This window comes from Ruditapes philippinarum, unplaced genomic scaffold (genome assembly GCF_026571515.1).
Source record: "Ruditapes philippinarum isolate M1 unplaced genomic scaffold, ASM2657151v2 ctg647_1_1_1_1, whole genome shotgun sequence".
NCBI classification, from domain to species: domain Eukaryota; kingdom Metazoa; phylum Mollusca; class Bivalvia; order Venerida; family Veneridae; genus Ruditapes; species Ruditapes philippinarum.
In genome coordinates, this window is record NW_026860743.1 from 257,545 (window position 1) to 383,408 (window position 125,864).

At 32.3% G+C, this 125,864-nt stretch overlaps 3 protein-coding genes across 5 annotated transcripts in view; 2 read left to right on the plus strand and 1 right to left on the minus strand.

The window, feature by feature from the left end:
• Positions 1-5,281, minus strand: part of LOC132713246 (fibrinogen C domain-containing protein 1-A-like) — a 19,503-nt gene extending 14,222 nt beyond the window's left edge. The window contains exons 1-2 of the mRNA XM_060695748.1: positions 5,072-5,281; positions 3,399-3,570 (exon numbers count right to left, since the gene is read on the minus strand). Of these exons, the coding sequence (XP_060551731.1) occupies positions 3,399-3,570; positions 5,072-5,281 (382 nt within the window). The remainder of the gene's footprint in view (positions 1-3,398; positions 3,571-5,071) is intronic.
• Positions 5,282-6,041: 760 nt separating this feature from the next.
• Positions 6,042-9,473, plus strand: LOC132713247 (ficolin-1-like). The gene is made up of 4 exons (XM_060695749.1): positions 6,042-6,143; positions 7,170-7,266; positions 8,493-8,666; positions 9,208-9,473. The coding sequence occupies exons 1-4, from the start codon at positions 6,042-6,044 to the stop codon at positions 9,471-9,473; spliced, it is 639 nt and encodes a 212-aa protein (XP_060551732.1).
• A 41,996-nt stretch (positions 9,474-51,469) lies between these two features.
• Positions 51,470-117,787, plus strand: LOC132713241 (aminopeptidase N-like). 3 transcript variants are annotated; one of them, XM_060695742.1, is made up of 41 exons: positions 51,470-51,640; positions 54,979-55,128; positions 57,419-57,678; positions 57,969-58,192; positions 58,734-58,889; positions 59,306-59,544; positions 60,307-60,461; positions 63,642-63,755; positions 64,273-64,407; positions 65,065-65,130; positions 89,561-89,626; positions 90,372-90,550; positions 90,894-90,991; positions 91,883-92,013; positions 92,850-92,905; positions 93,742-93,889; positions 96,639-96,715; positions 97,934-98,044; positions 98,273-98,440; positions 99,710-99,850; positions 100,319-100,400; positions 100,645-101,041; positions 101,607-101,769; positions 102,384-102,539; positions 103,166-103,283; positions 103,504-103,624; positions 104,760-104,914; positions 105,596-105,709; positions 106,955-107,086; positions 107,437-107,502; positions 107,939-108,004; positions 109,066-109,247; positions 109,783-109,880; positions 111,014-111,147; positions 111,481-111,536; positions 111,881-112,028; positions 112,407-112,594; positions 115,529-115,696; positions 115,992-116,132; positions 116,554-116,635; positions 117,506-117,787. In XM_060695742.1, the coding sequence occupies exons 1-41, from the start codon at positions 51,532-51,534 to the stop codon at positions 117,653-117,655; spliced, it is 5,700 nt and encodes a 1,899-aa protein (XP_060551725.1). In that variant the 5' UTR covers positions 51,470-51,531; the 3' UTR covers positions 117,656-117,787. The 3 variants fall into 3 exon arrangements, with proteins under 3 accessions (XP_060551725.1, XP_060551723.1, XP_060551724.1); XM_060695740.1 differs by lacking the exon at positions 60,307-60,461 and adding an exon at positions 59,910-60,064 and having other exon boundaries at positions 117,506-117,786; XM_060695741.1 differs by lacking the exon at positions 60,307-60,461 and adding an exon at positions 60,655-60,809 and having other exon boundaries at positions 117,506-117,786.
• The last annotated feature ends 8,077 nt before the right edge of the window (positions 117,788-125,864 follow it).

Sequence of the window (125,864 nt, forward strand, 5' to 3'; positions counted from 1 at the left end):
GCCTCTTCACCATCCACTCCCTCATACACTTTTACTCCAGTAAAACAATTCTAACTTTTGATAATAAAGATCATAAAATTAATATTTCAATACACAGATAGTACTATCCGAATGTGAAACGAGCAACATGTAACATAAGAGATGTTGTCTTGTCTTCTTATATCCATTCATTCACTAAAGCAAAACCTATATTACCGCATACTTTGTCGTGTCATTTATTTGTGGTACACATGATTCAACTGGAAGTTATAACAAATACGAGAGTAAAGTTAAAGTACATAAAATAGACAAAAACATAATAGACAAATAAATACGATCTAACACAGACTGTGAGGATTTGAAATATAAATAATGCAAAAATGCAAATATTTTAAATACTTTAGATTCACAACATTGGATTCAACTTCAAAAAGTTTTGTTTTTTAACACGTCAGTAACAACAGGTTACCGAATTAATTTTTTCAAATAACGAGCCTTAGTTTTGCACAAAAAGAAAAACACAATACATGATTCAAACTCAACTTATCTCTATAAAAGAAATGATTATATATAACTGTAGTTCAACCAAGTTTTTTGTAAAGGTTTTTGTTGTACAGTTCTTTGAGATCTTTATAAATTAATGTAATGTATTTTTAAATTACAAATCTAAGCTGTCAATACTAAATGAAAAAAAATATATCAGCTTTGAGTGTTTATTGTTTTTGATTGACTGTAACATAATAAATATTTACTGGAGAATTTATTTTATAGCATTCTAACTATTTTCATTCTGAATTGATAATATCAAAATACACGTACAATTATTATTTTGATAGCATAGTGTACTTATTGAAAAACAATTCTTGAAATCTTCTTAAAGAGTTGACAGAACAACAGACAGTTAATCATGTATATACATGTATACATCATGTACATTACCCACATTTTTAATTCAAAAAATGAAACAAAAAATGAATATAAGTTGATACATGTACTTACATTCTTATTTCAATCTTCAAATAACTAAAAAAAGGGTTTGAAAACAATTCACTTGGAAATACACAATTCACATTAACCTTTACAAAGAAAATGGAAAGAAAGCATAAAAGAAAGAAAAAAAAACTTTTATATAAAATGGGGATGAAAAAAGAAAAACAAACTCACATGAACGGTTTTTGGTGCCAAATACTAGTTTTTGTTAAGCGTTAACCTTACTATATAAATAAACTGACAAACAAATCTTTGTTGGAGGAAGTTTAAGATATTCGTGGAGGCAGAGCTTAAGTAATAATTATGATTGAACTGTATACATGAAGTATATCCCTACAGATTTATAATCAATTGATTTAATTCTAAACAGATTTTTTAAAACTTCACAGTTATAATGGTTTGTACTTAGTTAAAAAAATTTCCTCATGATATTTTGTTTTTATTTTGCTTGAATGAATGTTTGGACATGTATTAATAAATTTTATATCTAGCACGAACTTGTTTTTAAATGCTCCTACATCAGGCCTTTGTTTTAATCCACAGTAATATTTGGCATTTAATATTAAAATTGTATTCATTACTTCATCAAGATGTGTATTACCAAACAATATATCTAACTGGCTCCAGGTTTGAATGTTAAGGTTGCATCTATTATTGATGATAACATGTGGTTGTTCCAAAAAATATTGTGTTACATCACATCATAGACAATATGAATCGATGTTTCTTTTAAATTATAATAAAATGTATATAATAAAATGTACAATTATCCTCATTTATCATACATTTACTTTTAAGAACAAAATTGTTTGCAAGAATTCGATGAATTATTCTATACTGAAACCATATAATCTAAAGAGTCATTTGTATACCATACTATATAAAGAGATCTATTCTAACATATCACTGTTTATATTCCTTAAATCATTTTCCACTTATGTAATGATTTTGGTGTTGTTTTCAGCTTGCAATGCTCTATAAATAGAAAGGCATCCTTGTGTATCTCTATTAATTATGAATATAGGATTTGGAATAGGAAGATTATATTTATATTTGTTTGGTAGATCTTCTTGAACCTTTTCGATTTTAAAAAAAAGTTCATTTACTGAAGCTGCTTTACTTCTTTATTCTAAAAATATCTCTTATATTAAATGTTGTGGAAAATGCATCAAATGTATTTAACTCTCCCTCTTGGTTGATAAGATCTCCTAAAGAAAAAATACCAAGATCTCCTATAGAAAGAATATTACATATTATCCATCTTTTAAAACAATTACTGATGTTTGAAATTTTCATGTTTGGATTATACTATAAGTTCACATAAGAGAACTGCTTAGTATAACTTAGTTTTAAATTTATAGAAAGTGTAATGTCCGAATGTATTTATGTCTTAATAAAATCTGAAAAATACATTTGTTTGATGAAAGAAGTTCGTTCATCCTAATCACATGTAGCTTTTAAACTACCCATAAAACATATAAGGTCTATTAGTTTTTATCCTCCAAATGTATATTCTTGAGTAGTATGTTTCTTTTGACTTCATCTCTACCATCATTATTCCTATGAAACTTAAAGAATAAGCTTTGTGAACCTAAAGGCGTATGTATCAATATTTCATTAGACCATGGTGACATTGTCGCTAAATTGCTAAGGTGACTTTGACGTCAGACCTGCAACAGAATATTTCTGATCTTTCAACCATAAAAATATGACTTAGTGAAATAACACGCACAATTATATATTTTTTATACGTTGTGTTTACTTTTATTTTCACGAACATTAACATCATGAAGAAGACAAGCAGGGCTTGTGCCTACGGTTTCTTTTACTTCTGGTTTTTCGTTGTGGTTGTATTGAATGAATCATACAGTATTCATTTCAAGAAAAGTAAATACAGTTCGATGTATTCCGGACGTAGATGCATTCCAAATGAAACAATTTTTGAAATGCATAATGTTTCTGATGTCATACAATGCGACAGATTTTGTCTTACAACCAATGAATGTCGAAGCGTTTTCTATCAACCAAATGAACGTGAATGTGTGGGATGCCGTACCAGACTTGGAAGTTGCGATAATAATTTTATGAAGTCTGCTGATTCACTTGCCTTTGATATGCCGAGTAAGTTCATTTTTAATGCTCATAATGTTTTATCTCTACATTCTTGACAATTGATATGTAATTGTCACGTATTTTTACAATTATAGCAATCAATATTATTATATAATTATTACAAAATATATGACAAACATTGTTTCGATGAAAATAACAGTTTTATGATTGAGGAAATTCCAAAACTTTGAATGACTTTCTTTTATATATTAGGTAACCAATGTTCTCTATCAAGTACTGAATGTATGCCTTAATTTACTGAATATATGGGAGCTTTCAAAACACAGTGTAATAAACTCGCCAATATCGTTTTATACCCTGACCATTTATGTTTGGATATGGATTTGCTTGTATCCACCTGTCGGTCCCGCTATTCCACTGCCTCCCGCTGTCATCACGATGACCGGTTTGTCTTACGTTTAACTGCAAAACCATAGTCATTACAGAACTTGGACGTGTACTCATCAGAATGAAACAGGGTTGTGATGCCTAATAGGACAAACGTAGTATTTGTATGTCTCTTAAGAGAAATATATATATACGGACAAAACAGTGGAAAGTTTGCGCAAGGAACTGTAGTGTTATCAATAACTGAAAATAATACAGTCAAACTAAATACTAGGTGTGATACAGTTGAGTGCGCACCTTTCTTATAACAAGGTCGCAAATATTTATTTGATTTCCAGCAAGGTAAAGGTGGAATTTTTCATAATCAATTGTAATAAAGTATTCTTTCTTTTATAAATAACCTTATCACATGACACATACCTGTGCCGACTCCTTAAAATGGTATTGCAGGGCCATGCATAATTTTATGTGACGTCATTTGCATTATACAAACATAGTCTAGAGTTGAGTCGCGCTAGATGTCAGCGCATCAATGTAAATGGTTCTTTTGCACTTCAAAATAATAGTTGTTATTTTTGGTATTTAAAGTGTTAAAATAATAGTATAATAAATTTGTGTAAGGTCATTACTGAATATATTGATCTTGTTGAATAATATAATATTATGCTATACAGAGGTTGGTATTATAAATTTTTATTCAACTTGTTCAATAAATTCAGTACTAAACTTACACTCGTTCAATATCCTCAATGTATAACAAAAGTAATGTTCATAACCAAGTTTGTGCTGGGATGGTCGTAATCAAGTAAAGTGTTTTAAATAATAAACAGGACTCAAATTGAGCTTTACCCTAGTCAAATATATCAGACATTACATGCTTGTTATAGGTTATGTTGCTCAAGCCTGGGTAAAGAAAAAATTCTCAAACAACATCATACTTTTATATCCTGAATAAGCTTGACCTTAAAATTAATTAATAGCCTTTGTGTCATCTTGGTTCAATAAAATCTTGGCACATCTTTACTCGACCTATTTTTTATGACAGACCTAAACAATACAGATGTACTAATTTTAATTTCTAAATTTAATTTTAATTCTAATATTTCTTACATAGACTGACATATTCTATGTACAGTAAATGAATTAGAAATGAGAGGTCACTTATTTATTAAAGGCTTCAGCTAGCTTACATTAGTGGGTTTTTTTCTAGAAAGAAAGAGAATTAATGTTAATCTGCACATGCTGCATAAGTCATGCATTGCACATGGCGCGAGATTATTGTGGTACGAAAAAAACATGAGTCATTATTTATAATGACAGGCATCAATAAATTACTATGTTTTTACAAAAATATACTCTTAAAATACGGTAGCTACAGAAAATACTTCCATTTCCATCTTCATTTACTTGCTACCCTATACAATACTGATAAAATATGTTAAATATCTACTGAGTTTTAGTAGAAAGATGTCGTTCATTATAAAGTAAATGTCAAGGTCAGTTGATAAAAAATAAAGGGGAGTAATCTTGTGGGGGGAAACATTTCTACTTTCACGGACACCGTAGACAATGAACACCGACATGTAAAATTCTAGAATTATTTTAATAGAATATTATTTAGATAGATCTAGGCACAATTTACTTTTGTCATCGGGCTAATAGCATGACTTCTCCTTGTCTCTGGCTGAATGTCGTGCTTAATAAGCTCATATAGCCATGTTATTCTTTCCTTACTTAGTCGGTACTTCTCCCGAACCTCCTTCTCTGTCAAAATTTCAAGCCAATTACGTCTCTCCCTAAAAATTCTCGCCGTTCTTCTTCGCCGCGTTCTTCCGAACAAAATGTCGGCCATATTTACGTAAATTTTAAGTCAGGTAAATTTGAGCGTAACTTTACGTAAAAACTTACGAAATTTGTACTTACGCATTTTTTTAGTGAAACGCCTTTACGTAAAAAAATCGTACGTAAGTAAAAACTTACGCAAATCTTAGGCGTAAGTACGTTAGTAAAACGCTACCCAGGACGGTATCTTGTGCTTTCCAGTGCCGTCCATGAACAGGCTCAATCGAACCGTGCCTGCAACATTTTACATGTTGCCGTGTTGGGCTTTCTTTAGGAATTCTGTTTTTCTCTGTTTCAAAATAGAAAAAAACGGTACCCCTTAAAACGCCCAAATCGACAAAATTGTAATGTTGAAGGCTGGATTTGATTTAACCCGATAACTGGTAACGCCCCCTGTCACTTTGCTCAGCAGAATTTAAAATCAACATGTTTAAATTTTAAATTTAGAAACACTAGCAGATGTGTTCAGTATGCAGTTGTCTTAGAATCTTTTTCACATGTTAATTTACCCTCTTGGTTTTTTCTTGCAATAACAAACAAGTTATTGTATATATTTCAAGATCATACAATCGAATGTGGCACATCTGTGTCCTATGGATACAATTCTGATAGCTTTTTGAAATCATTCAAACGTAACGTCTATAATATGATATCAGCAAAATTATAATATTAGCATATGTTCGCTATTTGTTTCTTTTTCATCTAATGCAGTTGGAGCAGATAAGAAAGAAGTGAAAACCTATTCTGATTGCAAGGAAATATTATCGACCATGTCCTCACCTACAAGTGGGATTTATAACATTACGCTGTGGAATTCAAAAACAAAACTTAAAGTGTATTGTGACATGGAAACTGACGGTGGCGGTTGGACTGTAAGTGTAGAATAATGAACCTTTTTATGTATTTAGCAGATATTTTTTTAACATCAAATAAAAATTTAAAAAGAGTAAACAATTATTTTATTGTGTAGGCATTAAAATGTATAATAATGTTGTCCACACAGTAGACTCTCTTTGTTTGTTTATGCTTTATAGAAAAGTATCTTTTTAGCCCACCTGTAACAAAGTGACAGGGTGAGCTTTTGTGATCGCTTTTCGTCCGGCGTCCGTCCGTCCGTAAACTTTTACTTTAAATGACATCTCCGCATAAACCAATAAGCCAATTTCATCCAAACTTCACAGAAATGTTCCTTTGGTGATCACCTTTACAAATTGTTCAAAGAATTTAATTCCATGCAGAACTCTGGTTGCCATGGCAACCGAAAGAAAAAAAACCTTAACTATTTTTCTTTTAAAAAACCCTGATAGCTAGAGCTTAGATATTTGGCATGAAGCATCTTCTAGTGAGTGTCTACAAAGTTTGTTCAAATAAAAGCCCTGGGGTCAAAATTGGCTCCGCCCCAGGGGGTCATTTATTTTCCCGATATACATATAGTAAAAAACAAGTTTGTTCAAATAAAAGCCCTGGGGTTTTAAATGGCCCCACTCCGGAGGCCTATATACAAGTGAGCGACCTCAGGGCCATCATGGCCCTCTTGTTAATTTTCTTTGTTTCGGTTCAATGTTTTAATCTGAGAGACACTGGCTTGATACAAATGTTCGGAAGTTTCTTAAAAGTTGACAAAATGATGCAGACAAGCCCTTGCTTCGATAAACAACTTAAATGACTTATTCATATTCTTCTCTGAGCAGAACCATTCACATCATTTTCGGTAATATTGTTGAATATGTACAGATTGAAAAGCTAGCAGTGCATGGGATGATGATTCAGTTTCAACAAGCAGGCAAATTGTGAAATGATTGAATTGGTTGGACGAGAAATTGATGTTAATGGTAACAAAAATACTCATGTTTGGAGTTAATCAAACAAGATTCTAAAGCAGATCAAATATTTTTCAGGTCTTTCAAAACAGATTTGACGGTTCAGTTGATTTTTTTCGGAATTTCTACGATTATGAATTTGGATTTGGTGACATTGATGGCGAATTTTGGTTAGGTATGTTAAATTGTGTAAAATGAAGAATATTTTAAGTATTGAAAAAAATATTGAAAACAATTTTTTGGAATTTTCTTCTAGGAGCGTTATGCGACTAGTTTGACCTGCATAATATTAACTTTTAAAGATAATTAATGTTTTATGACAATCAAAATAGTATTTATTAAGGTGTTGAAGATTTTATCACTTAAAACCCGGCGGTTGCATGAGAGATGATAGTGTTTTCATTATATCTCATGAACAGACTTAATAAAACTTGTATGCACTTTATAACAATTTATTTCTGAGTTCTCTTCTTCCGAGGTATATTGCTTTTTTTCGAATGTTATAACATAGGTCAGCATAGTGATATTTATGAACAGCCACGTGAGGAATAACAAACTGTCAAATTGTGTTTAATGGCAATACCATTCTGTCCATACATCAATGCTATACAAATTAATACAATGTTGAAAATACACTTGAAGAAATATTAATTAATTGAATTCTGCTATAACGGTAAGATATATGAGGGTTTTGTAAGGAAATTGACTGCCATTTTACCAAACAAAACTTAACAGGCTCATGAACAGGCTCAATCAAACCGTGCCTGTAACATTTTCAATCTTGCCGTGAAGGGCTTTCTTTAAGGATTCTGTATTTATCTATTTTTGCACATTTGCAAAGAATAGTACAAACACAATTATTATGCAAATAAATACAATGAAGAAAATACACATGTAGTAATATTAAGGAGTTGAACTTTAATATAATAGTAAGAAATGTGAGGGGTTTTTTTACTTACATATTATCATTACAATTATTACAAATTACAATTATTACAAAAAGAAGTACTACAGGTATGCAAAAGTAGTATAAGATAACACCTCTCTCTCTCTCTCCCCCTCTCTCTCCCTCTCTCTCTCTCTCTCTCTCCCTCTCTCTCTCTCTCTCTCTCTCTCTCTCTCTCTCTCCAATGGAACCTTTTAAATTTTGTTGTTGTAACGGTCAACGGTCTTGTGGTGAGGAAGGAAAAGGTTTTTACTTCCGCCTTCTATGCTTCTCAGTAATTGTTAACTGGTTAGGGCTTTTATCCGTCTAGCTGTTTCTACGAAATGCAAAAACCCTTACCTACCTTTGAGGCTCATAACGTTAGCTGATGCTATTCGGAAAAGCTTACATTTTAGATAATACAGATATAAACAGTACAAGTTAACGGAGATGAATAATACTGTTTATTTCTACAGGTCTTAAATATGTTCAAGAAATGACATCTTTAACACGGGAAGAATGCCTGTCAGAACTTAGAATTTCTCTTACTGGGAGTGAATGGAACACGGCCTACGAAGTCTACAACAACTTCTCCTTAGGGTATCGTCCATCCTTCAGACTTAACCTTACTCCAGGAAAAGAATCAACAGGTAGTTCTTGAAAGTTCCTTTATTTTTGTCATAATGTACGGCTTCTTTGGACGAGAAAATCCCTAAATCAGAGGAAAACAGAATCCCTAGAGAAAGCCTAAGGTGGCAAATTTGAAAATGTTGCAGGCTTCGTTTGATTAGCCTGTTCAGGGACAGTACTGGGAAGTCGGAGCTTCTATCCACGCCCCATAGTAAAGGCTAAAGCAGAATAAAACACTTAAAATGAACAGTTAAAAACATCCGCAGATGCGTGCATATTGCGGTCATCATGAAACTTAAAATTTGACGCGTTAGTGCTATTCCATGAAAAGCGGCATATGGTCCCCAAGTAAAAACGATTCGTGTGCTCTAAGCAAACTCAAATAAAATTGAATTTTGATAGGGGGTCAGAGATCATGTAGCTTGCGTATCACAGTTTACTTTCAAACATATCTAAACCCAAACCTTATTTTCAAAACATTATTAAACGCTATATGTTTATTATTAAATGTCAGTTAGTTTAACTATAATGGATAGAAATTAATTGTTTATTCATTTGCAGTTTTTTACAAAGACTTTTCACTGTATGACCAGAATGAAGTTGCTTTTTCAACATTTGATCGAGATCAGGATCAGTCTAAAATCGGTCATTGTGCTGTCGGCTTTCATGGTGCGTGGTGGTACAGGGATTGTGCTAGACAGAACCTGAACGGAGAGTATGCCGTACCTGGTAAATTACATACCAGTCCCGTAAAAGGGTTCTTCTATCACTCATTCAGTCATTATTCAACTCTTAGAGCATCAAGGATGATGTTTCGAAGAATGTAAAACTTTTATCACTATATGAACAATAGTGAAACGGATTTCATTTGTTAAATTGAAGCAGTCTGTGCACTGAACAATTTAAACGATGAAATGTGTATACCGATATAGTATCCCAATCGATATAACAGTGCGCAACAAAAGAAAAAAAACATTTTATTTACAATTGAAAATTGCATGGATGCGACAGGCGAAAAGTATGTTCTTTGAAGATTTGGACAGCATGTGGCATTAACGTATTAGATGTATCTTATAACTTATTGAGGTAGAAAATGATGTTATTTTCGAGACTTTCTATAATAAAAATTGTTTATGGTACCTTTTGGATGATTTAAAATCCCGTCGTTCATATTGTGTTAAGGTAAGTCGTTGCAAGCAAGCATTCACAAAATAAAATTTGTCAGGAACGGCACACTTACCTATGTTGTATAGAATAAATACATTAAAAAAAATTATTATGTTCCATAGTTACGGCTCTTCTATTTATTTTATTGTTGAATTTCTTTAAATTATGTTTGGTATTTAACTGTGATAAAAATCATTTTTTTTAAGTCAACATGGAATGATATGCCGGACACATTTGAAATCTGTTTCAATCATTTTTTGTTTGTTTCCGTCTTTATTGTATGCTATCACTTTGGTTCTTTTGAAAACCTATCCAGGTTTACTTTGAGACGAAAACTGATAAAACATCAAGAATTGCTTTAAAGATTATGTTGTTCCATCTAACATTGCAGTGGTAATAAGCAAACTGTGAATGTAAATGTTCAGTCTGTACAATATTTAATCCTTTAATTTTAAAGTGGCATTATAGCCATCAAAGGGCATATAGTGAGTGAGCAGGTGAAAATACAAGTGTTCATTTTACCGTATGCTTTTCAATTTTATAATTACGATAAATAATTTAAAGCTGCACGCCTTCCTATTCATGCTAATTTTCAAGAAAATTTTGAAAATGTATTTGAATGTGTAATATTGTGGGGAAAAAACGAAAGTGAGCAATTTACACATTATCAATGGTACTTACATACCACATAAATTACCTAAATTACCAAAACATGATCAAAATATGCATAAAAAGCCTTTACTGCGTTAGTAAAGCAATAGAAATATAGTTGTAAATACTAAAAATCCGTCATTAATCGCACATTATATGTAAAATATTACTTGAGTCTTGAAATTTTCATTTTTCCTGACATCTTAGCACATTTTTCTCAAGTTTGATTTTTTTCTTTTTGAAATATTTTGACTCATATGGAGGCATGTAGATTTAAATGTTCAAAGGAAAGGTATGTAAATTATTAATCTGGTTTTATCTATTTGTTCATTTTATAGAGTGACCTATTTATATTTTCAAAATATTTATATTTTATCCTAAACATATTCCAATATCAACTGTTGATCAAACATCATTTTTAACAAAGAATCTTTTAAAATATATAGTCAATACAGCTGAACTTGACAATGGAAAAGTGAGCATAATGTCACTAAAAATTTTACAGAGAACAATGTGATATGACTGTTAAAGTGAACATAAATCATGCAAGCAAATGTGTATTTTATTATAAATAAAAATAAAACAAATTAGAAATTGATTTTGTCCTTCCTTGCTAACATATTATGTGCACAAACATCGTTGAATATTTTAATTTTTTACATTTGAAACAAGGCCATCTCTGTTCACTTTTGAGACAACTCTATTTTGTCAGGTCACTTGTCCTGGACAACTCTTTTTAAATTTTAAAAAAAGTTATAGAGCCCTGAAGATGATGTATCATTTCTGCAGATAAGATAAATATAAACCAAGCCATGTTACCTTAACGTCGAACCCCCCTAAACATTTAAATTGATACAATCGCATAGTTATTCACACTGACAAACTGTGTTAGTTACATTTACATAAGATATATTGAATCAGCTTTTAGTTTGGGTACCTAACTTAAAACATAGTGTTCTGTACAGAATCCAAAGAAAACGATTCGAATGTTTTTTTCAAAGTAGAAAATACAATATAGCTTGTTTAATGAGAAAATATGTGTAACTACATTGTTATGTGTTCCAATTAATTTCGAAATGCAATTACACTTATTTTCTGAAGTGGAAAATATGATGCAAAATTTAAGGACGATTATTATATATAATATACTTTACACAGTGTACAGAGTAATAGTACTGATATGGGTCGAAATATTTAATAATGGCTGTCAATATCACTACCATTTATAACACCAAAAACAAAAAAGATGGTAATTTATGCGATATAAGATGTACCTGAGGTATTTATGAATTTAATTTAATTTGAATTTACTTTTTTAAAATGTTTATATAGCGCTCAGAATTAAGATGTCCTGAAATGATAGCTCAGAATGATTAATTTCGTTAATGGGGCAAACTTAAAATATCAATATCACAAACTGTGTGAAAATACGACAGATGAATGAGCCAAAATGGTGATCTCACAGATAGTTATGTCAGGAAACCTTGTTCAGTCTGTCTCTGTTCACATTTCAATGTTAAGTTAAAGGAATGAAAATTAAGCAAATATCAGATTCAAGCCATCACTATCACAATGGCATTATTGCTAACTTAGCGAGATGCATCTATGTATAAACATCTGGCAACTAATCCTCTGATCCAACATGTATTACAGCCATAGTTACCACCAACAGATCGGTTTTGAAATGGAATTTGCCACGTATCTTTTCTCTTCTTCACAAATGTTATTTGCACAACTATCTGTTCCATTTATAAAATCAATGAAACATTACAAGCTTAGATCCTAATTGTCTATTTAAAATTTAATGTTTAGGGCAAACGCAGAATGTTCACAGCATAAAGTTATGAGGTTTCTTACAAAGAAAATTTCAAAGAAAGTTTATACATGGTGTGCGAAAGGCAGACTTCTCTCTTTTCTTTTTTCTTTTTTTTTTTTTTTTTTTTTTTGATGTTTCACGTAGAACATTCTATTTTAAAGAATAAGAAAACAGGACACTTGACAAGCTTAATTTTGACGTAGAATCCGTCCGTTTTCTTGGCGTTTGGTGTTTATCATAATTTTCATAAACAAAAAGTTGCTTCAAAGTTGTTCCATCACAACTACTTATTAAGTATTTTCATCATTAACACGGGGGAGGAAGTGTTACACGAAGGATGGAGTTCTTATGATAACTTGTTTGGAGTTCTTATGATAACTGTCACGGAGTTCCTGGAAAAAGATACGGGTTTCTGTGGAAAACTTTTCTATATACTTGGAGAACTCGCGTAAATAATGGTTATTTTTTAACTTTAAATGGGGAGTTTGAGGTGCTAAATTAAACTTTGATAATTAAGCTTGCCCTACATATTGAATTATGTTTCAGAAAAAATCTTTTAGTCCATATTTCGTCGCCGTTTAAAAAAAATCTGGTAGTTTTGAGAAAAATTCCAAATTATTTGCTAATTCGTACATATTGACCTTTTCATTTGTGATCTTCTTCGTTGCTATACATAATTACCTAATTATAGTGGAGAGTTGCAAACATAAAGCCCGGGATAATAAATGTATACCCGATTTTTCAAATGTTACGGAGTTCTTGTGATAACTCAAAATATGTCCTGGAGTTCTTATGATAACTTTTGTTACTGCCAGTGTGTTTCTTGTGCTTAATTACGGCACATTTAAGCGTATTTTATTAGTCAATAAGTGTATAAATCATTATGAAACATAGTACGCTTATCATTTGCACAAAAATTTGGTTATATAACGTTGGTTTTGATCGTGTTTTAGTTCCTTATTAAATTTGTGCGAAATCATATTGACATTATAAAACCCAACAAATGCACTAAATGTTTCTGTGTATACTGTTCGTCAACAAAAGTTTCCGCAAATGCAACATTGAGGCCATGTGGCAAAATTAAAACACGATCATTTAATATATGTGGAGAAGACATGAAACTGCTTTGGTGTACAGTCTATATAGGATAAACAGGTGCTAAGCTATCTTCAGGAACGACCGCCTCCGTGGTCGATGGGTTTGAATCGATGACTTCTAATCCAATTACCTCTCTGACGTGGGTTCGATCCCCGGGAGATGCTTTAATAGTTTAGCACGGAGGAATGTAGTCTAGTACTGGTGTAACTCTCCAGGAACGATGGTTAGGAAACTACCCGCCCATATGACTGAAATACTGTTGGGAAAAGGCGTAAAATGAAACAAACAAACACAAATGTTCAGGAAAACCTAAATCAGCGGTCACCTGTATTCAGCAGTAACATGGCTTAAACCGCCAAGGAAAAATTGTTTAAAACTTGCACTTTTTTCTCAGTTACATGTTTTAAGCAACCGCCTTTCTAAAGCAGACAATAAGTAGTTGGGCTCAAAAGCGGCTAAGTAAAATGTATCATAATATACCATGTATCGTATGTAACTGGAATACCCTTCACACCCATGCACCCGAAATGTATGATCTTTTTATGCATAAAAAATCAACCGATTACTACCGATCTCTTCGACAGATTTGCACGTGCCCTACGGGTTCGAGCGAAAGAAGTTCGACAATACATTTTTGTAAATCAATTACAGCAAAAGTTGTTGCAAAATTTCAACAACTAGGACTCCAACTTTGATAAGAAAAATGTATGCAGTAATTTTCCGAAATATGGAGATTGCTGTACGTCACGTGATGCTACACTGGATTTAATAGAGAAAGGAACAAGGTTGATAAACGGCATGGACCTTACGGTGACTCACATATCTTATTGAAGACTTACTTTCTGTTGTCATATCATTGTCATTGAACTTTATACGTTTCTATGACAAAAACCGATACCTTTTAGAAATTGTTCTAAATGTTCTCTAAAACTGCCAGGAATAATGTATACTAGTATATGACGAAATCAGAATGAGTATTAAATTCAAAGCGTCTTTTTATCCTGTAAGTAAATGCTCTACATCAAGTATGTTTACAGTCATTCAAATAAAATTAAAAAAAACACATACACACACACACAAACAGACCAAAACAAACACACAAAAAAACACAAGAAACGGAGGTAAGAAAAATATCTCTTGAACTGAAAAACACGATCAAAACCAACGTTATATAACCAAATTTTTGTGCAAATGATAAGCGTACTATGCTTCGTAATGATTTACACACTTATTGACTAATAAAATACGCTTAAACGTGCCGTGATTAAGCACAAAACATACTGGCAGTAACAAAAGTTATCATAAGAACTCCAGGACATATTTTGAGTTATCGCAAGAACTCGGGTATAAAAAAATCGGGTATAAATTTATTAGCCTTGGCTTTATGTTTGCAACTCTCCATAATAATAATGTAATTAAGTATAGCAACGAAAATGATCACAAATGAAAAGGTCAATATGTACGAATTAGCAAATAATTTGGAACATTTTCTCAAAACTACTAGATTTTTTTTTAAAAGGCGACAAAATATGGACTTAAAGATTTTTTCTGAAACAAAATACAATATGTAGGGCAAGCTTAATTATCACAGTTAAATTTAGCACCTCAAACTCCCCATTTAAAGTTAAAAAATAACCATTATTTACGCGAGTTCTCCAAGTATATAGAAAAGTTTTCCACAGAAATCCGTAACGTTTTCCAGGAACTCCGTGACAGTTATCATAAGAACTCCAAACAAGTTATCATAAGAACTCCATCCTTCGTGTAACACTTCCTCCCCCGTGATTAACAAACACGTAAATGACAATAAGTGTGTGCTACTGAAAAAAAAACAACAATAAATTGTGAATCTATTTATATTAATGAAAGTACTACGTATGAAGGGACAGAACATTAGTGAATGGCTGGATATTGCTTAATTGCTTCTTAAGCACTCAACAAATTAAAGTGGCATGTACATTTCCTTCCTGATTGTGAACAATCTAAGTTGCTAAATATATAGGTAGAATATATTTGTGATCATTCAATATCAATGAAACTTTGAAATTAATGAATAAGTTGTAAACAAAGTTGAACATTTTAGAATATTTCTGTTATGCAATTTCAAACATACATGTATAAAGGAGTATTATAAAAACTAGTAATGCAACAAAAATGTTAGATAATTGCCAATGAAGTTCTTTGTTAATTGTCCAAATATGATTCTTCATGAGTCACTAAATTTATTACTTCATTCCCTAAAAGTGTTCACCTCCAACAGATCTTTCCGAATCCAATGCATTACCATAGCCTCCATGTATGTATTCTATGAAACACTAGGATCAGAGATGAACGATTTTTTGGCCTTACATGTATTTTCTTAGCTTTGGAAGCAAAGAGAGTATCAAGGGGCAAGGTCAGGTATATACAGAAGATAAGAGTGCACAACGACATATTTCTGCTGCAGAATAGCAGGACCATTGGTTGAAAAAATGTAGCATACATTGCCTTTTTAAACTGGTGGTCCTTGTTTATTGGGGGTTTTTTTGCGAAAGCAAATCAGGTTTAGGCCTTTTCGTTTAATGAACCATATTTTACCAGTGACAACATATGCTAAATACCGGAAATTGGAACACCAAAACCCAGGACGGACAGAATATCTCGATAAAGACTGAATGAATGGGTAAATAAAGAGAAAAGTTCTGAGGGTAAAATCACATTTCTTATAAAAAGAGCTTCTGATTTTATTTAAATGTTAAAAGTTAGAAAAATACTCTATAATTGACCAATTTTCTCCGACACATATGGTGGATGTTAAAACGCACATTTTGGTCAGAGGGGCGTCCGTGGCCGAGTGGTTAAGGTCGTTGACTTCGAATCACTTGCCCCTCACCGCTGTGGGTTCGAATCCCGACAGGGACTTTTGATTCGTTCATGTGAGGAAGCTATCCAGCTAGCTTACGGAACGTCGGTGTTCTACTCAGGTGCCCGTTCGTGCCTGAAATAATGCACGGAAGGGCACCTGAGGTCTTCCTCCACCAGTAAAGCTGGAACGTCGCGATATGACCTATACTGTGTCGATGTGACGTAAAACCCAAAACAAACAAACAAACGGAAATGCACAGTCATATATTGTGTAACGATGATAAATTTTTAGATCCATATGAAGTTCATCCCCGTTGAAAGGATTAGAAGTTAAAAATTCTGTTTTAGGATTTTCTTTCGTAGATAAAGTTCAGTGGCAGTTTCTGGCCCATCAAATACCTGAGATCTGAGTTTGAGCTTATTGTTTTTTTATAACCTCGGACACTACATACCGTAGAAAGGAGATTTAGATTTCTTAGTACATATGTATGTTAATATTGCATATACAACCCTATGACATTATATACAACGCTCTCGCAGTTTTCGTGTATTGATCTTTCAAACAAACGTGGCTGAAGACTAAATCTATTACGTATAAACCTCCGTTATTAGAGCCCTATGATGCATAATGTACGCTTATTTGATATAGTATTTTTATAAACTTAACATTATCGTAAAAGTATAAAATAGCAATATTTTTTTAAGTACTAAACGAACTGACCAAGAACAAAGAATAAATTTCAAATGATATGTTAGCATTAAAAATAGGTTGCAACATAAATAAATAAAATCATACATATGCTTAAAATTATTTTGTCAGACCGGATATTCTAGTTGAAGTCATCGCATATAAACGCAAATGCAACTTATTTTAATTCGATGTAGAAAACAAACAGAAAACTTTTCGCAAAGTCCACATATATCTTACATACGTGGCCATCATTAATAATTCATCATTAAAAATCACGAAGGTTTTGATTTATGAAAATACAAAAAAAAATAATTTGATCGAATATCTATTTAATTTTTAAGACAAGAATGAACAGATACAGAAATTATTTATGTTTGTTTGTTTGTTTGTTTCATTTTACGCCTTTTTCCAACAGTATTCCAGTCATATAGGCGGGTAGTTTCCTAACCATCGTTCCTGGAGAGTTACACCAGTACTAGACAACCTTCCTCCGCGCTAAACTACCAAAGCATCTCCCGGGGATCGAACCCACACCAGAGAGGTAACTGGAGTAGAAGTCATCGACTCTAACCCCTCGACCACGGAGGCGGTTACAGAAATTATTTATACAAAAATGTATATAATAATATAAGTCATAGCATTGTCTATAGTATTTCATAAATTTTCTTATTGAATGGTAGCCACTCATGAAAATAAACATTAAAAGTCGCAATAGTGAACTGATATATTCCAACAAAGTTTTTCTTAGATTATTACCATAAAACACAATCTAATAATTTAGATATGCAATAGGCTCACCTCATCAAGACAAACGATTAAACACTAATGGCAACGAAGGTTTCCTTAGAATCTGAAAATAAAATAATACATCATTTTAGGTTCATGGATACGTTTCTGGTAGTTCTAAAAGACATTGCCAATCACGTTTAAACATATTTGTGTGACATGGCTTCAAAACATGTCATGATATATCAAACTAAATGACAATTAAACACAAACTGTCTTGATGATAACGAAGATGGTGTTGGGTGGTTCTAGTATTCCTACTTGAATACTGTATAATCACCCTAAGGATATGGTGCCTGCTTTTTAAATTTGTGTTCAGACGTCTTATCTGTGATATGCAGGCTTCATAACCTCAGATCCCCTTTCAAAATTCCATTTTATTTAGATCCGCCCATTGTTTTCTCGTTTAGGGCACAAGCATTCTTTTACTTGGGGACCATACGCCGCTTTTCATGGAATGGCACTACTGTGTCACGTTGAAGGTTCCATGATAACCGCCGTATGAATACATCTGCGGATGTTTCTAAATTCAAAATTTCACCATTTTCGTGTTAAATGTTGAATTCTGCTTAAGCTGGTGCTAGGGGCCGTAGACGGTATCTTGCACTTTCCATTACCGTCCATGAACAGGCTCAATCAAACCGAGCCTGCAACATTTACAATTTTGTCGTGTTGGGTATTCTTTAGGGATTCTGTATTTCTCTTTTTAGTGGCATCACTCCTTTTCAGTATACAATGTATAAAGACTCAAAATACGATCTCTATCATATTCACTAATTTTGAACATTCTTTTTGATTTTCCTGTAGCTTCTGGTGCATCTACTTTTGTTAATATTTCACAAGGTTTTTGCCAAACAATATCCTCATTTCTAGGCCATTGAAAAAACTGCTTCAGCACGACATTATTGTTCTGCTTGTGGTATTTTTAGTTTAAACTTTTCGACGTTTTCTAGTTGGATGGTTCCATTTTTCCTACTTGAATAATGATGAATCACCCTTAAGATATGTTGCCTGCTTTTTAAATTTGTCTTTTGACGTCTTATCTGTGATACACAGGCTTTTTCAGCACGACATTATTGTTCTGCTTGTGGTATTTTTAGAGGGCGTGAACGGTAACTTGCACTTTCCAGTACCGTCCATGAACAGGCTCAATTAAACCGAGTTTGCAACATTTTCAATTTTGCTTTGTTGGGCTTTCTTTGGGGATTCTGTATTTATCTATTCCATAAATTTAACTTCATACTTTTCTTTATCTTTATCAACTATTGTGCCAATAAACGACTTATTCTTATAAACAGAAGCAACATACTCTCCCATTCCATATTTCAGTTCCACCGTATCTTGTGTGCACTTTTCTACTTCTGTCTGTTATTTTCGGCATTTCCATTTTCATTATTTTTCTCCTCTTGAGCACAAACCGTATTTACAGTTATTATTGGCCGCTATTTGGGTCCTAGTGAATTCATCATCCCAAGCATCACAAGAGCCACCTTTTAAACAATATGGACAGTAACAATTAACCTCCCTGACTTTGATTCGAGACTTTCCTTGGCCAATCACTGCATGAATCATCATAGCCCCTTTGACAGCTTTGACTGGATTACACTGAATTCGTATTTCTGTTTCTCTGCACTTTTAAGTTCTCTGCACTTTTCAGAAGAAACAAATTTAAATTGGACATTTTTCATTCTTGAGTTAATACCCCTTTTGTAGAAATCAGATGCGTCTTGGATAATAGCTTTGCCACTTCTCATAGCTTCGTCGGCTAGTCTCTTCCAAGAACCCACCAAAACCATCGCATGGCCCTTTGTCGTGACCAGCTTCAAATTAGTTCCATCTAGCCTTGGTACCATACCGCTGTTCATGGTAGATAGAAACACAAATATATGTTTGTTGCGGTACTTACTGGTTGGTGAATCACTCCAATAGTGTATTGTTGTAATATTGGCATCTATTTCTTTGAGAATGGGTTGCAACTCATCGATAAAAGCTTTTACAGTTGATGCTTTATGTCCCATCTCATCGGACACGATAATTATGCTTTGATGTTGAAGTGTATCATCTTGGCCTCGAAAATATGCAACAACTGGATGGAGAGTAACACTTATTTGATTGAATTATGCCCTCTGGACTTCTTCTAGAGAGCTAAAACTATAATTTTCTGCGAAGTCCAGCTGCAACAGCATCTCGTGTTTTGGCAAGTTCTGCTTAAGCCTCTTTTTCTCTTCATATTGTTTTGCAGCCCTTTTCAGATTCAAAATCTTTCATTTGATGTTCTAGTTTGACCAAAAACAGCTCTCTGTTGACTTTCTTCGGTTACTCTGGTTGCCATCTTTTTCTTGCCTTATTCTTCTATTTCAATTTCGTTTCACTGACTCTATACAATTGACTCAGGCAGCGATCACTCAATGTCATCTTAAATTGGAAAGTTTTCAATTATTACTCTTTCTGGTTGGCTGATACATCTATACCCTCCTTTTAAGCAGCTATACCGACAAAGCAGCATTCGGGTGTTTCGTACATGAACTGTGGCTTGAAAACGATGTCAACAAAATATGATTCGGTCTGCATCGACTAAATGAAGTGAAAGATATATCAACATCAGGATTTTCTGATTGAAACTTTTTGTACAAATTTGATTAGTAATCAGAAAGAATATATAATTCTTTCTTTTCACCACTTTTACTTTTCTTCACATCTTTCTTTCCCGATTGAAGCTTAATATTGTATTCTCTTTTTTTAAAAAAAAAGACTCAATTACTCTCTCCTGATATCTCCCAAGTGTGCTCTTCCTCGATGATCTTGCTACTTGGTGGAGCTTTCTTTTGCTTTTTCCAAGTCTTTGTCGACAGAGGCCAGTCTTTAATGACAGCTATCGATGCATTTATAGTTTTTTGGCTATCTTTCCGGAGATGACTTTATGTACAGCTTTCATAGTTCCTTTTGGCGTTTGTTCTTTTGAACGTTTGACCTCGCTGACAATTACATTTCCTAGTGATTTTCTAATTTTTTGCTTCTGACTGTTAGATAAGTTTGCTAACTGCATTTCTTGTTCTGTCTTAATTCTGGACCTAGATATTGATTTTTACTTTTGCTCTTCATCCGCTGCAATGACCTTTGAGTAGATTTGTATCTTTTCAGAAGCTTGGATCTTTCTTGTTCAAGAAGTATCATGCGTGAGGTGGCCTCTGACAAATCATGTTTCCACCTGAAATGCACCATTTCTCCTGTTGTTTTGAAATGGGATTCGTACTCTTAGACGACCTCTTTCTGAACTGTCATTTGGAGCACTATCATATCCACTTGTGTCTTGTTCTTATGGTGCCACTAGCCGTTGTCACTCTTCTCTTCGCGCTTACGTAGGTAAAATCTTCTTAATTAAGCTCTATCTTTTCTCTGTCTTATAGCTCAGATGAAGGTACATAGTTACGGCGCATTCTCTCACGTTCCCGCCTCAGGTATTCTTCATTGTTTTTCTTTAAGTCGCTGGCGATAGGCCCTTTGGTTTCTGTTTTACTCTTTCCCATATTAAGATATTTACCTGCAAAATATTAATGTACAAATAAACATCACTTATAATATAATTCTTTGCAATAACATTGGAAATTGTAAATAAAGTACACGGATATGATGTAAACTAATAAAATTATCACTTGAGCAAAATGAATTCTTAGATTCTAAACATATTTTATAATGTTTTATTCTAAAGTATATTGCAGAGCAGTTTAAAAAGGCTGTTATAATGTCCGTTCGATATGTCTGTTATAACTGTTTTAGAAACTTATATTCCATGTATATAAACAAAGTATAACTTGATTTTTTATCACAAAAAATAAAATAAAACCTTCGTTATTATGCGATAACGAAAGTTTGATAGATTTCAACAAAAGTTTTATACCAAAGGGAGACAAATCATTATCATCTTCATTTATAAACTAAATTATTATGATATTACAAAATTAAATACATTTCCAAACGACCATTTCAAAAAATAATTCTTTTGAAAACTAAAGTCAAAATACTCACAGTTCTAGAAGGAAATGCAAGAAATGTTAATGTTGTTTTTCAGTGTTTTCAGTTACCAGTAAGTAGACACTCCGATATGACGTCACTGGAAGTGATGTCACTGTAATTTTATGCAAATTCCGCGGCAGATTTGAATTATGATAACGAAAGTTTAAATTACGATGGTTTAAATTCAATTTATGATCTGGATTAGTTTAATGTATAACAATGTTTTAAACATAGTCTTCGCTCAAACTACATGTACACCAAGGTGACATTTTGGTTGATATGAGAGGGTATCAGGATATATCGTTAGGAAACATTAGTATTTTTTAATATCACAAAAGTTTAACGTTATTACTTTTGAAGAAATGCTAATTATTTTTGATGACCAATATTTGCCATTTAGGTGCAAAACATATCTGCTTGTGTTCCTGGCATGTACACTTGTCTCTAATTGCTTTATTACTATTTTGTGTTCCTCGATAATCAAAATATTTATAATATTGAAAGAGTACATTTAAATTGGCAAGAACGATGTTTTTCTAATTAGATAATTTCAGCGACACATTAAACACAAAACATTTTTCTAACTAAAGCATGTACTGGCCATTGTTATTCACTTTCTATAATTAAAAGCAAGAATTGAGATTGTTTAAAGATCCTGTAACACATTTTTTTCATGGTTTTATTTCATAAATATGACGCTCAAATTAAGATTTGTCAATCTTGTAAGTTCAAATAAGCATTATCTATAAAGATATTACCCAATTTAACATTTTGCGTAAATAAAGGGAGGTAATTAGAAATTTATTTTCTATAAATTCCAAGTCAAATTTTCCAATAAGAAATTAATGCATGTAACTTATTGATTAAATATAATGTGCACAAATATTTGCAGTACACATTTTACATATTCTTGGATGTTTGAAAATTGTTTTATTTGCATAATTATATACATATATAATATGTTGCAAGTGTGTGATACACACAGTAACAATATCAATCACAAAACATACAGGATCTTTAAGTAAAAAAACAGAAGATTTTAGTAAGCTTCTTTTCTAAGGAAATGATGCCCAAAGTAAAATTCAGTGCAGGCGACAATAACGAACGTTTTAGATTCGATAGAGTCTTCGCAAATTTGAACTCTCCAGTGGAAAATGGTAAGCCTAATTTTTAAAAGTTAATAATATAGATGTACAACTTGCTGCAGGGACAAACTTTTTAGCTGTTTAGTAAGCAGCTTATATATAAAACAAAGTGACATGGTGTGGACCTACTTATTGAAAATAACCGCTGACAGTTTATCGAAAAAATTTACGAATGACAAAAACAACCATGCGGACGTAATTAATGATACACAGAACATTCACTAAATGATTATATTTATACATGTATGACCTCAGGAAAAAGGAATAATAATGATTATTAGAAATTATAATATATATTAAAAAACTCAAAAAAAAAAATGATAGTTTCACTTCAAGAATTTTAGTGCTAACCAAATAGTTTTTACGTACGCATTTCCATATTTTAATGTTTAAAATTGTTCCTAAGTATAACTCACTAATACAGTACAGAGAATAGGGCGTCATTCAATTTTCTTATTAAAAATTTTGAGGCCTACCATAACTTAGCTTGTTATTGGACGGTAGTTGAATAAACCAGTTAATATCAACGTCCGTTTCAGGCTTATCTAATATGTGATTCTTTTGTCTTAAGATACTGAATTTTGATCATGCCTGTTTGATTAAATAAACAAATTAACGATACATAAGAGAAGAAATGTCTTTTATGAACCTGTCAATTACTGTCGGTTAATGCATGAAAAATTACCCCTTTATATGATCCAATTATGTCATTATTACGGTTGAGTAAATAGTAAGATCGCAAAAGTTATAATTATTTTCTTTGCAAGAGAATACAATCGAATCTGTTTTTATATGCTACTTAATGCTTGCTGATCATACAATAGAAGTTCAATTTGCAGTAATGCTGAGAAGGTCTGCTTGTGTGTGTTCGTATGTGTGTTTTATTTCTATTGTCATAATACATAAGTTATCAACATTAATATAATTTCATCATAAAAAACAAAGTTGCTTCCTTTTTTTGACCATAAATAAGATTATTCAAGTTACGGGAATTTTGTATGGAATTTAAAATACTTCTTTGCTTTCTTGTTGTTACTTTTATGGCTTGTTTTGATATTCAGAGCCTTTTTCTCCGCATAACACACCGAATAAAAAAAACGTAAACAATAAATCATGGGCCATTGTAACCACGTCGAATTAGGTTTACAGACAATGACTCATAATTGGTGTTAACGCGTGATTAAACAAAATTGATGTAAACATTATTTCAGGACAATTCAGATAATACCATTTAGTTTTAAACTAATGGAAAACAGATTGTGTAATGAGCAATTATTACGAACAAAATGACTTTGATTATTTAATTAGTGAATGAATTTGGTAAATAATGTAGGCTAGAATTCACAAATGCACTAGGGGTATTAATGACACTAGTGTGGAAAATCGATAAATTGATAAAATACCTTTACAATACCTTTATCACAGTAGTTTTGTAACACGGTTTACTATTAGGCTTGAAGTTTAACATTTAGCAGAAAGATTATTCAGTATTAAAAGGGTTCAGGAAACGTGAGATATGGCACCGTAGCTTTTTTAAAAATTGACAGTATGTGTTGCAATGATAAAATGTTGAACATTCAACTAAATAGATATGATTGAATCATTAAAAGTAAATAAAAACTAAAACTTTACTTCAGTGTTGTTATATTTTTCTGGTCCTTTGGGATCATTGATTCCATCACATTTAAGTGTTGAAAATTGAGTATATCTCAAGCCAGTACTAGGGGTCGTGGCATGAGGGATGTCGGACTTTTTTATTTTTTATTATTCATTAGGTACAGAGTTAATCAAACTGCAATTTTCAGGTAATTTTGTTGTGATTTATGCTTCCGAGGGATCACTCGTTCTCCAGTACTTGTCCTTGTAAAATACGTAATGTATATTTTATATTTTCATTTATTTTTAAGTATTCAATATTTGTATTTTCTATTTGTTTACTCAATGTAATTCTCTGGGATTGACATTGCTATTTGTATTAATTTAGAAATTGAAGCATTTTCATGTCATATGAAAGTAATATTTCAAAACAACAAATGAAGTCGTATGTTCATAGTATACCTTTTGATGTACACAGGTCTTTGCGGTATTTGTATAGTTGACCAGTCAATTGACCAGTCAGTACTAGTATTTCAAGGACGATATACAACTAAATCAATCTTAGAGTTTACATATCTTACACTGCCATTCCCTTGCATTTTTATACGGCAAAATGAACAACAATTTAATACTGTTTTAGTTGTCGAAGCTATATGCACTGTTTTCAATGTCAGTCAACAAATATATATATTCTAATAGTAGTTTTCATAGAGTTTTGTGACATGTAAAACAAATTTAATGTTTAGATATTTTTAATATAAGGACAAAAAGTAGACCATTAAATAGAATCATTACTCCTGTATACAAAACCCACTTTTTATAACTGAACCATCTGCGTTGACATATAAGAAATATCAAAATTGACCGTGGTATTTATATTTTGTTAAAGAAATTTCTATACACGATCGAAAAACCAATATACAACGGCGTAACATCTAAGAAAGAAATCAAAATTGTGTTTTTTTTCTTCTTAACAGTTTCGAAATATAAATGTCAGTCCTTGACAAAATTCACATTAAGACTTTCTTGTGGAATTAATGTTGGAATACTAATTCGTCAGCGGTGGTGAAACATAATCTTTGCTATTGTAAATAAATGCCTACATTTTATAACGACTGAAAACGCAAAACAATGGTTGATGCCGCATTAACGTCTGTTCAAATTCCCCGTCAATTATTAGATATTCACGAGGGGTTGTCTTTAATCTAACTGATAACTTAAGAATTTATTCCCGGAAAGTGAATAATGCATGAATCTAATCAATGTTATTTATGTTCAATGTAAACGAAACAGAATTATTTTGGATTCGAGAATGAAGTTTGTTTATTAACTTAAGAAAAGCAATGGGATAGTGTCCTATGTTAGAAAAATAACACAGAAGTTTTTTTGTAAGTACTTCAATTGTATCAAACCGGAATGTGAGGATACCGTTCAAGAGTAAAATTTTAGCTGACCCTGATTGACATTATTTGGAAGAGTGTCATAATGTAAATTATTAAAAATCACCCATTGCAGTTGAGAAGTATGAAATAAATTATTTCGTCGAGAAAAAGACTTTCCTTAAGTTGCCTTGCACTATATACATATACATTTCTTTTCAACATGATTTATTTCTTGTTATCTCAAAGCGGCATTTAAAACATCAAGGATAAAACATTTAAGACATTTCTAACGCTCTAGATTCTGACAAAATGCATTATAAAATGAAACTCGTGCAAATAATTTATAGCAATTATTGAACTAACCTGACAGCGTAAATGACTAAAGGCAAATAGAACAGAGTCTTTTACATGGTTTCTGTGTGATTAAAAATTAATATAGCAAAACAAGACTTCGAAACATTTCAGATGAAACCAATTAGTTTCTCTTAATTGAAAACAACCATCCATTTTGTTGATTATTAGAAACTAAATGCCTCTGTGTATTGCTTTTATTTAACGCTTCAAGAAAATTATAATAGCTTTGCAAGACGGTTGTCTCAGTTTTGATGCTAATTAAAGTGGTTGACACTTTATTTTGTGACAAATCTTAAAAGGAAATTAATAACTTATAAATGTAATTTGATATTGGTAAGGTTAAATTTATACAAAATTATTGTTTAATAAGCTCTCGTGGATAATTTTTCAATCTGACTAAAGTTCAGATCTACTTATTTATGTATATCTGATTGCCACCGTATTTTGTTTCCCCTTCAATATAATTTGGATTTCCCGAAAAAAAAACTTATTTAAGCCATGTAATCTAATCGTCCTTTACAGATAGGCATTAGACGAAATATCAAAAATAATTCATTATACGTACGAAATTTGCGCTTTAACTATGACATCAAATTGAATTATCAGAAAGAGATTCTCTGCATGTTAATGTCTGTTTTAATCTGTAGATTTTTTCATTTTATAACCATTGCTAATAATAACTCATTTAAGTCGGAATAAAGCAGAAGCAATTTAAACAAAAACTGTAATGACCATCTCCGAGACATCGTTAATTGATTTTGATATTTCTGATGCTGTTTCTTTATAACGAATGAGTTGCGAATACCGCTTGTAACTTATTGATCAAGAAATTGCATTTGTATCTTCTATACTCAAAATACATTGGAGCGATCAAAAGAAAAGGATATGACTTTGAAACCTTATCAAAGATTTAGGATCCTGACTTTCTAAATCAGCTATTGAAACAAATGTATAAACCGTAGCATCACATTTTAAAATTATGGATGAAAGTAACGAATAGCTTAAAAAATTTGTTTTTGGCGATCTATATAAGCCTGATAAAAAGCTCAAATTTATTCATGCAAGTTTTTTTGTAATGAATTGTTTGTGTTAACTATAAAGATAGTGTAAAGCATTTTTGAATATTATAATGTACCTTGGCTCTAGAAATATTGGAAAGTCTACAGTCTACAGCATTTGTCTTTCAACCAACTGTAAATACTTCTAGACAAACACTTTTAATATGTAACGTAAAAAGAATTACTTTTGTCTGGCTTTTTTTATGTTTTATTGTGTCAAAACATTTAACTGTCAATTTCTCTTGCTGTCTTCATCTGATTAAAAGATGATATGTTCAAATAAAATTCCGAAGTTTTTATTATATATGTCAAACTTTGTACTTAAACGGTCTGCATAATTGATTGCTCTGTAACAAATTCACCCTCACTGTTTTGATGTGACTTAATAAATGCTACACTATTGACATTGTTTAAAACGGAAACATAAGCCTATTGTATCGAAGTTGTCTTTTGCAATAATACAGCAGAATGAACAATTTTTGCAAATAGTAATTACTACGGTCGTGAGACGATCAATGCTCTAACTACCATTTTCATAAAATTGTTCCCGAATCTTTACTGACTTATACCGTTATTTCTTTTATTGCTGCACGAAGATGTCATATTAGTTGATGAAATGTGCTTCATTCGGAAACAGAAGTCATTTGAACAGAAGTTTAATTGCTTTCAATGGTTTTGTATATTTGAATATTTATATCTGGAGTAAATGAGTCTGTTGGAAAGCATGATGAGCTAACAAAGGACGAAAGCATGAATTTCTTTCAGTACAGGCAGCAGTCACGTGAGTTTGATTGATTTAAATGTAACTAATGAAGAGTTTAAACACTTAGTTCGGCAAATATATTTCTGGGTCTTTTAAGGGGGCCGATAAAAACACACGCCGCACAACAGAAATGTTAATATACATACTCGTTTTCCATGGAAAATATAGAAAAGGGACCCTGTTAAAATAAAGGCTATTTTGACTCTTGTCATAACATTGTAAATAGATTAAAATAAAATGAAATAAAATAGAAGAAATTCATTATATTTAGAACATTTGTACTTGTTGTTGGCTTAATTAAGTTACAGTTTAACATGTATAACGAAATGTCTCGCGTATTCCTTAACACAACGAGTTTTCAATCGGTGTGTTTTGTTCCAACATATTGTCCTCATACTTTCAATGCTGAGTCACAAGATGATTTAAATTAAGATGTCTTCCTCTTATCCTATTCTGTTTTGATGGCGTTTCAAATTATTTTTGGTAATACAATTTTGTACACTCATCCATTTTTGGAAATTTATCTTGATTCTCTTTTATCTAACTGATTACTTAGGAATCAATTACATGAAAATGAGTTATTAATTAGTGCAATATTCAATGTTGTTAGTTTGCAATGAAAATAAACTGTAATTCGTTCCAGACAGACAACGTCAATTGCTTTTGTTTTTCACAACACACATTTAGTTGGTTCGACGTAGAACAGAATCCCCTTCCCTACTACAAAATAGATAAAAAAGATTAAGGTAAATTAGAGGAATTGTGAAATGTGGATTGTATGAATTTTCTTTTGTAAAAAATATCTTTGTTTATTTTCTTATTATTGTTTTTTTGTTGTTGTTATTACAAATTCTTCTATATAGCACCTGAATAAATATTGAGCTTAATTGAGTGTGTTTCAAAAACCTTGCCACTGCACATATGTATATCATCATATACATCAAAATGCCTTCATGATGGTACAAGGGGCAGTCTGTAAATACAGTTCGCAGAAATAATAGTGCTACACATTCAGTCGCTAAAAGCATTATATATCACTTAAGCTGATGGGAAAACATTAACCGTAGCGTCAAACAGCAAATAATCAATTATTTTAGAACAACACGTTTGTTCAACAATGTACAAGTAATAACATTTCCTAAGACGGAAGCTTAACCGCTTTTACAGCCACTTATACACTAATTTGTAATAAAAAAAGCTTCTTATTGCAACACTCGCCTTTGACTTTTAAATTTTATGAATGATATTTGACTTATGCATTGTCAAAGATACATGTATATAGGAGAAATATAAATACTACAACAAAAGTGTTAGATAATTGACGTATTATAATGCAATTGTGGGACTTATTGTGAACAATGGAGAATTTCACCTAATAAGTTACTATAATTATGTAAACTTTTTCGTTAAATAAATAAAGAAAAGCGTGTTGTGATCAATTAACTCTAAAGATGCAGGCATTATTAATTGTTGTTTAGAAAATTAACAGCTTCATCTAATTTCAAAAGACTTCGCATATAGTTGTGCGTTAATTTCTTCTAATCATTTTAAGTGGGACATAACATTCCAACGACTAGTTTGATTAATATGTTTAAATTACCTGAATATCTTTTTTTAAAACCGTTCTTGGGATTAAACGATTTATTAGTTCAAGGATGCTTTTTAGAGAATGTGGGCCTTTGGTATCACTGATCATATAAATACCTAAAAAACATGTCTGATAAAAATTTTGAAAATGTATGTCACATTATTTAATGTTGCTCGTTATACCTTACAGTGGTTTTCAGAACTGTGTTTATTTTCCTACGGCAATATCTTGTCGCTACTATTTTTAAGAAAAACACAATCGATTTTATAGATTAAATCAAGTGAATCATAATTTTACACTTTTTTGTCGACCAATCCACAGGCATTTTTTCCCCTGTGTGTCTTTCGCAGACTGTTACTGTTCTCTGGTTACCCCAAGGCTATCACGTTCATAAATTCTTTTTAGTGATAACCCCCGTTTCACTTAAAGGCAATATATTTTTAAAACGGCACCATAATTATTTCATAGATGTCCGCAACAATAACCTCATTTTGCCAGTGACGACATATGCAATACATTTTGATTTGGATATTGGCACACCAGAACCCACAACGGAAAGAATATTTCGACAAAGACTGCAAAAAATGGGTAAATAAAAGAAATGAGGGTAGAATCATATTTTGAGTTTCTTTGGACTTAATTTAATTGTTTAAAAAGTTTTTTTTTTTAAAAAACAACTATAATTGACCGATTTTCTCCTACATATATTGTTGGTGTTAAAGCGCTCATCTGGATCAGCGGAAATTTACATATATTTTGAAACGCTGATCAATTTTGAGATGCATATGGGGCTCATCCAAAATCTCAAGACTTTCCTTGGTATATATACGTTCTGTGGCAGTTTCTGGCCTATAAAATACTTGTGATCTGAGTTTGAGCTCGGGAATTTTTATAACCCCGAACCCTGAACCCAGTAGAAATTAGCTTTAAATTTCTTACTACGTTTAATATTGCATGGTTTTTAATTTTATTGACTTTGTCTGCATTTCTTAAACTTAAAAGGGAAGAAAATGCCTTACAATTTATCAGAACAAAACATAACGTATGACAAAAGCAACATAAGGACATAAACAAAGATAGACGGAACGTGCAGAAATGATCATATTAATATACCCTCAGAAAAATGAAATAATAACGGTTATTTGAAGCTATGTGATATATCTAAAAACATCTGAGAAGAGATGAAAGCATTAGATTTTGGTTGATATCTAAATATACGTTTAATTTAACAGATACAGTTCGTACAGACAATGATATGGATTAGTTATCCAAATTCTGGTACTTCAGTCTATCCATTCATTTTTGAAAGGGCGTAACTTAAAAGATAATTGACCCAACATCGATAAACATCATAGCAGAATATATCTTATTGTTGAGAAGTGCAGTGCATACATGAAAGAATGATAATTGTAGCCTTATAATCTTTCAGCTATTGCCCTTTGATATTTTTCATGAATAATTTTGTCCATGGCAAATTAAGATCTCAACTTAAAATTTCATAGATTGAAATATTGAATTGAGATGGAGCACAGGGCACAAACATGATAGGTTTACTTCAAGAATTTTAGTGTTTACCAAATAGTTGTTTGCATTTTCATATGTTTAAAATTGTTCCTGAGCATAAGTCGCTAAGTGTTTGTTTAAGCAGCTTCAATCTTCATAGGGCCATGGATTTAGTACAGGGCACTAAAATGATTCGTCATAATTTTTAATGTATCTCTTTGATATTTGTCATTTATAATTTGTGTCCAAAACGTACTTCTTAAAGTTAATGAGATATCATTTTCATACTGTTTATGTGAAAAAGGTGCATCACATCTTACCAGTATTTGAGGCACATCTTAAACTTCATAACTAGATAAATCGCTTTTGAGAAAAATGCAGTACACAGAATAAGGCGTCATTCAATTCTTTAAATGTTATTGCCCTGCCCGTTTTTCAGCATGTAAATTAATATGTGAAAGTAAATCAAAAGGTAAATCAAAAATGGCCTATTGGCACGACAATATTAAAAATGTTGAGGCCAAGCTTAACTAAGCTTGTTCATGGACGGTAGTTGATCATACCAGCTATTGTCAACGTCCGTTTAATGTGCTTCGTTTGTCTTAAGAACCTTAACTTGTTATCATTGATCATGCCTCGTTGTTTGAATAAACAGATTTACAATACAAAAGAGAAGAAATGTCTTTCATGAACCTGTCAATTACTGTCGATTAATGCATGAAAAATTACCCCTTTATGTGCTCCCATAATGTCATTATAACGGATGAGTAAACGGTAAGATCGCAAAAGTTATAATTATTTCCTCTGCAAGAGAATGCATTATATGCTACTTAATGGAATAAAACTATAAGTTCAATTTGCAGTATTGCTGTGAAGGTCTGTTTGCGTGTGGGTTTTTTATTTGTATTGTCATAATATATAAATTATCCAAATTAATATAATTAAATCGTGCTGTGTGATCAGTATATACTTACAGTTAGAATATGGTATTAATAAACTGTTTATAAATTAAATAAAGTTTGTTTTATTTTTTTACCATAAATAAGTTTACTCAAGTTACAGGAATTTTATATGGAATTCAAAATACTACTTTGCTTTCATGTTGTTACTTTTATGGCATGTTTTGATATTCAGAACCTTATTCTTCGCATGACACACCGAATATAATAACTTAAACAATAAAACATGGGCCATTGTAGCCACGTCGCCAAGGACTCATAATTGGTGTTAATGCATGGTTAAACAAAATTGATGTAAAACATAACTTCAGGACAATTCAGATAATACCATTTTGATTCAAACTAATGGAAAACAGATATTGTTAATGTGCAATTATTACTAAAAAATGTCTTTGATTATTCAATCAGTGAATGAAATTGGTTAACAATGAAGGCTAGAATTCACAAATGCACTAGGGGAATAAATAACGCTAGCGTGGCAAATTGTTAAATACCTTTAGAATACCTTTATTTACGTTTTTTGTAACACGGTTCACTATTAGGACTGGAGTTAAACATTTAGTAGAAAGATTATTCAGTATAAAAAGGATTCCGAAAAATATATTTCTTGACTGACATTGCAAACACTGCATAAAGCTTCGACAACTAAAACAGTATTAAATTGTTGTTCTTTTTGCCTAATAAGAATGTAAGGGAATGGCAGTGTAAGTTAAGTAAACTCTAAGTTCGTATTCTGTCCTTGAAATACTGACTAGTCCACTGACTGGTCAAATATACAAATATCGCAAAGATCTGTGTACATCAAAAGGTATACTACGACTTCATTTGTTGTTTTAATGTATTTCTTTCATATGACACGAAAATGCTTCATTTTTTATATGGATATAAAAAGCCATGTCAATCCCAGAGAATTACAATGAGTAAACAAATACGTGCTGGATAACTGTTGAAAGTCGTAGAAAATACAAATATTGAATTCTTAAAAATAAATGAAGATATAAAATAAACATTACGGATTTTGCAAAGACTAGTACTAGAGAACAAGTGATCACTCGGAAGCACCAATCACACAAAATAACCTGGAAATTGCAGACTCGGTTTGATTGACTCTGTACCTAATGAATAATAAAAAAATAAAAAAGTCCGACATCCCTCATGCCACGACCCCTTACACTGGTTTGAGATATACTCAATTTTCAACACATAAATGTGATGGAATCAATGATCCCAAAGGACCAGAAATATATAATAACACTGAAGTACAGTTACAGCTTAAGATTACTTTTAATGGTTCAATCATATCTATTTTAGTTAAATGTTCAACGTTTTATCATTGCAACAGGGTTTTGTGACATGTATAACAAATTTGATTTCAGATATTTTTAATTTAAGGACAAAAAGTAAACGTAAACTATTAGCTAGAATCATTACTCCTTTATACAAAACCCACTTTTTATAACTGAACCATCTGCTTTGACATATAAGAAATATCAATATTGAACGTGGTATTTATATTTTTGTTAAAGAATTTTCTTAATACGATCGAAAAAGCATTATACAATAGCGTAACATCTAAGAAATCAAAATTGTGTCTTTTTTCTTCTAAATATAACTGTTTCGAAATATATATGTCAGTCCTTAACAAAATTTCTATTTATACTTTCTGATGGAATACATGTTTGAATACTTATTCGTCAGCAGCGGTGTAACATATTCTTTGCTATAATTGTAAATAAATGCCTACAGTTGATAACGACTGAAAACGCAAAACAATGGTTAATGCCGCATTATCGTCAGTTCAAATTCCCCGTCAATTATTAGAAATTCACGAGGGGGTGGTTCTTTAATCTAACTGATTACTTAAGAATTTATTCCCAGGAAGTGAATAATGAATAAATCTAATCAATGTTATTTATGTTCAATGTAAACGAAATACAATCATATTGGATTCGAGAATGAAGTTTGTTTATTAACTTAAGAAAAGCAATGGGATAATGTTCTATGATGGAAAAAAACACAGAAGTTTTATTGTAAGTGCTTTAATTGTATCAAACCTGAATTTGAGGATACCGTTCAGGAGGCAAATTTTGAATTGTTGACTATCATTGATATAATTTGTAATTGTACCATAATGTAAATGATTAAAACTTACTCATTGGAGGTGAGAGGTATGAAAAAGTTTATTTCGTCGAGAAAAAGACTTTTTTAAAATTGCATTGCATTAAATACATATATAATTCTTCTCAACATTATTTATTTCTTGTTGTCTCAAAGCGACATTCAAAACATCACTCAATTAAGCCTAAAAGTTCTAACCCTCTAGATTCTGACAAAATGCATTATAAAATGAAACTCGTGCAAATAATTTATAGCAATTATTGAACTAACCTGACAGCGTAAATGACTAAAGGCAAAAAGAACAGAGTCTTTTACACGGTTCCTGTGTGATTAAACAGTAATATAGCAAAACAAGACCTCGAGACATTTCAGATGAAACCAATTAGTTTCTCTAAATTGAAAACAACCATCCATTTTGTAAATTATTAAAAACTAAATGCCTCTGTGTATTGCAATTATGAAACACTGCAAGAGAGTAATAAAAGCTTTGTAAGACGGTTGTCCCAGTTCTTATGCTTATTATAGTGGTGGACAATTTATTTTGTGACAAAAATCTGGGAAACAAAGTGATCCCTCGGAAGCATTAATCACAACAAAATTACATAAGAATTGCAGACTCGGTTTGATTGCGTCTGTACATGAGGGATAATGAATAAGTGCAACATCCCTCACGCCCCCTAGCACCGGCTTGAGCGGTACTCAATTCTCAACACTTAATAGCGCTGGCATCAATGATCCCGAAGGACCAGAAAAATATAACAACACTAAAGTGAAGCACGGGGCAACTTTCCACAGCCGCCACACAGCACTTGACACCCGTTGTTGTGAAGTATAAAAATCTGGAAACAAAGTGATCCCTCGGAAGCATTAATCACAACAAAATTACATATTAAAAAAAATCATTGAATTACAAATGTAATTACATATTGGTAATGTTTCATCGTTTGTGTTTTAAATTCATTTACACAATGAATCACACGTGTGATGCTAATGGTCATAATGATTATAATGCATTTCAACATTCAGACGAGATTGCAGAAATTATTTGTAAAAATATTGTTTAAGCTATTTTGACTAATTGTGCAATCTGTCTAAAGTTCTTTTCTAGTTGCGTTATTTCTTACATGTAGATCTGATGCCACCGTATTTGGTTTCGCCTTCAATATAATTTGGATTTCCCGAGAAAAGTTATTTTAGCCATGCAATCGAATCGTCCTTGAAAGATAGGCATTAGACGAAGTATCAAAAGTAATTCATTATACTTACGAAATTTGTACTTTAAATATGTCATCAAATTAAATTATCATAGAGAGCTATTTTGCTTGTGCATGTCTGTTGTAATCTGTAGATTTTTTCATTTTATAACCATTGCTAATAATGATTCATTTGAGGCAGAATAAAGCAGAAACAACTTTAATAAAACTGTCATGACCACCTCCCAGACTTCGTAAATTGATTTTGATTTTTTCTGATGATGCTTTTTTATAACGAATGAGTTGCGATTAAATTTGCAAAAGGCCGATTGTATCTTATTGATCAAGAAATTGCATTTGTATTTACTACACTCTAAATATATCTTCCGATATGTGTGTTATGCAGCTAATTGCTTTGTTAAAGTCACGAGGTATCTTCATGTTTGCTTTATTTTCTTTATTTAAAAGGCCAAATGTTTTTTTGAAGAGGACTTTATATTTAACAAACCAAGCTAAACGGAAATAAACACAAGACAGAGAGATCATTGACTTCAAACCTCCAAAATAAATAGTATATTCAGTCAGATCACGTACATATGTTCATTACTTCATGTTAAACAAATATCTTTGATAAACAAGCAAATAAACTTACCTTATTTTTAACATACCCTTTCCACTCACTGAAATGCTATAACGCAATTCATAATAATACATCGACTCTGTGTCAATTCTTCATTAAAAATAGATAGATCTAAATATTATTTATAATTATAAGGATCTATAAATTCAGGATATTAACTCACTTTGGCTGTTACAATACATCTTCAAAACGATTCATTGATATATATGAGTTTGTTTCACTCGAATATGATATAATTTGTAATAACAAAAACGGCCTTTGTGTACAAAAATATTTCAATGATTAGGACATATATGTTAATCGAAATACTAAATAAGGGAATACAAATGAACGAGGGTGAACATAAATGCGTTTATCTTCTGTTTCTACGCAAATTTTAACACATTTCCTGTTGTTATTGCTGGGTTTTTTTGCGGTTTATCCTTTATTGTTTTCCTGTATAACTAACCAGTAATTACCATTTCCCCCTATGTTTTGTTTATCAGCCGTGAGAGTCAAATGACCAAAAGGCTATATGACCCAAACCGACTGTCAAGGAGAAATTTCAATCCGCCCTCAGATCGAGTCAGCGACCCATAACTAGTTTTTTTTATCTTGAACCACTACCATTCCATTATAATTTTAAACAAGATGGTTCCAAGCTATAATAAAATGATGAAAACACATCATTAACGTCGCTCAACACGGCACAACTCCGATATGATACAGTTGGTAGGATAATTAAAACTTTTGAAATATTTTGTGATCCTGATATATTCAATGTGACACTTGTATGTATCATCCTATATCGTCCAGATAGCTTTTAGGACGTTGGTGGTTCTACTCAGGTGCACGTTTTTGCCTGAAGTAATGCACGGAAGGACACCTGAGGTCTTCCTCTACCAGCACCAATCTGGAAAGTCGCCATATGACCTTCACTGTGTTGATGCGACGTAAAACCCAACCAAACAAGATCATATAACGGTATATGGTTCCATAATTTAAGCAAACATTGGACTATCAAAAAAGGATATTACTTTGAAACCTTATCAAAGTTTTAGGATCCTGACTTTCTCAATCAGCTTTTAAAACAAATTTAAAAAACGTGGCATCACATTTCTAAAATTACGGATGGCAATAACGAATACCTTAACTATTTTGTTCTTGGCGATCTATTTAAACCATGATAAAAAGCTCAAATTTATTCATGTAATGAAATGTTTGTGTTAACTATAAAGATAATGTAAAGCACGTTTTGAATGATATGTTGTACCTTTTGCTCAAGAAATATTGAAAAGTCTACAGTCTACAGCATTTGTTTTTCCACCAACTGTAATAAAAACATATTAATACTTCTAGAAAAACACTTTTAATATGTAACGTAATAAAGAATTACTTTTGTCTGGCTTTTGTATGTTTTATTGTGTTAAAACATTAAACTGTCAATTTCTCGTTGCTGGCTTCATCTGATTAAAAGATGAAATGTTCAAATCAAATTCGGAAGTTTTTATTATATATGTCAAACCTTGTACTTAGTCGGTCTGTATAATTGATTGCTCTGTAACAAATTCACCCTCACTGCTTTGATGTGACTTAGTGATTTGCAAAAAATTATATATGTATATAATCATGCAAATAAAACAATTTTCAAACATCGAAGAATATGTAAAATGTGTACTGCAAATACTTGTGCACATTATATTTAATGAATAAATTACATTTCTTATTGAAATACTTGACTTAGAATTTATAGAAAATAAATTTCTAATTACCTCCCTTTATTTACATGAAATGTTAAATTGGGTAACATCTTTATAAATAATGCTTATTGGAACTTACAATATTGACAAATCTTAATTTGAGAATCACATTTATGAAATAAAACCATAAAAAAATGTGTTACAGGATCTTTAAAACTGTTATGAAACATGAGCCTATTGTATCAGAGTTGTGATTTGCAATAATACAGCAGAATCAACAAATTTTGCACAACAGAAACGTGAATATACATAATCGTTTTACATGTAAAATATAGAAAAGGGACCTTATTAACATAAAGGCATTTTTGTCTCTTCTCATAACTAAAATAAAATATAAGTAATTCATTATAACTAGGACATTTGTACTTGTTGTTGGCTTACATTAAGTTACAATTGCTGTTCAGCAACACTATGTCTCGAATATTCCTTTAGGCAACGAGTTTTCAATCGGTATGTCTTGTTCCAACATATGTCTTCATACTTCAAGTGCCGATTCACAAAATGATTTTAATTAAGACGTCTTCCTCTTTTCCTATTCTGTTTCCAAATTGATTAATGATTTTAGCTATATGCTTAGTTCTAATGGCGTTTTAAATAATATATAGTAATACAATTTTGTACGTTCGTTTTACAAACTCATCCATCATTAGACATTTATCTTGGTTCTCTTTTATCTAACTGATTACTTAGGAATTAATTACAGGAAAATGAATTATTAATGAGTGTAATAATCAATGTTGCTAGTTAAGAAAAAAAACTGTAATTAGAATGACGTCAAATGCTTTTGTCTTCCACAAAATAGAGAAAATAAGAATCCCTAAAGAAAGTCTAAAACGGCAAAATTGAAAATTTTACAGGCACGGTTTGATTGAGCCTTTTCATGGACGATACTGTAAAGTGCAAACTACCGTCCGCGCCCCCTAGCACCGACTTAAGCAGAATTCAACATTTAACATGAATTGGTACTATTTTAAATTTAGAAACATCCGCAGATGTGTTCATATGGCGGTCATCATGGAACCTTTAATGTGACACGTAACTGCCATTCCATTAAAAGCGACATATGGTCCCTAAGTAGAAAAGAAATGCGTATACCCTAAACGAGAAAGCCATTGGCGAAACTAAATAAAATGGAATTTTGAAAGGGGATCAGAGGTTATGAAGCCTGCATATCACAAATAATACGTCAAAAGACAAATTTAAAAAGCAGGCCACATGTCCTAAGAAAATAGCTGAATAGAAAGAACTAAATTACCACAAGCACATCAGTAATGTCGTGCTAAACGATTCTTAAGGATCGGAAATATACCATCTCTATATAAAACACAGCTAGTTGTTCGACGTAAAACACTATCCTCTTCCCCTACTCCCCTCTTACAAAATAAATAAAAATGATAAATGTAAATTATAGTAATAGTGAAATGTGGATAATATGATTTTTCTTTCTTAAAACGTATGTTTGTTTATTGTCTTATAACTGTTTTATTTGTTATTATAGGTTCTAATTCATAGTAGCTGGAAAAAAGAGCTTCATTGAGTTTTGTTTCAAATACACCTTGCGACTACATAATTTTATGTATTAATTTCTTCAAAATATATATCAAAATGCCTTCACGATGATGTTAAGGGCAGTCTGGTCTGTAAATACAGTTCGCAGAAAAAATAGTGCGGCAAATTTAGTCTTTCAAAAGAATTGTCTATAACGTAGGCTGATGGGGGGACCTAGACCGAGCCTGCAACATTTTCAATCTTGCTGTGTTGGGCTTTTTTTAGGGATTCTTATTTCTCTCTATTCAATTTAGCAATTACTTAAGAACAAGGTTGTTAAACTTGGAACAAGTGATGACATTTCCGCAGACGGAAACTTTACCGCTTTTATGACCACTAAAATACTAATTTGTAAAGAATCATCGTTTATAAAAGACTTCTTTCTGTAACAGTCGTCTTTGACCTTTGCTTACACAGTTGAAATCAGACATGTAGTGTCACTCTTATCACTTAGATTTTTCTTATAGAAACACCCTAGCAAACACTGTTATCTTCATCTTGTAAATCACTTATAACTGTTGGTATAAGGAGGTTGTGTGTAGCTACAGGTATGTGTGTATCTGAAAACATATCAATTACACATATATATGAAATGTCTGCTAGCACAACAAACATATGATACGAGGGTAGGGCAATAACATCTTAACAACAGTATTCCAAAAATAAAACTATTAATCAATATTAAAATACATATTAAACGTTCAATGCGAAAGATAATTGGAAATCACCTACCTAGTTTTCGAGGTTTCAGCCTTTGAATTTGAAAACTTTTACTTTAATCACATTCGATGCAATCAGCCTTTTTAAGTATTTCATGGTACTGACTTCCCTATGGACTGATTGTGTAAAATTTCAAGAATAAGCAGTTTCTTTATTTTGTTCTTTTTTATCACAGCCCCTAGTGCTCTTAAAAATGACTTATTTCTTAAATGAATTTTCAGTCACCATACTTAAAATGAATAAATGGAATTCTATGGATTTTGTTTTGTGACACCGAATAAAATAACATAAGCCAATAGAAAAGATACGGTTTGAAAGACTTATATATACAAGTATTAGCATCTCCAAAAATGCTAGTAATAGCCGTTCAGCCGGATTATTCGATTTTCTTTTCGTGAAACATTTTCCTGAACAATAGAGCTAATGTTTATTATTTTAATGTAATTTCAATATTCCGAATATAGTATATCCCGCAGGAGCTTACATACGTATTTTAAACTTTGTACATGAAAATAGTATATCAATTATATATAGGTAACCGGTAAAAATGGCGGATTGTGTCCTCCAAATAGGCTCCCCTTTTGGAGTATTTTTGTCGTCCATTTGTTATCAGGTGGTATTAAATGTGTCCTTTATCTGTTATCCTTTAAATGATCTAATATTACAACGAAAAATCCAATTCTACTGAAGATAACTCGAAAACGAGGTCGGTGTCCCGTATATCTCAATACTTCTGCCATTTTATAAATTCATGCAACTTTTGTAATAATTGATTTAACAATGATCATTCTGCTTTAAGTCTCTGAATCATGTTCTAAGTACCCCTAGCATATGCCGTTAAATGTAGATTTGCTTTTGTCAAGACATTTAGTGACTAGCTCTTGATTCTCGCAGAATATTTGAGAATATCAACAGAATACAATAACACCGTTAATCTTTAAAAAAAATACCTTTTTTAAAGAATGAAGATTCTGCAAAAAAACATATCATATCATTTCCAATACACTACATTCAAATTCCGATACACTTCATTCAAACCGATAAATTATGTCGGTTTGAAATGTAATTGCATATGAATTTAACTTTAATCATATTTGAAACAATATGGGACCGTCATTTTTAGGCATTTACGAGGATATTAAATGAATATTGTTTCAGTCTGGCTGTTCCGTTTTATTCTATTGAATATTCAAAATTGTACAATATTGATTCATGGGGATCTTCCTTTTAAAATATTTTTCTATTTGGAACGCAATTTGTTATAACAACTTTGCGATATTTTTAACAGAAAACGTTTTACTTATACCTTTTTATATTTCTTTTGATATGTATATTTTCTGCTTTCGTTCGGCGATATGTGAGCATTTTGTGTTGTTTAGATGTTAAATCGTCATTATATTGATTTTATGTTCTATTTGGCAATTAAAAGAACGCCCAAACCAACATTATTGAAAATATTACAAGCCCGGCTTGATTAAGCCTGGTCAGTAACAATTAATTAAACAAAATTAAAAAAATTTAACATGGAATTGGTGAAATTATTAATTTAGAAGTATCCGTTCATGTGGCAATTCTCGGGATGATAAATTTTTATTTAATTATCTTTTTTAACGAGACAGTTTTGAATATTTGATATTTAACTTCCGGGAGCATTGTCAATAATGTTTTGCTGCTTGTACATCAACTCGTTTTGTTTTTCTATGATAATCAGTTAATAGTGGTTTGATTGACCAAGATGAAATATTGGGACTATTTCAGAAAGTTTGCTATAAAACTAACTGGATACTAGTATAAAACTGTTAAGAAAAAAACTTGAATTTCTGATAATTACTATTAAAATTTCATTTGCCCCTCCCCATCCCCTTTTTTCATACCTATTGTGTCCTTTTCAATTTCTTCTCTGCTCGGTGCCGTTCTGGGGCGATCATGTCGGTGGCCCTGTGTTAAAGGTGCCAGTGTCTACATTTCGTGAATGTCACACACCTTTTACTCATGTTTTTTGTTCATATTATGAAGATTCCTATGTTATCTGATGGAAAACTATATTATTATTTGAGCCGCGTCACGACAAAACCAACATAATGGGTTAGCGACCAGCATGGATCCAGACAAGCCTAATCCGCGCAGTCTGATCAGGATCCATACTGTTCGCTATCAGTGTCTCTATTTGTTATAGGGTTTGTAAGCGAACAGCATGGATCCTGATCAACCTGCGTGGATGCGCAGGCTGGTCTGGATCCATGCTGGTCGCAAACCCATTATGTTGGTTTTGTCATGGCGCGGCTCATTTATCCTTTTGCTGTAGTAAGTAAATGATGATTTGTGGTGATGACAACGATGAAAATGAAAAGGTCAAGAAAGGCTACCCTATAAACATACATATTAGTATATAGCTAAAATTGTATTATAAAATGTGTATGTATCACTTTTTCGATTACCGGAATAAAAAAAGAAAGAATACAAAATGTTTTAGTTGTACGTTCTTTATAAAATTTAAAACATAAATTATTTAGTTTCAAAAACAAAACGTATGTAGCATCAACTTACTAAACACATTATAATTAACTGATGACCTCTACCTAAGCCCGATGTTTTGGGACTGATACCTCTACTATCTATTTTCTTCTTAGCAAGAAATTCAAGTCATGCTTACACTGGATTACATCAATGGAAAGTAGTTAAGTACTTCGGATCTATGGTTAACATTTCAATCAGTAAAATGTCCAAGATTTCTACGGCTTACATCTTTATTTAATTATAAAATGTTCATCTTTACGTGGTTTTACCTAGGGAAGTAACAGAAGCAACTGTGTCTTCTGGTAAATTATTTTATTCTTTCATTCCCGATGTTTTCTTTGGATATATCAATAGCGTTTCTCTAATATGCGTACAATGTAGTCAGATTTTGAACATTGTATTGTTTACATCAGAAAAGTTTAGTATATATTGTAATAAAACACTTCTTAAAAATGTATTATGTGGGTTCTTTTTCCGGTACGGCAAAATGAAATTACTAAACAAACATTCGGATGAACTTTAAATCGAGGTCCCGTGTATGAGTGGCGCGCTAAAGATCCAGGAGAAGTTTTTTTGATTTCGGACATCTTTCTGTATATTGCGCTATCGTCCAAAATTTAAAATGACTAATACCCTTTTAGAAGGCTCGCCAATATGAGCAACCTGTGGCAAGTATAGATATACTCAAGTACACAAACACACAGTGTGTCGAAAAGTATGATTTTCAGGTCTTGTCAGTTCCAGAGACATAAAAATAACCTAGTGACGTCAGTTCATGACATTTTAAACAGTTTATATGCAGCAAGGATGGTCTGTCAGTGCGTAAAACACATTAGTGATCAGTGTTAGTGATTTTTTCTTAGAATTCGTGGTCGTTATTTCTATAAATGAATACAAACTTGTTTATGACATTTGATATTTTTCAAACCATAATAACACTGTGTCAAGTAAGTACATGCGCACTCAGCAACTGAATAAATGTGTACATGTACTCATCATTACATTTGGATATCCTGCAATATATCACAATGTCATCACAGTAAATTGCTTGTGTCATTATATTTACATCCATTTAATATAAACTAGATTTGTCGTGTTCAGGTAATTCTTAGTTAATATTCAATATACCATTGTTCTGTTTTAAATCTGTTTTATGCGATTCCACCTTAATAACCAAAATCTTGACAAGAATAATTTTTTGATCTCAAAATATATATAAGTATAGTTATACACCTGCACTGCTCTTGTGTTTGGCAGGGCCGGGGTTGCAGTTGATTGACTGGTACATTAATGCAACATTATACATGTACATCATATATATTATAACTTAAATTGGATTATATACTACACTTTACAAAGTGTTTGTTTATAATATAAATATTATAAAGGTAATGAATAATAACAAGTTAGGTAATATTTTTGTTATAACTAGGATATTGCACTGCACATTAAAGTGCACTCTTCCCACGAATAATATAAAAAGTGCACTCTTCCCACGAATAATATAAAAAGTGCACTCTTCCCACGAATAATATAAACAGTGCACTCTTCCCACGAATAATATAAACAGTGCACTCTTCCCACGAATAATATAAAAAAAGTGCACTCTTCCCACGAATAATATAAACAGTGCACTCTTCCCACGAATAATATAAAAAGTGCACTCTTCCCACGAATAATATAAAAAAGTGCACTCTTCCCACGAATAATATAAAAAAAGTGCACTCTTCCCACGAATAATATAAACAGTGCACTCTTCCCACGAATAATATAAAAAGTGCACTCTTCCCACGAATAATATAAAAAAGTGCACTCTTCCCACGAATAATATAAACAGTGCACTCTTCCCACGAATAATAAAAAAAATGCACTCTTCCCACACATAAAAAATAACGTTACACTGTTTTGTGTTCATTTTTCAGAAATTGTATAAAATTTGAAGTTTAACAAAAGAATGCTTGTAACGCTTCTTTACATACATTTTCATATTTCTGTAAGACGGATAAAATCTGAATGATCCATTTTGTTGAATAAAAATGATTGAATTCAATCTCGGAAATTCTCATCTGACTTGTAAATTTCAATATGATATCAAAATGTCAAAATGATGTAATAAGATACTTTGATGAATATTTTATGAGATTTCAGTAGACAAAATTTGACTGAAAAAAAAACTTTCTGGCTTTAGCCTAATTAATTTAAAATTTCCAAAACTTACAGATTTCACAGATGTATAATAAGTTTAACTTCTGATGTCACTGTTCTGGATTCTATACAGAGTCACATACTTTAATATATTTTAATATATACCCCTAGAATTTATGTTCGGGAGTGTTGTCATTTTGGGTGTAAGGGTGGGGGATCAGTATTTTTTTTTTTTCATAAAGAGAAACAATAAGAAATTCGCGTTGTTTCACTTATTCAAATAAGGACAAAAATATTGATTTTTGTTTACGAAAAATAAAACAACATTTTACACATGGGTTCCTTTCTTGAATGAGAGAACTGTGCACTTAATCACATAAAAATGGTATTTAAAAAATATTATTGAGGAAAATAAATCCTTGGTTGACTTTACTTTTGATTTTCTACCACACGCAAATTACAATAAATAACATGGTATATGTACGGTGTTAACCTGCTTGTTTCGACCATATTATTGCACACATCTGTTCGACTTTATCCTAGTACATATAACTATCGTACTACGTTACTTCCGTACTCCAGTGTTACTGGATATACACGGTGGTGTATATGACGATGTACATGTTTGTATCATTGAGATAAAAAAGATCAGTTAACTTTTCAAATTTATTCAGATGATAAAAACCTCAAAGTGAGTGTGCGAGTGAGAGAGTTGGTGTGCAAGCGCGCGAGTGAATGAGTGCGTGTATCGTGCCGAGGCCGTCTTTCCTTTTTACCTGAAATATCAAAGGGAGCTATATGGAACGCCGTGACTGTCTTATGTAAACAATGTTTTTGTTATCTTGTGAAACGATGATATTATTTTGTCGTTTGAGCATGTTAACATGTGCAATTAACATCATGTCTTGTCAAAGGAACATGCTGACTTGTACAAACAGCATGTTAACTTGTCAAATTATTATGATGACATGTGCAAACAATATGCTAACTTGTCAAAGTATCGTAATGACTTGTGCAAACGACATGGTAACTTGTCAAAATGTAATGATGACTTGTGCAAACGACATGTTAACTTGTCGAATTATTGTGATGACATGTGCAAACAGCATGTTAACTTGTCAACGTGTCATGATGACTTGTGCAAACGCCATGTTAACTTGTCGAATTATCGTGATGACATGTGCAAACAGCATGTTAACTTGTCAAAGTATCATGATGACTTGTGCAAACAGCATGTTAACTTGTCAAATTACCATGAAGACTTGTGAAGACAACATGTGAACTTGTCAAAGAATAGTTGACTTATGGAAACGTAAGTACACCTGTGATGTCATTTGTGAGATGTGTTTCTTGTAGGACTTACGCAAGTTATCATAAAATATAAAGAATGATATGATAATTTGATCACGACGTTATAAAAGAGCACGATTTGTTCGTAAAATAAAAACGACATAACTACATAATAACGTATTTTGTAAAAACTTGTATGTTGACTATGTTCGTTGTTTACGGTATTATGACTTGCTATAGGTTGACATGCCGGATTTTACTGCCTTGTCATTTTCTGTTATAGACGACAAGTACAGATCATGACAACATATTCATGTCCTTAAAAATGATATTATCACATTAACATTTAGTTCCTATGTCTACTTATTAAATTATGTTAACTTTTGTCTTTACAATGACGTTAAGTCGACTTATTTCTTTTTGACAAAAATATTTATATAGGAATGAGATAAAAAGATTTTATCAACATGCTTATAAGAACTAGGTAAGTCAGGGAAGAAGGATGTACAAATTATGTGGATAAGCTGACATAGCATACGTCGGCATGGCATATTTTAAAATAATGTTGCATTAACTTATGTCAGAAAAATAAGCTTACGTAGACAACTGGTACAGTTCATTTTCTTTTGTTATCATAACAAGTCGACTTACCTAAAGTAGACTTAATCATATCATCATGGTGTACCATATACGTTTCCATAGATGACTTGTGCAAATGACATGTTATCTTGTATCATGCTGACATGTCAAAACGTACTGTTAACTTGTCATAGTATTATGATCACTTGTGCAAATGCCATGCTTACATGTCAAAATTCAATGATGACATTTGTAAACAGCATGTTAACTTGTCGAATTATCGTTATGGCATGTGCATACATCATGTTAACTTGTCCAAGTATCATGATGACTTGTGCAAACGACATGTTAACTTGTCCAAGTATAATGATGACTTGTGCAAATGCCATGCTAACTTGTCAAAATTTCATGATGACATGTGCAAACAATATGTTAACTTGTCAAATCATCGTGATAACATGTGCACACAACATGCTAACTTGTCCAAGTATCATTGTGACTTGTGAAAGCGACATGTTAACTTGTCCAAATTTCATGATGACATGTGCAAACAGCATGTTAACTTGTCAAGGTATCTTGATGACTTGTGCAAACTCCATTCTAACTTGTCAATGTATTATGATGACGTGTGCAAATGCAATGTTAACTTGTCAAATTATCATGATGACTTGTGCAGACAACATGTTAATTTGTCAAAGAATCGTGATGACTTGTGCAAAACACATGTTAACTTGTTAAGGTATTATGAGCATGTCATTACGATAATTCGACAAGTTAACATGCTGTTTGCACATGTCATCATGAAATCGTGACAAGTTAACATGTCGTTTGCACAAGTCATCATGTTATTTTGACAAATTAACATGTCGTTCGCACAAGTCATCATAATACTTTGACAAGTTAACATGTTGTCTGCATATGTCATGATGATTATTTGACAAGTTAACATGCTGTTTGAACAAGTCAGCATTGTCTTTAGACAAGACATGATGTAAATTGCACATGTTATTGTGCTTTAATGACAAAATAATATCATAATTTCACAAGATAGCAAAAACATTGATAGGATAAGACAGTCATGGCGTTCCATAGAGCTAGATATATAAATTTAATAAGTGTATCGATTTTATTCTAAAAGAAGCTTAAGGATAAAATATCAGTGTGACCGAAAACCTTAAAATAAAAATCTTATCAATTAATCATTTTGAATGTACTTTTGTCACACGGTGACTGAACATATTCAGGTATTATGGGTCTTCATTGTGCATTGCTTTTAATTAAGTTTGAACAATATTTAACGCTTATTTTGTTGAATTCGCAATACTTCTGATCCCTGTTTCGTTTAATCATTAACAACTCAACAAATTTCATATTTATACTAAATGTTAATGTAAATGAGAAAAAAAAGTCCGGCGAAAAATATACATGAATGAATAGGGACGGCACTTTAGTTCGTTACTATGATTGAAAACTTGTGTAAATAAAATTGACGCTATTCACACCCAAAACTTTTATAATCTTGATGGAGTGGTGAATTTGGAACTCACATGTTGCTTAGCTAAATGAATGACTAGTTTGTTATAGTTGTTTAACAATTTTGAATCGGTTATAATTGCGTCCCCATACATTTTGGTATTTGACATATCGATACATACAAACAACGGTAGAAAATTGCGTTTGATATCCCTTACATTCCATGGTATCATGAACACGTATTGCACGATTTTGTTTTTGATATTATCTCATGTGTTGAAATAAACAATTGATGCACTCGTGTCGTTTATGCGGTTCGCTAAAATGACGTCATTCTACAGCACGTGACTCATCTGGCATAATGGTCGTTAGGCGGTCTTGTCAATAATGGTTTCTGCTTCAAACCAAGGTTTTAAGCACTATTTTGTGTCTTGGTCCTGGTTGTCTGATTAGATCATGGGTCCACCTGAAAGTGGCTAACGACTGAACTTTTTATAACAAGAGGGTACTAGCAAAAATTCAAAGTAGTTTAATACCTACAAATCGTGTTTTTGCTATTATAAGTTTTAAATATTATATAAGTAACTTTTGACGCCATTATTAATCGTTCTATGGCATATGTCATCTGTGCAATAAATCTTCACATGCATAACTGTAACACGAAGGCACAATTTAAGCATCAGGGCGAAAATGCGAAAACGTATCAATGCGAACAAGGAAGGATGTTATAATACCAAAAAAAAAACGAAGTTAATATACATAAATGCAATGACATAAAATATTAGATGCGAAAACACGACATATGAAATATGTGGTATCTTTACCTACGAAAGCCTAATAGTGTCAAATGAAATAAAAAATAAAAATGCAAAGGCGTTATAACGCGAATAAAGGCATTATTACGCGAATCAAAAGGCGTAAGAACGCGAATAAAGGCGTAGCAACGCGAATCAAAAGGCGTAAGAACGCGAATAAAGGCGTAGCAACGCGAATCAAAAGGCGTAATAACGCGAATAAAGGCGTAGCAACGCGAATAAAGGCGTTATAACGCGAATCAAAAGGCGTAATAACGCGAATAAAGGCGTTATTACGCGAATCAAAAGGCGTAGTAACGCCTTTATTCGCGTTATAACGCGAATCAAAAGGCGTAGTAACGCGAATAAAGGCGTTATAACGCGAATCAAAAGGCGTAATAACGCGAATAAAGGCGTAATAACGCGAATCAAAAGGCGTAATAACGCGAATAAAGGCGTAATAACGCAAATCAAAAGGCGTAGTAACGCGAATAAAGGCGTAGTAACGCGAACCAAAAGGCGTAATAACGCAAATTAAAACACATTATAATGCCAATTTAATACCATATTTATACTAATCAAATTTGCGAGAAAGGAAGACCAATATTGATCTGAATTTATTGCTCAAGATATAAACTCGTATACAATATACATTTACAATAACTTTCATTCCATTTGCACAGTACTTATGCAAACTATTTGTCATAAACTAATAAAGACTCTTTAATATTTGCCAATATAAGATGACTTGGTGACTTATAGGTTATAAAGTATTACCTCCTTCAAATAACAATCCTCCTACGAAGTTTGAATATTGTGGGCCAAATGGAACTTAAGTTATGCTCCCGAAACCAAATTGCTTACGGACGGACGGACAGCCAGATAGACGGACGGACGCACGTACGGACGCCAGGGGATATAACGTAATATGCCCGAAATTCTTTCGGGCATATAATAAAACGTACATCTAGATCAATTCATTTAAATCAACATTGTTCTTCCTTCCATACATTAATAGGCCACTGTTTGGAATTTATATGGTATTAAATTAGCGTTATAACGCCTTTTGTTTTGCGTTATTACGCCTTTTGGTTCGCGTTATTACGCCTTTTGATTCGCGTTAAAACGCATTTATTCGCGTTAGTACGCCTTTTGATTCGCGTAATTACGCCTATTGTTTCGCGTTATTACGCGAATAAAGGCGTTATTACGCTTTTCAATTCGCGTTATTACGCCTTTTGGTTCGCGTTACTACGCCTTTATTCGCGTTATAACGCCTTTGTTTCGCGTTATAACGCCTTTATTCGCGTTGCTACGCCTTTTTTCGCGTAATTACGCCTTTTGATTCGCGTAATTACGCCTTTTGATTCGCGTTATTACGCCTTTTGATTCGCGTTGCTACGCCTTTTGATTCGCGTTGCTACGCCTTTTGATTCGCGTTATTACGCCTTTTGATTCGCGTTATTACGCCTTTTGATTCGCGTTATAACGCCTTTATTCGCGTTGCTACGCCTTTTTTCGCGTAATTACGCCTTTTGATTCGCGTTATTACGCCTTTTTAATCGCGTTATTACGCCTTTTGATTCGCGTTATAACGCCTTTATTCGCGTTGCTACGCCTTTTTTTCGCGTAATTACGCCTTTTGATTTGCGTAATAACGCCTTTATTGGCGTTTTTACGCCTTTTTTCGCGTTGCTACGCCTTTCGATTCGCGTTGCTACGCCTTTTGGTTCGCGTTACTACGCCTTTATTCGCGTTATAACGCCTTTATTCGCGTTGCTACGCCTTTTTTCGCGTAATTACGCCTTTTGATTCGCGTAATTACGCCTTTTGATTCGCGTTATTACGCCTTTTGATTCGCGTTGCTACGCCTTTTGATTCGCGTTGCTACGCCTTTTGATTCGCGTTATAACGCCTTTATTCGCGTTGCTACGCCTTTTTCGCGTAATTACGCCTTTTGATTTGCGTAATAACGCCTTTATTCGCGTTGTTACGCCTTTTTTCGCGTTGCTACGCCTTTCGATTCGCGTTGCTACGCCTTTTGGTTCGCGTTACTACGCATTTATTCGCGTAATAACGCCTTTGTTTCGCGTTATAACGCCTTTATTCGCGTTGCTACGCCTTTTTTTGCGTAATTACGCCTTTTGATTCGCGTAATTACGCCTTTTGATTCGCGTTATTACGCCTTTTGATTCGCGTTACTACGCCTTTATTCGCGTTATAACGCCTTTGTTTCGCGTTATAACGCTTTTATTCACGTTGCTACGCCTTTTTTCGCGTAATTACGCCTTTTGATTCGCGTAATTACGCCTTTTGATTCGCGTTACTACGCCTTTATACGCGTTATAACGCCTTTGCATTTTTATTTTTGATTTCATTTGACACTATTAGGCTTTCGTATTTACCTAATTTATTCTTCATTTCTCTTTTTCGCCGCTAGAATGCGAAATAAAAAATCACACACAAAAACACGACACAATTTGATCTAATACTATTTTATTTAATTTAAAAGATACAATTTAATTATTTTGGTATTTGATTTAAGTATTTTTTGCAGTACACGCACTGTTTATTCTTAACATTCATGAATAGCCTCCGGTAAATATATTTCAATTTTTTATCAGGAGTATTGAATTCTAGTACACAACTTAACCTGTACCCATGTATCTTTATCATCACGCTTTGATCACAGCGGCTAGCCAGTGAGTGATGTAATGTCGTCTAAATATGAATTAAGTAATCTATCCAACTCCGAATCTACAGTAGTTGGAGAAGATAAAATGTCTGGGAAGGACGGTGGATGCTATGTTCGAACGGCCACAGGTATGTTTTGTTTTCATCAAAATCTTTTACTTAAAACTTTTTTGAATGACATCAAGTTAATACAAAATTTAGGAACATTTTACAAACGTGGAAACGATTATCTTACAACAGAAATTCTACGAAAAAGTCAAGAATGGCAAAGAAACAGTTTAGTTGTTTTTAATGTGTCTTACTTATAAGCTAACGAAAATCAGATAATTCGACGTCAGGCTTAAATTTGGTCCATTATGGTAAGTCAATAATGCATATATTTTGATTAGAAGATAATAAATTACTTGAAACAAATTATTATTATTTATCATATAAATGTCCATTCAATGCAAGTTAGAACTTTATCAACATTTTGTTTTTCATAAAATATATTTAATATGTAATATTCAAATGATAGATTTTTGTATTATCAATAATTGAAATACTTATGAAAAATGCGTGCATTATAGACTTATTCAAGTTTAGGGACTTTATTTTAGAAATGATTCATCCACATTTTTTAATGTGTGTCAATAATATTTAATGTTTTATATGCGACTCATTCGTGTTCATATCTGTATAATTTTGTAATCAAATACTTAATAATATGTTATCATAGAAGTAAATTCAAGTGACAACTTTAGAAACAATCAATAAACTGATAACGAAAATCTACGTTTAAATGGCAATTTAAAATGTTTAGACCTTTTTTACTTTATTTTATAAATTATATAAATGTATTTTCGATTTTCAATTGTTCATTGTTTTATATTTTGCATTTTTTATTGTTATTTCATTTTGTCATTTAAAATATGACTAAAATAAATGCCCGCGAAAGCAGTACGCACAGAGTAATAAAAGGCACATGAATTTTTAATGTTATTTTACTGAACATTTACCACTTACTACATGAATAAATCGTACTGTGAACCAAATTTCTCCACAACATATAGTTAAACTTTCCAAACGATGATAAATTAATATACAATAAAAATTCATTAAACGTTTACTGTATATTCCCGTACATGTTATATTGTTTTATGTTTTTATAAATATCATTAGTATCATTGTTATTATTATCATCATTATAATTATTATTATTATTATTATTATTATTATTATTATTATTATTATTATTACGTGGTAGCATAATTGATATGTGCCACTGGTCTTATTTGAGGATCATGTACAATCACTTAAATAATCAAAGCACAGAAGGCGCTGAATTTGTTTGGGTCTCAGAATGTAAGAAAGGTACAGGTTGTGAGATTATATGTATAATTCCACCAATGCTTTCAAGCGTTTTAATTGTAGTAAATATTCAATCCAATGTTTATTTGACTTAAACAATTTGAAAAAAAAATGAGTTGCCTTTACTGGGATTTGAACTCCAGACCACTCGCTTCCTAAGCGAGCGCGAAAACCACTCAGCCACGGTGAATTTATATGTAAACGGCCTGAAGAAAAAAACCATATTATTCTAAATTAGGACTTGTAACGACTTTAACTGTTGTTTAACACAGATGTAAATAATCCTGGAGCTTACTATAAGCATGTATATTTATAAAGAAAAGAAAAGGATGCAAGTTCTGTGGTATTTTTTTATCTTTGCAATCTAAATCGTGCTGTATATCTGTATGTATTTTCCTGTATAAGTTTATTTTTATGTACTATAATTCATCTTGCAAGGCACCAGAGTTTGATACATACGGAACTTTGCATAATTAGAGTTGCATCAAAAAAAATCATTTATGTTCATTTTTTATGACAGCCACACTTTATCCTTGCATATCATGGCTACTTCCTTAACAAAGACACTTAAAATAGAATTAAAAAAAAAGTTTCCTCAACTGGGATTTGAACTCCAGACCTCTCACTCACTAAGCCAGCGCGTTGCCCCTGCACCACGGAGAAGTTATACAAACAATGCCTGAATAAAATCAAGCCATACTAAATTTAGAACTTCCATTGCATTTCGGGTTTGTAATCCTTATTAATTTCGAGGTATTTTGTTCACGATAAACCTGTTGTTTAAAACTGAAGTAAATAATTTAGCGAAAATCTTCTCGCCCAAACAGTCCGACATGTAGAATCTATATATTCCACTACTCGGCAGTCAGATTTCTTTGTAAAGTATTCGGTAATCGACATCGCTAGAATCTATATATTCCACTACTCGGTTTGTGTAGTATTCGGTAATCGACATCGCTAAAAATAGTATTTTCATTGATGAAATCATATTCATCCGCGTAATTTGTGATTGTGCATTTATTGACAATTCTATAAGCCAACGCTATTTTTTAAACTTTGAATGCGTTGTAATTTGTTGGATACTTGTAACAAAATAAAAATATTTCTTTCTTTTAAATCGCTAGTTTTAAGCTGTTTTGAGAACTACTTGTTGTTAGGTTTGTCGTGAAACTTCTGTGTCAGAGATTGAATGTCCGCTTTGTATTTACTTATTTTCGATCAGAAAATAAAATAAAACAATATTAGAAATCTTCGACCATTCGGGAATTATTTTGCTTGAAAATTAATGCGCCTGACTTTGACCATCTTTACGCGGTAATCTCCCCTGAATTTTTCGGCGTTAGTGTACATATAAAGGGAAGTAACCGCTTCAAAAAAGTGGACTACTTTCGGCATTTGCAATTAACAGCATTAGACTCTGAAATTTCGCTACCATTATTTGTTTGGTCTGACGACCCAGACAAATAAAAATCGATCTTAAAAGCCAGTTGGTTTTAATTACGGGGTGGTCTTAAGTAGGATTCTTCTGTATAATTTTACAAAACCCTTGATGTTTCTCTAAGTGACGAAAATGGAGCCCTTATGCCTCAATTTCAAACACATCAAACTTTGTGGTCAAACGCACTTTGGGTACGCACGTATCTAAGCAACAAATACAGTTTTAAGTAATTAATTATTGCTACTTCAAAATTTAAATGACACTATTAAGATGGTATAATTATATGTATCGACCGTCATCTTTAACTCCATTTTAAAAAGTTCACGGTTGCAGGTCGAAGATATGTCAGTACTCAAAATTTAAGCATAACTCTGTTTGCACCTTCATAACTTTGGAACCCAATGTGCGTTGATAAGAAACATTTAAACGCACTTTGGAATCTAATTTTACGGTTTTGTCCCCGAAGTGCCTCTGACCCCAAAGTGCGCTAGGAAATTTACAGAACATTGGGACTGAAGTGGGTTTGACAACAAAATGCGGTGTTACACAGCGCTGCGCACGTGGGGCACGTGTATCGGAGTCGACAATCATTATCCAAATTCGATTGTTTAATAAATACTTTTCACTTCGTAAGGTTTGATATATTCATCTTTTTAATAATCTTACATTTTTTTTCCAGGATTTCTCATAGCCCTGGTGGCTATTCTGATTTCAGTCGGAGTTGGTTTAATCGTCCACTTTGCCGAAAATCGTCCACTGGAATGCAGTTTTCCTGACACATATGTTGAAGGCCAGAGTAAAACACAACAACAACAAAAAGATAGTCAAGGTAATGTTTTAGAACATTACATGAAAAAATAATAAAAAGAGCGATAAACGTGGATGAATATTTTTGGTAAAATTGCAAAGAAGAAAGCAATGTGAAACCATGTTAATATAATTGAAAAAAAATAAATAACACATAAATACAGGGTAACATGTTAAGATGTCTTTAAGGATTTTGATAGTCTAACATGCCATACGGGATGAAGTAAGTCATGTCTCGATATTGAGTGCGTGCAAACACATGTTCATTTTATAACACTGTTCTAATAAATTCAAGCCGTCCGGTTAGCTCACTAGGTAAAGCACTGGACTTGGAATCGGGGAACCCGAGTTCGATTCCTGGACGGTAGGTCACTTTCCTTATAATTGATCATGAAATCCTTTCTACGGTCATTATAGTAAAATAGTAAAAATGTTCAGTTTATTTAGAATATACTTAAGGTTTATGGGCGTTAAAAATTGTAACATACAGTCACTATGTTGTCTGTCAGAACTTACTCTACTTCATTTCTTGTATAATGATAGTTCATGTTTTCAAAGTCCTGTTGGAAAACAACCCATTAAACTGAACAACTTTGTTAAAGCATAAACAAACGCCGACACTGTAAAAGTTGTAAAAAGGTGACTAGATTCACAAAGAGTAAGGAATAACATAAATTAATCCGACATAGTTCGGGTGCATCAATATGATAAGTTATTTACATCAATCCGGTCAAACTGTTGTTAGGCATCTAACTCTGCAAACCCTTCCGCGTTGGTAGGTTCCTAAGATATATTTGTTTACATTAGGACCGAGTGCAAATAATACTGAGTGCTTCCATTTTCATTAAAGACCGGTACTATTTTATTAGGGTACAAAAAAGAGACAACTCGTGTTATTTAGGTGATTTGAATATTTACATATGATGATATTAAAGTAAAGGGTATGAATAGAGAGCGGACTGTTGTAATAGATAACATAATCTTACGATGATCAGGTTATCCTGCTTGTTGAAGTGTTTACCTCTATTTTCAACCTTTATACTGTATGATAAATGATTGACATTTTTAAAATGTTTAAGAGTTGTTTTACCGATTGTTTCACTTTGAATAATGATTAAAATATGAAAGTTAATGTCACGTATATTCAGGTGTCCGCTTGTGCATAAAATGATGCAGGGAGAAGGAACCTGGGGAAAGTCGCCATATGATCTCTAAATACTGTGTTGCTGCGACCTAAAACTCAATAAAAAAAGGTCACACATATTCATTATCGCATGGTCCGCAAAATATCCAATTGACTCGTTTATTATTCAATAATTTGGTGTGTTTAAGACAGCATGTGAATTTTACACCTCACAGTTATCTCCGTATTTCTACAATAATACAACACCCCACCCGTCCCCATTCTCCAATTGACATGTTTTTTTTCACTGAGGAGATTATGTCAATAATCGAATATATATCATGTATATCAGTTTTGTGTTTTTATCTCGTTTCTAATTTATCAATCTATCGCAGTTCGAAAACACCACGCATACCAAATGTGAAACTTGCATGCAATAATCTTTTTTTTTCTTCAAATGTATTTATTTGAACAAATCTTTATCCTATGACACAAGATAAGTTGTTTGAAGACATAATAAAGATTTTTATCAGCATATGATATTTTTGCAACATAATTTATAGCTTTTAAAGAGCAAAGGTCTTTGAAACATGTCATTTTGACCGAATTTCAAAAAGAAAAAAAAACAATATATTCGTTTGGATATAACTGATAAGCACAAAGTCAATATTTTGTCTGATTTGAAATAAATGATCTGAATTTTGAAAATAACTGCTCCACAAAATACGTGTAAGACTTAACCACAGACGATTTTTAGTTTGCGTTTAAAAACATGCCGTCAATGTTAAAGTTGAAGGCATTGTAACTTGATAAGATGATCCATTTTTTTTTTTATTTACTGGGGTATTTTTCCTTACATTAAAGAAAAACACGTGACAAACAGGAATAGTAACCAATTTGAATAGCGGTGATAACTGACTTAAAATCTAAAAAAACTTCTGTACCAGGCCCCAGAGGCTCCAGAATGTACTTTAAGAAGATACCACGTAAATAAATTGATCTTTGAAATATATAGTTTTTAAAAGAGTTTTGTGGGTTTCAAATACTACGAGAATGATTTCACAAAGGTTACACTTAAACGACTGTTACTTTAAACGTTTGACATGTGCAGATTTTTATTGATGCGTCCAAATACCATTGTGCAATTTTTATTCTATAAACATATTAAATTGCCTTTACAATTATTTAGCTGTGCAATGTCCACAATTAACCACCAACCCTGCAAACACCCAAACACCGAGTGCTTCGCCGTCTGCGACATCGGCTATACCGATGCTGAAGGATGTTCGACTCCCAAAATCCATGGTTCCGATACATTATGACCTCAGGTTACAACCGGAAATGTATTCAGCAGACCCAACTACCTTCATATTCAAGGGAAAAGTTGCAATAGATATGAACTGCGCAGAAGCAACAAAAACTGTTACTTTACATATAAATATGTTAAATGTAAGTTTTATTGGGACTCCTTAGCCTTGGAAACTGTGTTTCCATCATTTATTTTTAATATTGCATTTTTTTAATAAAATAATTCGAAATTACCTTTTTCCATTGTCTGTCATTAGTAAAACAGTGTACGTATTTGTCTGCAATATACTCAGTTTATATTACTGATACAACATTTTGTTGTAAACACATTTTGCTAAGGTAAACAAAAACGACTTATGTTTTCACTACCAAAATATGCCCCTTCCGTTAAGGAGCAAGCCATGCGTAATTCATGTTTTGATCTGCCACAGATAACGAAAGACTCGATTGTGTTTAAATTAAAATCCGGGTCAGGGAGTACGCCACAGTACGTAAAATATACGGAAGACGAGGAACGCCAGTTTTTGATAGTTCATTTCGATAAAGACACTACACCAGGGACACAGTATACTTTGTCAATGGACTTTGTTGGACCCCTGAAAGACGATTTGCAAGGGTTTTATCTTAGCAGTTATAAAGAAGGCAATAACACCGTGTAAGTAAAAGCAGGAGAAATTCATTCAACATTATCGCACGCAAATAGTTCCGTTTAATGTTTTATCTTTTCTATCTTTGATATAGTTATCGGGATTATATTTTCAAAGTTGACCCCTACCTGTTTAGTACATATTCGGTCTCTTAGATATTTTGCTATTTACTCATTAGGACGTAATGGCACGGGTATTTTGTTATGCATACATTATTTAAGTCGTATTGACCGTCAGCATTCGCTTCTGCTATAAGGGTGTCATATAATTCATAAAATAACAGTAACCCCTATGTTTATTTAAAGAGCTAAAAACTACATTGTTCACTTCACTGCATTTTTTCATTGCTTTTGAGAAACCATCCGAAATGAAAATACCCGGATGAGTTAAAGGGGTTGTTTAATCCTGATGACCACGAATTTGAAGAATTAACTTGGAGGCGTATTGTCTGCTTTTTGAGTATCAAAGATCATGACGTTTGCAGCATAGATAATTTGATGATAAAGAATACTATAATTTTTCCAAACTTTTGTTTCAATATTTTTGTAGCTACCTAGCTACAACCCAGTTTGAACCGACAGATGCTAGGAAAGCCTTCCCATGTTTTGACGAACCTGCGATGAAGGCGACCTTTAAGGTGACTTTAGTAAGAAAGAAACATCTGATGTCGCTGTCAAACATGCCGATTGTAACATCAAACCCTATGTAAGAGTTTTTGTATTTTGTATTTACAATTTTCAGTCATGTATTTTGCTCATATTGTAGAAGAAATCGCATTACATTGAAACTGTAAAGGTCAAGAGACGGATTCTCAGCTAAACTGGTCAACACAGACACCAGAAGCCCTCGCTTTTTACTTTCCTATATACTGGATAGAAACCTTCTTCGCATGAAAAAATCCAAGCTCCACTTGAAACTAGGACCAAAGACATTGAAATGCAGCGTATCCAGTTGCATTACACGCAGTCATGTCATGATAGATTTCTTAAAGATTCTTTTAAAAAAATCAAGTTTAGGATGAGTTCTTTAGCACACTTTGTCAAGTCGTCGGTATTGTTATTTTGTAGCAGTAGTTCTTCTGAAATAAATGTTGCTTACTGTGTTTCTACTATTTCACACAGAGAAAACGGCTATGTTGAAGATAGGTATAATGTAACCGAGAAGATGTCAACCTACTTACTAGCATTTGTAATTGGTCAGTTCAACAAGACACAAGGAGTTACAAAAAATGGTCTTAAATATGGAGCTTGGGCGAGACCCGAATCTGTGAGCCAGACTCACGTTGCATTGGATGTTGGTGTGAATACGATATATAATTATGAAAAATATTTTGACATTCCGTTTCCATTACCCAAACAAGGTATGTATGCATTAAATTAAAGAATAGATTTGATATACATTGTACTGTTGTTATTCTATAGAAAACAAACTAACAAAACAAACTAACAAGATGTTTTGTTAAGGAATTAATGAATAATTTTTCATTTAAAATGTGTATCATGACTTTGAATAAGTTCTGGTTTTATCTAAGTTTTTAACCCAAATATTGTTTGACAATAAAAAATTAATCAAGAATAAAAACCTAAGTCGGATAGAATGTAAAATGTTTTTTTAGATTCATGATCTGCACAATTATTTTCGTAAAAGCAAAGTAATACATAACTATTCTGGTTAGTGAAATAAATAATGAGCAGTATAGTGAAACGATATGTTTTATCTATCTAGATATGATAGCAATTCCTGATTTTGGACTTGGAGCAATGGAAAACTGGGGTTTGATAACATACCGAGAGACCGCCATGTTGTTTAACCCGGAAGTGTCATCAGAGGAAAATAGACAAAGGGTTACCGTTGTTATAACACACGAATTGGCACACCAGGTTAATGTTTACCACAATGCATTTTTCAACATGGCGGTATCTCGTGTTATCAAACTATTATTCTGTTTTCTCGGTCCATGTCTGCCAATACATTTTGTAATCATCACTTTGCCCGAATAAAAAAAGATTGATTTTTGACCGTTTTGTATTAAATGTGGGTAAAAAAGGTTAAACTTTAAAGGAATATTTTTGTTTTCACAAAAATGTGTGCGCAAAAAATATCTCCCATTTCTGACACATAGATATGATTGCCATACCGGATTTCGCAGCTAATGCAATGGAAAACTGGGGTTTGATTACATATAGGGAAACCGCCATGTTGTTTAATCAGGAAGTGACGTCAGAGAAAAGTAGACAAAGGGTGACAATTGTCATCACGCATGAACTTGCACATCAGGTCAAAGTTCAAACGTTTTTGAATAAGCTATTTGCTTCCTGCGCTTCTGGTTTTGCGTCGTAGTAAGAATTGGTTTAGATAAAGGAAACAATTACACAGGTTACAAAAATCTTGATGTAATTGCATGGTAAACTACTCAAAATACCACCATTTCACATTTGTAAACGAAGTATTTTCTAATTACAAAATTCAGATATGATAGCTCTCCCAGACTTTCGGGCTGGTGCAATGGAGAATTGGGGCCTCATCACATATAGAGAGTCAGCCATGTTGTTTACAGGAGGGGTATCATCTGAGATGAACAGACAAAGAATTGTGACAATCATAACTCATGAACTGGGTCATCAGGTGATGATAAATTGCAAAAATGAAATCCTTCATTTACATATAACTTGCAATCATTTACATAAAACTTGCAATCATTTACATATATACGTAACACATTTGCAACCATCAATATGAAACCTCCAATCATTAACATAATTATATTTTGTAAACATTTACATATGACATGAAGACATTTACATATATGTGCAATCATTTACATATAATTTGCAGTCATTTACATATAACATGCAGCATTTACATTTAACTTCCAATCATTACATGTAACTTGCAATCATTTACATATAATTTCCAGTCATTAACATATATATTGCTATCATTTACGTATAACATGCAGTCATTTACATATATTTTGCAATCATTTATTTACATATATATATGTAACTCGTTTGCAATCATTAACATAAAAGTTCCAATCATTTACATATATTTTGCAATCATTTACATATAACATGCTGATATTTACAAATACTTTTCAATTTGTTACATATAATTTGCAGTCATTTACATATAACATGCAGCATTTACATTTAACTTCCAATCATTACATGTAACTTGCAATCATTTACATATAATTTCCAGTCATTAACATATATATTGCTATCATTTACGTATAACATGCAGTCATTTTCATATATTTTGCAATCATTTATTTACATATATATATGTATCTCATTTGCAATCATTAACATAAAAGTTCCAATAATTTACATATATTTTGCAATCATTTACGTATAACATGCAGATATTTACAAATACTTTTCAATTTGTTACATATAATTTGCAGTCATTTACATATAACATGCAGCATTTACATTTAACTTCCAATCATTACATGTAACTTGCAATCATTAACATATAATTTCCAGTCATTAACCTATATATTGCTATCATTTACGTATAACATGCAGTCATTTACATATATTTTGCAATCATTTACATATAATTTGCAGTCATTAACACATAACCTGCAGTTATTTACATATAATTTCCAGTCATTTACATATATATTGCTATCATTAACGGATAACATGCAGTCATTTATATATATTTTGCAATCATTTTCATATAACTTGCAGTCATTTACATATAACTTGAAATTACTATAATGTTTATATTATGCACAATAAGAATCACAAATTTTAGACCGCAAACACACCGAAGCATTAGCTGCCACCACCAACATTATTTACGAGATACATATAACTGGATGATGTGTAAATAGTATGTAAAGTTTTAGGCTACTTTTGATATTTATTTAACTGTTTTGTGTTGTTGTTTTTTTTTTTGTTTTTTTTTTTTTTGTTTTTTTTTTTTGTGTAACTTTTTTGTGTAACTTTTTTTTTGCTGTTTTTTCTGTGTAACATTTTCTTGCTTTTGTTTATGTACATGTGTACCTTATTTTTGCTTTCGTCTCTGTAAAGCTACCAAAACTGCTTTGGCTTGTCTAAATAGTTGGCTTATTTTGCTCTTTTGCAGTAACATAGCGTCATTGCAAGCTTAGGGCTTGAAGCATATTTATATGTAGTTTTTTGCGTTTTTTCTTTTAATTGAAGGAAAGGAAATCAAAACAAATAAAAATAATAAGACTTTACTTTTAACCTGTCGTGTGCATCGGTAGTTACAATGTCGTTGGGTTGCGATTTTGTTAGTTTGTTTGTTTTTAGTTTGATTTTTTCCTTGCTCCCGATAGTACGTAATTATAATTTCTGATTACATATATATCCACAGGAGTCCGAATAAAATATACGTTTAGTACCGAAAACATTCCGAACATCATGATTAGTTTAAATATCTTAGTAATTTAAAACATCGAGCACAATTAATGATTGATATTTTTTTTTTAGTTTTTGCATTTCTCTATTATTATTATTCAAGACGTGCGATTGATTTAATTGGTCGATTGCTGAATGTTATTTCAATAGACAATCCTTCGTCTTTTTAAGCCCTTTAGTACTTTTATCTGCAACCAATGTATTCCAATGCAAAGCTTTCATGGTAATAAGTGAGGAGCCATCATATATCGCTTGTTTCCATTGTGATACATCCACTACATATCTCTTTAAAATAATGATACACCGTTTTAATAAAAAAAAATAAAACTGTTTAAACCCTATTTGTTCTGGCTGTATGTTTGGAAAGGTCTTCCTGTAGATTATCATGAAAAAAGTCACAAAAATGATATATAGCTGGCTACAAACTTTAAAACGCTTTCATATAATTGATGAGTACTATGAGGTTATTATACATTGTTCAGTCTAATACTAAATGATATTAAAACAGTACACAGCTGTCAAATCTGTATTTGGCGGAGTGCTAGACGCGTCTGATATAGGTTTCGCATATGTGGACGAGTCCAATTGAGTTAGTTTTGTTCTCAAAAAATACAATGTACAATGACCAACCTTTTATTTCACTTTTTAACATTTTGACAGAACTTCTTTGTGTTTGCAAGTACAGTAATGAATTAATATAAACATTTGACCCTGAAAATGGAAATGAGGCTAAAGAGAGTACGATATGCATTTGACTATAGACTCTGAAAATGAAAACGAGGCTATATTGGGAGTGATATGCATTTGATATAGATATTTAGGACTTAGGTTGAGTGTGATATGTATTTGATATGAATATTTTTGGACTCTGGAAATGGAACAATGCTAACATGATAAGATGTGATTCGATAAATTAAATGATTTCTATTGGAAATGCACGTGGTTCCAACGTGTTATATTATCAAATGTGTGAAATAAAAGTCTAAATACTACAATCAGTCATTGATTGAATTATGACATGTTTTGTTGTTGGTTTTTTCATGTTATAATGTAATTGTAGTGGTTCGGAGACTTGGTAACTATGGACTGGTGGGATGACATTTGGCTTAACGAAGGTTTTGCGACATTTGTTGAATACTTAGGTGCTGATATGATTCATCCTGATTGGGAAATGGTAAATTACCACTTTTGTATCATAGAACATGTTTTATTACCGCTTTTTATCATAGAACATGTTTTATTACCACTTTTTATCATAGAACATGTTTTATTACCGCTTTTGTATCATAGAACATATTTTATTAGTTGTAAGGACTGATATAATTTAAGAAAAAGAATGATTCTCCTATAATTTATGACTTTTACATTGTCTAAGCTGTGTAAATTATTTTCTTTGATGAGTTTACTTTTCGTGTTGTCTACACTGGACTGGTGACATGATAGTAAGTCGGAATTAATTTTAGCGTTACTGGTAATTATTTATGTCCACCCTAACACATTGATTAAAGTAAGATAACCTAGCATTTTGTTAGTATATGTACACAATATATTGAACCATTTTTGGTGACTCTTAAGATGATTTGTTTGTAACCGATTTTAAAATTTGTACTCGGATGATTAACAAAATCGTTGTGTTTATTATTAATTCTTTGTTTATAAGTCGTATTAACAAAATTTATCATTGCTTTTAGTTTGAACAGTTTGTCATTAATGAAGTGCACCAAGCTATGGAATTTGATTCGTTAGTGACGTCCCATCCTATTTATGTACCCGTCGATAACCCGGATGAAATTCACGAAATATTTGACACCATTTCCTATGCAAAGGTAACTAAAATCTGCACAGACAAGTGAACGTTCACAAATCCCGTAGCTGTATCATTTTATCTTTACACAGTCCATGAGAGTGATAAATTTCATTAGAATTGCACATTCGTTTAATATGCCCTCAGTAGTGAGAATAAAATTAGCAAAGAATATCTGAACAAGATTGAAAATAACTATTTTACCTTCAGAAAAGATTTTGTACAAAGCCCAATCATATGCTTTGTTGCATAATATTACATTATTATACAAAATACCTCGGCAAAATATTTATTTACGTATTTCATATATAGTGTTTAAATATAGAATAAAAACAGATAACATTTACATGAGCAAAATGGATGTCAGAAGAAATTTAGAAGATACTTAGTATTTCACATACTTATAAATTTTCAGATATTTTGTGTTCATCTTTTTCTTTGATTATTGTTCAAGGGAAGAATCCCAGTAAGAACTAAAGAGTGTTTCCTTTCACATATTTCGACTTACTACAGATGCATGTAATACTATTGTATGGTGCAATACCTTGCAATAGTCCCTTTAAATTAAATGTTAACCACCTAATAATGATTCTTAATGACTTAAAAGCCGAGGAAAATTAACTGAGCATTTTCTTCGGTGGAAATGAATGTACATGCTTATTTTTGTTTGATATTTCAGGGTGGCTCCGTGATTCGTATGATTCGGTTTGTCCTTGGAGAAGAAACTTTCAAAAAAGGATTAACAGTAATATTTTAAATGACATAATGTTTGCATATACAAATGTATTTAAAAACGTGTACTAAATGAACGTTATTTCCATTACGTTTCAATTCTAAACATTTAATATTTGTATGCATGTACACACAGTCGCATTTAGATAAGTATGTGAGTAGCCCATATCAAGAACATTGTCTGTACTGTTCGACTGTTCGAAATCATGATGAATGGTTTTGTCCAGATAAGGGCGAGGTTCAGGTTACTTATGGTCAAGTACCTTGGACACTCAATCGTAAAACCTTTACTAAAAAAACCCAAAGACTTTCACTTTCTTTGTTAATGAAAATGTCACAAAATGATATACAAAACAAAATTGTTGCAGAAGCTTTGTAAAGAATGCAGCAAAAGAGTACAACTCTTCAGTACTTTTTTATTTTTTTTATGTCCCATAAGGATGGCATATTAAAATCGAACTGTTCTTCTGTCTGTCAGTCTGTCACTCAGTCTGTCAGTCCGTCAGTCCCGCTTTATACATATAGACAGTCGTGGTTGTGTCCGCATTCAGTATGCATAAAAGGATTTTAATTTTTCTTTCATATAAGAAATAATCATAGATGTATGGTGTGTCGCGAACAAGACTCGGGTTCCTACTACTAAGGTCAAGGTCACTGTGGGGGTTCAAACCTTGTCATTTTTATGTTATATAAATAAAAAAGGTGGTGGTCGTGTCCACTCTGAAACTTCAGTTTGCATGGAAGGATTGTTATTTGCTTTTCACATATGAAATAACCATAGATGTATGATGGGTCGCGAACAAGACTCGGGTTCCTACGACCAAGGGGAAGGTCACTGTGGGGGTTCAAACTTTGTAATTTTATGTTATATAAATATAGAATGTGGTGGTAATGTCGGAGTATGCATAAAAGAATTTTAATTTTTCTTTCACATATGAAATAACCATAGATGTATCACACTGGCCATAGCTTTCGCAGAAGCGGTGGGTCTACCGGTGCGGCGATGGAGATTTCGTCGCAGAAGCGGTGGAAAAACATGGCTGTCGGATAGATTTTTGCTGGTGTCGGTAAGTTTATGACTTATTTGTACGTTATGTTTTTATGTTTTACTGATAACACCTAGTGAGACTGGAGCCCACATTTGTACTCTTCCAACTTATTACACGCATGGGGTGCAAATCATGACCAGTTTTGCAAACACTTCTGTACAGTTTGACGAGGGGACGCCACTTTTGCCTAATTTTGTTTATAACACTACATATGTACTAAAAACTACCCCTAGATACACTGGCATCGCATCGTATGTATGATAATTACACAAAACAACCATATTTTGGAACTTTTTGAAATTGATATTACCATTTTAATAAAAGAATTGACAAAAATTGATTACAACGCAGACGGTGGTGGATTCGATTGCAACGCAGTGCGGTGGGCCCGATATCATTTATGTCTTTTTTTAACGTTAAAGTCACAAACACTTAGGAGTTGAGCTCCAAAACACCTAAAAATACAAATGAAATATATATTTGTTAATCCTAACACATATAGTTTGATTATATATATCAATGAAAGTAAATATACGCTTTTTTGAAAACAAAATGACTCTCAGATATGCTGTATATAAATGCGCTTTGAACCAGCCTTGCTATAATCGGAGTCATTCGGGATAATGCGGGTTCTCACATTCATAGCGCACCGCATTTAAATACGACAGAGCTGAGTGCCACGCTAGTCCAACTAATTGTACTGCGCGACGAGATATTGTGCTATTTTCGTGTCTGGGCAATATCTCGCCTCTACGTACAACCTAAAAAGTACCTTTTCTGTGGTGAAATTTGCGCCGGGATTTTGAGCGCAAGCTTTGGACCGTCTAAAATCGTATTAGAATTCATATTTGAATAAATTTGTTACGATACCTTTAAAGATTATTCATTTCTACATCAATTTCATGTTTTATTTGTGAAAATATTCCTAACATAAAGATTTTGATAGAAAAGTAAACACATCAACCATCAAAATAAAGACATCGCCGCTAATGTCACGTGACAAATACACTGTTGATTACTACACTGGTGTGTATGCGGTACTGCGTTACTGAGAAACGCCGAAACACTCTTAGTAAAATATCAAGTTTAATGTTATATTTAAGACATTTATTTATGAAAAAAAAAATAACTATGAAAGGATGAAAATATTATTTTATTGGGGCAGATGCAAAACTTATTCGTTATTGTCAAAGCGTTCTTAGAAATATCAGAATCATCATTATCTTTTTAGAAAAGCCAGGCCTACTCTGTAAATCTCCTCACAAAATATTTTCTAGTTGTAAAAATAATATTTTGTTCAGCTTTCCCAGAAAATATAGGACATGGGACCTATTGGTAACTATAGATTTTTTTCCTTTACGATTATGATGAAAATAGGAATATGTTAATAGCAGAAACACGAGGTTTATATGTTTAAAGAGCAACGAACGGATTCCTAGTGCCTTAGCGACTACGAGAGGACGCCATTCTAAGGAATTTGACAGTCTGTTATTTATATTAATGTTGTTATTTATATTAATGTTGATTAACTATTAAACGATATTTTCAATGTTCAAAATATTTTTTATCAATAATAAAACGAATTAATGTCAAACGCGGTATAAAACGAATAAATGTCAAACGCGGTGCCTCGACACATGTACATTCCATGTAATTTTATTTTTTTTTATTTTCTTATCCAGGCAGGTCCATAATTCTTGCTAGTTTATTCCAAAAAGCTTTCTGAAGATGTTTATAGAAAGAAAAACACACACACGCACACACGTAGGTATGAAATTGTTTTGAAATGACCGTGGTACAGAGAAAAATACTCGGAAATTTATTTCATGAAACATGTGGCCCGCTTCATTTTTTTTTTTTTTGTTGTTTTTTTTTTGTTTTCCAATAGACTTTCATAATGTTGGTATACCGTAAAGATTTATTCCATACATTTCACTTTTATGCCGTCTTAGAGATTATTTTCCTTTATAAAATACACGCAGGCGGTTATTTTACAATGTTATACATAAACAAAACGCTACGCCGCTAATTTCTTTCACAGAGGTGTAGGGTGTGGAGCTCAAAACGATTTTAAAATAAAGAAATGCATATTTGTCAATCCCAGCACATGTACTGATCATGTATATATATACATATATATATAAATACTTAATATAAGCCGTTTTGAAAAAAAATCATATTTCAACGTCTATAATAATACACAAGATAAAAATGTTCGCCGGAATAAATCCGCACACCTACCGTCAAAAACACCATGTGTTTTATTCCATTTCCAATATTTTCACATAATCCTTTGGTCCATCGACACAGAAGATATAATTCTTCACGGTGATGGTCAATTTTAAACTTCAACATCAATATAAACAACGCAACAGCCGAAATAAACATCGAGATTATCGCCGTTTTACTCCATTTACAAAATCTTTCGACAAATTCAAACGTGGCACCCCAACGTTGACAAATATACGTTTCATTTGGATTTTAAAGGCGTTTTGAGCTCCATACCCAAAGTGTCTGTGATTTCTTTGATTCTTGTCCAATCATATAAGATTTAAGGGTTATGCAACACGTTTACTCATTTTAAACAATAATATGATACAGATTGCTAAGTATTAAAGTTGTTGCTTTGGAAAACGAACTTTTAAAATCGGCAAGAAAACACGGCGCCTCTTCAGTTCTTTTTTTTTCCAATAATTTTTAACCTTCTAGTGAATTTAGATAGAAAACCAGAAAATAGTTCCTAAATATTAAATGTCACAACTCAAAACTTTAAAAGTTGGTATATCTTGCGTTAATTCAGAGCCGGGAAAATATACCGAGGAAACTCGTGACCGTAACACATTTTAAATTCTTACCACCGTTTAAACAATTTTCATAAATGAATTATAGAAAGAAATTTAAGCATGAGATTATCGTCTTTAAAATGAATCATCAAGTATATTTATAATTATAAATTGAAAAATAAATACATGTAATTACAATCTAAAAATAACTTTTCTTTACAATTTGGACCATGACAGCATGGAAAATTGTTTAAGTGATTCCGGATAGGAATCACGGCTCCAATTTAAATACTTATCTATAAATCAAATTTATTTTAAAACTTAATCTTATAAATTTTAAGTTGACACAAAGAATTTAAGTAAGGAAGAAACAGAACTGCGCAGTGTCAACATTTCCGAAGTGTATATTGGTCAGCGTACCGGTGTCGGCGTTGTGGAATAGTTGACACGTAACGTTTCAAAAATAAATACATGGTTGAATATATTTTTCTATACCGGAACAAAAACTTTTCTGGAACATCGCTTAAACAACATCCAAATATCCAGGCCATTACGGCATGCTATGATTATAGTCTTTTATTACACGGATAAATTGTACATGTACACGCAGGCAAACAAAAAATGGGCGCTCGGAGTAACGAGTTTTACTTTTCTGAAAACTGTTGAGGAATGAAAAATTAACGCAAGAATTTACCATTTGAATTCAAAAAATCTTTCATAGCGTAATGCACGTTTGGAAAACAAAACTTTCCTAGGCAAGGAGTTGCTGATTTTAATACGCAGCAAGTTGTAACTAACATAATTATTCTAACATAGATAATACTACAGAGTGGTGACAAAATAAATTTTAATGAAATACAGTATTTGTTTATCCTTTAATAAACATGTTTATAAAAAAAGAGGTCTAAATTAAGTTTCTCCGCATCATTTTAAAGATTTCAATCAATTAGAAAAATAGTTAAAGATTATATCCTGGCAATTTATTTTAATGTAGCAATAAATATAATTAATAATAACAACATTAAAGAATAATAAGCACTGTTTAACAGCTTTTTCATATTTTTTTTGCCACGCAAAAAAAAAAAAAAAATGACAACATTCACGCACGGTACCGAACAATATCGATTTTTAGCGTACATGTTACATTACTGTAGCAACATCACAATATGGCGGCGTTGGTACACAAACGAGACGGTGAAATGAAACTAATGTGGTTTACTTTCTTCTAAGTTGATAGTCTAGCACTTTTTGTGCTGTTGATTCCTTAAAATTGTATTGTTGAATAGATTCTTAGTTTAAATTGTCTGCATTTTTACATTAACATCGAAATCCACGTTTCACCACAGAAAGGTCTCCTTTTGGTTTTGACGTTAAAGCGAGATTCTGCCCTAGAACGAAAATATCTCAGAATCAAGCTTTGGCACGTCAATATATTTTGACTAAGTGCCACGCTTGAATTTGTTGAAATATTTTTTAAATAAATAAAACGGCGATAGTTTAAATCTTTTCACAAAGTGTGTTTGTATATTGAAGATGAAGTTTGATATTGTTGAAAAAGAAAAATATGATGAAAATATATAATAAGTACCAGTAATATTGTAATACCCCGGTATTATGTGACACTTAAATGTTTTTCCAGTTTTATGGAAAGTTAATTATTTATTTTAACATATGTGTGGTTACCGCAAACCTAAACAATTCAATTGTGTTATAACTTTTAACATGTTAAAGATAAATTACCTGCACATTTGTTGTGTACCACCAGTATATTTTGCTGGTCTTCTGGTCATTTTCTGATCATTCAACATTGTAGGCTTAATCATAGTTTGACAAGATTTCAGTGAACATGTGAAGTATTTGGCAATGTACCATACATTAAATATACATTCTGATCTGATAATTATTGACCAGCCAGCCTGCATATAAAACAAATGGTGCTTGCCATTCATCTTTCCAGATTTTATCCATTGTTTATGTTGTTTACGGAGGCTTTCCACTAGTCAAAATATATTGACGTGCCAAAGCTTGATTCTGAGATATTTTCGTTCTAGGGCAGAATCTCGCTTTAACGTCAAAACCAAAAGGAGACCTTTCTGTGGTGAAACGTGGATTTCGATGTTAATGTAAAAATGCAGACAATTTAAACTAAGAATCTATTCAACAATACAATTTTAAGGAATCAACAGCACAAAAAGTGCTAGACTATCAACTTAGAAGAAAGTAAAACCACATTAGTTTCATTTCACCGTCTCGTTTGTGTACCAACGCCGCCATATTGTGATGTTGCTACAGTAATGTAACATGTACGCTAAAAATCGATATTGTTCGGTACCGTGCGTGAATGTTGTCATTTTTTTTTTTTTTTGCGTGGCAAAAAAAATATGAAAAAGCTGTTAAACAGTGCTTATTATTCTTTAATGTTGTTATTATTAATTATATTTATTGCTACATTAAAATAAATTGCCAGGATATAATCTTTAACTATTTTTCTAATTGATTGAAATCTTTAAAATGATGCGGAGAAACTTAATTTAGACCTCTTTTTTTATAAACATGTTTATTAAAGGATAAACAATACTGTATTTCATTAAAATTTATTTTGTCACCACTCTGTAGTATTATCTATGTTAGAATAATTATGTTAGTTACAACTTGCTGCGTATTAAAATCAGCAACTCCTTGCCTAGGAAAGTTTTGTTTTCCAAACGTGCATTACGCTATGAAAGATTTTTTGAATTCAAATGGTAAAATTCTTGCGTTAATTTTTCATTCCTCAACAGTTTTCAGAAAAGTAAAACTCGTTACTCCGAGCGCCCATTTTTTGTTTGCCTGCGTGTACATGTACAATTTATCCGTGTAATAAAAGACTATAATCATAGCATGCCGTAATGGCCTGGATATTTGGATGTTGTTTAAGCGATGTTCCAGAAAAGTTTTTGTTCCGGTATAGAAAATATATTCAACCATGTATCTATTTTTGAAACGTTACGTGTCAACTATTCCACAACGCCGACACCGGTACGCTGACCAATATACACTTCGGAAATGTTGACACTGCGCAGTTCTGTTTCTTCCTTACTTAAATTCTTTGTGTCAACTTAAAATTTATAAGATTAAGTTTTAAATAAATTTGATTTATAGATAAGTATTTAAATTGGAGCCGTGATTCCTATCCGGAATCACTTAAACAATTTTCCATGCTGTCATGGTCCAAATTGTAAAGAAAAGTTATTTTTAGATTGTAATTACATGTATTTATTTTTCAATTTATAATTATAAATATACTTGATGATTCATTTTAAAGACGATAATCTCATGCTTAAATTTCTTTCTATAATTCATTTATGAAAATTGTTTAAACGGTGGTAAGAATTTAAATGTGTTACGGTCACGAGTTTCCTCGGTATATTTTCCCGGCTCTGAATTAACGCAAGATATACCAACTTTTTGACTCAAAGTTTTGAGTTGTGACATTTAATATTTAGGAACTATTTTCTGGTTTTCTATCTAAATTCACTAGAAGGTTAAAAATTATTGGAAAAAAAAAGAACTGAAGAGGCGCCGTGTTTTCTTGCCGATTTTAAAAGTTCGTTTTCCAAAGCAACAACTTTAATACTTAGCAATCTGTATCATATTATTGTTTAAAATGAGTAAACGTGTTGCATAACCCTTAAATCTTATATGATTGGACAAGAATCAAAGAAATCACAGACACTTTGGGTATGGAGCTCAAAACGCCTTTAAAATCCAAATGAAACGTATATTTGTCAACGTTGGGGTGCCACGTTTGAATTTGTCGAAAGATTTTGTAAGTGGAGTAAAACAGCGATAATTTTAAAGTTTATTTCGCATGTTACGTTGTTTATATTGATGTTGAAGTTTAAAACTGACCATCATCTTGGAGAATATGTTATGCTTTGATGGACAAAAGGATTATGTGAAAATATTGGAAACGGAATAAAATACATGGTGTTTTTGACGGTAGGTGTGCGGATTTATTCCGGCGAACATTTTTATCTTGTGTATTATTATAGACGTTGAAATATGATTTTTTTTCAAAACGGCTTATATTAAGTATTTATATATATATGTATATATATACATGATCAGTACATGTGCTGGGATTGACAAATATGCATTTCTTTATTTTAAAATCGTTTTGAGCTCCACACCCTACACCTCTGTGAAAGAAATTAGCGGCGTAGCGTTTTGTTTATGTATAACATTGTAAAATAACCGCCTGCGTGTATTTTATAAAGGAAAATAATTTCTAAGACGGCATAAAAGTGAAATGTATGGAATAAATCTTTACGGTATACCAACATTATGAAAGTCTATTGGAAAACAAAAAAAAAACAACAAAAAAAAAATGAAGCGGGCACATGTTTCATGAAATAAATTTCCGAGTATTTTTCTCTGTACCACGGTCATTTCAAAACAATTTCATACCTACGTGTGTGCGTGTGTGTGTGTTTTTCTTTCTATAAACATCTTCAGAAAGCTTTTTGGAATAAACTAGCAAGAATTATGGACCTGCCTGGATAAGAAAATAAAAAAAATAAAATTACATGGAATGTACATGTGTCGAGGCACCGCGTTTGACATTTATTCGTTTTATACCGCGTTTGACATTAATTCGTTTTATTATTGATAAAAAAATATTTTGAACATTGAAAATATCGTTTAATAGTTAATCAACATTAATATAAATAACAACATTAATATAAATAACAGACTGTCAAATTCCTTAGAATGGCGTCCTCTCGTAGTCGCTAAGGCACTAGGAATCCGTTCGTTGCTCTTTAAACATATAAACCTCGTGTTTCTGCTATTAACATATTCCTATTTTCATCATAATCGTAAAGGAAAAAAATCTATAGTTACCAATAGGTCCCATGTCCTATATTTTCTGGGAAAGCTGAACAAAATATTATTTTTACAACTAGAAAATATTTTGTGAGGAGATTTACAGAGTAGGCCTGGCTTTTCTAAAAAGATAATGATGATTCTGATATTTCTAAGAACGCTTTGACAATAACGAATAAGTTTTGCATCTGCCCCAATAAAATAATATTTTCATCCTTTCATAGTTATTTTTTTTTTCATAAATAAATGTCTTAAATATAACATTAAACTTGATATTTTACTAAGAGTGTTTCGGCGTTTCTCAGTAACCCAGTACCGCATACACACCAGTGTAGTAATCAACAGTGTATTTGTCACGTGACATTAGCGGCGATGTCTTTATTTTGATGGTTGATGTGTTTACTTTTCTATCAAAATCTTTATGTTAGGAATATTTTCACAAATAAAACATGAAATTGATGTAGAAATGAATAATCTTTAAAGGTATCGTAACAAATTTATTCAAATATGAATTCTAATACGATTTTAGACGGTCCAAAGCTTGCGCTCAAAATCCCGGCGCAAATTTCACCACAGAAAAGGTACTTTTTAGGTTGTACGTAGAGGCGAGATATTGCCCAGACACGAAAATAGCACAATATCTCGTCGCGCAGTACAATTAGTTGGACTAGCTTTCCACATGCCTCTTTATTTTTCCTTGTATTTATATTAATAGCGTGTTTATTCCGTAATGTCTGTTAAATCCATTTATGTCATCCTAAAACTGGATGTTACTGCAGCATTTAAGACAAGTCTGAATATTTAATTCCGTTGTTAAAACACTTTAAATCACTTAATTTTGTTGTAGAAAGTTATAAACTTTGCACTCGATACGCCATGTTTACTGTGCATTCTGGGATTAAGTTCACTGCAAATATTGATGACTCATCTTAAACCTGTGTATTAAACCTTAAACGTTGCTATGTTCGTAGTGAGGTAGAGTGAAGTACCATATTTATTGTAATATTCAATGTTAAACTTCATGAGTCTTGGTTTTTCTTTGAATATTTAGCCATTTTGTCTTGTTAAATTTTTAGCTTTCTACCCGATTTTGGTAGAGTTTTTCTACCAGTTTTTGGTATCGGCCATTTTTGGGTAGCTACCATTCTACCAATTCAGGGTCGGTTCTACCAATTCTTGGTATTTTACCCATTTTTTGGTCATTTCTACCACTGCCTAGTATAAAAGCAGCAGATTCTTGGTCACAAAAAAAATTCAGATCTAGAAATTCTTGGTAGTAGACGTACGTTAATTTGTCTGCTGAAAACTTAAATTTTATGTTAAATTTAAGTAACAAACAAGTCAAGTTTATTTTAAATACTAGAATTATATCTAGTTGAGTTAAATACAGAGCTTAGATATTTTTATACATCTGATATTACAATCTTATATAACTTTACATAATATAACATTTAAGTATTTTTACTACACTGTTTATTGAAGTAAATCTGGTAACTATTGTCACCGCGGAGTTAAACTGATACACGTAACACGGAGATTTTTTGGTTCATCAGTACTAAATATTATTTTGAAGGCGTAACGGTACTAAATTATTTATTTGTGAATTTGTGAGCTGTCTTGACTTATTATAAGAGCTGTTTACTGATATCAATGGTTCATGATTGTTTGACAATTGTTATTTAAAGTATTAACTGTTGAATAAATTTTATAACTGTTTACAATGGTGTTGCCTGATTACTATCAGATGAGTTGGAGAGCTACACAGCACATCAGTTCTGTATCTGATTGCATTAATACCTTGAAAGCCTGAGTGCCAATATACAGTTCCAGCATACTTAAGAGTCCCCCGACCCACTAGACCGTAACACAATTTTATGGTGGCAGCGGTGGGATCTGCTATTCTATAAGCAGGTCCAGCGATTCGAACTTAGTCTTAGAAGAGAAACTTCCTTTCATTTTTACCGGTTAAATTTTAGAAGGTCAACATACTTTAGTTGGAATATTTGTTGTATAACAAAACATCAGCAAAGATGAGCAGTCCTTTACCTGTTGATAGTTCGGTTGAGATTACCTTTCATGTTCCAAATGGACAGGGGCAAGATGATATTTGCATGGCAAATATTGATGCGGTCTACTGATGTAAGTATGGTGGATGAGGCTATGAATACATCTGATATAAGAGATGCAGGTATTCATGATCAAATTGAGAGTATGGCTACTATACTTAAAGATGTTGTTAAAGAATTAAAATCTATAAAGGCAGACCACCAGGGCCAAGGTAAAGTATACAATAGTACACCAGGTAACCATCAAGGTCAAAATGTAGAATATCACAGACAACATATAGGGCAAAGGTCAGATAATGATTTGCAGGGTCAAAATGTAAGACATAGTCAAGGTATAGTTAATGACAACTACCAGGGTCCAAACAACGGTTACCATAGTAACAATATAAGTAACAATTATACATCTAATGAGGGTTTTGCCAGTAATGTTCCTAATCCAGAGTGCATTGAGTATCAAAATCCGTATCAAGCGCAGCGTACAAATTATTATAGGCAACAGTATTTAAATAGTCAAGTTCATAAACCAGTCATAAAGATGTCGCCTTTTAATGGCACAAATGATTGGCAAACATGGATAGCCCAATTCGAAGCTATAGCTAGAAGAAACTGTTGGTCTGAAGATGAGATGCTAAATCAGCTCTTGCCAAGATTGGAAGGCGTAGCAGCGCAGTTCGTTTTCACCCAGCTGCATCAAAGTGTCACCGACAGCTATAGAGAGCTTAAAGCAGAGATGGACAGCAGATTTAGAACGATAGAAACACCTCGCTACTATGCTGCCCAGTTCAGTCGAAGGACACAGAAACCAAATGAAACATTTGAAGACTATGCGGCAGACTTAAAACGACTCTATGATAAGGCACATAGCTACCGCAGTAAAAGAGCAAGAGAAGAAGACCTTGTGCAGAAATTCCTGGATGGCCTTGTGGATGAAGAAGTAAAATTTGAGATAGAATTTAACAAAGAACCAAGTAATATTGACGAAGCGGTGTATTTTGCAGTGAGCTACATGCAGATAAAAGGCATATCAAGAGAGCGTAGAGGACGTTTTCAAGCCCGCAGAGCTGTACAGCCAGATACTAATGAGGACGATACGAGTAAGCCCCACAGTAAATACAGAAATCATAAGGCTGACCAAGGTGATAGGCCCAAACATCAGGTATCTAGAGATCCAAATAATGATCTCATACAGGGCCTGATTAAAAGAATTGACAAACTTGAAAGCAGACAGCAAAATAATAAGAAAACATACAGCAAGAAAGAAGTTGAGTGCTATAAGTGCCACAATTTAGGCCATTATGCCAGAGAATGCCCAGATCAAGTTTATAGGGCTAATATCAGTAAAAGGGAAGAAATAAACATGCAGCAGCCTTTAAACATGAAAGGACCTGCCCTTGCGGCCAAAGGGAGGTCCCAGTAAGTGGTGAGGGCCAGCTGACTGAACGCTTACAGAGTCCGCTACAAGAAGAGCAACAACAAGCAAACAAGATAAATACTGGGAAGAGAAAAGGGCTTTCAGAGGGGATTTATTTGAGGGGCACCATAAATGGAGAAGATGTGGTATATACGGCAGATACCGGGGCATCTAAGACAATCATCTCCATGAGGGTGTACGATAAACTTCCAAAGGCCAAACGCCCAGTGTTGGATCATTCCGTAAATATAGTTGGTGCCGGAGGTGCACTTATTCGGGGCATCGGTAGAGCAGAGTTTGAGTTAACTCTCGGCTCACTGAGGTTACTTGAGAATGTCTTGGTTGCAGAGATCGAAGACGATGCTTTGCTTGGGTATGACGTTCTGAGGGGAAGTAACGGGGAGCCTGCCGATATACTTTTGTCTAAAAATAAAATAGTATTAAATGGAGTAGAAATACCTGTTTTTCAAGTAGGAAATGAAAAACGAGCAAGGCGAGTTGTTGTGGCGGACGATGTGAAGTTACCAGGCCAAGCTGAAGCGTTAGTCAGCGTCTACGTTGAACGCTTTGAAGAAGATGATAGGCTCGATGCGGACTTTATTATAGAACCTACAGCACATTTCAAAGAAAGCTATCCACTGCATATGGCAGGAACCCTAGTAAATATCAATCGTGGTCCCACTTGTAAGGTTCGTATCCTAAATCCGTTTCATAACGAACATACGCTAAGGCAAGATTCAGAAATCGGTCGAGCAGAGCGTATAGTAAGAGTAGTCAGCAGAATAACTGAAGCTGAACATGCTGAAGAGAAAATGAATTTTGAAAGCGCACGAAGAGTTCAAATAGTCAATCCAGCTGGCGACATCGCGGCGTCACAATCTGAGTTAGGCACAGAAAAAGATGTACCTGAACATCTTAAAGATTTGTATTGTAAGGCAATTGAAGGTAGGTCAGACCATGAGAAGCAGGTCATTGCAGGACTTCTTTCAAAATATCAAGACACCTTTTCAAAATCCAAATGGGCTATAGGCCTGACTGATTTGGCAGAACATCCGATAAATACAGAAGGCTCTCCTCCAGTAAAACAACGCCCTCGAAGGGTCCCTTTGGCCTATGCCGAAGACGAGAAAAGGGCGATAGAAGACCTGTTACAAAAGGGTGTCATACGTAAAAGCACCTCACCTTGGGCTTCTCCGATCGTCCTTGTGAAAAAGAAATCAGGAGCTGTAAGACCTTGCGTTGACTATCGAAGGGTCAACGCGCTTGTCAAACCAGATGGGTTCCCACTTCCGCGTGTTCAAGACTGTCTGGATGCAGTTGCTGGAGCTTCATTATTTAGTAGTTTTGATTTGACCAGCGGTTACTTTCAGATTCCTTTAAAGGAGGATGATATACCAAAAAGCGCGTTCTGTTGCAAATATGGCCATTTTGAGATGACCCGTATGCCGTTTGGATTGAGTAATGCAGCTAGTACATTCCAACGTACTATGGAAATTGCACTCCAAGGGCTGCAATGGGAAACTTGTCTTGTCTATATAGATGATATTATTGTTTATGGCTCCAGTTTTGAGCAACATATTTTAAGAGTAGATCAAGTGCTTGAACGTATTAAATTAGCAGGGTTAAAGCTTAAGCCCGATAAGTGTCACCTTTTACAGGCAAAAGTTGTATTTTTAGGTCATGTGGTTTCTAGCGAAGGTGTGTTACCTGATCCCTCTAATGTATTAAAAATTGCAGAGTGGCCTCGTCCAAATAATGCCAAGCAAGTAAAACAGTTTGTGGCAACTGGGTCGTACTATCGTCGTTTTGTAAAAGATTTTGCAAAAATCGCCCGCCCACTGATTGACCTTACAAAGAAAGACGTAACATTCGTTTGGTCCGAGAGCTGTGAAGTTGCTTTTAATTTAATTAAGAACATTTTAATGGGTCCTGAAATTATGGGTTATCCTTTAAACGAGGCTGGTAGTTTTTATCTTGATACAGATGCGTCGGGTACCGGGATAGGGTCCGTTCTACAACAGATGCAATCAGGTCGAGAACGCGTAATCGCATATGCGTGTCGTGGTTTAAACAAGGCCGAGAGAAATTACTGTATTACCGAACAAGAATTACTTGCGGTAGTTTATTTCGTGCAATATTTTCGCCAGTATTTATTGGGTCGGCATTTTGTTGTACGTACTGACCACCAAGCGCTGGTGTGGCTATTTAGGTTAAAAGAGCCTAGCGGTAAAATAGCCAGGTGGATCGAGATTCTCTCGCCATATGATTTATTAATCGAGTACCGTCCAGGAAGTAAGATGAATCATTGCGACGCGTTGTCCAGGTGCCAAACACCTAAAAATTGTACATGCGAACAAGTGAACATAAGTAAGCTATTGAAATGCGGTCCTTGTCCTAAATGTATGCGGCGCGCTGAGTTAATGTCTTTACAAAACCCTAACCACAGTCGCGAAAGCTCCAAGTCAAATACTGGTATAAAATTTCCACAGTGCGAAGTATATACTGTACAAAACACAACAAGTGGAGAAGAAGAGCCCCAGCCAGGAACGTCAAAGTCTCCCGGCTCTGGTAATAAGGTTAAAAAAGCTTGGTGCTGGCAAAAGGAACCAAAGGACATCGCCGCTAAACAGCTACTGGATACCGACATAGGACCTATCCTGTCCGCAAAAATTGACAATAACAGGCCACGTCGAGAGGATATGGAGTCTGAAAGTCCAGCCTGTCGACATTACTGGGTGCTTTGGGATGATCTTCTTATAAGAGATGGCATGTTATGCAAGACATTCAGAAAACGGAATAATGCAGAATTATTTAATCAGGTTATACTGCCAAAACAGCTTAAGGAAGATATCCTCGCCCAGATGCATAGTAGCATTCTTTCAGGGCACCTCGGAGTTCGAAAGACTAAAGAAAAGCTATCACAGAGATATTATTGGTACAACCTCAAGCAAGACGTTCGATGGTATATAGCAAAGTGTGATACGTGTGCCTCCGACAAGCCCCCGGCTCAAACCCCTAAAGCTCCTATGGGTCACATCAAAAGTGGTGCTCCTTGGGACACACTTGCATTAGATTATATGGGACCTTTGCCGCTAACACCTAGAGGCAATAGGTATATACTTGTAATGACTGATGCATTCACCAAGTATGTTGAAGTTGCGGCAGTGCCAAACCAAAAAGCAGAGGACTGTGCAGCACGAATCGCAAATGATTTTATCTCAAGATGGGGAGCCCCTTTGAGGATCCATAGCGACCAAGGTGCAACTTTTGAGAGCAGAATTTTTCAAGAGTTGTGCCACTTGTTGTCAATAAGGAAGACTCGTACCAGCCCTCGAAACGCCCGCTGCAATGGTCAAACTGAGCGATACAATAGAACCCTTCTTAAAATGATTAGGGCCTATCTGACTGAAGAACAAGAGGATTGGGACTTGTATCTTGGTTGTCTGGCTGGTGCATATAGGTCAACACCAAATGAGTCGACGCATTTCAGTCCAAATTTTCTAAGTTTAGGTAGAGAAATACGCCTTCCATCAGATATAGTTTACGGTCACAAACAAGACACCAAAGACACAGATGTACCTTTGCTATGTGACCATGTTGAACGCCTCAGGAATCGCATGTTACAATCACACGCGTTAGCCCGAAAATATTTGCAGTCTAGTGCAAAGCGTAGTAAGGAGGTATACGATACGCGGGTAGTTTTAAATAATTATTCCAAAGGAGATTTAGTTTGGTTACTCCATGAGAATAAAAAAGTCGGGGTATGCCCAAAGCTTGAAAAGAGATATGAAGGGCCTTTCGTTATCAAGCAGAAGATATCTACCTTGAATTTCGAGATACAGATGGACAGAGATGGCTATTCGAAGGTCGTTCATCACAACAAACTAAAGCCCTACGAGGGAACGACACCTCCAAAATGGACCGTAAATGTTTCAAAACGTCTTAAGAGGCAGAAGTAATGACAGAAGTCCTTTCTGAAATGACAACAATGTGTTATAATTTAGTTAATTTTGTTTGATACATCGTTAAACTATGTAAAATAAACAAAAGTGTATTAATTTTGAAATTATGTAAATGTTCTGTGTATAAAAGACTATTTTAACTATGTTTAAGCAAACGAACAGCATGGCTGAAATAAGACAATTTTTAAGTGTTATCATTAATAATCGAAACTTCATGTTATGAAGTCAGTGCGAGGAGATCCAGTAAGTTAAGAAGTTGTTGCTAAGGTATATTGTGTAAAACATGTGATGAATAAACTTGTATGCCAGCATACTATGTAGATTTACTTTAACAATGGGTATAAACAATAAAAATAAATGCTCTTAAATTAATAGTAAAATCTGGTAATAAATAGTAAGTAATTATCACAAACTTTGCGCAAAAGGAAACAAAAATATATAACAGTACAAACATTTATTAATCGACATTTTGTGTGACATATCAAAGCATTTCGATGTATTCTTCTGTTCGTGGTGTTCGATATTCGAAGCAGTTCGTGCGACACAGTGACAATGGTGCCAGATTAATGTAACTCAATATATCATACATGTACTTATGTTGGTGGTTCTTTTGCAGAAATATGCTTGGAAGAAAGCCAGAGATGAGACATCGCAGATACCGGTGCCAGGTGTGTGGTAAAGAAGATCGAAAGGTTCGGCTAATTGGGCATGTACTGAAGTACCATATTCCTATGGACCGGGTACCTTTCTCGTGTAGCTTGTGTAACTTCCGTTGTACAGACAAGAAGACCCTAGTAAACCATTTAAATAGTTACCAGAGGCATAAAGATGAAGTTCTTAAATCTGGAGTAACCAATTTGGCTTCAGTCTTAAACAGGGCTGAGAATCCCGTAAATGCAGAGGCAATGATAGTGCCTGTCTTACTGGGGACAGATCTGCCAGACCTGGATTTTGGTGACATTGATTCTTCCATTTTCGATCCGCAGGACCCGGAGGAACCGGTGCTCCCTGATTGGTTGGCAACAACTGATATGCCTTCTCCACCTGGACAGTTGCATACGCCAAACCAAAACTCAAATAGGGGATTCCTTTCAGTTCCGAAAATGTTAACACTCTCGGCAGTGATATCAACACCTGTAAATACTGTAAGGAATGCTCAGAGCCCATTCCTGATGAAGCCTCAGAAGTGTGCCTCTTCAGCCACCGTAGTAGCCTCAACCCAGTCAACCTTACCATTAGCTAGTTGGACTCAAGGATTTGCAGCAAGTGCAACTTCCTCTCAACATATAACTCCTCCTGTATTGACATTCGACACACAGTTGCACATACCAGCTTGTAACAAATTGCCGTCAAATAACTTAACAACTTCTTCAACAACTTCCATCCTGCCTCCATTTGTCAGCAGTACAACCTTGTTGCCTACTTTACCAAATCTGGCACAAGCATCAGCTGCTATTGAACCTGCAACATTCCCGCAAAACTCAACACCTGATCACCGTATAACTGTGTCGTCAGCTAAGAATACACCTCTCCAGGATGAAACTGTCTATGTGCTTAGTGACTTGTTAGATGGGTCCTATACGTCTGATCCTCTCTTCCAAGAGGGTCGCAGGTTGAGCTCGAGCCCACAGAAGGAAAAGTCCACCACATCTTGTTCAACTTCATCTCAGACAGTCAAGACTCCTTCATCTGATGACAAACTGAACAACATCTTAATGGCTATCCACTCTAACGGGAGAGAACTCCATGCAGTCAACAGAAATTTGAGGTCTGTATTAGAGGAGTTGAGGAACATCCATGGTGCATTTGTTTCCCTCGAGAGAACATGTGCCAGACGTAACAACTATGATAGACCACCTCTTCTACCAGCAAGGTCTAGGTCCCCTAACAACAGGAAACGTAACTCGTCTGCTGAAAAAGAAAACATAAAAAGTGTTGTCAAGAAAGTAAAGAGGAATTAATGTGTTTTACGACATATAAGTCAAATTTTATATTACGCCTGTTTCACAGGTCCTCTCATTGCCGGTGCGTTAAATGGCAATGAGAGGGTATTTCGCCTGTCATAATGTTTCGACAGGTCCGTTCTGTGTCTGTCAATGGTAGGAGGACACAAAACGGGTAGGAAATTTTATGGTTCTTTTCAATCGGATCTACCGAATAAATGAATACCTAAATTCAACAATTGAAATAAAAGAAACATTAATAGGACATTTCTTCACATAAAGTTTTAAAATATAGTGATATTTAATAATTATTTAAAGTGCTAAAACAAGTCGATAAACTGGTGTTATACTTACTTTAAATTCGTACGCGAATTCCATTGAACAGTTCTGGAAAGTGATGAAACTCTTTTAAGTGAACTTATAAGAACTTTGATATGATTTCAAAGTGTGTTTTACATTAACAGTTATATGTCGTTACACGACACTATAGAATTTTTGTTATAAACAAACTTTAAAACATTTTAGAGTGTAACTTTGATGTTACATAGATTATGTGTGGCAACAGGAGTTTAGCCACATGTTCGTGGGGGTAGTGTAATACCCCGGTATTATGTGACACTTAAATGTTTTTCCAGTTTTATGGAAAGTTAATTATTTATTTTAACATATGTGTGGTTACCGCAAACCTAAACAATTCAATTGTGTTATAACTTTTAACATGTTAAAGATAAATTACCTGCACATTTGTTGTGTACCACCAGTATATTTTGCTGGTCTTCTGGTCATTTTCTGATCATTCAACATTGTAGGCTTAATCATAGTTTGACAAGATTTCAGTGAACATGTGAAGTATTTGGCAATGTACCATACATTAAATATACATTCTGATCTGATAATTATTGACCAGCCAGCCTGCATATAAAACAAATGGTGCTTGCCATTCATCTTTCCAGATTTTATCCATTGTTTATGTTGTTTACGGAGGCTTTCCACATGCCTCTTTATTTTTCCTTGTATTTATATTAATAGCGTGTTTATTCCGTAATGTCTGTTAAATCCATTTATGTCATCCTAAAACTGGATGTTACTGCAGCATTTAAGACAAGTCTGAATATTTAATTCCGTTGTTAAAACACTTTAAATCACTTAATTTTGTTGTAGAAAGTTATAAACTTTGCACTCGATACGCCATGTTTACTGTGCATTCTGGGATTAAGTTCACTGCAAATATTGATGACTCATCTTAAACCTGTGTATTAAACCTTAAACGTTGCTATGTTCGTAGTGAGGTAGAGTGAAGTACCATATTTATTGTAATATTCAATGTTAAACTTCATGAGTCTTGATTTTTCTTTGAATATTTAGCCATTTTGTCTTGTTAAATTTTTAGCTTTCTACCCGATTTTGGTAGAGTTTTTCTACCAGTTTTTGGTATCGGCCATTTTTGGGTAGCTACCATTCTACCAATTCAGGGTCGGTTCTACCAATTCTTGGTATTTTACCCATTTTTGGTCATTTCTACCACTGCCTAGTATAAAAGCAGCAGATTCTTGGTCACAAAAAAAGTTCAGATCTAGAAATTCTTGGTAGTAGACGTACGTTAATTTGTCTGCTGAAAACTTAAATTTTATGTTAAATTTAAGTAACAAACAAGTCAAGTTTATTTTAAATACTAGAATTATATCTAGTTGAGTTAAATACAGAGCTTAGATATTTTTATACATCTGATATTACAATCTTATATAACTTTACATAATATAACATTTAAGTATTTTTACTACACTGTTTATTGAAGTAAATCTGGTAACTATTGTCACCGCGGAGTTAAACTGATACACGTAACACGGAGATTTTTTGGTTCATCAGTACTAAATATTATTTTGAAGGCGTAACGGTACTAAATTATTTATTTGTGAATTTGTGAGCTGTCTTGACTTATTATAAGAGCTGTTTACTGATATCAATGGTTCATGATTGTTTGACAATTGTTATTTAAAGTATTAACTGTTGAATAAATTTTATAACTGTTTACAATGGTGTTGCCTGATTACTATCAGATGAGTTGGAGAGCTACACAGCACATCAGTTCTGTATCTGATTGCATTAATACCTTGAAAGCCTGAGTGCCAATATACAGTTCCAGCATACTTAAGAGTCCCCCGACCCACTAGACCGTAACAATATATGTTTAATAGATGACTCGTGTCACCTGTTGACAAAAGGATAATGCGAAAATATTGGAAATAGAATCAATTGCAAGGTGATTTGAAGGATGTGCGATTTTTTCTAACACATTTTTTATCTTGTGTTTGACGTATAAATATTTACTTTTTCTTCAAAATAGCGTATATATGTAAGTTTTATTGAAATATATGATAAGTATATGGGCTGGAATTAATAAATATACAATTATTAGGATTTTAAAGCAGCACGCCTCAATATTCATGTTTATTTTCATGAAAAGTTTGGAAATGTATTTATGTTTTACTTTTACCACGGTACATGTTCCTCCTTGTTAATTTGTGTCGTCCTCAGTAGAGTTAAAATACAAATATTCATGTTTATTTTCATGAAAAGTTTGGAAATGTATTTATGTTTTACTTTTACCACGGTACATGTTCCTCCTTGTTAATTTGTGTCATCCTCAGTAGAGTTAAAATACAAACATAGAAATTTGATTGATAATGTTTGGCAGAGCCAGACGTCTTTATTGTCTAAGAATAGATTATGATATAATCAAAAGATTAATCAGAAACTTCAAATACGCTTTCATATAGAAAACAATTGTAGCAAACGTTATAATAATAGATGACACAAAGTTGGACAACAAAAACCACCAAACTCTCAGGTAAAATGTTATAAATTCTCTAGAAGCATGTATGAGGGTGTGAAATTATGTGTACGTAATAATGGCTCACTAACTGACTTTTTTGATAGTTACATGGGCTTGTTGTTTATTATGTTTATCAATGATATGCAAGATCACTTAGCTGACGATAGTATAGATGTTTTTACCATTGAGGAATTACAAATTTATTTGTTGTTGCTCGCAGATGATACTGCTTTATTTTCTTACTCTGAACAAGGTTTACAAATTCTACTTAATAGATAAAACAGTTGTAATGGTTTTTAGACAAGGTAATAGACCTTCAAATATGTCGCTTAAGTATGACAATAAAATTTTAAAACAAGTTAAAACATTTACTTATTTAGGAGTAACGCTATCATCTAATGGAAGTTTTTATCAAGCTCAAAAATCATTGTCTGCCCAAGCTTTAAAGGCTCTTTAGTCTTTGAACTCCCTTTTTGATAATGTTAATTTAGATATTGAAGATAAATTAAAACTCTTTAATTCAATGGTATTACCAATTTTATGTTACGGATCTGAATTATGGGGTTTCCATAAATCTCCGGACATAGAACGTGTCCTTTTTATAGAGAATTAAGTTTAACTCTTTTAGATAATTATTATTACACATGGCCTAATATGAATAAATTCAATAAGCTTATGTCAACAACCAAAAGATCTGTTATAATTAAACTTGCAGAATTTGTCTATCTGGCTTTAAAGAAGAGAAACGGGAGTATTGTTGTATAATAAAATATGTATTTCTTTAAACTATTTTTCATATTTTTGCTGTATATTATTAGATATGTTAAATATGACATGTCTTGTATTGTATGTGTTTATGTGTACTTAAAACTGCCCATCTTTAGTTAAAACATGAACATGAATTATATATTTTCATACTTTTCAATATTATATTACTTTTGTTAATATAACCGCCAATTATGTGTGGCGAGAAACATGTATATATGTTTATGCTAATAAATACTTTGACTTTGACCACACTGTTCAACCAAAGGAGGAACGACAGACCGTGAAAAGAAACGAAAACGAAAGAGCGACAATTTAAATTCTGAAGATTACAATTAGAATTTACAAACAAACAAAAATATACGATAATTTGAACGCGTGCATGTGCAATTCGCTCATAGGCCAATAAACAACATTTTCGTCTGCCCTTTTTTTGTCAAGTATTTTGTAATATTTTATTTCAAAATGCATTCTATAATTTTTTTTATTACATGCAGCCTATTTATAGCTTTGTACACGTTAAATAAAAATTTGATATAATTTAATGTTATAATTTAATTTATATAACGATATCAACAAATAAATGCTGCTGTACCTGATATTAAGCAAAATTGCGCTTGATTTGTTTCCGTACTTATTTTCAGCGCGTCACATTTTTAGTGGTTACGTCACGTGTATAATGATTACGTCACATATCTAAATATAGAACGTCAAACAGTGACTTTATAGCAAAATAACACACACTTTCGGTTCTTCTATGTTCAATAGGGAAAAATACGGGTCGTGTTAGAATAATGCATAGTTAATGATGACTCTTGTGTGTTAAACTACAAAAACATTTTGATTTGTTAAATTGATAGATTAAATTCAATTAAAGCTATAATTAACATTTCAGCGATACATAGTTAACATATACTTCAATATGTTGAACAAGTGTCCAAACTGGGATTCAATTTATCAAGACATTTTATAAGTTAAATGAATGCATAGTTTGTAAAGAAAATACAAACTTTAAGTATTTTTAATTCAATTTATAAGTTAAAATTACCATTTAAGCACTTCATAGTTAACATGCACCCCAATATGTTAAACTAGAATCTAAAAACAGGGATTGTTTTATAAAAACATATTGATAAGGTGCATGATGCATAGATTGAAAGTAGAATTTTTTTTTTTATAATTAATGTATACATTATAATGAATTTTTAAACAACCCATACATAGTTTATTGAATAAGTGTAAGTTCAATACTGAATTTATTGCACGAGTTGAATAAAATTATATTATGCGAGCCTCTGGCGAGCATTATATTATTTTTTTCAACGAGTGAAATAAATTCAGTAATGAACTTACACGAATTTAATATTCTATTTATCACATACCCAAAATAGAGACCGTTTAAAGTGAAATAAGAGTCATTTTTCATTGACGCGCCTATAGTATAACGCTAACATTTAACGCGTCTTTATACTATGTTAGCATAACGCTAATGACGTCACGTCAAAAATATATGCACGGCCGTGCCATACCATATTTACGGAGTCGCAAAATCGGCACGGGTGTGTGATAAATGTAGTTAACATACACCCCAATATGTTAAACTAGTATCTAAAACAGGGATCGTTTTATTTAAACATATTTATAAGGTTCATGATGCAAAAAGAGCGTATATTTACTTTCATTGATATATATAACAACTATATGTGTTAGGATTAACAAATATATATTTCATTTGTATTTTTAGGTGTTTGGAGCTCAACTCCTAAGTGTTTGTGACTTTAACGTTAAAAAAAAGATATAAATGATATCGGGCCCACCGCACTGCGCTGCAATCGAATCCACCACCGTCTGCGTTGTAATCAATTTTTGTCAATTCTTTTTATTAAAATGGTAATATCAATTTCAAAAAGTTCCAAAATATGGTTGTTTTGTGTAATTATCATACATACGATGCGATGCCAGTGTATCTAGGGGTAGTTTTTAGTACATATGTAGTGTTATAAACAAAATTAGGCAAAAGTGGCGTCCCCTCGTCAAACTGTACAGAAGTGTTTGCATAACTGGTCATGATTTGCACCCCATGCGTGTAATAAGTTGGAAGAGTACATATGTGGGCTCCAGTCTCACTAGGTGTTATCAGTAGAACATAAAAACATAACGTACAAATAAGTCATAAACTTACCGACACCAGCAAAAAACTATCCGACAGCCATGTTTTTCCACCGCTTCTGCGACGAAATCTCCATCGCCGCACCGGTAGACCCACCGCTTCTGCGAAAGCTATGGCCAGTGTGTGTATGGTGTGTCACGAACAAGACTCGGGTTTCCACCACTAAGGTCAAGTAGTTCAAGGTCACTGCTGGGGTTAAACTTTTTCAATAGTTATGGTATATACATATAAATGGTGGTTGTTGTGTCCGCTCTGTAACTTCCATGTACATGAAAGTTTCAATTTTTATTTAAAAATATAAAGTCACCATAGATAGACAATATTTTGTGAACAGGACCCAGGTTTCTTTGTGGAACTTAGAGGTCACTGTTTGGGTTCGAACTTTGTCAATTTTTACCACCACACTTAACATGTAATAGGTGGTTTATAACTAGAATCCTTCGGGGGCATTTGTCACGTTCTGTGATAGCTCTTGTTTTGTATTTCTTCTATTGTCATAATTAACAAATTTAATTATATAATCTTTGTATTCTTAGAAACGTGCTCGAAATCCTCATTCCTTACAAATGTTATAATCATTTTATTGTGTTTTTAGCTTTACTTGAAACAACATAGCTACGGAAATGCAAAACATGATGACTTATGGAATGCGTGGGCAACGGTATGCATTGACAGTATCTTTTTTTTATAACATTTATTTCCTCTTTTATGCATTTAAGAATGCTGTATGATATAATGAAGAAATAAAACATTTTATTATATACTTATAAATGAAATATTGAGAAATATTGATGAAATAAAATGCGTATTTTCATTTTCCGTATTTTCACTGTAAAAATTTATTTTTCACTGCAGTGAAACATATTTTCCGTATTTTCACTGGTGTCTTGCCGGACTACTTTCTTTTAAATTCTACCAGTACACAAAATTTAAGCGAAAGTTTTTCAAATTTTATCGCAAAAAAAGAGAAAAATGTACATAATAAACAGAAAATTCAAGTTTTTTTCTATAAATACATGATTTATTTTCATCTTGTGGCATGAAAATTACCATATTTCACTCGTGGCTACCGCCACTCATGAAATATTTATTTTCATACCACTCGATGAAAATAAATCATGTATTTATAGAAAAAACTTGAATATCCTCTATTTATGTGTACTGATATTTTTGCCAATGATTTTTTTCCACATAACAGGTCAGTTGAATCTGTGACTTCGTTAAGGTGGAGAAGTTTATTTTCATTGTAACGAAGTTGATTTAACAATGCTATATATTTCATTAAGGAATAATGATAAATATGAAGCTTTGAATATGATTTTTCATAATACTTTCAAAAGCTTTACTTCTCCCATTCAAACTCATGTGTGTTCAAATAAAATATATGTTGTGCTCTATATCAATAGCAAGCTCACACGGACGGACACGACGTTGACGTGAAGAAAATAATGGACACATGGACACTTCAAATGAACTTTCCTGTTGTCAAGGTAACAAAACAAAACGGAAAAATACACGTGGAACAAAGTCGATTTTTGAAAAACAAGAATGCAAGAGACCCCGGAAAGTATCACAGTCCGTTTGAGTAAGTAAATAAATTGGTTATAATATTTTTTTTCAAATAAACAATTATAAATTGTTGTTGTTTTTTGTTTTTGTTTGTTTTTGTTTTCAGTAATTGTAATGTAAGTATGTCTTTGAAATATCAATCTAATATTTCATTCTATTGTTTTATACAAATACGTGTATTTGCATGCATATATAAAATTTAAAAAAAATAAACAAAGTTGTCAAAAACATAAAGTAACATTATAACAAATATTATAGGAAAATACGTTAAGTACAAAATTAACAATTTATAAGAAGAAGCCGTTTTATTTTTTATTTATTGTGTCTTTGAAATTCCACGACACTAATCATGGTTTCAGCTACAAATGGGAAATCCCATTCACCTACCTTACAAGCGCAAATCCAGATTTTAACATCACCAATTCCGGTATAACATGGCTGAGTGATTCAAGTCTAGGTATTATATATTTTGCTGTTTTATGTCATAATAATATCTTAAAAGGACTCCCCTGGGGTTTTGACATGAAGGGACTGGAAATATTTTTCGAGATGTAGTGAACCATTTGATGTAGGTATAGACCAATATCGAGTGTGTAAATTTTCAGATCATTCCCTCACCCCGTTTTTCCTGAATCATCATTGTAAGTGCAAAATGTACCCATAAATGAAAAGCGTTGCCACGTTTTTCGCTGAAATTGAGCTATAGATTATATTTTTTATTCCGGGTACAATCCTTTATCTGCCTTTACTAAGATTCTATTTTAAAACGTTTCTCTTGATTGGTATATTATGGTGGCTGATTTGTGCCATTTGTGTTTTCGTCCCGCCACCCCGCCAAGCGAAAAGTCGAGAATTTACAAGTTAAAATGGCGGGGTCGCGGAGCGAAAACACGCTAATTAGCGGGGGCGCGCGGCGAAGTTTAATAAATAAAACTTCGCCCCGCGAGGGCGCGGAGCGAGAATTAAGAAATAAACCTCAGTGGAGATCCTTTAAAGTTAAAAAGAATAAAATTGTAATTTTACTTTATATGCAATGTTGGCATAGTTAAATAAATATATAGAAATATGTAATTACAATACTTTGTCGATGAAATAAAGTGTATTATTTTTTGTTAATAATGCAATGTCCGGCTGTATGTTGATCTTAAAATCTTAAAACATCATAATGTAGAAAAAGTATCATTCAAGTTTCTTGTTTGTTTTTCTTTAATCAATATCATCAAAATTTAAATTTTGTGGAATGTAGACTCTTATAGTTCCGTTACCACCCGCTTCTATCGTGAAAAATGCAGCCTCTTATAAAGCTATAAAGTGATTATAACTTAATTAAGGTGAATTATTTTTCCAGAAATTGCACATGTTAATGTAGCAGACGACCAATGGATACTTGGTAACGTGGGACAATATGGTTACTACATGGTCAATTATGAGGACTCGAACTGGAAAGCTCTTATTCAACAACTTAGGTCAAAACACACAGTAAGTTCTTTTTTTTTTTATTATTTTTAAATCATTTCTATGTATATAATTATTAACAACAATATTTGCAAAAAATCTTATTTTCAGTTTTAATGGGTCACTGAATAAATACTGTACATCTGAAGGATATTTTATTCATTTGAGCCGCGTCACGACAAAACCAACATAATGGGTTTGCGACCAGCATGGATCCAGACCAGCCTGCGCTTCCGCGCAGTCTGATCAGGATCCATGCTGTTCGCTATCAGTTTCTCTACTTGTTATAGGGTTGGTAAGCAAACAGCATGGATCCTGATCAGACTGCGCGGATGCGCAGGCTGGTCTGGATCCATGCTGGTCGCAAACCCATTATGTTAGTTTTGTCATGACGCGGCTCATTTATTGATGAATTTAATTTTCTTTTTGTTCATTGTGAACATTTTTACTTGCCAGATTTCTATAGATGTATCATAAATATGTATTCTTGTGGTGGGGTAAATATCTTGTACATGTTACCAGTACAATATCACATCCACCCCATCCAAATTGCCTTCCAGACTTTGCTGGTGAAAAAAAAGCAAATTCCGCCACATATACATCTATACAGTTTGACAAGGTCGTTTTACCTGTACTCAATATTATTAGATTATTAAATTCAATAATGTAAGCCTCCAAACTATTTATATATTTATTAAGATTATACCTTTAAAACAGGACACATCGAAAATAAAAATGCGGCGTATTGATTGGTTACAACGTTCAGTCCTGCATTATAATGCAGACAGCCTTCTGAACTGATGATATACAATTAAAATAAGATTTTGCTGCTAACATTGCCCGTTCTTTTTATGTTACAGGTTATTTCAAATATCAACCGGGCACAGATCATTAATGATGCATGGAGTTTAGCAAGGTAGTTTGATTTTAATACGAAATTGAACTTCCATTCTAATTTTGTAATAATTTTCTTTGCATAATTTCATGTGCATATAGCATCAAACATGTTTTTTTTTTTTTTTTTTTAAACAATTTTTAATCATTATTTTCAGCACACCATTCACTGAAAAACACAAATTATAAGGACGAATTATTTTAAGTTTTTAAATTTTTATTGATACCACAATTAAGATAATATTTAGAAAGCAACAATATAACAAAACATTACTAAATAAAGTAAAGTGACATGTAGTAAAGTGACAGCATGGCAATGCTAAGAACATATTTACATAAATAGAAAAAATAATATAATTACTACACCTGCAATTTTATAATTGGAGAATACGATCATTATATATTATTAAGGACTAAAATATATTTTTGATTTTGAAACTTACGTCAAAATAATATTCGCTGAATTCTTAATTCATGTAATTCACATAATTGATATTTCAAAGCAGCGACATCGGAGGTCTGACATACACAATATAGTTTCATACACAGAATCGGCAGAGATCTAATTGCTATGTTATATTTGCAATGGGAACATTAGAGTACTGGTGTTCATGTTTAAGATTTTGTTATTTATGTTCAGTTTGTATTATAAAGTTACAAACAAGAACTTTAAAGGTCCTGTAGGATGACTTACTAGCTTTACTGTTGGAACAAGAGCTCTAGTGACCCTTCGTGCATTATGTAAGGCACGAGCGGGCACCTGCATACAGCCACCGACCTTTTGTAAGCAACCTTTAAATCTAGACAGACCAGTTCACAAAAGAAAAACAATAGCTTACAGGTATTCATTTGTTGCAGGGCTGGCCAGCTGTCTACCGATATAGCACTGAGTGTTCTTGAGTATTTAGACAAAGAACTTGATTACGTCCCTTGGCAAGCAGCAAGAAAACAACTTAATTACCTTGATGATATGTTCAGAAAAACTGACTTATATGGGAAGTTTGAGGTGAGTCTGACAAGCTGCCATCTACAAGAAATTGTTTGTTTATTTTTTTTCGAAGTACAGTTCACTCTCAATTGTCTCTGTTACAATGAAATCGGTTATAACTTTTGATAAAATTTTCACTATTTGTTAGAGGACTACCAGGCGCACCTTTTTGTGCACATATTTTTCACGGTATGTGTACGTTTTTCCTGTATCCGGGGCTCTCTCGTTTATTTTTGTTTATTTATTTTTTTTGTTAGACTGGTTCGTGTTTGTGTTTAGTTTGGATGGTATTTGCACCAATGTTTCCTTTTACATGTTGCCATTGATCTTAGATTTGTATTAAGAAGATGTGCTCTCTTTTTCATTTGATTTCAACCGAATGTTTCGTTTTCTCATTTACGTATAACATATTTAGAATAAAAGCAATTTCCAAAGGGAAACCAAGTATTTTTGCACATGCTTAATTCAAACAAATCATTTTAGATGTATCTCTCAAGGGAGATTGTGTACTTAAAGGCAAATTTGATTTTTTATATGCATTCATTATTCAATAGGTTTGTTTTTGTAGATTATCTCAAAGGCACGTTACACAATTAAAACAGAATATAAGATAAATTTTAATCATTTTTAAATCCATTAATGCTTAATGATTTATATCCCGCGAGTTCTCGGGGGAAATCACATTTAAATTTTATCATTTAACAGATCTTAAAGAAAGTTTCTCGGAATAATTGTGGTTTCAATATGTAACTTCCCCGGGCATTTAAAGGTATATACCTCTAGTCAGAAAGAAAATTACATTCTAAAACTATAAATGTAGGTGGCTTCTAGACCTAATATCATATAACTGAAAGCGTTTAGAAATATATAAGAAGTAAGAAGAATGTTAATATTAGTTTGTTTATACCGATTAAAACGAAATGTCAGGATTAACTGATGATTTAATATGCACATTCATGTATATTGTGTATTAAACATTCAAAGGTTTTATTTATAAAACTAAACTTATTCACAAACTTATTGACAGATTTGACAGTAAGCCCTAAACCGCAAATGCAACCAGTTTTGACTTCCAAAGTTAGTATTCGTTGAGTGTGCGTGACGCAATGATATAAACAAACAAATGAAGAGACTGAAAGTAATAACAATAACAAAACATAATAATCGAGTAGTAAGAAACAATGCATTTTATTAAGAAGCCAAGTTTCTGTTTTAATCAGTATAAAAGTAGTTTAAAACAAGTACAAATAATATTTCATATGCATATGAATATTATTTTGTAATGTAATACTTTCATGCGGTATGACATGATATGATTGTAACGTTACATAATATTATGCAATATAATGTTATTTAAAGTATGCATAAAGACACTGCATACATGTCGCTTTTACATTAACCTGTTTTGTACTAATTCACCCATAAATGTCATACTATACCTAAATTTTTTGTAATACATGACAAGGGTCTTTCAAATATTCTACTTTAAAGACACTGACATGACTAAGTAAAACATGTCCCTTATATGACAACATATTACATTCATTTTTTACAATTATAAAATTTAAAATTTATGGATAACAATACATGATATTTCAATAACATTCTAAAATTATCTCTAAAATTTTGATGTTTTATATCAAGTAAATGCTGATTGCATTCGCTAGATTAATATTTTATGAACGTCAGCCATAAATTTAAGAATATTTTTTTAATCTCATGGTTTCTGCATAATTATGTACAAATTAAAATTTACACTTATGCATGGATCATGTCATTTGCCTAGATTACTATCGTATATCTCAAACAAATACCTTTCTAATTCGATATTTTCAGAGAGATTCCAGAACAAATAATTATAAAAGTAGATTAGAAATGCCGTAATAAGAGAAAAAATAGCATTGATTTTTATATTGTTTATTATCTACGCCGAAATTACATTTAAATTGTATTAAAGTTTATCAGATGGTTTTCCATTGCCTGCAGATTATCAGTTATATTACTTTGTAAGTTATTTAACTGGTTTCATGCTGTAAATCTAATATAACAGAAAAATGATAATCAATTCTAACAGATTTGTCTCGTCATCAGAATCAATTCTCACAGATTTTTGTCAAATATTTATATAAATTTATGTATTGCTTTCTGAAAAAAAAGTATGAACTAGTCTTACAGTGTTTGTATATTGTAGGTCTGTTACATTCAATTATAATTATTCTTATATGTTATTAAACCGATTTTCTAATTATAAAATGCCTACTATGCTTTTTTTATTTCTCAAAGCGTTTTAATTTTGTTGTCCAAAACATTAGTCATTGGCTAATTTTATGAACCATATTTTGCTTCTGTTGCCTTTTGACAATAAATACAGTTATAGGGATTTAGGTTTTGATGGAAAGTCAAAATACTACTTTGTTTACATTTTTAAAACCGCTTTAATTTATTCCCGATGGCATAATAACTAAATGTTTTGTTAAAATATCCGTTCATGAGATTAATTTATCTTTTCCTCAATTCGTTTTGTTGATTTGTTGTGGAATATTTTGTTCGTATTTTTGATACAAAGTAATGGTAAAACATGTACCTATATGCATTCTTTATACACACAATAATCTTTTACATCGTGGGAATTCGATTTTGTAAACCTTGTTACATATCTATATAGCTGATTTATTTAAAGTTGTCAATTTAGCATAATTAGAAATATACAATGTATTATTATTTGTTTATTTTTATTCATTACTTTATATTGTTATATTTTTTTCAGAATTTCATGCTGTCTAAATTATCCGGCCCCTTCTCACATTTTGGAACGGACGACGAAAATGCGACACACATTGAGTCGTGAGTTTGAAACTTTAGCACAATTTATAGACAGGGAATCCATAAAAACTGAAACCGGTTTTTGCTCGATTATCGCCATGTCCTTTAATTAAGCTGGTTAGCTCTACACAGGTGCCCATAAAATAGTGAACGGGCATCCTCATTCTTCTTCCACTGGTTAGAAAATTGATGTCAGAGTTTTAAGTCACCGGAATTATAATAAAATACACAACTAAGTTTTACACTCTTGTTTGCACTAATAATGTCGATGCGAATCAACAATCAAAATTAATTGGTTCGACGACCGTTGTTTCATAAATATATTATTTAATAAGAACAACGCAATGCTGTTTCTTTAAAAAAACTGGCTGCAGTAAGAAATGAAAATATATTTTGCAGATATTTAAAAAGTAGTACCATCTTATTTTCTACAAAACGTCTACAAATAACAACTAAACACTCGAATGAAATATGCGAGAACGCTTTTTAGGAATAACGTTCAGTATACATAATAAGTGTGCAAATATGGTATAAAGCAATAAATATTGTAATTGATTAATAAATTTATCTCTTTCACAAAAAAGCTTTGCAAAACGTGGCCGACTCGTCCAAGAAAAACAAAAAAAAAACTTTTTTTTTTTTTGATTTGATTGCAATGCTATTTTAGGGAAATTATTTTTGGAAGCCTGTGCCCATTTGCCATCACAGGAAAGTAACTATCAAATACCACCGAATGTTGGACCTCATCCCTACAAAACATTTAACCTTTATACAAAGACGATGTAAAAATGGCTACACTATGTTGGCTTATATTTAAACAATACATTTTTATGTAGTATGTTAACATATATAATTATAGATATCCAAAAAATAAACGCAAAACCTGTACGCTTTGAAAATGTACTTATCACATAATAATTTTGGCATTGAATTTGATTTTGAAAAAAAGAGAGTTTGTCCCGAAGAGTTGTTCCTAATATGAAAACCTCGATTAAATGCAACTCAAATCATTCGAGCAAACAATGAATGTATGAAAAACACTAGTACGAAGGTACTCATCCATACGTTGTAACGATGAGTACCAAATATAATATAATTGCGCTCGCATTTTAAACCATGACATGTAAAGATGAATTTCAAAAGCATAGCGCCTGACGAATTCATAAAACTTAGTGTGACATGATAGAACAATCATGTAAAGTTTTAATGTTGATTACTTTTCTTCTTTTCTTTTTCCAGACTAATAAGGAGCGATATTGTGGAAATGGCGTGCTCTTATGGCTTGAAACAGTGCATTCAATATGCAAAACAGCTGTTTGCAAAGTGGATGGACTCTCCCGATATGAATCCGTACGTGTATATTCATTATAAACTAACTGTAACAGTAGACGGTGCTAGGGTGCCTTGTTTATTATACAAATATCGATATGTATGAATCAAGAACTTGAATGTTTTTAGAGTTTATGTCGAGTTGGAACCAGTAAGCATGAATTAATATATTCGGAACTTTAATTACAGTATTTAATGTTAATTGAATATTTTCAAGTTCTAAAATGATTGAGAAGAATTACATTACAGTATAGACCCCGATCTAAGACCAGCCGTGTATTGCACTGCTATCGCTGAAGGTGATGCCACAGAATGGAATTTTGCTTTTGACAAATACAAGGCAGCTACAGTAGCCACAGAGAAAGTGACACTGTCAAAGGCATTGGCATGCACGAAAAGCACGTGGTTGCTTAGCAGGTAAAAGCTTTCAAATAAATTAAATAGATAAAGCAAAGGTATGAAAACATGTAGGATCACGTTTGATGGATGTGGGACCATAGATTTTAAAATAAATGCTTTTTGATTTGATAAAAAATGACAAACTCTGAAATTAACTGACAATAGAATAAAAACATTGTGCGTTGTACGTACACTTTCGTCCGCATCCGCCGCAACACAATATATTGTTGTTTACAACGTAATTTTTCAGGGCACATGATAAAAGGAAACCTATGTACACAAATATCATATTTATTTTTTAAAAGTTATAATACATTTTAATGACTTAAAATCAAAAGAACAAATTTTGTCGCTCAGTATTGCAATGGCGTTAGATGATTGGATTTGCAATTAAGACTTTATAACGAACAATTTGCACAAACGTGAATTGTACAATTTCTGACATTTTTTACAAAATTCCACTTAATATTATTTGTATTGTAATGCATTAATGATTTATGCTAGCATTTTGCACACATGTTCAATTTATTAGATATTTGAATAGCATAATCGAGATAAAACATACTCAACTAGTAAATCTGATATAGAAATCCGATTGTTCATGTTTGATTTGTTAATTTAGATTTTGCAATGATCTATTTAACCTGATATTCAGAACTATCAACTTGATAAATTGTACAACCGTGTGAAAATTATTTATGTCTAGCTAGATTTGATTGTGCATGAAGCTTTAGCTTATTATAAATCTCAGATGCGATTCCTTAAATCACTCACTCTCAATGAGCTAAGAATTTATGTAAAGTTTTCTTGCTCTTGGAAACAACGCCTTGCCCCTGACGGGGTTTGTACGAAATTTCGTCAATTGGAAAATTCACTAAATGCCAGAGTCAGTACAGGAAAAGACTGAGATCCTCATCATCTAGCCACATTCGGTTTGATATACATCAACAAATTCAAAACTTGCTGATAGATCCTTGGCCATTGTGGGACCTAAATGGTGGAATTCATTGCCAGACTATCTGAAGGACATTACCAATGAAAATCAGTTTAAGGCCAAACTTAAAACATACTTGTTTGGACTGTTTTTCAACTAGAGTTGTAGATTGGCTGTGCCATCGATACTGGGTTTGGGAGTGTCTTGATCAAGCATATGTGTATATAGTCTTAACAATGTACAGCGCAATCGAATATTTAATACATTTTTGCGCTATATAAATGTCTTGTATTTTGTATTTGTATTTGTATTATGCATAGCACTTTCAGTCATTTTTTCAATTCTGATTTTAGATATCTTGAATTAAGTATTAATCCGGATGTAGTAAGAAAACAAGACGCAACATATGTCATACTATATATAGGAAGTAATCCGATTGGTCAGTCCTTGGCCTGGGACTTTGTTAGAGGCAGATGGGATTATCTATTTAACACGTGAGTGAATTAGAACTACATCTAACTTTCATGTACTTAGTTTGTAGTTTAAATATAATTCAAGTTAGTTTGATTGTGCATGAAGCTTTAAGCTTATTGATACACCCTCGATTACGTTCCTGAAACCAACCAATACTAAGCAATTAATGTAAAGTTTCTTGCTCTTGCCCTTGACGGGGTTTGTACGAAATTTCATCAATTGGGAAAATATATATTTAATAAAGTGATAAAAGATGGATAACTATTGTTACATATACAAAGTTGAATCTAAAGATATCAAGTATAATCATAGATTTTTGGAATCTTGTCCTTATTAATGAAAACAAATGTTTACCATTTTAAAAAGCATATACATGCATTTATTACTGAGTAACCATTCAACTATTTTAATATGTAAATACAATTGACAGTCAAGATTTTTATTTATTTTACATTTTAAACTGACATAATTCATTCGTTTTTAACAAGGTACGGAAAAGGAGTTTTCTCATTTGCACGCCTAATATCTGGAATAACTTCAACTTTTAATACAGAATTCCAGCTGAAACAGGTTAGTTTCCTTATTTCTTTCCAGCCTAATATATATATATATCTTCGATAGGTTCGAATAAATGCTGAGATTTTTTTCCGTTGTATCATTTTAACAATTTCTTATATGACAGTTTTGGTGTTATTTGTTTGATTGATTGATTGATTGATTGATTGATTGATTGATTGTTTGTCAAAACATGAAGTACTGCAGGTGTGGTTATCTTACAAATATTATTAATAAAATTCATTTTCTATTAAAATAGTTGCACGATTTCCTTGGAGAGAATCCGAATATGGGTACCGGAAATAGAGCGTTTAAACAAGCTATTGAAAAGACTCAGACAAACTTTGACTGGATGACCAAAAATCGGGAAATTGTAGCAAATTGGTTAGATACTGTTGGTAAAAAACACAATGCAAGAGTCACGGATGTTAGACTTCCGGTACATCTCATTCCAGACACGTATGACGTCACTTTGCAACCAAATATGTACGGTGATGACCCTGAATCGTTTAATTTTGAAGGACATGTGAAGATATATATGACGGCCAAAGAGGCGGGGCGAAATGTTACTTTACATGTTAATAAATTGAATATAAATGAGGAAAGCATTACTTTTGGAAAAGCAGACGGATCTCCAGGCGGCCCGGCATATAAAGGTATATAATTTAAGTTTCGTTTTAAACGATAAAACATCCCACAAGATCTAACTAACCTTTTTCTGAAACTTTTATGTTCAAAAGCTAATAACATCTTGCTAAGATATGCTTTTTTGTCTTTACAAAGTGCTTAATTAAAGTTAACACTGTATTAAAAGTTTGTTGCTTGTATAAATTGGTGTTCCTTTCTTTGAAGTACAACTTTACATACTATCAACGAGTGTGATACAATCCGCCAGAATATCACTTAGTGTTTTTTATTTTCTTTTATTTTATCAATTTTCTTCTGTAAATTTCGTTAAATAATGTTTAAGAAAAACAGTCTGAATTTTACGTCGGTACATATTCTTGACGTCACGTCTCAAGCTGAATAATTGTGAAGTACTGAATAATCGATACAGGTTTGATGTATTTCTTCACTTTAAAATTATAGCATTTTCATAAGAATTATATTAGGCTTAAAATAATGATATATATCAGTGTATCTATCTCTACCAAATGCCCAATACTTCTATAATAGCTTATTCTCAAGTTATTTTTTATGATCTTGCCTGAATTTACGAAGGTCAAAGAGAAAGTGACAAAGAGCGACAATTTGAAATTTTCTATCTCAATTCCGACATTGTCGCTGGACAGAAATACACAATTGAAATGGCATTTACTGGACCATTGGTTGGAGATTTAGCAGGATTATACCTTAGTCAATACAAGCGTGGAAATGACACTGTGTAAGTACGGTTTCCTTTCATTGTTTTATTATTTGCCGCGGAAGGAACTTTATCAGAAGATCAGTTCTTCTTGATGAGAATATTTAAAGTGTAACTTGATCAAACATGCATTAGATACCTGTTTTAAGTTCATAAGTGCGAGCACTTAAATACAATATATCTAAACAATCATTTTATACAATTCATTCTTTTCATGAAACATGGTGATTATGAAACATTTATTTATTCATATAAGGCATGACTCTAATGTATTACACAATCTATGAAACAATAATGACTGTCTGTTTCAGTCATTAAATGTAATACGTTCTTGATATTCATTAACTTGTTTGTTACGAATAAATAAAACTATTGTATTAACCGATTTATGCAAGTAAATATAGATGTTTTTGTGCCTTTATTACCTTGAGGGAACATGAATAACAACTTCATTTAGTTAATCATATCTCTTTATATAATATTTCTTCAAAGTATGAAAAATAATCTTTCCTAAAAGAGATTATTTCTTTACTAATGTTTCCAACCATTATTTATTCTAACTCATTTATTATATTTTAATGTAATATATCGATGAATGATATTTTATCTATATTTGAACTACAAAATATTTCCAGATACATTGCCACCACTCAGTTTGAGCCGACAGATGCAAGAAAGGCGTTCCCTTGCTTTGATGAGCCGCAGCTCAAAGCTAAATTCAACGTGAAACTTGCCAGGAAGTCGCACATGGTTTCTATTTCAAATATGCCAATCATCAGTCAACAATCCGTGTAAGTTTAAGCTACATATGTAGCGTGTTTACTTCTTTCATAGAAAATGCTTTAATAATAATAATAATATTAATTTATGTCAATTTAAAATAACAATAAGCAATTGTGCATATTTAATTCAAAAATGCAAATTTCATATTTGAATTTTAAATGCCATATTTGAATATTTATAAAACGATATTTTTTAAATGCTCTACGCATAGAAATGTAATTGAAAAATACGTTGTCATTCTTGACTGGAAGAGCTAGAGTGAATGGGTCTATAATGGAAGGTCTACGATACAACTTATAATTACTTTGAAATTATTAAGTATTAGACATAACAATAAACCAGGAATGAATTATACATAAAAGTTGTTTTTAAGTGTGAGACATATATTTATATAAAGTGTTCTAGAACAAAATATTATTTTTCATCAGATGAATGTTCATTCTGAATCACCTAGAACATTTACATTTTTCTTTTCAAAGCAGCATCTTATAAGAAAATCCAAATGAAAGATTGCATTGCTGTTGTTTTTTTTAAGTTCCAAATGCATGCTTCAAATATGTTGGTAGTTATCATTAAAAATGTTTGAAAGTGTATTTTAGGACTACGAAATTGTATATTTTATTTCATATTTTAGGAAAAATGGTTTTATTGTGGACACGTATAATACGTCAGCTATCATGTCAACATATTTACTCGCGTTCATTGTGTGTGATTTCAAGTACACAAATAGTACAACATCAAACGGTGTCACGGTAAAATTTATTTCTGCTTGTTTTTGCATGCGAATAATTTAGGCGTTCTTCACACTTTTGTCCGTACAAGTCAATGGTTAATTTTTGTATAATTGTTTTTGTCACTTCTGCATGTAAACTTTTGAACTTTTGCAAACGGTACTATTCATCTTTATGCGCACATTCAAAAGTATGGAGACACTATGGAAAGATTAACTATAAATCAATCTATTATATTTAGTATAGAGCATGGGCGAGGCCAGAATCGATCAATCAGACGGCAGTTGCCCTGGAAACCGGCACAAAAATATTATCGTATTATGCTGACTATTTTGGGGAGGCTTTCCCCTTACCGAAACAAGGTGTGATGTTTATACTTTATATTATACAAGACAATATAACAACAAACAGAAACAAAACCTGTCATATCCTTTATTTAAGTCTGAAAAAATGAAAAATATGGACGGTTTAGTTCTGACCTTGTATACTTAAGCAGAATCTATTACTACAATGTGTCATCCACTAATTCATTTGTACAAAAACGATTCTTTCAATTCAAATATTTTGTTAATTATTATATACATGTTTATACAAGAAACATTTAAGATAAAAGAATTATCATTTAAAAGAAAGTTTTTCATTTGCAAATTATATGTTAACTTAAAATGTGTTTAATGACTTGAAAGTTAATAATTCTATGTGCTTTAAATAGATATGATTAACCTTATTTACGTTAATTGAAAATTGAGTTTGCTGTTTTCAGTGTTTTTACTTTAGCTTTGACACATCACGTGAAAAAAAGTATGATGCCATTTGATATTATTTTTGTGCTATAAAATTTTTCCAAAACTCTTATTAAGGTCAGACCCACATACCTGCATTACAACACGTTCATAGCATTGATAAGTAGAAATCTATACATGTATCAAATGTATTCACTAGTCCGATTCTATTTTACTTTGTAAAGCTCTGTTTTCTTTGTTTGTTGGTTTTCTGTTCAAATTGCATTTATTTGAATGTACTTTCTTTTACCAGTTTATTATAGCAGTCTGTTTTGGAAATTTTGCAATTTTAATTTAATGGTATTTGATTATATTGTTGTCTTTTTATGAAATACTTTATTTAATTGTAATTGATTTGTCATGCACTGAATCTGCAATTTCGAGTTACGTTATTTGGTTTGTATGGAAAACTAGCTTAAATCTGCAGTTTCATGTTATTGGTATTACTTTTGCGTAATTTATATTTGAGCCGCGTCACGACAAAACCAACATAGTGGGTTTGCGACCAGCATGGATCCAGACCAGCCTGCGCATCCGCGCAGTCTGATCAGGATCCATGCTGTTCGCTATTAGTTTCTCTACTTTTAATAGGGTTTGTAAGCGAACAGCATGGATCCTGATCAGACTGCGCATTACTTTGGTTTTGTCGTGACAACCTCATTTATTTTGAAAATATTTCTATACTGTGTTTGTTAACATTATCATGTTATAACAGACATGATAGCAATACCTGACTTCGCTGCTGGTGCTATGGAAAACTGGGGTTTGATCACATACAGGGAGACCGCCATGTTGTTTGAAAAGGGAGTGTCTTCTGAAGGAAATTTGCAAAGGGTCAAGGTCGTTGTTGCTCATGAACTGGCTCATCAGGTAAAAATTAACAGAAAATTGACTCACTTTCGTTTAAAGCATTCAAGTTGCTTTATTTCGGAGACCGGAAGCAAACATTTTTATTACAATCTTTAAGTAGTTTTTATCGTTACAAAAGATTGGTTTATTGCGAACGTCTCTCCTGTTTCAGACATAGAAAGGTCGTTAATTACACTGTCACAGCTGCGAGGCACTTTTAAGTGTTGGTTTGTCAAAGAAGAAAACTCCTGTTGAGCAAGAAATACAAAATAGGCAATGTTTTTGTTGAAAGATTTCGTTCCCAATAAAACAGAAATAACAAATGTTTTATTGCCTGGAGGGATGTGAATAAAACTTGTTGGAGAAAATATGTTCCATTCCCCGACATAATTCAACGGGAAAAAAAACTCTTGAATTCTCTGGAAACAATGTTGATCCATTAAATAATTATCCTCAAAAGTGCTATTAAATAACAGACTGAAAGAGCATTTTAGCTTGAGGAGGTTTACTTGATATACTGACAATGAAATATATAGAGATCTTGTTCATTTAATACTTCATTCATATATGACGATTTTAGTGATGGGGAAGATAATGGTAATGTTAATGATGTTGATGATGATGTTGATAATGATGATTGCAATTATAATAATAAAATTAAAAATATTCTGATATATGACTTGATGATTTGATTGTTTTCAGTGGTTTGGTGATTTGGTAACAATGAACTGGTGGGATGATCTGTGGCTGAACGAGGGCTTTGCAAGTTTTGTAGAATATATGGGCACTGATCACGTGAGTCCAGATTGGAAGATGGTATGTGTTTGATTTATACAGGATATTTTAGTAAGTGTTAGTGTCTGTTCCATTAATTCTACATGCATGATGGGATACGTATGTTATTGAATTGTCTTTAAGCAAGAGTATTTAGTACAGTTTGAGTTTGTGTCAGGTCCAAAACTTCTGCATGCGTGTTGGAATTTCAAAGAGGTTAAGTGTAACGTAACGTACAAGACCGATATACCTAAATCATTTAACAGTAGAGTAAACTTTTTTCACAGAATTATGTTTTTCAGTTTTTACGTCACTAACTTCTGTATGTATGATTGGATTTCGTCGTCATTTAGTGTTACACATGAGGAGTAGATGATAAAAATCAAGCGTAAAGCAGGAGTTCGAATTTAGTTAATTTCAAACATATTTAATATAGCATTGCTAATAGAGTTATATTTAGAATTTGAATATTCATCATATTTGTATTTGATCCAAATATTATCATGCATGATAGCATAACCTTGAACTTGCATGTTAACACATAGAGACAATAAAAATTCATGTTCCGGGGCCATCCCTGTCCTACGGATGCGTGTCTAGTTGTTGTTTTTTCCACGTTTTTTGCAAGTGTCATTTTATATCTTGCCGATTAATAAAAACATAGAATATCCATTTCAATATAAATAGGTCCGCATGGTCCAAACATTTATTTTTACAAACCAGGAACAAACATAAATATCATTTCGCCTTCTAGCTACCGGTGATATGCAAAGTTCAAATTTCTGAATGGTGTATTACTGTAAAATATATTTTATTGTGTCTGAACTTGATCTTTGTTTATCAGACGAGATATCATAAAATAATATTATCTGTCCCTCAAACTTGAAATAAACCTTTCACAATTTTAGTATTACATTATATGATGCTTAGATAGAAAACCATTTCCCACTTTTATTATTATCAAATGAATGCTAACATCAAAATCTTTGACATGCTATCAGTGGCGTATAATGGTATATGAGCATTGCTATGGAAACATAACATTCAGTAAAACATCATTGCTAAGAACATTAATATTTTACAAACCTTATGATTTGAAATATCAGAGCATATGGCTTTTTAAAAGATGTTCAATGGTAGTTTGCTAACTATACATTTATCCATTAATTATTTTAGCAATTTAAATTCAAATGAAATCAACATATACCTTTAAAACTAATTTTGGAGATAAAAAGAATTATGTCAAAACTCAAATCAAGTCAAAATGTTTCAATTGTTTTTCTTTAGTTTGAGCAGTTTGTGTTCGAGATATACGAGGTATTCGACATAGATTCTCTAACTTCGTCACATCCGATATATGTTCCTGTTCAGAACCCGGATGAAATCAACGAAATATTTGATACCATATCATACGCGAAGGTAAGTAATGTAAATTGTTACCAGTAAAATTAAAGGTACCAAGTGTTACTTCAAGTGTAAAATAAGAATAAATAAACCATACTATTCCATAAGCCTTTTGAAAGGTCCTCATGGTTTTTGTAATAAAAACTAAATATACAATAATGAAATAATCGTTAGTTAAATGTCAATTAAAGTTCGATTGCTATTATCGTAAGTCAAAATTATTTTCCCGACTTACTGTAGGCAAAAATATATACCATATAATGCGCATTATTTCTATTTGAGTATATGTAACTCTGCTATGGAAAAAAACCTCGTTAAATGATATGAAATGTTATCAATAGAATTTGTGAACAACTATTTTGCAGGGTGGGTCTGTCATCAGAATGATGAGGTTTTTCCTTGGTGAAGACACATTTAAGTTAGGTCTGCAGGTGAGAATTTGTTATTTTTACTTATTTAAGTCTTTTTATTTGTTTGTGGTTTTTTTTTCGTAATAAAAGTTCATTGTTGAGATTATATAATATCATATGGTTTTCAAAAGTTCAGTATGTAAAGACGGTTTTTATTTTGATCATTACATGATGTATTTTCAGCCTCTTACGGAGAAAATGAGGTAAAATGAGGCGAAAGAATTGTCTTAAATAATAATTACTAACTTTGAAGACAACAAAGGGTTTAAAATGTAAACCATGTTTAAGGAAAACAACAAAATGTACAGTGTATGTAGATTATGCATTTTCCAGCGTTATTTCTGCTATACTGTTTTTACTGTTTATCTGTTGTTTTTCTCAATACATTAAAAACAAAACATTAAAACTGAGAACAATCAAAACATTATAACAAAATTAAACTGAGTCTTTGTTTCAGGAATATCTTCATGCTAGAAAATACCAGAATGCTGATCACAATGACCTCTGGGATGCACTTGAACAGGTACAATTCTTGTAACAAAACTGTATCAAGTCTGACTTAGTGGTGGCGTGGCCAAATGGTAAACGCGTGGGACAAGTTATCTTAGAATTGCCAACCGCTTTGGTAAAAACCCTGTCAAGGGCATGCCGTTGTTGCCTTGAGCAAGAAACTTTATTCATTGCTCGGTACTGGTTGGTTCCAGGAATGAATTGGAGAGTGCTTCAATAAGCTTATAGCTTCCAACACAATCGAACTTAAATAAATTTGTATTAACTAAAAAGTGACGATTGATATTTGATTGTTAAAAAATGTTCTAAAACAATAGGTGACCATTAAATCAAACCAAGTCAGCAAAATTTTCAATTCTGCTGTTTTGAGCGCTCTTTGGGTATTGTGTTCTTTTATTGTTTTTTATTGTTGCATTTTTATCATTTGCTGATAAGGGAAAAGAGTTAGATTTCAAATTGTATTCTATTTACTGTTGAAAATTCTTATACCGTTAAAAAAAGCTTTACAAAACCAGTCATGTCGAGTCCATAAATGTATAAAAAAAACTAGTATGGTTAGTGAGTTGATCTGTGATGTGTTTGACCCTTGAAATATACAAACTTTCAGTCATTTGAGCATAATAAACAACAACAATTTAGAACAATAAAGTCTAGTTTTATTGTCAGACCCATACTTTTTATTCTTCAGTCAGCTGTCTTAAACATGTCTAGGAAATAATTTATTTTGTCGCTGTAAAATACGGCAAATATAGACAGTATCTCTACATAAGTTCACTATTATTGTAACATGTTATGTATATCTTTGTGTTGAAAGGTGAATACATAAATAGTATGATATATTTAAAGAGTTTGAAGAAGTTAAGACGACGACAACCGGCAATTATCTTAAATTTATCGTCCATGAACAGGCTCAATCAAACCGAGACTGCAACAGTTTCAGTTTTGGCGTTTTCGGAGCCCTTTTGGATTTTGTTCTCTTTTGTATGTTTATACAGTCATACTGAATATACGAAAATGTATATATTTGTGTTTTCAATACTGTGATGTAGATATTTTAATGTACTTGTATTACAGCAAGCAAAGAAGGAAAATAAACCTATTAAAGTTCGGGAGGTCCTTGATACATGGATATTGCAGATGAACTACCCTGTTGTAACGATTAGCAAAGATGCCAATGAAAAGGTGAAAATTAAACAAGAACGTTTCCTCAAGGATAAAAATGCAAAGGACCCGGGCACATACACATCACCATTTGAGTAAGTTGGTGTGGAACCTTATATATAACTATCATTATGTAATTACTCATGTCAGTTCACTATCATATTTAATCAAATTTGAAAATTGTGTTGTAACTGCACCTATTTTATTCAATATAGCATTTTGAAATTGTCAATTATAGGTATTTTGTGTCAGATATCTTCATGTCTTTGTATATTGTATTCATGTCCAAATGCATGGACAATTATCGACATCATCATCACCATTGTTATTATATTTTATTATAATTATCATTATTATTATTAGTATAATTATTATTATTATTCGACACGTTAATCAATGTTGTTCAGTATTTCATGTTTATTTAGTTGTAACACAGTCTTAAATTAATACAGATGTACTTTATTTTAATTGCAAGCTCAATTGCTTTTCTTTGTATTTATTTATATTTATGATATCTTGGCAATCTTTTTCATGCAGGTGAAAACTAATTAGATGGTAAAAAGTATTTTGTATGCCGATATGCCAATAAACCTGAAATTTGATTTATTATTATATATCTGTCATTCATAGTTACCAGTGGAAGATACCATTTACCATGACAACAAGCACTGACGCCAAGTTCAACCAAACAGATAGTGATGTCGCATGGCTAAAGGGTCAAGAAAGGAGTAAGTGATGTTTGTATTTGTTTGATAGAAAAACAACCAATTATTTTATTGACATAGTTGTATTCTGAATACAGGCCGGTCAAATATGGATTGACAGTTTTATATCATTTTGTTATAACTGGTCAATGTTCCATTAACAACACTAGAATTTATTTAATAGCATTCTTACGATTACAACTGTGACCCGCGTCATTACAACTGTGTCCCGCGTTATTACAACTGTGTCCCGCGTCATTACAACTGTGTCCCGCGTCATTACAACTGTGTCCCGCGTCATTACAACTGTGTCCAGCGTCATTACAACTGTGTCCCGCGTTATTACAACTGTGTCCAGCGTCATTACAACTGTGACCCGCATCATTACAACTGTGTCCCGCGTTATTACAACTGTGTCCAGCGTCATTACAACTGTGTCCCGCGTCATTACAACTGTGTCCCGCGTTATTACAACTGTGTCCAGCGTCATTACAACTGTGTCCCGCGTTATTACAACTGTGTGCCACATCATTACAACTGTGTCCCGCGTCATTAAAACTGTGTCCCGCGTCATTACAACTGTGTCCCGCGTCATTACAACTGTGTCCAGCGTCATTACAACTGTGTCCGCGTCATTACAACTGTGTCCCGCGTTATTACAACTGTGTCCAGCGTCATTACAACTGTGTCCCGCGTTATTACAACTGTGTGCCACATCATTACAACTGTGTCCCGCGTCATTAAAACTGTGTCCCGCATCATTACCACTGTGTCCCGCGTCGTTCAAGTGGTCATGCATGTTTCATGTGTTCAGCTTTAATCGGTATTAGAGGGTGTGGATAGAACTGGTGCTAGGAAACGAGGGAAATGTTGAAACTTTTATTACCGTCCATAAGCAGAATGAATCATTTTGCAATTTTCACGTTTTAACTATTTTTTTTCAGTTGCTCTCAAGCAACTTTATCTTTATCCCTTTATCTTGATCTTTTTTTTCATTTACCACTGAAGCCAAAACAAATATATTGTGCAACATTTGAATTTTCCGGTGTTTGACGAACATAAAGGTTACCACTTTAACTTTTCAATAATTTGATATTCTATTTAATTGTAAAAACGATAAAACTATTCATACATTATTTAATATATATTTTATATAGGTTTACAAAGAGACTATCCGACTGGACCTAATTCTTGGATAATTGGTAACATTCAACAGTACGGTGTTTATAGAGTTAATTATGACGATGACAACTGGAATAATCTTATACATCAACTCAAAACGGATCACAAGGTAAACGATTTGTATCTGATTGATGCATGGATTTAGTATATGCCTAATTGAGCATCACTTTTGAGGTGATTAAGAGAACCATCAATGTAACAATTATTATGATATAAGTATACTATTTGAAAAACCTGACTGCGATTTATTTTTACTAACTGTGCGATGACGGTGCTGTTACTTTAGTTTATATAATGTTTTATATATATAATAAGTTAATCTGCATCTTACCGAATCTTAAAAATAAATATCAAAATATCATATTTAACAATTGATTTAAACATTCATTCTCTATTCTTGTATAAAGATGGATGTTGAATTCTTTCTGTATATATTTTTCAGGCAATTCATGTGCTCAACAGAGGTCAAATCATCAATGACGCATTTGGACTTGCTCAGTATGTATTGCTCATTTATCGCATCATGTTGTAATAAAATATATGACAATGTTGATATATATTGATACGGGTTTTGTTTTTTAGAGTTTTTTGACATTTTTGTGAGCATCTGAAGAACATTAGCATCAATGCAATATTTATTATTACAAACATAATTTGTCTGTTCATGAAATTAAATGACATTTGCAACATGCAACACAAGCAAGGAACCCCACCGGTTATTTTGTTTCACTTGTACATGGATAGTAAATATAACATGTCAGGATATTACAAAACCACTAAATATCGTATTAATATTTTATCTACTTATTGTAATTGCTTCACATTTATGTTGCATTGTAAAGAGCTAAGATGTTATCAATGGATATAGCACTAAGGACACTGGAATACCTGACAGAAGAAACTGAGTATGTTCCGTGGGTGGCGGCCGGTGATCAACTCGGTTATATACATAAGATGATCGCCGAAACAGAGCTATATGGAGCATTCGAGGTAAGTTGTATTAATGCAACTGTCAAATTATTTGGGACAATTCCAATGTCATTGTCTGTATTCAAACCTTATTTTGATATCAATTTATTATAGATAAAATAAAATTAATAAAGAAGCTTAAAAGATAGAGAAATACTTTTGTTTCAGAAAAGTCTCAGAAAAAAAATTCTTTGTTACGCCTTTTATAACTAATAATAACTAAATCTCAATACTGGATGGTAGGCCGAAATATGACCTCGTCAAGATTCAAATTAATCATTGAAATTCGTGTTGCACCAAGCATATGTAATGTGTTAAATTCTACAATTGATATTTATTTCTCCTTATTTACTTTTATCATTGCGTTGATATAAGTAATATTTGTTGACGTTTTCTCAGCGTTTCATGCAAGCCACTGTCAGCAAACAATACAATAGACTTGGATTGGACAATTCCGGTGCCAGCCATCTTGAATCTTACGTTAGGTCAGAAATTGCAAGTCATGCTTGTGGCTATGATATTACCAATTGCACAGAAACTGCCAAAAAACTTCTACAACAGTACATGGATCATCCTGATAATAATCCGTAAGATAATTTCACTTTTTTATTAGTCTTGATATGAGCCGTGTCATGACAAAACCAACATAATGGGTTTGCGACCAGCATGGATCCAGACCAGCCTGCGCATCCGCGCAGTCTGATCAGGATCCATGCTGTTCGCTTACAAACCCTATTACAAGTAGATAAACTGATAGCGAACAGCATGGATCCTGATCAGACTGCGCGGATGCGCAGGCTGGTCTGGATCCATGCTGGTCGCAAACCCATTATGTTGGTTTTGTCGTGACACGGCTCATATAATGAACTTAAAGGCCCATTATGTCTCAGAAATGCTTTTATCTGTATTAATTTTGTCAAAAGTTTTTAATTTTGGTGTACTTTTATAGTATTCTAAAATTAACGCATTGGCCATTAAACTGAAGAAAAAAATATGTAGCCTTTTGGCCGTTTGTAAAATTATAGTGAATTATTATCTTGTATAGAAACCAAAATACTACTTTTTTACATTTTGCTACATTTATGAAAAATAATTTCACATTGATCACTTCTTTCACCATGTAACACGCATCTAACATTTTCTAAAACAATTATTTAAAGATCATTAAATCCGTGTTTGTCCTTTCTTAAGAAATAAAAATTTATCTATTTCTGAGGCATAATGTGCCATTTACCAACAACCTTCGTTATTATATATTCACGCATTAATAATAGTTATGTGTTGATATCAAAACAGCCATAGTGTTTACCCAAAAGCGTTTATCCCATAACGGTTACCTTGAGAATTCAATGCGGATATAATCAAGCCAAGATATAATATTTAATGTTGTAAATTTAAAATCGTGATCACTGTAGTTATTGTTAGCATGTTTATTGATTAAATATATAGAGGACATTTGTTTAGTTCAGTGTTAGATTTGGATATGTGTCACCGAGTGAGGACCAGTAAGTATATTTCACGAGTGACGCAGCTACGAATGAAATTTGAACTTTTGGTGTTCATGAGGTGACATATATTTCGATCTTACACTAAACTAAGAAATTTTCTTTTTATTATACCCAAAGAAACGTTGAAAACGACGCACATGATTAAGTTGGTTCCCACTACTGTGTACCCTGGTATATCGCTGAGACAACGTAACAGGCTTAAATTCAAAACAGTAAAAAATATCAAATTGATATTTTCACTGTTTCAAACAGTGAAATATCAGTTTATATTTCACTGATATGTTTCTATAAAACACCTAAAAGAATGCAATAAAATGCCAAACCAATCGCTAATTCTACAATCCGTCTGTACATACGATACTCCAGTATTTATACGATACTCCAGTATTTATACGATTCAAAAATCCAATGCAAATCGGAAATATGAAAAAGTAAAAAAAAGAACTAGTAAATCATACTTAATAGGGCGCTCTTTACATAACTTTAAAACCGCCAAGGATTAAAATGATATGGTTAACAAATTATAAACAAGTTGGAGAAATCTGATACCGATTATATGTTGAAATGGAGATAAGCTCTCATAAGGAAGAGCATTGAACATATCTCTTCTAACATCTTGTATCTCTCGTCTTTTCTATCACCATATTCGTCCTTACATATCTCCGTAGTTGTTACTCGTCCTTTATATCCCGTATTGAACTCGTCCTTACATATCCCCGTATTGTACTCGTACTTTCATATCACCCTTTTTGAACTCGTCCTTACATTCTCCGTATTGTTACTCGTCCTTTATATTCACCGTATTGTACTCGTCTTACATAACTCCGTATTGTACTCGTCCTTACATATATCCTTATTTTATACGTCCTTTTATATTTCTGTATTGAACTCGTTCTTATATATCTCCGTATTTTAATCGTTCTTACAGATTCCAGTATTGTACTCGTCCTTACATATCTCCGTATTGTACTCGTCCTTAAATATATCCGTATTGTACTCGTCCTTGATTATCTCCGTATTTTAAGTATCCTTATATATTTCTATACTGTTCTCGTCCTTACATATTTCCGTATTGTACTCGTCTTACATATCTCCGCATTGTACAGATCATGATGATCTTCTTGGTCAAGATTAAACAAATTAAAACAGTGCCTCTACATATAAATGACTTTTCCTTAAAACGGAGAATAGAAGAAAATTACACAAATCGACATAACTGGAAAGTCTTGAAAGATAGTATTATGTCTTTGCAAGTACCCTTACTCTGTTAAATTAACCTAATATTTGCGAGCCAGACAGATTGTTCGGATTGGTGAAAATATAATGTGACAGTAATACGGCCGGTGATATTGAATAGATTACTAAATTCAATACTAACTGCATGTTTTCCCAGACAAAATACGTATATATCTCAATCAAAATAGATGAATTCTTTTTTATGATAGAAGCAATATAATTTATTGTATGTGGGCTTGAGTTGAAGAAATATAGTATGGTAACACAGTACATATATTTACCAAATAATTGAAATAGTATGTTAAAGATATATTATGCTCAAATTTGATATATGAAAGCATTAATCATTGCTACACAGTCCTTTCAGTAAAGATAAAATATATGTTTTGAGTACACATACAGTATATGTAGAGCGTTTTATATTCTACACACCCTATGAATGCATAGCGTATTTTTTTTTAATGACAGTTTTTTGTTGTTTTTAATGGCAAACTTCACTTGTCTAGTTATTTGGAATACAGCTTCCCAAACACAGTTTGTGCATTCTTTAATTCAAAATAGACATTTTCAGTAAGAATTTGAAAGATTTCAATAAATTTCTGCAAAATAAGTATTTCACTTAAAGATGACCTTGTATATCTTTAAATACGAATAACCATGACATCTAAACAGTTACTCTATGCTACATACTCATTTTAATATGAAAGTTTTTCACCAGTATTTGATTGTTTATTCTTTAATGTTATCTTTTAAATGTATATAACACATTTCTTGCAGAATCGAACCTGAACTGAAGTCTACGATTTATTGCACGGCACTGCGAGAGGGCGGGGAGAAAGAGTGGGAGTTTCTGTTTCAGAAATATATGACGGCAACCGTTCAAGCAGAAAAGTCACGCCTACTAAGTACTCTTAGTTGCACGAGGAAAACGTGGATTTTGAACAAGTAAGTAATATGGATAAGTAAGTAATATGCATTGCTTTATTTAAAATTTACCTTCATATCAACCATTTTATAAGTTTTTTTACTTGTTTTTAATGTTAGAAAGTCCATAGCTATTTGAAACATTAAAATTAAAGATTATTAAACTTATGTATGATTGAGTAAATTTGCTTTGTAATTGCTCTTTAAAAGTCATAACAATACATAATAGAACTGAAAACACCATTTTTTTTTTGTTCCACACTTTTTTAGAAATTAGAGTATCAATAACTTATTGCTGTTATTATTGTTCTTTAAGGCTTCTGGAATACGCTCTAGACACCAGTATTGTGAGAAAACAAGATGCTTACAAAGTGTTCATCTACGTCGGGAGGAATATCGTCGGCCGGGCTGTTGCTTGGGATTTCTTCAGGTCAAAATGGGATGATATCTTTGAAACGTAAGCATCTAGAAAATCAATGTAAAACAAGTAAAACATCGAGAGCAGATCTTTACATGTCTCTTTTTTTTAAAACCACTTTGCTCTACCGCCTTTATAAAAGCATAATTTCTTTGACCTATATGTCACAATACCAGTATGATTTTAAATCCCTTTTACAATCAATTTAGATTTATTGTATACATGTAAAGATTTACGGTTTTTGTTCTGTATTAACCCAAGATTTTCTATGTTTAAGAACACTACCTCGAACATATGGTGTACATTAGTTGTTTCTGGACCAATAATTTTTCACATTGACTTTTAATTGTAATGAAGAACAAATGCTCGAGAATAACACTGTCAGTTCTGTCGTTTTCAACATAAATTTTGCGTTGATAATATTTTTTTTCCTCAACTAGTGAAATATCTATTTGTTTAGATATGGGACTGGATCATTTTCCTTAAGCGATATCGTTTCTGGTGTAACGGCATCATTCAATACAGAGTTTAAACTGCAACAGGTACGAATGTATAAAATCACAAAGTTAACCAAATTTGTGTACTTTTTTATGCATTTTACCTCTGCAATTATAATCATTATAATTCTGTTAAATTTTGATTATTGTCCTGCATATGGAATGTTTTTTCGTTTTTTTTTTTTTTGTTGTTGTTTTTTTTTTTTTTTTTTTTTTTTTTGTTGTTGTTAAAAAAACGAAGAATATTTCTCCATGTTTTAGTTTTTAACCTTTTACGATATTTATCCTACATTGCCTTCCAAAGTAATAACGACTTACAGATTATAACGGTTGACATATAAAAACTTCTGTCGCAGAAATAAAGTCCACAGAAATAAAAACGGCAAAATTTGGAGCCCGCAGAAAAAACACTTATTTGGTTTATTGTATATAACGAAATGGTGCAATTAGAAATATAAATAATGATATTTGTAACATGAGTGATATTTATATGCCTGTTATTTGTATTAGGCATTACTATACAGTCTTAGTAGGTTATATGAATTCTTTCATCTAAATTAAGATTTTTATAGATATATTGGGAAATATCAAAATTAGAATCTAATTCAAGTTTTGAAAATATGCATATTTCACTCGATACATTAATAGAATTTAAAGTAATATTTGAGTCGCGCCATGACAAAACAAACATAATGGGTTTGCGACCAGCATTGATCCTGACCAGCCTGCGCATCCGCGCAGTCTGATCATGATCCATGCTGTTCGCTATCAGTTTCTCTACTTGCAATAGGGTTTGTAAGCGAACAGCATGGATCCTGATCAGACTGCGCGGATGCGCAGGCTGGTCTGGATCCATGCTGGTCGCAAACCCATTATGTTGGTTTTGTCATGTCGCGGCTCATTTCACTTTTTTAGCTGAAGGATTTCCAAGCAGCTCATCCGGATATGGGATCAGGATCTAGGGCCATGGCTCAAACTATAGAAAATACAAATACAAACATACAGTGGATGAAGGACAATTATGATACTGTAAAGAAATGGCTCGAGAACTACAAGAAGGCATAACGACGTCACAATGACGTCACTTGGATTTATGCAAGCGTTAAATGACAAAAAAACTGAATTAGAATGCCTGTTCTTTAGAAGAATGCATTTTAAAATATTATAATCGGACAATAGTTTATATTTTCCTACATTTATTTGCAATGTAGTATTTGAATTTCAAATAAATGATAATTTTTCAAATTGTTCTTTTTTGTGGTTAAATTTGAATTTTGCTAAGATACTGTTTTGATCATTGTAGTTTATGCAGTTGACATTTGCAATTATCACTTTGTCAATTTGGTTCTGCGTCTTACATTATTTGGTGTTAATGCCTTCCTAAAGTTAGAATATAAGTAATGAAGCATAGTTAAGAATTACTATAATTCAGAATATATACATTATACGGAAACGATGGACAGGTAATATTTAAACAGTTCAGCAGTTAAACCTTCGGAAACATTCATATCTAGAATTCACAAAATAAGACAAGTGTCTAAGAGGAAAGATGAAAATGGATTAATCTTTCCTGAACACTCTTGACAAGCATAAGCCCCATCCTTAACATTTGATAAGACGTGACTCCTCACTAATTTTGTTACATGTTTCAAAATTCCAGTTCATGGTAAATTTGAATACTGCTTTAGCCTGTGCTAGAGGGCGTGGACGGTAACTTGCACTTTCTATTACCGTCCATGAACAAGCTCAATAAAACAAGCCTGCAACATTTTCAATTTTGTCGTTTTCTGTGTTCTTTAGGGATTCTTCATTTCTCTCTGTTTTACTATAAGTATGGTTTTCTAATTTTATCCTTTTTTAAATATTTATTACATATATTCACTAGTCTTTTGTAGAGTTTAAATATTAATATTAGTTTACCTTTTTTAATGTAAGTAAGTTTTCATTCGTTAAAGATAACAATGTATGTTTTTCTTTCTTTATATTTGGATTATGTTGTTGTTGTTTTTGTTGTTTTTCAAATAACTACAGTAATCAAAATTTCGATCAGGATTCAGTAACTGTACAAAACAATTTTTCGTTTTTTTAAACATGATACTTACAAAAACTTATATGCTAGATAAATATTATCAATCAGTACTAACAACATAAATATAGTGGAAGCAATACAAATATGCCAATTGGAAAACTTCTAGACCGAGTAAGGCTTCTCAATTTGTCATTTGCCTGGTAATATTTCATTACAATGTTTTAAGAAAGATTCGCCTCATTTTTTGACAGGATTCTGTAATTCAAGCTATGAAATACAGAAAATAGATTTAATAGGTTTTAGGATTTATTGTATCTATCTTACTTACACCATTTCAAAATTTAGAGACTACGATAACAGCTTTTTGAAGACAACAATTGTTTACGTGTGTGAGTATTTTGTCGAGGATACCCTTTATTTATATACTGGCACCATAGCATAATAAAACTTTCTATGTTTAGGTGCAAAACCCCAACAAAATAACAGCATGAAGAACAATGTTGAGGGGACAAAATGAATTTGCATAATTGCTCTTAAGTGTATTCTAATTCATGCGTAAAATGTTATCCCGTCTTCCATTAGTAGTCATCTTCCCACGAGTAGTTTCAAATAACTCATTTATGTACTTCCTTCTTTTATAAGGATAAGATATAAAAGTATTCATTCAGAACAATTGCCTTATTGATATTCAACTATAACTCATTAATTACAGCTTCTTCAATTCCATAACATGCAAATCGTTTACTTATGCATAAAACGTATGTTTAAAATAATGAATGAGATCAAGTTTTTCAACGGCATGGTTATGTTAAAAAACCCAATGTACACACATTTGCTGAAGATCAGATAAAGGGAAATATTTTTGTTTTCTTTTGTTATTACATGGTCTTTGTAACTTCTTTTGTCTTTGCTACCAGAGTGACTTATTTATTGCCATTGTGTGTTCGGTTACAGACATAGAAACGTCATTAAATTCAAATCCATAGCTGAGAAACATTTGTTATTGTAGTTATAAAGCTTCAAACGAGTCAAAGTATGGCAAAGGTTATGTTTTGTTGAATAGGAGACATTGGTGTGCATAAGACAGAAACTTTAACAATTTTTATTGCTTTTTACGGAAGTTAATAAAACTTGCAGGAAAAGATACGTCTCATTTTCTGTAATAAAAACAGCTGAATAAGCTGAAAGAAAATTTCTCTGAAACAATGATAGTCTCTGAAAAGGTCCTTACAAATGACATCAGAGGGAATAAAACTAATTCAAGGGCTGTTTTAGAAGAGATGTATAACTTGATTTAGTAAATTAAAATAAAATAGATAAAATGTCCTTTATTGGTGAAAAAGAAAAATTAAATTACAAGAATAATTCCTTTTTCTCCAAATATGTTCTTGTTTCTCAAAATACCCGGTGTTGATTGGTTGTAAATAGGGTTCTTTGGCGAAACGGCTGTCCATTCCAAAATAAAATATGTCTACAAGAAAAAAATGTAGGTTTTAATCTATGAACATATAATATTTCAGATTAAAGTAATTCTTTCTTGTTAAAAATACATTTTTATCGTTGACCTTTATGGAAGAAAAATATATTAAGTGATCTGTAATCTTATACTGCAACTTGCCTGTAACAGTGAGAGTTATAGCTAAAGTTTCTTAAATCATGCAAAATTGTTCACATAATCCGTATTTTTGATTGTAAAAAGATCAGTGAATGAAAGAATTTGTATTGTATGTAATCTTTGACAACGATGTATAACAAGTCTGTAGTGGAAGAAAAGATTATCATAATAAACGATCACATGTATTCTGGTCTGACCCACACAATTATTCATTATTTGTATGTCTACTGCTTGTCAAAGAAAAAAATCATTGTGTTGCATTAAATGTTTGCAAGACAAAGAGATCAATTCACATCAAAACACTAACAAATGCGTGAAAATTGTTATTAATGGTATCAGGTCAGATGGTAACTATTTAGTATATTAATAACGGCTCCAAAAATAATTTATTATAACAGTATGTATATACTATTTGAAATCTTACATTATAGGTAAACTGATGCAATTAAAATGAGCAAAAAATAACAAAACAAACAAAAAAACACATGTTCAAGGTAAAAAAGAAATATACTCATAACCATTTTATACATCTGTTTTTATGCGAGTCTTGGCTCGATTTTAAATTTGTGTCATTTCATTTTGCATATTTAATAAAAATAAAACGGAGAAAGAAAACAACTTATTTTTGGAAACTTTGCATAAAATTAATTATTTCAGACCGGCATGATATAGAACGGAAATCTCGGGTATATATTCCCTGTCCTTTCGTATTAAAACGCCCAAAAGATGTCCATTAAAGATTCAAAGTACAAGAGATGAATGACTTATTGCTTGTAACATTTCATTAAAATGTGTATTTATTCAAATGGCTTCGAGTTAAAATCCTTATCCGGAAGAATTATGTTATCAGGTAATTAGACTCGAGTCAGACAGATTGTTCAAAATTATTGGAAGTTAAACAAGGCAGGTCTTCGGTCAATGATACCAAATGGATCACTTAATCTTATACAAATGCATATCTGAAATATTCCCAGACAAATTGCGTATAATCAAAATAATCACTACAAAAAATATTAGAAATGAAATCGCTGCCGATGGCATATAGGTCATGAGGTACTGGAAAGTTGAATATCATATTTATTCCACATTGAAAAGTAAGGTTTGTTATTCAATAACATGATAGGAAGTGTTCAGTAACTTCCGTTTCAAACAAATGACTGGCATTCGTGTTTATGAGTTAAAGCAGAATTTTGACACGAATAGTACACCTGATTTTGAAGTTGCATAAGTTAACTACCGGTTTTTGAAATTGTACCTTTGTTTTCATGATAGTTGAGAAAGCAACGTCATCAAATAGCATAGTACAAGTATGTTGTATTCTAAATTTACATCAAATTACATTGACATTATACAAGTCACATGATGTCTTAACAGCTTTACAGGTGGATTAGATTTGTAATGTCAAGTCGTTTGATAAACCAGGCACGAGCATGGCACCGGAGTGTCATACTGTCAGTTAGCAGAATATATTTCATCAAAACAGAAGTGTCCACCGTTTCCGTCAATTATCGAGGTCAGGGCACTCGGCATTTAAAACTTTGCCACAAAGATCCCATTTCGTTCATTCTGTAAAAATAAATGTTACGAGAGAAATAATTAAAACAATAGTACGATATATCAGATCTATATAATCTAGATCTATATATATTTTCTTTTTTTTTTCAGTACAATCGTATGTTTTCAAAAAATGGGTTATTTTGAACAGGCCCTTTTGCACTTTGATAGAATAAAAAAAAGCATTTTGAATAACATTTAGTAGAATATCCATCGCATGTGAATCATTTTCCGCGATAATTACGATAACCATTGAAATGATATAAAAGCTAATCCTAATTCATTTTTATAACATCAAGTAGAAAAATTTATTTCCGAGCGTACATACAAAAATATTTCCTCTCTAAAGCGTTTCTTTACTGTGAAATCGGGCAACAGGATTGCTATCAGACAAAAAAAAAACAAATAAAGTAGCCTTACTTGGGCAGCTGTATTCTTCTTTATGCTCGAATTATGTTTCAGCCAGATCTAAACTGTCGTTTAAGGTCATCAGTTTTACTCATCTATATCGTAAAATTAGTTTTGTTAAGATTTTTGGGTTTAACTTAGAAAAATCTTGCTGTATAAATATTGACAATTCTATAAGCCAACGCTACTTTTAATCTTTGAATGGTTGTAATTTGTACAAAATGAAAATATTTCTTTCTTTTACATCTCTAGTTTTAAGCTATTTTGAGAACTACTTATTGTTAGGTTTGTCGTGAAATTCTGTGCCAGAGATTGAATGTCAGCATTGTATTTCCTGATCTGCGATCAGAAAATCAAAAACCATGTTAAAAGAATCAGTATATGTTTGACTGAAATTTTTCTTCTTTCATAGATAACATTTCCATATAACCACAATAGTGTTTTGTTGTTGCTGCTTTTTTTCACGAAAATGTTAAAAATGGGATTTGAGAAAGAGACACAAAGAATAATAAAATGTAGAATGTAGTAACATGTTTTTTTATGAACAAAAATTATTTGGAACTTTCATATATATATAACAAAACCGTTAAACACTTTTCTCTGAAAATTGTTTACATGTTTCTCTACTCTTTGCAACGAACTGATAATACTATAAACGGTTGTGGAACAAGTTTTATTACTTTTCGTTGTTAATGTGTCCTCCCGAAGCATTCATTTATAATTTTTCGTCGTTATAATTATAGCCGTTATCTTTCAAACATACTTTGAACCGTGCAATAATATTTGTACTCATTTAGAATTCTTTTGAAAATGGATTTGCGGATGGAAAAACAAGGCTTATCTATAAGACTTGACAACTGTTTGAAAGAAAGTCATAAATGTTAGTGTGTAAGTTCCGAATAAAATGGCATTATAGTGATTTGATGTACTACTGGAAGTATGTTGTTGTAATTCTATCGTTCAGTATTACATATATTCACAAATTATTCTTTTGTAGATTCTAAATGTGAATATTATTTTGCCCATTTTGTTAGTAAACTTTTATTCGTCAAAGACAACAATGTATTTTTTATTTCTATTTTTATAAGGAATTTGTTAAGTTTTTGTTTATTGTTTTTTTATTTTTTGATCACAGTTTGACGACCTAGCCGACTTTTAAAGTATCTATTTAGTAACTGTACAAAACAGTTTTTCGGTTTTTAAATATGATACTTTACAAAAACATTTATGCTAGATAAATAATATTAATAAGTCCTAACAACAACATAGAAATAGTGAAAGCAATACAAATCTACCAAATGGAATACTAGTAGACCGAGTAAGGCTTCTCAATTTGTCATAGGTAAAATTTCAATACAATGTTTTTAGAAAGACATGCCTCATTTTGGTAAGGATTATGTTATTCAAGCTGTGAATATCCAGAAACAGTTTAAATTGGTTTCCAGATTTATTGTATCTATCTTTTTGAAGACAACAATTGTTAACGTTTGTGAATATTCTGACGAGGATACCCTTTTATATATACATTTGTATTCTGGCACAAACCATAGCATAGGCCTAATAAAACTTTCTATGTTTTATCAGCGCAAAACCCCAAAAAATTACACTTCAGCATGAAGAACAATGCTGAGGGGACAACATAAATTTACACAATTGCTCTTTAGTGTATTCTAATTTATGCGTAGCTTGTTATCCCGTCTTCCAGTAATAGCCATAGTCCCACGAGTAGTTTCAAATAACTCATTTATGTATTTCCTTCTCTTATATGAACGAATTTCTTTTAAAAGATAAGATTTAGAAACAGGAACTTTTCCTTCAGAACAATTGCTTATTGACATTCTAGTTATTGATGTAATACATTTTCACAAAAATACTTACGACAAATTTTTATCGTAAGAAAAATTTAACGATAAATCTCCTTTTCACAAAAAAATCTTAAGAAAAACTTAAGTGCTAAATCTGTCGTAACTTTACGATAGGTGTTACCCATTCGTAAGTGTAATTTTTTCTCTCTTAAGAGTAAAATAACATCATGTATCGTTTATCTTAACAGAATAAAAACAAACAAAAATGGAAGGTCAAATATATATTAAGCAAACAGTATGTTATAAACAACACAAATTAAGAAAAAATTATTTTTCAACATAAACATTTGTAACGTCATGACTTGATGACGTAATGGTGAAGAAGGTTATGGACAGTTTAAATGTGAACTATATAATTATAGAATTCTTGAAAACCTATGACAGTAAACAAGTCATTCTGGTAGCAAAGACAAAAGAAGTTACAAAGGGCATGTAATCCAAAAAAAAATATTTCCCTGTTTCTGACTTAAGCAATTTGTGTATCTTAAGTTTCATTACATAAACGTGCCGTTGAATAACTTGATCTCATTCACATTTTAAAATCCATAACCTGCAATTCGTTAATTGATACGTGGAAAACGTGTGTTACGAATCAAGGCAAAAAAAGTGACCTCAGAATTCAGAATGAGATCAAGCTAACAGGGAAATATTTTTTGGGGGATTACATGCCTTTTGTAACTTCTTTTGTCTTTGCTACCAGAATGACTTGTTAACTGCCATTGTGTCTCCTGTTACAGACAGAGAAACGTCATTAAATTCAAATCCACAGCTGAGAAACATTTGTTATTGTAGTTAGAAAGCTCCAAACGAGCAAAGGTCATGTTTTGTTGAGTTGAAGACCTTGGTGTGCATAAACAGAAATAACAATTTTTATTACTTTTTAAGGAAGGTAATAAAACTTGCAGGGGGAAAATACGTCTCATTTTGTATAATAAAAACATTCGAATAAGCTGAAAGAAAATCTTTCAAAATTCCTCTGTAACAATGGTAGTCCATTAAAAATGTCCTTAAAATTGAGATCAGAGGGAATAAAAATGATTTAAAGGCCATTGTAGAAGAGATCTATGTATTACGTGATTTAGTAATACTAGAAAATAGATAAAATGTAATTTATTGGTGAAAAAGGAAATATGAAATTTCTAGAATTCTTTATTTTTCTCCAAATATGTACTTTTTTCTCAAAATGCCCGGTGCTGATTGGTTGTGAAAAGGTTTTCTTTTGGAAAATGGTTGTCAAATCCAAAGTACAATAGATACACTTTGCATAAATTATACAGTATCATCAGCATGCTAAAATTGAAAAGAAAAATATTTTCCATCATGTAACAGAGTAAAAGCTTAATAAGTGTTCTAAATATAATACTATGATAAATCTAAGTTCGGAAGGATATCGAAATTCAACAGTATATTTCTTAGTTTGAATCCTGACCGCCAACAAATAACATTCTTTATATTTTAACTCAATTTTATTTTAGACAGGAGGAAACGTGTTTCTGTAGCCAAGTCAATGGCTAAATATTAAAATGCCCTGATTATTCCTGGAAATACTGAACAGCTGAAACAGTTCACACATGCTTCGTGCAAATTCAATCATACTAATATTATTAAATTTAAATATAATCGACGTGCACTGACGATCGCAAAATTTAAGTGAACGGACACGCGCATTTTCTTAGAACGACTAAATAAGATACTGTTTAAACCAATTATAGGAAAATGACACACGAACGCTGGACGGACTTCGAGGCAAAAGGTCATACTTCCAGATGGTTAATGCCAATCTGTTGACGGGGATGATAATTC

What these genes read in the sequence shown, in the direction of transcription:
- LOC132713241 (XM_060695742.1), top strand. Translation starts at nt 51,532, where the DNA reads ATGTCGTCTAAATATGAATTAAGTAATCTATCCAACTCCGAATCTACA. An exon ending in CATTTAAGTTAGGTCTGCAG is followed by an intron (nt 107,503 to 107,938) that starts GTGAGAATTTGT and finishes TCTTTGTTTCAG; the next exon opens with GAATATCTTCATGCTAGAAA. An exon ending in TGGGATGATATCTTTGAAAC is followed by an intron (nt 116,133 to 116,553) that starts GTAAGCATCTAG and finishes CTATTTGTTTAG; the next exon opens with ATATGGGACTGGATCATTTT.
- LOC132713247 (XM_060695749.1), top strand. Translation starts at nt 6,042, where the DNA reads ATGTCCTCACCTACAAGTGGGATTTATAACATTACGCTGTGGAATTCA. An exon ending in TGATGGCGAATTTTGGTTAG is followed by an intron (nt 7,267 to 8,492) that starts GTATGTTAAATT and finishes TTATTTCTACAG; the next exon opens with GTCTTAAATATGTTCAAGAA. An exon ending in TCCAGGAAAAGAATCAACAG is followed by an intron (nt 8,667 to 9,207) that starts GTAGTTCTTGAA and finishes ATTCATTTGCAG; the next exon opens with TTTTTTACAAAGACTTTTCA.